The sequence below is a fragment of the Aquila chrysaetos genome, chromosome 4 (genome assembly GCF_900496995.4).
Source record: "Aquila chrysaetos chrysaetos chromosome 4, bAquChr1.4, whole genome shotgun sequence".
NCBI lineage: Eukaryota > Metazoa > Chordata > Aves > Accipitriformes > Accipitridae > Aquila > Aquila chrysaetos.
The window spans coordinates 15,805,631-15,949,809 of record NC_044007.1 but is presented as its reverse complement, the minus strand read 5'-3'; the positions used below and the strand labels follow the sequence as shown (position 1 = coordinate 15,949,809).

The 144,179-nt window shown below is 39.6% G+C and overlaps 2 protein-coding genes across 3 annotated transcripts; one reads left to right on the top strand and one right to left on the bottom strand.

Moving 5' to 3' along the window:
• Positions 1–27,470: 27,470 nt before the first annotated feature.
• EIF3H (eukaryotic translation initiation factor 3 subunit H) lies at positions 27,471–115,710 on the bottom strand. Its single transcript, XM_030012245.1, has 8 exons — positions 115,527–115,710; positions 93,857–94,013; positions 44,702–44,869; positions 43,095–43,194; positions 41,516–41,665; positions 32,921–33,041; positions 30,228–30,360; positions 27,471–27,731 (listed from the first exon to the last, which is right to left on the bottom strand). Exons 1-8 carry the CDS (start codon positions 115,644–115,646, stop codon positions 27,634–27,636), a joined length of 1,047 nt encoding a protein of 348 aa, XP_029868105.1. The 5' UTR covers positions 115,647–115,710; the 3' UTR covers positions 27,471–27,633.
• Positions 115,711–129,951: 14,241 nt separating this feature from the next.
• UTP23 (UTP23 small subunit processome component) lies at positions 129,952–133,641 on the top strand. 2 transcript variants are annotated; one of them, XM_030012525.2, is made up of 3 exons: positions 129,952–130,200; positions 132,064–132,238; positions 133,142–133,641. In XM_030012525.2, the coding sequence occupies exons 1-3, from the start codon at positions 130,013–130,015 to the stop codon at positions 133,526–133,528; spliced, it is 750 nt and encodes a 249-aa protein (XP_029868385.1). In that variant the 5' UTR covers positions 129,952–130,012; the 3' UTR covers positions 133,529–133,641. The 2 variants fall into 2 exon arrangements, with proteins under 2 accessions (XP_029868385.1, XP_029868386.1); XM_030012526.2 differs by lacking the exon at positions 129,952–130,200 and adding an exon at positions 130,573–130,785.
• The last annotated feature ends 10,538 nt before the right edge of the window (positions 133,642–144,179 follow it).

Here is a 144,179-nt window from a genome sequence, read left to right as displayed (position 1 = left end):
AGGTAGCATTGGCTGGACAAATGACACTTGTATCTTAGCCCAGATCCAGAGCAAGGACACATCCTCCATCGTGTTCATCTGCCAGTTGCCTACCAACCCACCTTGCAGATGGGGCATTGCAAGACCATGGGAGTACTAGCTATCAAACTACAGCCCTCTGCTCTCCAAGTGAACCAAGAGTTTCCATGAGTTGTCATCCGTGGTTTCATTTTTCTTGTGGGCCAAACATTTGTCTGTGTAACAGGATCCCGTACCTCAGCCAACGCGTTGTTCCATTCAGTGGGAGGGGGGTGTCCGTGCAGGGGGTACAGACCTCTCCTGAGGATGAACCGCAGAGGGGTAATGTATCTAGCCCTCTACATAATGACCAGACCGAATATAACACAGCTCTTTGCCAAAATAATCACCCCCATGTAGGCCACTCTCGTGCTCTGTGCAAGTCATTAGACCTGACTTATGTGGCAGAACTGCTCAGCAAAATGGGAATTATACAGCAATTTATGGGGGCTAGGATGCATATTCTGTCCAATAACTTCCTCCTTATGGATATTTCCCTGTAGGTATTTCTCCCCCTGCCCCAGCCCTGTCCCCCCGCTGCCAATGCCCTTACCGCTATTCGGCCTTACTCTCATGCCCCTTGTTAGGAGCCTGCAGAGACAGCCCCCTCTCCACAGCCTTCAGGATTCATTGGTCCCCCTTCAAGAGCTACTCCAGGGAAGCTTGGGACGGATTGTGTAGCAGGACTCTTTTTTTTTTTTTTCCCCTTAGTTTCCCATTCTGGCCTTTCCGGAGACAGCTGAACAACTGTAAATAGACCAAACTCTTGGAAGGGAGGAAAAATAAAGAAGAAAGACAGGCAAGTAAGATGATGATGTGAAGTTATGCAGCGCAACCAGGAAGCTGACAAAGAGGTAAATTATGTGGCCTTTTGCAGGGACGACTAACGGCGGTGTGCACACAGCACCCTGCCTTCAGCTTTGAAATGGCCAACAAGCAGGAGACCCGCCGTCTGCAGCGAGCCAGGCCGAGTGTCTTGGATGCCAGGGGACACCGGCACCACCATGCCCACTAACAGGCTAACCTGGGGTTTCCTCCTCTTGTGGCCACAGGTATGCTTCACCACCGTCTGGCTGGCTGCTGCTATTTATTCCATGATTTTCTAAAAATGTGCCTCGACCTAGAAGCCCAGACTGCTGCCAACCTCCTTCTTTAATAAAAGTAACAACAGCAAGGTATTGAAAATCACGAGGCATTTAGAAATATACAGACTCCTTTATGGGTGAAATAATCTAATAGACAAGCTGTTGTTAATTTACAGCCTCAATTTTCAGACACACTTCTTGAGTCAAAAGTACTTCCTGCTCCATAATTCCTACAGGGACACAGGTGGCCCAAATTGCAGTATACATCTACTGTACCTTAAAATGTATTTCGGACTTAGCTTAAACATTTCTGAAATCTCAAGTTTATGTCTAGACTATTTTAATCAGCTAAATGTCATAATAAGCCATATGTTGGGCTTGATAGGTTACATATACCAGCCCTGCTCATAAAGTATCAAAAGGTGTTTTTAAAAAGGAGTCTGTGTTTGTTTTACCAGGAAAATGGTGCTTTTAGTCAGTCGTATCAAACCTACTGGCGAAGTGCACAGGCTCTGACGTAACTACTGGGAAAGAGGGAGGCCGGGGTGGCTGCGGCGTGGGGAACAGAGATCGCTCAGTCCACCCCACCACCCTGCGCCGGCTCTGCTGGCAGAGAGCCGCTCTCCTCCCGCTGCCCACTCGGGGCAGACGGCTTCACCCCTACTGCGAATGGCTGCCGGCACAGTCACCCACACGGTCCACGACCTGTTTCTCATTGAGGTGTGTTCCTGGGCTGAAGCAGATGGATATTTTCTGCCAGACCCCTCCACGCAAGAGCGGAGGGCACCAGCCGCATCCTGAGCACCCCTTCGCATCAGGTCTTACCTGTGTAGGAGGGGTCTCACTGGGGGAGAGCAGCATGGGTAGGTTCTCTGGGTTACACCAGAAAAAGAGGGCATTCACCAAGAAAGCTCTGCCAATACCAAATTAAATTAATTAAGCATAACAGCACAAAATCAACCGTTCCTTCTCCAGAGCTTTTGCTAGTGTAAAACAGCAAAAATCAAAGTCTCTTTCCTGAGCGTTGTTAAGCCAAAATGCCCAGTTTGGGAAATGACCCATGACCCAGGGATGCCTTGTGCCAGGAGGACGGTTCCCTACCATGTAGGCTGAAAGGGATCCTCTGTTTTCTCTGAGCTGCGGAGGGCCTATGGCACACAGACACGTAGCTTGGACTGCCTCCAGCAGCGAGCAGGGATATACATGCACACAAATTCATCACACTGTCGTACGAGATTATTTCCTTATGCAAAGCTGGCTCCCTTCTGGACGCAGAAATTCCCCTTCCACTTCCAGCCGCTGCCACAGGGAGGTCTTACAGCCCCCTCCTCGTGCACCCTGACCACCAGAAAGACTTGGCAGCTATGGCCCAAGCTGTGCCCAGCATCCCCATGGGGCAGTGTGCCCATCCCCCTCATTCCATGCCCCTGACAGCCCTGGGTCAGACCACATTTACCGGAAAAACCACATAAGGCCCTGGAAGAAATACATGCGCGTCGCCCAGTAGAGGAAATCCCAGGAGTTTTACAGCCAGGCACTTGCCTCTGGACATTCCCCAGGGACTCAAGGTACATACAGGAGAGTTTAAGGACTATTTTAATTATAGACTTTCCTTAGGAAAAACAGTCCATTCAGTGCACAGGGATCCCAAAGGGCAACACCTGAATTGTGACTAAAAGTAAAGCAGCCTTCTGGTTACCCCATCGTAACTCCATGGGATGAGCAATTTGAGATATTAGCTAGAGTAACCCACAAACTGTACTTTAACACACCCCCCCCCCCAACCCCACAATTCTTTGGTTCCTGGGTAATTTAGCCAGTCACTTTCCAGATGCACTTCCCCCTTTTAACAAGCCTCCAGGGCAGAGGATGCCTGAAGTTGTCATGGTCACATTCTGCAAAGAAAGTGTACTGCTCTGCAGAGAGTGTGAAATTCGGTCCAGCAGGATGAAACCATGAAGAAGCAGAGCCTGCCCATGGTATCAGGTAAGAATACTGACTTTTTTAAAAATATATTTTACTGTCAGTGTCTCCACCACAAAACATAAATCCTTACGTGATCCTTTTTTTCAGGATCCCCCTGTTTGCCAGCAGTAAACATCTGAGAGCTGTTTTTATTCCCACAGCAGTTTATTGCTGTGCAAATACCATAATTTTCAGTCTCTACAAACAGAGAGAGATCCTCATCCACCCAGTTTGTTACTATACTCGCTGGGCAGAGGGATGTAGTAAAAGTCGTGATTCCCCTCAATGTCCAAAGTGGAATTCCGGGTTTTAACTCTTTCCCTGTTTATGCAGGCTTAGGGTTATTCTTTCTAATGCTGACTAGTCACTTTGAACTCTGGTCTGATAATCCACCCCACTTTCTCCCTCCCATGTTGACCATCTGCAGAGGAAGGAATAGCCACACAGTTACTAAGCTACATCGTCAGCCTACGGAAATTGGTATGGCTTCATTGAAGGTGCCATGCTGAAGGTACACAACATCAGGGCTTATGGCCTTAGATCAAAAATAACAATCAGACCATGGTCATAAACCACAGCTGGTCATTTCCCTTTCTTGTCTCCCAGTTTTTGTTGCATAAATCCAAGACCCTGTATCGCTGCAGTGTAGGTAAGCCCAGCATCTTGCAGTCTATCTGTATATGCCTGGACATGAGGAGTGAGCTTGCTTGCCCCAATGAACATCCTTGGCACGTACAACCACAGGAAGGGGCATGTCCAGCTGGATTTAGGTGGCCTCTCAGGCTGTCATTAGTATGGATGGGTCAGCTCCTTTAACAGAGGGCGCACAAGCAAATGCTGTAATTCTGCAACTCTAGATGACTGATTCCTAATCTAGGTGACCAGGAACCAAGAAAGGAAAGTGGGAAGCAACTAGGAATAAGCTGGAAAGAGCAGACAGTATCAACTGAATTGGTTTTCTCAAATTCGTGGTACAGCCTGGCTGGGGACAGCTAGTTTTCCATAGAAGCAAATGGTGATATCAGAACAAGGATAAGGAATGGGATATGCATCAAAATGCCATAATTTCCTCGATAAACAGAGGCCAAATTCTGTTGTTAAATCAGCGTATATACTGAGTTGTGCCATCGCAGTCACTAGGATTATGCATGAGTTTTCAGCCCCTGCTACCTCGTAATGCTCGCTCTTGTTTAAACAGTTCACTGAGGTGATCAGTCCAGGTGGGATCAAATCCACTTAATTAAGGTTCCTCTAATGCTTAATGCAATGGTTCTCCTAATTACTTATATAGTCATTATGGAAATGAAGTGCCTTCTGAGACCTCCAGAGTGTGAGTCCTGGCTATATCCATAACGGAGGCCTAGGAAGAGCTTCCAGGTCCTAGGTCCAGCCGCATAACTCAGCTACAACCTTTTCTTTCTGTGGGAAGGAAATCCAGGTATGTAGGTTGGAAGGGGGCTAGCAGTGTCCCCTCTGACCTAGCCGAAGGGAAAACTGGGGTTGTGAGGCACCTGCTCTTCCTGCCTAAATTCAGCTCTATGGGGAAATCGGACACTTCTTTAAGGAGACCTAGATTCCATTAGCAAATACATCCATCTTTCCTGTCGATTAGATGTACCACTTTGCTCCCAGATGAAGGGAGCTGAGCACAGCTGTTACCCTGAAGGTCAAACTCAGAGTTCAGTCTTGCACCTGAACAGGCAAAGGACACCTCTCGATGCAATCCTACAATTATACTGAGACATCTTCATCTAAACATTTTAATGCACTTGCTTGACGCAAAACATTTTCATAAGTACGTACATTTCTTTTATCATTGAAATGCTCTACATGGGTTATTTGGGGGTTTTTTTTAAGTCAAATCCTTGTGTAAAGTGTTCCCATTTTTAATCTCTTTCTCATTAAAAGTTTTTTTCTAAAAGTAGCTCTGCTTTCATTTTTTGAGGGTCTTTTGAGATTTCCTTTTTTAAACTTCCAACAAAGATGATATTTTTAACAAGCAGTAATTATAAAACACAATACCTGATAGCTTCCCAGACAGATGGATCACAAGAGAGTGTAATTGGAGGTGGGTAGGAAATTACACCCCTACCATTCACAGATGCCTCTGTTCCTTAGACAGAGACACGTCTTCTGATCCTTGAGAGCTCTTTAATCTAACAAGCTCACAGGGAAGAAAATATCCTCTTATTTCCACGTTGAATGTTGTTGACTACAACTCTGTCAATCAGTGCAACCCATTTCAATTAAGTTTTAGACAGTGGATTTTGACAAATCGTTGTCTGTTAGAACAAAGTTGCTATTGGAACAAGTTGCTAAATGGTGTGATGCATTTTCCATTATTTATCCAGTCCTGACTCAAAGTCTCTATTTTTCTAAAATATGTGCTGCAGTTTCACCATAAATTGTTATGTTGGGAGCAGTTTTCATAGTACAAAATCTATGGCTTGTGCAATACTAGTCAAAACAGGAGTAAATATTGCAGAGAAAAGCCCCAGCCCCCTGTTCGGAAGCAACCTGGGACCACGAACCGCAACCATTTTTTTATGAGGTTTATGTTCATAAGTATCAAGGAAGGACACAAGGCTGCTAAGTCACTCAGGCATTTCTGAACATGCCTAAGTTGTGGCTGACCTAGGGGCAATCTCTAGTGTTTCTGGACAGTTTCTTGTTCCAGAAATAACCTGTTAAGTTATATGGTGAAAGGCTCATCCCCCACGCACACAGAAGAGCACAGAGGCACCGGGGAAGCCCCGGTCAGAGACACGAAACCCTGTACCAGCACCCCCTCAGGGCTGTCCCAGGAGAGCATCAGCCCCATGGGTTGGGTAAGACCCAACACCATGAGTCCATGGGGCAGCTTTCTGGGGCACCACACAGACTGGGGATCCCTGCCCTGGGGGACAGGGCTCATTACAGGATGCAGGGGAAGAGTATGTTAGGATTGTGCGAGACATTATAGGATGTTTAGGGGAGGAACCAAAGGCTGGGAAAAGGAGGGACTGATGTGGTTTGGGGAGGAAAAGATGTGGGAAAATAGAGGGAAAAGGGCATCAAAGGGCCCAGCTGCACATAAAAAGGTGTCTGGTCAATATGTTTGTCTAGCGATGCAGCAGTCTGTCCTATCTTCTTAAACAACTCCATTTCTAACTCTTCTGCGGGTGTGGGGCTCTCTCTTCTGCGTGTCTGTGTGCACAAGGGGGTCTGAGTGCAGCAACTGGAATGGGGCTGTGGCCTTGGGACCTCACATGTGCAGGTGCCAGCAGCTGGGGAGACCAGGATCCAGTCTGAGCCCAGTTGCTGAAGGGGTCCACCTTGTATATATGTACATCTATATATTCCTACTAACAGAGCTCAATCCTGTTGATCCAGACAAGGTGACAGGATTAGGTTATTTGTGCTATCTGGGTTTGTGTATTTCTGTTTGCTTTACTTGGTGTTACTTTTAGGCTGTGCACATAGGTGTGAGTGTGCACTTATGTGCCTACTAGGAACGCATGCTCAGCGTCACTGCTGGTTGGGCCGGGGGATGCGGAGCTGCAGCAGCCTCCCTTCTATGGGGCTACTGGTTTTGGCAACTCCTAACATAAGCCTTGTGGATATTTTCAGGCAGTTTGAAATTAAGCACCTATTATTCTTAAATGAATTGTCAAATGTCGGACTGAAATAAAACATGAGCTGCAATGGCCATTAGTATAGGAACCATGGGGAAAGTCAATAACAATACCAGATCCTCTTAATAAAGCCACAGTATCTCCATTTCCAGCTCAGTCTTGAGCTCTTCCAGCAGTGAAAGAGATAGACGTGGTATGGGAAATGATGGAGGGAAAGCCACAAAGCAGGGAAGGGGACATCCTGGGAGGTCTGAAGGCTGTCAGCTCTGTCAGGGCAGAGGACAATTAGATCGATGTAAGGCATATTTGTAAAAGTGTCCTGACCAAGCAGATCAGCCTTACGAGGACCTGGCACCCTCCCAAGCTGCTGACACCCGCTGACCCAGAACCGAGGCAATCAGGAAGGCATGCAGCATGGCCGGCAAGCAAGAAACATGCATGGAAAAAGACAAGCAAGCCCAGAGCGGATCAGATGATGGCATTTCTGCTGATCTCTCCTTTTACCAACCCTAAACACATCCAAGAAGAAGCTGTTATAAAAAAATATCACTCACAAAACTAGAAGACAAGGGGGTGGAGGAGGAGAGGGAGTATTGACAATGTCAGTGTGACAGACAGACATGCACAGCATTGCCAGGCCCAATCAGAAACCAGGCCAGGCTGTCTTTAGTAGTTGGGTTGGTTAGTTGGTTGGTGTCCTGATTTCAGCTGGAATAGAGTTAATTTCCTTTCTAGTAGCTGGTATAGTGTTATGTTTTGGGTTCGGTATGAGAAGAATGTTGATAACACACTGACGTTTTCAGTTGTTGCTAAGTAATGTTTAGTTTAAAGTCAGGGATTTTTCAGCTTCTCATGCCCAGCCAGCAAGAAGGCTGAAGGGGCACAAGAAGTTGGGAGGGGACACAGCCAGGGCAGCTGACCCAAGCTGGCCAAAGGAATATTCCACACCATGTGACATCATGCCCAGTATATAAACTGGAGAGAGTGGGGCTGGGGGGAGCACGGCTTGGGAGCTAACTGGGCATCGGTCAGCGAGTGGTGAGCAACTGCATTGTACATCACTTGCTTTGTATATTCCAATCCTTTTATTATTATTGTCATTTTATTATTTTTATTATTATCATTATTAGTTTCTTCCTTTCAGTTCTATTAAACTGCTCTTATCCAACCCATGAGTTTTACTTTTCCAATTCTCTCCGCCATCCCACTGGGTGAAGGGAGAGTGAGGGAGCGACTGCGTGGTGCTTAGTTACTGGCTGGGGTTAAAGCACGGCAGTTGGCTTGTTTGTCTTAATAACAATACCCTGTGGGTTTCTTCTTGTTCACCTTTTGGGTTTTGTGCCTTGAAGTTTTTCTCTCAAGCTTTTCTTCAACAAACTTAAAGCATTACTTAGAAAATTACCTTCTTCTATTACAAAATGAAACATGAGATTCTTCTGCACTCACAGGAAATGATGCTTGAAGAAAATAACCATCATCAAGAGCCGCGCAAGAAAATTGCTGCACTATCATTTTTCCAATTGGCTACAAAAGAGTCACGTTCCTACAGGGCAGGTGAGGAGGTTTCCCCTCCCCATCCTCTCCTTTGGCCAAAAGAATCCTAATTGCTCAGCTGTGAGGGAAGATTTAGTTTTCCTTAGCTATGGGACACGCAGGGTATGAGGAGAGCACAGAAGTCCAATGCTGCCTGCACCAGCTCCGCTGCGAGTCATGTACTTGGCAGGGCAGAATGGTATTGCTCTTCAAGTAGATTTGCTGTTGCTATAACCAGAAACGGGCTGCAAAGTGCCTGAGGCAAAATAGCAGGATCCCTCTATTTTAAGGAATGCGTGTATATACTGAGTATATAAACCAGATCTGACATCCAAAGCGGCAGACAAAATTAACAGAAAATGAAAAGAATGCTATTTATGACTGAAAAAAAATCACTTTAAGATTAGGAACAACCAAGAGAGAGCTGGAGAACTACATAATCCTGTTGCCTTGTCTCTTCCAGTGTTTTGGAATGGCAACAAAACAGCCACGACATCAATGTTTAAAATGCAGCACATGCCCCAAATGTTTTTACAGTGGCTGTTCACAAGCAGGGTTAAGCTCTACTGCAGCGTAGCCAGATTTATCACTTCAGCCAGTTACCCACAGAATGAGACATATGTACCCGAGAGATCAAGTATTATAGACTATCAGCCACTCCTGAAAAAATTGGCCTGACCAAACAGATTGAAAGCCTGGCTGCTAGGCAGTAACCTGCTCGCTAGTTACCCTTTTCACACATAACAATTGATTTACCTTTTCTTTATCATTATCATATCATCACCCGCCTTTCCTGGGCTACCTTCACCCTCTGTTGCTCCCGCAACCGCCCCACATGTAGGTGAATGTGGGGAGCGGGAGCCCAGCACCGCTACAGGGCCACCAGGTCTCAGCCCGAAGCCACGAGCTGCGCGTTAAACACCAGTACACAACGCCTTTTCTGAGGCAAGAGCAGATTTTTCTTAGCTTTTGCCTGAGGCCTCTGTTACAGGAATTAACAGCGGTTAATGCAGTGATGTAAATCCGGCACTTCCCACTCTCTGCCCTGGCCATGCATTCTCCTGCCAGACCTGCCCTGATCCGTGCATCTGCCGACTCCTCCTCGGGGGAAGATGGGATTTGCAGTTTAAGCTGGTGGCCACCAACTAACACCTACTGACTCTGATGTCCACGGGCTCTCACTAATTTGACACAACAGAAACAAACATCCCCCAGAAGGAATCCCAGCTAACAGGGGTACAGGGCAGCAGCAGCACACAGCTCTCCTCAGGGCAAAGTCACGCAGACGTGCTTGCCAGTCTCCTGCCAGACTTTCATCCATCCCTGAGAAGGACCTCACATTCCCTTTGAAGCAGTAAACTTAGCAAGCCAAGACCACACTGAGCTGGCCTTGAAGCCAGCTCCTGTGAAACTTTATGTTGAGATGGGCTAAAAAGAGAGCATCCACCTTCCAATTTCCTGTCTGCAGCCACTTTGAAGATGGCCCATATTATTTAAGTGTATTTTTTTAGAGTTAAATTAAATTTTTTCTGTATTAAATGAAGGAATTTTATTACAGATGCTGGAAGGTTTCTAATGTTTCACCTGAAATGCGCACATTAGATTAAACCCTTGGATGTAATGTCTGAATTAATGTAGATCATTGCAAAGAAATAATTGCTAAATTTAAGTCTATATGAGGAAACCAGTGAAGGTGGGTAATTGCAAAACAAGGCATGTAGGACTAGATAGGAACACAGTTTCTACCTCAGTGACTTATCAATATCAAAGTACTTGAGACAGAGGTGATTATTTCAGGGAATATATGTAACAGCACATAAATCCTTCATCTATAATGCCTCCAGTGCAGTGTAAGTTCGTAAGTAACAGTCATCCAGCTCAGCATTGCTCCATGGGGCCCATGGGCAACCCGCAATCCATAAGGCACCAGAAGGTGGTCCGTGAACTGATTGCAGAAAAATAATTAAGAAACCAAACCAAAACACACATGCCGTCCCACGCAGTTGGCAGGCACTTATGTCGGCTCCTGCCCACAGGCACCGTTCGCTCCCTGGCTGCTAGTGCGCAGATCAAAAAGGCTTGTAGGTCCTTTGATTTTAAAAGATTGAGAAACACTCCTTTAGCTTCTGTGAAATAGGGCAAAGCTATGACTTTGGCTCCCGAAGCCTGCGCCTTCTCCCAGTGCAATCAGGAACGTGCCATCTCCTCCCCACTGTCCCTCCATCACACAGAAACTACCAGTAGGATTTTCCCTGGCTGGCAACAGAAGTAGGTCCAAGCTGCAAAATCCACATCTTGAGTCAAATTTCCTCAAAACTCTTCCCCACCCTGCTCCCAAATCCTCTGGACAGTAACATTAGCAGGGGGCAGGACTGGACCCCACTGTGCCGAGGTGTCCAGCGAGCAGCATTACCGCTCCAGCAGTGGTGCTGCTTCACCTGCCTCCTGCAGGACCAGCCCACGCGTGGTCCCCTGCCCAGGCACAGGACAAGAAATGCCTGACCCTGAAGGGTCTCCAGTGCAACGGAGTTAAACCACAGCTGCAACCAGAGGTATGTGGCTTGTCCAGTAGTTAAAGAAAAGGTGAAAGGACCCCATTATTTATAAATTTGGCATCCTGACATCACCAAATGAAAATAAAGATTGAGAAATAATAACATATAAAAAATGTTTTCAAGTACTACAGACCCCACAGTTTTCCAATGAGCAGTTAGCATGACCTGCTAGGAGTTATTGGGTATGCATGTTTAGCTGATTGATAGATTTTATTAGTAAAGCAGATTTTTCTGTTTCAAGATCTGTTCCAGTCTCCAATTAGGGGTATGAGAATGTTGTTTCTCCCCAATAAAGAAACCAGAATCTTATAATTGCTCAGACAGAAGAAAAATGCAGTTCAGGGATATTTTTTTTTTTATTTTTAATTACCCTATATTTAAAGAAAAGATGTGTTCTTTTTCCCCACCATTTGTGTGCAGAACCAGGACCAGCAAGCTCCCTGTTTCTCCTGGTTTGGAGCTAACATCAAAAAATTGCCTGACAGTTTTTCTAAGAGCCAAGAAAGTCAGCTAGTAATCATGTGGGGTTGTGTGGCCAAAGGTACATAAACTGACTTCACATGGGACCAGCAGTAGATCAGATTGCATTGGGCGGAATGAAATAAAAAATCCCAGAAGTCTAGTTTCTTTGGAAATGTACCAAATCTGTCTCACTATACCAACCTGGCACATCATATGTAAAAAAGTGACTATTTCCTAGTACAGTATATGGGGTGTTTTATAGAAGTCAAAAAATCAGAATGGCCTTAGTTTGACATCGTAAACACAATATACTGTAATGTCATTGAGAGACTACTTGTTAACCTACTTGTCCCAAGATTAAATGCTGAAATTGAGCACACAGACCTACCTAGAGTTTCCCTCCAAGCACAGACATGCCGGAAAAAATCTCTTTGCCATACAACTTGGAAATAATTACAATAACTATGTAATAGTAGAAACCACTTCTGTTTAATTCACTGATAATATTTACGTCGGCCCAGAGAGTTTACAGCGCTGGAAAGCGATGCTATGAGAATGACGCTTTCCTCTGCAGCAAATCTTCTCCCTATCTACATCTACAGCTATTCTCCTGCTTGCTTTGAAAGCAAGGCTATGTTTGCAGCTACAGTTTATTCTTCCTCCCAGGAGGTCTGTCCCCACAAGGGGTCTGGGGCAGCACAGTGGGGACGGGAGCCCACCGCTGCTGGGGTAGGGCAAACAGGTCTGCAACGAGGCACCTCCTCAGCTTGGGTTAGCATACCTGACACCATCCAAAATTTATTCCCCCTATTCAAGATCAGGCCTGCAAAGGCAAGTTTGTAGGTAAAAGGGTTGCAGAGGATTAACAGGTGACTCTACGCAGCTGATAACAGTTTTAGCTTTTGGTAATAATGAACAGAAGCAATCTGCTGTGCGTTGGGTGCAGTTGTAGACTTGGTGACAGGGCAGGAGGGAGAGCTGTCACTGAAGCCTATGAGCCCAGAATTACAAACTTCAGTTGTTAAAGTTACTACATTCTTAATCTATCCATATATTTAGCAAGATTAGATTATCTTTTTTAACAGGCTGCACTGTGTATTGGAGTTAGTGCATCATTCTTGCTGAATTGGGTATCTTGTCTCCAATGTAACTTACAGATCACCAACAGCCTAGAGGCAGGGATTATTTCGCTTTCAAGAATAAGAAACAATGATAATTAAAAGATGTTGCAGACAAAAAACTAATATTATTTTATGCAAATCAAGCTTTTTTTAAACGTAAACCAGAATTTGTTAAGATTATATTCTCATAGATTAGCTTGTGAACTCCAAAAGAAAAACATGATGGCTTCACCTCTCATGCAAGATGCCTAGCCTTTTAGAGCTATAAATATAAAATGAAACAACAGCAATTAGATCTGGTGATGCTTGCTCTAACTCCAGGTATTAATCAACAGGTGTCCATAGGCATGTAGATAGCAAAAAAAGTCAGAAGGCACTAGGAAACCAATACGACCAACTGACTTCCTAAGCAGCACAGAACCTAAACCTAGAAGTCTCTGCCCACAGCTCCTGCATGCCTAGCTTTCAGAATAACTTTCTGTAGCTGCATCCAAGCCAGGGCAAATCAGTCATGCTTGTAGAAGAGTTGCTCCCACAGTTAATGGTTAATAGATGTATGTAATGAAGGTGGCCTTCCTTGCAAAAGTGATCCATTAATAGAGTCTAAATTCTACTTAAGACACTTGCTCCTAAAGTCCAAAGGTATTTCCGAAAATGGGAGTCAGACACAAAGATTTACATGCTCTTTTTTTGCCTTGTATGGTTATTAACGTAGCAATTAACTCGGCCACGTTCTTGTTGCTGCCGACTATCCCCAGCAAGCGTTACTGGGTCTCACAGTTTGCTCTCTTCACTGCATTCCTCAGCTGTACCAGACGTCAGTCCCTTCCTTTCGGAAGGGCTGAAAGCTCATTCCAGGGAAGAGAAAGTCCACAGCCCTTTTTAACCTCTCCATGTCTGCCTTGGGGTTTATTTTCCTTCTCTTGTCATGAAAGGACAGAGTACTGATGAGCTTAACACAGTACAAGGTTATTCAAGTTATCTGCTTGCCATTAGGTATCACTGTGCAGCACTGAATTATTTATTCCAGCTTCCTAGGCAGGTGTGTGGCAAATTTCCATACAGCTTTAATGGGAATCAGATTGCCAGCTTTAAACCCAAATTCTTCATCTGCACCACAGCATGACTGTGAAGTGTTGCTGAGCAAGGGCGGGGTGAACAGCTATGTAGGAACAGACCGCACGGTCACAGCTGGAAGAAGTATGTGGGTCTCACTTAATAAAACTTGAGAGAAAATATTTGTAGCTATACAAAAATATCGACAAAGCCGGCAACATGATACACGTCATGTAACCAACACGACTCTCTCCCTAGGACAGGCACGTACCATATTTCGAAGCTTGATTATCAGTGGGGACTCAATTTTCAGAGCACGCAGGAGTACAGACGCAGCAAAGCACCTGCTGGCAGACGCAGCTGAGGGTGCCACAGCTCGGCGAGGACGCTCCTTGCATGCGGGCTTGCCCTGTTCCCATTTCCAGGTGGAAATTCAGAGTAGCACATGCCTAGGATGAAGAGATGGATCTCATCTATGCATAAGGGGCATACAGAAAATATGGGTGAGCCAGCACAAACCAGGTGGGTGCCTCAAGCCTAATGTGTTCTTGTTGGAGGTACCAGAGGCTATCTTCATTTGACTGAAGGTCTGTCTACACCCGAGCAGGTGGTCCTGTGCCCCCTCTGTAGGCAGCAGAGCTCAGGGCACAAACATCTCATCTGGAAGTAGGTGCTGACATCTGGTCCCCTGACCATCGCACACTTCATGGAGAGGCGCCCAGACGATCAGCTCCAACGCAGGAAGCAGAAGCCAGCTGAGATGAACCACACCATGGGCAAGTGATACACAAGAGCCTTTTGCAGGTGGTAGCCTCTAGATGAAAGCCAGCTTGTGTGGCCTCGTCAAACGGCTTGCCCAGGCCAGCAACCAGCAACCTGGGTGGCATGGCACCCAGGATCTCAGTGGTAGCGGTACTGCTGGATCTGGTCTAGGAGTAGGTGGTGGGGTGTTCCCTGGGTGGTGGCTCCCGGCAGCGCTTCTCCTGCCAAGCTGATTGCTAAACATTTATCCTACCCGGCCTGCAATTACGAAAGTCTTATGAGGAACTATGCGATGCACTTTCTGCGGAGCACAGTACACACCTAAATGCCCAGGAAAAAAAAAAACAAAAACAAAAACAAACAAAAAAACTTGTTTCACAAGGAAACAACAGAATGCCTTTATGTATTCCCTGCCAATGTCAAACACGACTCAAAGCCAGATGTTAAAATAAAATGGCCTGATTTTTACTGCCACTACTACTTTGTGCTGATTTGGTCAAAAATTAAAATCCCTTAAAAACAACAAAAAACTGCACAGCTCTGGAACAACAAACCAGATCAGCGTGGAAGAACAAAAAGTTGGTACAAACTGACAGCATCTGAATTTGTTTCTTTTAATAGATAAATGTCTGTGATTGTCAAAAGGGGTAGAGCCAGCAGTTTCACTGAAGAGTCCTCAACTGAAGGGTCCTCACTCTCTCCCTAGGCTTGCACAAATTGAATGACTGCAAGGCCTGCTTAGCTGCTTGCCTTGCCAGTGGGGCACCGAGGGATGGCTGAGAAGTGATGGTCGCAGTTATGGATGGGGAGAGGGAGAGCTGTGCCCAGATACTGGCTGCATTTGTAATGCCGTAGCTTGAAAGTATGCCAATGGCAGGCATTCCTTTATCGCAGTGGAGCAGACAAAAACATTCAGCATGCCTGAAATCTCAGAGCTGTGTCAAATAACCGAGTGTCTAAATGAATTTAAGCCACCTCTAAGGTGGCTTCTGTGGGTCCAGTTGCCCAGGGTACCACACAACTTCGGGTGAAACAGGTACTTGGGGGCAATCTGTATCTTAATTATTCACTTAAATGAATAAGAAAATAAAATTGAAATGAAAAGAACAAGGTAAAGAAGTTCCATTTTGCTTATTATTCTGATGCACAACATGGAGTTCAATACCTGCTGCTGTCTCATCTGGATCCATCTCCAAATGAGGTGTTTCAAACCATGATAACTACCCTTGCAAATTAACTCAGTGAGTTGCATATTGGAAACTGAATGCAAAAGTGAAGTGGAAGCTCTGGAATGCTATTAAAGCTTATTTTGAAAGAGACTTACACACACAAACGGCAATCACTGGACAACACAGGGCGGTGCTGGGGGATGCAATGAGCACAGGGGCCTTGGTGAAGGCGTTGGGCTCCAGTTTTGCAGACCTAACTGGCAAGAACACACTACAGTTCTCCAGAAGTGTCATCTGTGAACTAGTACCTAAGAATAACTAATACCTGAGAAAAAGTTTCCTATTCCACCAATTTCATTTCCATGTAGCATTGCCTCTCCTCAAATCTCTACTTTCTCTTCCCAGCTCACAAACATTGTCCAACTGCTTGCAGCAGACTGCTCATCATTGGCTCCAGTCTGCTCACATTTGTGATTTTTCTACCTAGTTTCAGCTTCCTCCATGCAGCAGTCTTCCCACTCAATAATATGAAAATCTAATGTTTTCCTCACACATGGGCACTTCTTCAAGTCAGCTAATTTGCTAGGGCAGGTAAGTAGCTCTGTCTTCCTAATTCCTCCCCTGTCCTCTCCCCACCAAGACTTTCCTAAATGATCCACCCTTTGCTTATCCTCTTAATGATCACCTTCCTGCCTGTCTTTCTGAAACATAACCTGTTTCCGAGCTGGTCCCTGCACCCCCATCTCCGCTGCTCTCCAACATACTGTGCTGGCCAAAGCATAGGCGCTCGCCTCCCCACAGTGCTCCCTGTAAGCTCAGCATCACCCTGCCGAAAGCATAATGCTCGTGAAAATCCAAATCGAGAAACATGGGCCTAAAGCAGGTTTTTCAACCCTTCCATGCCAGAAAAGGCCAATATTGCCAAATAACCATTAACCTTGTTATAACCCCTTTAGAGGGTCCAGACTTCACTTCATGTCTTTGGCAAACCAGTCTTTTTAAGACAACCTGTGATTGGCACTCAGCTTATTAACTGCTCTAGAAAGTCTTGGCCTGGAGACGGCAAAGCTTTTCATGACCAGTATGAACAAAATAACTCTTGGTGAAAAAATAAGAAGTTCAGAACAAAGGCCATTGGAATATAACTGTTGTCATCTCTATTTGTGATGGATTAGAAAAGGCCCTGTTATTCCTGTATATTTCCCTTCAAAACCAAACAGAATTCAGGGCTGAAAAGACCACAAGACAGCAGAAGACAAAGGCATCCATCTTCCTAAGATGGATACAAGAGATGAGGTACCTATTTGTCAGAAGTTTCTTCTCCTGTGGGACCAGAGCAGACATCTCCTCTGCCCAGTGGCCCTCATAGGCTGTTTGCCATCAGTACACTCCATCCCTTCACAAACCACCTTTTTTTTGTAAATGGCCTCCCCTGAGCCTGCTTTTGACACTTGGGGAAACCCATCTTGTTATCCCATCAGTTGATGGCACTAGATCTTCAGGAAAGCGAGCTCTCTTCAGTTCTGCAAGCCCCAGTCCTCCCCTGGCTTCCCATCTTCTCTTTTTCCCCTGCTTTTATTTAAAAGCCTTTTCCCCAGACCCCATGTGCCACAGCAGCTCATTCCTCCATGTACACACACACCTTCTCCAGCATGAGCCCGGCTGCTGCTGCACCCTGCACTCACTGCCCAAAGGGAAGTGCTGAGTACAGCTGGATTTCCAAAAGCAATGGTAAATTGTGCTGAGAAACGGCATAGCCTAACAGCACCTTCCAGCACTCATACTGAAAACAATACAGAAATTGGTGAGGCCTAAAAGATTTAAAAAAAAAAAAAAAAAGTTTCTCTGTATCAGGGTCCCAGTAACTCCAGAGACAGGTCCTGGCTTTTTTTGCCACGCTGAGCAATAGAGATGGAGCAAAGTATGACTGGTCATCTCAGGGCACAGCATAGAAGAGGCAGTTATGATCTTGAGATGAGGAGACTTCATTCAAATGGACAAATAAAGTAATGAATTAAGGTATCCTGGTGGCAAAAGGGCTATTACACATGAAATAAACAACTTTAATGAGGTTGTAACCCTAGATTTATAGTCTCATCTCCATGCGCAGGACTTCAGGTACGTAACTCCATTAGCACTAATGGGACATGCACAATTAAAGCCCCACACACCAAGATGAGACTGCTGCTATTAAAATCAGCCACGAACAAGCTTCAGAGAGGTTCTCCTATTTAGCTCAGCAGAGTAATCCAAAAGAGAGATGCTCATTTATAGCTGATCACTTTGCAAGGTGGTCAAGTACGAGCACTCGCTGTGAATTCTCTGTATGGTGGATATGAGTCGCTGGATAGTCTGTATTTTTGGGGGTCAGATGTTACTCCTGTCCCTGTACATTTTATGGGACATCAGCTCTCCTCTGCCAGGAGCGGAGGCGTGGGTTTGCATCCCACTCCTGATACCTCCCCCTCTGCTCTGCTCTGGCGAGACCCCACCTGCAGTACTGCCTCCAGCTCTGGGGTCCTCGGCACAGGAAAGACATGGACCTGCTGGAGCGGGTCCAGAGAAGGGCCCTGAAAATGATCAGAGGCATGGAACGCCTCTCCTACGAGGAAAGGCTGAGAGAGTTGGGGTTGTTCAGCCTGGAGAACGCTCTAGGGAGACCTTACAGCAGCCTTCCAGTACCTAAAGGGGGCCTACAAGAAAGCCAGAGAGGGACTTTTTACAAGGGCAGGTAGTGATAGGACCAGGGGTGATGGCTTAGACAGTGGGCCCCCAGGAATGGTCAGTAAAACTCTTACTTCAGTCACCGTCACCTCTTGCTTTCAAACCGGGGAGGGGGCAGCCCAGCCTTCCCACCCGAGACGTACCGAGGCCGCTCCCTCACCTCCCTGGCACCCCGGGTACACTCCCTGGTTGTGGGGAACGAAGCACGGGCTGAGCAGAGCGGCTCAGCTCACAGACACAGCGTGTTTTCCCTGCAGGGCACAGCGGAGCAGCGCAAATCTACTCCAGCATGTTGGGGTATCGCAGCAGTCCAGCGCGGTGAGTTATCTCAGGCAAAGATTCATCCCGCTGAACTACTTGCTCCCAAAGCCAGCTCTAGTCTGGCCCATGCCCTGGCACAGGAGTATTGAGCTCTGAAAAAAACCCCTCAGGGAACTCAAAACCAACATGAAACAGCACTGAAGATACTCTAGACTTTCACGGGGACAAAAGAATTGCCTAGCGCATACAAAATACAGGACAAAATAGCTCAGTGTTTTAAATCTGTAAATGTCTCACCTGTACTTAGGAGCAGAGCACATGCTACTATGCCCAACTAAAAATATGCCAGCTGAGACCCTGAGATGCTGCTTGTTTACCTGCTATTTGGTAGTGGCACCAGGCAGCGATCGCCAGTGGAAAACGGCAGCAGCTTATATTACCAGGTTTTTTAGCAAGCAATGCAGACAATATTCTTGGAATTGCTTTCTTGCCAGAGAGTGGTAAGAGCTATTTAAATCTGAATAACGCCACAGCATATCCAAGGGTGATGGAATAAGGTGCAGAGGCTGCAAGCAGAACTACAGTGATAAAACATTAAATACCAATATGGCTTTAGATATTATGCTCTCCCGAGAGCTGTAATTCTTCAGATATATGAAGCATTCAGAAAAATGGAATTGAACCCTTCATCACACAAATTTTTTTCTACAATATTAAAAATGTAATTTTACCAGAAGCCATGGGGACTCCTATGTTCTTAATATACTTAAAGATTTTTACAAGCTAATGTGAAAACTGACTGAAATGCCATACACATTCTTGTTCACACTTAAGTCTGGTCTAAAAGCTATTCACTTTAGTTTTGCATTGTAATGTCTATATTCTCATATTCTTAATACTCACAGATTTCAACAGTACAAAATTCTGACATCATTCCTGAAAAGTTCATGTTCACACAGGATCCAACAATTTCACCATCAGCTTTAGTGGCAGCAGGCTTAAGCCCAGAAGTCTTAAATCTGATAGACATTAAAGATGGAGAAAATTTACTGGTTAATCTAATTTAGCTAGCACAAGAACATTCTCTACAAGGCCAAGGTTATTAATGGCAGCACAAGTAGCCGCATTTATGCGGAGGCTACTTAACATTTTCCATTGTAATACTCCACTTCGGGATAACTTTGAACAATTCAGGCTAAACATTCCTGATGTTAGCTGTCTGACTAATAGGATCTTTTTTGGGAAGCTTTTGCTCAAGGGATTTAGTTATTTCCAAGACTGAGGTTACAGAAAAGAAAAAAAAAAAAAGAAAAGAAAAGAAAAAAAAAGGAGGAAAAACTACAGTTTCACATGAAAAGCTCTGGTGCTTCCATAAAGTAAAACAAGAGCTTTGATCATCACCCTGCTGAAAATTCAAAGAACGAGCAAGGATGAAGGCTGAAAAAGAGCACAGAGTATGGCTGAAAATATATAACGTGATGAGCTAATTACAGAATTAAGAGACATAAGAAATTAAAAGCAGGTGTTAAGAAGAGGTTAAGCAGAAAAACATTGTCTGGCTGGTAGGGCTACAAGGCTTGGAGGGTTCATCACATCTACACATTTTGGCCTCAATACCGCTTTGCTGTTTGGCAAGTAGCAAAGCAGCCCATTAACACCTCTCTGCTGTCAGGTACATATAGCAGGTAATTGCATTGTGCTGCTGCTTTCCACTCTCTTAGCTCTGAGAGAGGATGACTGTGCTTCCAATACAGCCTCAAAATACGGTTGGCATGGCAGTCCACACAGATTCATACAATAAAATATGCTTTACTAAACTTTGGAAATCTGAGCTCTCAACAGACAGGAAAAACCTGAATTCAGTGCAATCTTCATCCAGTTACTCAGCACACAACCTTTTAATGGCCTAATCATGTACTATTTTCTCCATAAGATGTAATAATCAGGCAATTATACTTAGATTCTCCAAATGATATCAAGGACCTGCTGAGCATGGGCTGGATTGAGCACATGAAGCACTTCAAATGCATATGACAGACACGGCATCTGTCTTATGGAGCTTACACTCTGAAAATACAAGAGAGAGAATCACTGCTTAGTGCACTGGAGGAGTGAAGCGCTGGGATTCAAGGACCTGCTCAGGGCATTTATCCAGATCTACTGTGTCCAGGTTTAGCCACAGGATTCCCACTAGGCTCATGTCTACATTGCCAAGCAGTTGCGAATGATGAAGCAGCTCCTATGTTTCATATCAAGAAGAGCTGCTCTTTACATAAGGAAATTATTCACCTGTCTACCAACATCACTACTTACACTCTAGTAACAGGAGTGGCGAGTTCACAGCTATTGCCTGGGTGGCAGGCAGAGGTGGTGGCAAGGAGAGCTTGTGGCTAGTGGGCCACAAGACAGGGACAAGCTTCTCTCCAGGCATGGTGGTTTCCTCCTTTGGGACTGCTCAGCCCATAGCCCAGGTCCCCTTTCACCTCCTTCAGTAAGGAAAGCCCTCCTACAGTTTGTAGGAGAAAAGCAAAGCTTCAGTTGTCCCAAGAGAAGTAGCCGCCTACGAAGGGGATGAGAAATTTCAGATAGACGCCTGATTTGTACCACTTTAGTCATTTATTTTAAGATAGCTGAAAAATACCATAAATACACAAAAGGAGTCTCTCCTAATAATGTTGCAATCTAGTGAAAATTCTTATGACTTAAGAAATATTCACACCAACAAATGCTATAGGATTCGACTTTTATGCCAGCATGTGTAATTTGCAGACAGCCACAATCCAGTCACTTCGTGACCTCGTAACTGGCTTAGTGCTTGATTCAGAGGCCTCTTTTCTTCTCGTAAATCACCTTATTTCCCTTCTACAGATATATAAAATTTAAATGTCTGGGTATCCTTCCCAAGTAGAAATTTTTCCTTTGAGAGTGGGGATTCATTAAATATTCATTGAAGTCTTATGACAATCAATTAGTGAATGGGAGAGTTTTTCCTTTCCAAGTAGCTTGTTCAACTGCCATCTATGTCATCCACCCCAGGACGGATGCTGGCGGTCCGCGTGAACCCAGATCTTCACAGCTTCCTCTCCACACGCTCCCCCCCGTACTACGCACAGCTGTTGGTATCAGCAGAAATGAAGGGTTATGTTGAGCTTTTCTAAAGAAACGGAGCTTATGCAGTTACGCAGTCTCTTAACTCCACTCCAATAACTTCTAAACTCATTGGCCAAGTGCACCGAGATGACAGATCGGTGGGCTGAGCGGCCGAGGTCCCAGAGCAGACCCGCACGACACGCAGCCCAAGAGGGGCTGGGAGCGGGCAGCGACGGAGAGCCGGTCGGGTGGGCAGCCAGGCAGCCGAGGTAGGGCGCTGGACCAGCACATGCTCTAAAGAGGGAGAGTAAGACACTCCTGGAGGGAGCTGGAAATACAATGTGGCAGCTGTATGTAGGAGTCATTGTGAACAGCTATTTGTGGTTGAACTAAAAAGACCAAAAAGCCACAAGAAACCAAGTCCACGACTGCTTGTGCTTACATACTTAACTACAGAAAGTGCACTTCTATAAACTGAAAGGGGTTTTTTTTCCCCCTAATTGTACTAGAAACCTAGATAGTCTTAGAACGTGGCTTCAGGAGTCACGTTAAAAATTATTAAATTGAATATGACCTTGTAGTCCATGTAAACAAGTTGTTAACATCGTTGAAGCTCGTAATTGCTAATCCTTTTGGAAACTAGTTTTTTCATAGCTAGTAACAACAGATTTGCCTGACTACTGTGTTATGTTAAATGTTATGGGAATGAATATGACCATGCATTTTGCCAAAAAAAAAAAAAAAAAAAAAAAAAAAAATCTGTGTGGAAGTCACACATTGGTCCAAAGCAGAAACTGCTCAAGTGTTACAATCTGTTGTAAGACAGACTAGCCTTGATCATCATATTGCTTGCTTACTTCTCCTAAAATATATAAATTGGTCATTATTAGTTAGACTTCACTTTCAGGCATATTTATTACCACATCTTGAAACAGGCAGGTCTGTTGCAACTGGTGCATTCCAGTTATATAATGTGTTTTTCTGCCTTAGATGCAATCTGGAAGCTAATAATTAAATTTGCTAATGTTAAAGAAGCCAAGTGAAAGATTTAGGAACAAAAAAAATTAACCAATTCTGTGACAGACAAAACCTGCTTTAAATCCTTCGATTTGTTTTCAAACATCAGGATACACAAGCAAGCAAACACTGCATGTGGGGTGAGATCTCTGAATCTTTCAATCAGCTTTCAACTGTCTAACCTGTTGGATGTGACTATCAGTTTCACTGAGATATAAGAGATGAAACCACATGCTGAATGATGAAAACAGCACACATTTTTGCATATAAACTTGTATTGCTCAAATTCAGAAGAATAAAAAAGATCAAAAGCTTGATGCGTTGTATAACATTTAAGGAACACCACCCTCAGTAACGGTGAGAGATTAATAAATCGATCAGAATGGAAATCCTTATTGCACACATTCTTTTAATCTTATAAAGCTTTTGAAATCTTTAGCTGTGTTTCTGCTGGATAAATACATTGCTACCCTTCCTTGTTTATTTTACTGACACGCTAATGCCTTTTAATATCATTGTAAAATGGATCTGGCCATTTTTCCTCACATATAAATGTTTGCTTTAATTGAAGTAAGACCTTAACTTTTCTCTCACTAAGGAGCCTTTTGCCAAAGCCGTTGTTTTTAAAGACATTCTCTACAGCTCTGTGCAATTCGCTACCGCGCCGTATATGATGAGTTGTGTCAACAGCAATCTGTTCTGTCAATTAAAAGATCAAAAAACAAAACACAGGCCCAACTTTGTATAAACCTCCTTCCAGTTGTAAAGTTGGTATGAAAAGCTTCTGAATCACTCCCTCTGGACTAGTCCCAAGGAGCAGCACCACCATCTCCTGAGCACTGCCAGTGCATTCCGTCCCCTGCAGCTGAAGACCAGGGGCATGAGGAAGTTGAACTCGGGACCATACCCGACACCTGAGAAACTCAAACTTCCACCGTGAATTTGCTGTTCAGCTCACAAAATGTAAAGCATCTTTCCAACTGCAGACAAAGCTTTCAAGAAGAATTCATGGAAAAGTAAAGCACATAATGACAGAAGGCATTAGATTTAGAGCAGTATGCTCTTTTTGCTTAAAAATCAACAAGCTGTAGGCAAAATCTGAAGAAAATTAAAAGGAAGCATAAAATCCAGGGGAAGAAAACGCACAGGCACGGAAAATCATGAGGGACATATCTCTCACCCCAGGGCTGGCAAACCAGATGAGAAGCAGTTCTACAGAGAGCAATTCAATTCCTCTTACAGCACACATTGCACATATTTCGGCTGGTGATATTATTTGCATCACCAGCTCCTAACGACGACTTAACAGAGCACCAGAAGTCCTTTGACTAGCAAGTGAGAACCATTAAATAGTGCTTGCTTCTTAAAGATGTCACATCAGATTTATCAGAAGGCAAAAAAACAGGCAATAGTGACCAACAAGAAGATTAATGAACGAATCTGCGCTCAGGAATTTGCAAAGCATAAAAACCATAAACACAAGATGTTAGATGTTCTTTACAAGCGTTATTGGTTGCCACTGCCAATCCCATCCAATGTCTTTGTTAGCACCAAAAAGGACATCTGCAACCTCACCCAGACCTCCTCTACTCTGTACTCTGTGCAGTTGTTTACATCTGCACAAAGGCTACCCATTCTTACTTGGCAGTACCTTACACTCATGCTGTTCAGCTCTGCACAAAGTCCAAACTTTGACAGGATGCAGACAAGTAGAAATTCAGCCTCTAAGGTGTTTAAGTATTTGGGGGAATATCATGTGGAGCTGAGAAGAAAAAGGACATGATAACTTTATGTAAAATAACTGGGGAAAGCACCCCAGGTTTCCTCCACGGGGGCAGTCAGCAGCAGAATGCTTACAGTTCAGATGGAGCTTGGTCCAATTTTGAAAATGCCAAAAGGAGAAAGGAATACCGGTACGTATCTTGATGTCGAGATAAGGGCACGCCAAGTATGTTTGGATTACGGAACAGCTCTCTCCCATTTGGTTTAATTTTCCTTAAATATTAATATAAAGGATTAGTCTCTGATAACAACTGTGGCAGTTAACCATATCTGAGGAATTACACGTATTTTCTCAGTTAACCAAGCAGATGGTCCAAAGTGTAGCATCCTTTCCTATTGCCTGTCCTGAAGATGACCTTGGGGCTGTCAGTATAAGCGGACACATTTCAGATTGTTAGAAAGGCTCAGAGATGAACCTATTCCAGTTCGTGTTGTGGAACGAGCATGTACCACCCATTACTGTGACTCCTCAGGGAGAGCATTACCTCCAACTATGGGAGCGCTGACTTTCTATTTATGCAACACCAAGTTGCATCCACCCCACCTTACACCAGCAAAGCCCTTATGTTTTGGCGATAGATGACAAGGCAGTTGAGGCAGAGGAGCACACCCTCCCCTTAACAGGCAGTCATGACAGTATGACCAAGCCGGTGCTACGATTAAGGGAGATGGCACTTCACATCCCACATCGGCTCAAATTGTCAGTACAACTAGAGCATTTTACAAGCAGCAGTGGAACAGAGGCAGTAAATGTCCCAGCAAAATTGAAGCTATACTGGTGAAGATCCCAAGTATCGACCAACTAGAAGAAATACTGTTTTTCTTCAGCCTCAAAACTAAAATAATCATCTTTTTTCTCCTTTCAAACCTCACTTTTGAAAGACTTGCAGACCATTGAGCTTAGAAGACTTGCCTGTAAGACTTACGCTGTGAGCTGGATTCCAAGTAACATTTACAAGGACTATAGTTCTGCACAAATAAAAAACGGTTACAAAACAGTTATCTCAGCACAGACCTGCCCGGTTAGGAGCATGACAGGAGAGACGATAGCTAGATGTGGCCCATGTGTATAACTGATGACTGCAGGGAAGGTTTTCCCTTACGTGTGCATTTTGTCTCCTGTATGCGTCTGCGTTACCTGTGGACACATGATGGAGATGGAACCTCGGGGCAGAGGTCTTGCTTGCCTCTGCAATGACAATAGGCTTGCTGACTGAAAAAAAGTTCTAACTTCTTTAGAGGTGATTTTTAAAGACTCGAATGTCACTACATTTTTATTAGTACACAGCAAAGCCTTTCACAACTAAGGAAGGAGAAAAAATAGGTAGTGCTATGATAATTCAAAATGGAAAGGACATATCTTATGGTGAACAAGCTGCCAGCTCACTCACATTAGGAAGAGAACATGTAAAAGCAAAGTTCCAGGAATAAAGAGATAGTGGGGAAAGCTCACAACGAACCCAGCATGGAGACACAGACCCATCCCTTTTAATTCCTAATCTCCACAGCTGTTGATTCTCATTTATAGACCAACCGCTTCAACTGACTCCACCTCCCTCGCTCAGAGAAGCTTCCTCCAATTATTTCCACCATGACGGAAGACCAAAGTGTGATTCAGAACAGAACAGTCAAATCATCTCCAAAGGCTACTTACACCTCACCTACTTTTGTATCTCACTCCCCTGTCTGACTCAGATCCATAGCTTCAGAAGCCGCAAATCTCTACTGTAGTCTTCCATATTTCTTCATGGACTTTAATTGACATTTAGCACACCTGATCTAGCTATATAAAATTCACTCATCTTGTTAAACTCCAGCACAGTAGAATATTACTGCCCTCTTTCTCGTATTTACATCCTCAATCTTAAAGAACTAATTCAAAACACACAGCTTGTTTTTAACCTATTCCAGGTATTTATTTTGCTAACACCTCCTTTGCAGACCTTCTAGTATGTATAATGTTACTGCTGCTTCCTTCTATACACAGCCACTACAGAGTCAGTCTTCTTTTCCCAGTTACCCAGGAGATTTTTTTTTTCCTATCTCAAATGTCTCATCTTAGTCTAATTATCTGCTCCTACTTCTGCTCCCTGGTGGTTATTTTGGTCCTTCAGAAAACTAGAAAATTAACACAGTTTGAGTATTATTTGTATAGGAAATGAAACTCAATCATGTGCCACTGTAGCAGGATACTTAACTAATCTTTGATTTCAGAGAAGTTCACTGTATGAAAGCTAATACAACGGTGCCCAGAGTTTCCAAGGCAAAAGATCAGACTGGCAATTTGCCAGATATGCGAGGGCTGAACAAAATTTGCATCCATATTTACATAAATACTGCTATCACTATGGTTTAGACTGGAAAAGAGTAAGTTCTTAGTCTGACCCCCAGTTTTCACACACTTCTGACTTTCCAAAACATTCACCTTAGAGGCTGAAATATTCCATGCTAGGTCCATATTTAGAGGATGTTATTTATTTTAAAAGATCAAACCACACTCCTTCAGCCATTTTAGACTCTCAGAACTCACCACACAATGAGATGCAAGAAAGAACTTAAGGGAAAAAAAAAAAAAAAAAAAAATCAATGACAGCAACACGTGTGAGTTGCCACGTATTAAACCTGTAAATTAACATTCTTGTTAGAAAGATAAGTAGCCTGAGTTCAGGAATAAAGTCACATCCAGATGGCAAAGTTAATGCAGAGTAGGTATGGTGTCCATTTACACACCAGCTGCTCCAGGTTAGCTACTTCTACAGTTTCTGTCATGAAGATCTCAGTAGCATCACTGGATTTCAATCCAGTTGGTGGCAGCAACAGAAAATGGGAACACAGCTTCACATGATATGGTGGGGATCAACCTCCACGTAACACTAGTTTTCTATGTTCCGAATGCAAAGCCTATGAAATATTTGTGATATGGAAGGTGCATTGCACCAGTCTGTCCAAACAGATTAAAATGAAAACGAGCAACTGTTCCAAGTGACTAGCACATTATGGTTGTAAGTTCTCAACCAAAACTGGGAAATAAGTTTCTTCTGTGAAGTCAGCTATACTGAACATTTGTAATAATTTGGTTTTATTTCAGATTCCAAGTTAAATAAAACCTGTATTATTTGCTATGACTAAACATGAATAACTGCCAAACATTTAGAAAACCTGAGTGACCACAGAAAATTCCAGCCCAATAGGGCCAACAAATAAGGAAATACTAAAATATCATTAAAATTTGCCTTTATTTTTCTTACAGGAGAATTCTACACAAACCAAGGTGACTGTTTTACAAGACTCTTTTCCCAATATACTAAATTTTCAAGAGGATCATGAACAGTATAAAACTGTAAATAACTTTTCCTGTTGAGGGCTACAGCAAAGTTTCTTCAGTTGTTGTAATCTTGGAGAGCCTGAGCCATGAAAAGCTTGCCCAAGTTCTGTGCATTAAACTCCTTAATATTCTGGCAGTAGGTATTAATTTGACCTGTCAATAGGAAAGAAGAGTAAACCCTTGTCAGTTTTGAAATTCAGGAAGACATCTTAGAACATAATTTTTAAAAAGCCAAATGTGCATGAATCATTTAGGATTTAGATAGAAGCAATCAAAACAGCTCAACTACTCTACTCTTAGGAATTTTACATTTTCAGTATTCCCAAAAAGATTTGGGAAGAAACTAAATTAGCAAAATAGGTAAAGTGGTATGCTCAAAAAAACCTTAATTTTCCTACAATTCTATTACGTACAACTTCTGAAGAGACGTATGACAATAGAAAGAATAAACAATTCTTGCTGCTGTATTGGAAACTTAATCAAATTCATTGTTCCATTTAGTTGCTCTAAAAATACAAGACTGAATTTCAGTTCTGTTCTTACACATCTGCTGTCCCTATTAAGGTATCTGTAACAAATATTTTTCAGTAGCAGATTGAAAATTGTGGTACTCCCGTTTGACATTTTGCTAGCCTTTTTTTCCACCTAATATTTCACTCCATTAGCTATTTCAGAAATCATCAGGGTACGAAGACTTGTCAGTGCTTTACAAATCAAACATGCCCATCAAAACATTTTTATACACGTACTGCTACAAGTTATTTCCCTTGTTAGCTAGGAATAGCAAAACATGAAGCCAGTTTCATCAAAATTAAGACTGTTTAGAAGGCCTATAAACTCTCAATTTAATGCTCTATTTGAAAAGTTTTTAAATGCCTCAGAGACAAAAAAGCTAAGTTTTATTCTTTATCCACAAACTTTACTTCATCTCAGCTGAAGTGGATGCTTTCAATTCTTCCCCTGACTATGGTAAAAGAACAAACAAAGAGTGCGCTTTGGCTGGAAACTGTTTTTTCCTTTAAGTATAATAGTTTTCAGTTCCTCCTCTTGTAAGAGATGATTCATCCTAAGCTATCACTTTCATAAAACACATGTGTACACACATACACACTTCTATTGCGTTTTTAAGCTATGCTAAAGCTGAGTGTTTAAATACTTTAATGCTGCTAAGATTCATTAAATGGTAAAAACTATCAAAACAATAGGTTTTTTTGAAAGACTCTGGAAGGAATAATAAATCAAGAACATTATTTCTTCTAAAAGCAGCACTTACTAACAGTCTGAAACAGTATTAATATTAAAATAACAATCTCTTGGTCAACCCAAAATGTAAGAGTGGTAGTTCAAATTCACTTTTTTTTTTAATGTCAAAGCACTCTTTTCTGTACACTAAATTACCAGGATTTTGGTTTAATTTTCTCTCAGTACAAAACAAGGTGATAGGTAACTGATCCAAAAAGGCTGCTATAGTTAAACAATTTGCTTTCTCATGACATTTTCCAAATTTAGATTACTTAGCAGGGCATCTAAGCTTTCTGCTCTCTGTTGCCATTGTGAGGTCCCACATACTCTTACCCTTCCAGAAGGCACAGGACAGGCGCTGACTTTTGTACCAAACTGTGGCTACGTACTGCAGCACACCAGTAAACTGAAGAAAATGGGGGGAGGGACACCCCTATACCTAAGCTTTGTTCCCATTTACATTTTCATTCACCTTGGGGTGCAGGAAGATGGGGATAGTTTCCCTAAAACTTTGGCCATAGAAATCAAAGAAATTATCCCAATTCTGTGTGAAATCAAAAGTAAAATCTTCTCAGCTCCTGCAACAGACAGTTCAACACCTAGGGATGTTATCAGTAACTCAGGGCTGCAGACGACTGCTCTGCTCTGAATCTGTAGTTCCAGCCCAAACAGCTTATTCCTGCCTCTTGTCTGTATAGCCCCCTAACTTCTGAGTTGAGGGACGACCTGGGATACAAGTGCAAGGAGCAGCTTATTGTCTGCAGTAGTTGCTACACCCATTTCTGCAGAAAGGCTGCTCCATGGGGCGTTTCTCCAGCTCTCCTTTAAAATCCCATTTTGCCCTCTCAGAATGGAGCCAGGAAGAGGCTCTGGCTGCTGGTCCTGCCCTTTCTCATGAACCCAGGAGGCAGAGATGGTCAAGCCAGAGCTAGGTACCACGGCAAAATAAGAAATAAAGGGAGAAAGTCTCCATAAATCAAGTTTAAAGCTTTATGCAGCCATTCTGGTTAAACACAGTGGCTTGCTTTCAAAAAACTACGTATGTTTGTATCTGCATGGGTAACATGCCTTTGTTACTTGCCTAGATGGTTTAAAATTCTTTTATGTGCAGAAGCTTACTTTCTATCAGAGGCATGGACAGCCTACTAGCAATAAGGTTGTTTTTCTTAGCTACCTTTATTTATTTTTTTTAATACTTCAGACACTAGGACTGTAGATCACACGTTGATAACACTGCCTTTGACCAAACAAAGGACAGTATTTGGAATACTACCAGTGCCAAAATATCACACCATAATGGCAAAGGTAATGAAAAATTAAGATGCTTTCTAAGGTAACAACTGCACTTTTTCCCAAGCTAACTTTCATGTATGAAAATATGAGTTGAAGAGGCTGCTAGAACATTACCTGCAATAAGGAGTGACTCCATTCTTGGAGGTGGCTGTGGTGGTTTAAAAAGTTTATTGATGTCCTCCTCAGGAAGAGGGGCTTCTCCTCGGCTTTGACGCTGTATATTTTCTTGCTGACGTCTCTGCTGGTACTGAAAATAAACCAACAGAAACAGAATGCAACAAGGCTTCCAAAGCAGAAAAAAGTTTTTCTTTTCAGATGCTCTTTACCTAACCAGCAAGTATCTTTTAAAAGTTATACTTATTCTGTGCAATTCAGTTTATTTCAAATAACACAAATGCAATTCACGGTTTATTTCAACTCACTGGTAACAAGTGGTTCCCCCCTCCCAAGTTGGCACTTTAAATAAGTGAGGCACTGGAAAATTATGTGGTACTGAGGTGGTGGGGTTAATTTTTAAAATTTTTTCATAAAATACTGTATCTGATGGAAAGAATACAGCGTGGTAGATAAAGGCCTCCATCTCCCCATGCAAAAACAGGAAAACAAGGTTGGAATATGTAGGTATAAGCCGCTGTTACCTCAAATAGTTATACAAACCAGAAATACTCAATTTTATGCAAGTTAAAGGTCAAAACAATATTAACGTGAAAGGGGAAGAGAACTTGATTAAACAAGGTATTTTAAGCCAAAAAATATTAACTCTAAACTGAGAACAAAGTGGTGGCTGAAACAAAGCATAATGGTTCATTTCTCCATTCCAGTTATTCAGATATTCTACCACTTTGATGTCATTTCTTTGTGCGTTACCAGAGGATATACTAGAGTAGCAGTTTGTAGAAATTATTCTGCCATTAAAAAAAAAAAATATGTATCAGATTTCTTTTCGGTGCCTCCTTTTGCCATGTAGATTACTCAAACTTTGTAAAAATTAAGGCAGACCATTTCATCAGCTACTGGATAAACATTTGTTCTTGCAGAATTACATACATTCAAAAACACATATGTGAGATTTCGTACTGTATGTCACAGCCAGGAATTAGTTGTAAGGTTTGTCTATGGAAGTCCTCACATTCAAACACAAAAAAATATTTAAAATAAACAGGCCAAAGAGTACGGGGTGTTTTCTCTCACTTACTTAAATGTATCTGTGCATAAGAGTCTGAAAACAGTTCATACTTGGTGGCATACTCAAATTAAGTAATTTTTTTTCCAGTAGTAGCGACAAATACATGTTTTTGGACAATGTTAAAAATAAAATCTTAAATGCCCATATTTGTATGTGAATTGCATGTAGTTTCTTCTTTCTTTGCATTACTCCATTCACTTCTCAGCAGTCTGCCTATTATTCTCTATTGAAATGGCTTGGTCTTAATCACAATTGCTCCATTTTAAAAATGAAGTTAAGACCACTAACTATGCTGCAATAAGCCACTACTAAAGCAGCTATAGTTAGTAAAGAAATGAAGTGAGACACCATGGAACCTACTTTGCTCTGCTTTTCAAAATAAATAGATCCCCTTGTTATTAACAAAAACCTTTGAAGTGGATGCCATCTTTCTATTCAAATTAGGCAGCAAAGGAAAATAAATGTTCTGAAGATAACACACATGAAGTTTCTATGTCCTCAGGAATTACAAAGCCAGGAGAGACCACTGATCATGTGCTGCTTCCCTAAAGTACTTGCTATTAAAGCTACACTTCAGTGAAAAAAAGCCAATTTTGATTTTAAAATAGTCAGTGATGAAGCATTTCACATGAACCACAGGTGCTCTTTTTAATAATTAGCTACTTTGTGTGGCAATACCTGCAATATTTTATCTTTAAAGTGGCCTGGCCCATTTTCAGTTGGCCGATATTGAAACTTGTCTGCTAGATTAAAGAGTTCAAATTTATTTTTCATGCAGGTACTTCTTGAGTAAGCAAGTCAGTTGTTAACTTAATTTATCATGTGAAATGAATTGCGTTCACTAAGATCTGCTTTCCAGCCTTTTAAATCACTCATAGTGCTTTTTTCCAATTTACCAGCATTCTTCTATAATTAGACACAGTATTGCTTTATCAAATGCAGCAACAGCAAATAAAGTAATACTGTCTCCAAATCACAAAATGGTTGAGGTTGGAATGGACCTCTGGAGGTCACCTTGTCCAACTCTTCTGCTCAAGCAGGGCCACCTAGAGCCTGTCTCCATACTCGGTATTCTCTAATCAGACTATTTTAGATTTTAAAGAGGCCCTTTGGCATCAGGAATTAAAAGTCAGCATCACCTAATCCGTATCACTATCTGCTGATACAAAACATGACTAAAATGTCATTTCCAATCAGAGAACAGTCCACTATCTTTTAAATATGGACTATGTTTCTTTATTTCTGGATGCATGGCTACATGTGATGGTATTAAAACACAGGTTTTTCCGGAAAAATTCACTTGTAGTTTCAGCTCTCATTTCATTTACTAAACCTCTAATCCCTGTGTCCACAGCATACTTATCAATGATTTTGGTTTACTATAAATCACTAACAAACACATAAAATAGCAAAGAAAGACCAATCCACACTACACGTCAGCAGAAGTGAATCCATTTGATAATTCCCCACTGACCATCAGATTTCATAAATCTACTTAATGGATATGTTTCTGTAAGAATTTTATCTTGCTTAGATCCAAATTCATCTGTCTTAGATAACACCACCCAAACCGTATTTTGTAGAAAAAAATCCTCTCATTCAGGTTTCCCATGTTACCAACCTGGTGTTTCTGCTGCTGCTGTTTGCTTACATTCCTCAGGTAGGTATTGTATTTAACGATGTCCTGGCTCATCTCATCCACTCTGTCCATCAGCAGCTGCAGACTCTTCCCTAGGTGATTACTGAAATACAGGAAACATTCATGAAAGATTGAATTTATTAAAAAAAAAAAAAATTAAAATTTAAAATTCATTTCAAGTCACTTGATCAGCATTTCTGCACTAATGGCACAGTTTTAAGTTCCTGGTTATCTTTGTTCATATTTTTATTTGATGATACTTTACATGGCATCTCCTCCTCTAGCATCTTTGCCACATTGCAAACACCATATTTAAGTGTTCTGGTCTTTGCAGTGAACCTCATGGTTATGAAAAAACAACGCCTTGCATGAATTTACTGCTATTACAGATGCAGGTCAAACATTTAAAAGAAAAAGTCTGATGCTTTTGTGACATGCAACCCTGAACAATGTTCCAGGAGATGTGTTGAAAGAGTTTGGTTTCAAGTTACTGCTAGCTTTTTCATGAATATTTAACTATCCCTCTGCAGGGATACTTCGGAACTCCATCTCATTAACTAGTCTATCAAACCATGCCTGGAAGTTCAGCAGACATCGCTTGATGTTCGCTGTTGAGAGAGAGTGTTGCGTCCAGTCCAGCCAGCCCCACATTCCATACCATAGGCAACATGGAAGCAGCTAGGCTGGGCGCGTTCAGTTCCAGTTATGCGATCTACTGCCTTGGCCAGACAAATGCAGTCTGTTAAACAACTCTTATTGTAACCATTTTTAGCAATGGATTCAGTATTTTGCAGGAATGTTCAACTTAAGGTATAGCTTCCAAGTTAAAGTTTTGGAAGTTTTTAGGTTGGTGCCCATGGAGACAGTATTCATCCTAAATTGTGTTTATAGGGTAGTGCAGTAAAAGAAGGATACTTACTGCTCTCTATTGATCCCTTTGATCAGAAGCTAGTTTATTGGCTCTGATCTAAGCCTTACCCAGTCCTACTTGGCTGAAGACCAATGACTCAAAAAAGCTAAACTCCATCCTCCTCCTCAACCGAAAGCCACTACTATCCATGAGAGTTTCCTTCAGATAAAAAGCTTGGTGCACTTCTATGTCAGAATCATATCCTTCGGTCACTGCTTCTCCGTGTTATCTGAGATTCTTTCTGCCTTTTACAATGCATTCCCACCATCCTACAGCCTATGGCCTGGGTAAACTAACTGGAACAGACAGGCATAAAGTGAAAAGGGTAATACTACGCACATCCCTTTTTAAGTGTAAATTATTCCCCAAATCCATAGAACTCACAGCTGGAGACAGAAGCTGGTAATATACCGAGGCACTAGAGGATACCTGCTGAGAATGTAGCTAAAGACACCCTTATCTCTGAGTACTAGGAAAGCTATTTCACTAGCTGAGCTGCCTGCTCACTGAACAAAAGGCTGTATCAGTAACTTCAGACCACAATTTATTTACAAGCCAGAGTTTTAAATCTCCGTTGCATACAGGGGCAGATGGTGAGGAGGACTTCAGCTACACAGCAGCAAGAGAGGCGCCACTATAATAATTATTTTTAAACTTCTTGGGGTTTTTTTGGTTGAACATTTCAAGCACATGATTTTTAGAACTGTGGAATATTGCCATGGCTAGGGGTGTGCATATTTTCAGTTTTTTATAGAGTTTATATTATACAGAGTTAGTGTTAGAACTGGATATTATCAGAAATGCCTATGTAGGTACACACTAATAGCCTTGGAGGGTATGTGGACATCAGGAATACATAATTATTTTACAGATAGTGTCCATATGAAATATAGCTGGTTACAAAGAATGATTTTATGTGAATCTCTTTGGGACCAGCTTAGTAGAGCAGAATACAGAAACAGAGAGTTATTGTTAGAAGTTGCAGTAATATAGTGTTTGCTCTCATTGCCAGGGAAACAAAAAGCTAAAAACAGATAACTTAAACAGATGTGAACTGAGACATGAAGTGATAAGTATGCTGCAAATATAGGACCAGCTTTTTCCTCAGTTCTCATGTGGTTGATACCCTTTTTTGCTCCTTCTCTTAAAAAAACCCAGAAAGACCAATGGGAAGTAATTTGTAAAAATGTATATATACAATGTTTAAGCAAGTTTTATTCAGCTGAATTTTATTCTGGTGAGATTTAGGAAGTTAAACCACATTGCTCCAGCCCATAAGACTCATCATACAGTTACCGCAAAGGCTCTTTTAGGCACCTCCTTACCTTGTGCACTCCCCTACAGCCGATCTCAAAGATCAAACTGCTAGGTACCTAAATGTCCCCTATGTGCCAATGCAACTAAAAAAATTAAAAATAAAAAACTTATTAAAAAAAAAAAAGGGGGTGGGGGGGAGGAGGTGCCAGTAAATGCTGCTTACATCCCCATCAAGACTCACTTTCCTACAAGGCTCTATGACAGTCAAATGTAGACAACATGGAGCTCAACACTCGCACTTGGTCTGAGGGCATCAGTAATAAAGAAACTACATTTTCAATGTCAGCTGATTCAGTGAAAGAGTCAATTAAATCGAGTTTACATTTAGATTAGTGAGTAGTGTAGACCAACAGGAAGAGATCTATAAAGCAAAACAACTGGTGCTGAGAAACTAATGTCCACACTACATGTGTTTCAGGGGGGTTTCTTATCACTAGTTCTGACATGGTCCAGTGATCTGAAAGCCCATTAGTGGCTGAAGCACAGTAGGTATCCTCCTAAAGCCTATTTTCAGTTTAGTTTCATCTGAAACAAGTCAGGTCTGAGATCACCCAGTGGTAATGATCTGAGCACACTCTTGAACTGAACTAAAAGACATAGCTCCACCTTAAGATGGCACCAGGAGACCACCACACCTCCGGTATCAGTGAATCTGCGTGGGAGAAAAATATCAGCTGCAGAACTGCTATCATACTAAGCTTCAGAAAGTCCACACATGGGGACTGTGTTCTTTTTTGGGGAGATACATAGATAATAAGAGGGGAAAAAACAGAATGGAGTTTCTCCTGCAGTTAAGACAGCCAAAAAACATGTCATGTGGATTCTTACACATCTAATGAAGAAATAATCTAATGTGAGAGCACTCCACCAGAACTGTTATTAGGATCACTCACCTGTAGTGAGTGACCTGTAAAACTTCCAGAAACATATCATTTGAGACTTATCTGTGTAGCTTGGATGACAATCAAAAATGCCAAAAAATGGACTAACACATGCAAACTGACAAAGGGAAACTGTCAAAGTCTGTTTAGAAAAAAAACAAACTAGAAAGCATAGCCTGCAAAGCAGTTTCTCATGCTGTGCATTTTTGCTGTAACAGCCTTATACTTGATGGGGTATGGGGTATAATCCTTCACCCAAAAGGGCAGATATGAAATCAAGTCCTTGACACATGGATTACTTCCAATTCCTTGTTTAACAGTTATCAAATACAAAGGTCAAATAATTCTGAGGGTGAGAAGTAGAAACCTGTGAACAGAGCAGTCTAATCTGCAGATAACAGTCATCGTCCTTTCTGTCTTGTTCTTCCCACTGGTGAGCCTTGCATTTGGCAGTGTTATGGTCTAGCATCCACAAAAGAAAGCAACAACTATACATTAACTAAACTCACGTATCACTCACTACACGAGGGCATCCTGTTAGGGTACAGATCTGGCTAAGAGACCTGAATGCAAGCCTCTCTTTTCCTGAGGGAACGCTCATACTACCAGAGCCTGCCTTTAAGGAGAGCAAAGGTGCAGCTTGCTGTTGCCAGCAAAGCCAGTTTAAGAGGTTCCAGCATCAGCATCTTCCTGCCTCTCCCTGCCTCTTTGCCCTGGGATTACAGCACTCTCAGCTGTACCATTTCAGCTGTTTGTGTGGGCACACTTCAAATTCTTTCAGTGAAATAGTCGACTGTAAATGCAAAAACACCCTCAGTTGGGGTTTCTTTTTTTTTCTTTTTTTTTTTTTTTTTTAGGGAGACTGAGGGAAAGGCTGGAAGGGAAGAGTGAGAGCCTGACTTTTTCCACCAGACTATTCCACAAAGCTATTTGTACAGCCATATTCTGAAACAGATGAGGGAATAAAAATCTTTGAGGGTGGGAGGGATGTAGAGATGAAATGGGGGTAGTGGGGAGGAATGATGCAAGCAGCTGGGGCTGGAACCTCAAACTGGCTCCACTTCTGTAGGATTCATAATGGGGAACTACACATGAAGCCCACATTTACTTCAGCATCTTTAATCAGGAAAGGACTCCAGACACACACTCGCTAAAGGTCTGAAACACCCAAAATGCAGCCTTGAGTCAGACACCAAAGCTTCAAAGACAGGCAGCAATTCACATCGTTCTTAGCTTCCTGTGTCCTGCTCACTAGTTTTAACTGTCTCTACACACAGCTCACAGGCCTCAGCTTGCACTTTTGGTGAAGCCCACCTACCTGCGCTGGCCCAGGAGGGAGCAGAGATGCCCAGCCTCCAAGATCTGAATCACTGTGCTGTACCCAGGCACCTAATTTTGGGGTATATAACAATTCTGAAGCTGGAGGTGTCCAAAAAAGATGGTCCCCTAAACTTGCCTACATTTGCCATGAATGGACACCCTCATTTATTTCATTTTATTTTTTATTTTTCTTGCACCCTGGCTGATGAAGATGAGAACAGGGAGCAGCAGGAGAAGTATAAGAAAATGCTGTATCTGCTGCTTGGTTTTTCCACTTTCCATCAGCTCTACTGAGGCCCCTCTCAGAGTCACTGTTTTTCAGGAAAGGTGCCACCCTGTGCAGCGTTTCTCCTCCTGGTGGGAACAGCTTTGAGTGGATTAGAGATATACTGCTGGGCAAAGCACACCTTTTTGATTAAATATTTCTAAGGAACGTTCCCACTGCTTAGCAGAACTTGTTTACATCTCAGTATTTCAGCCCAAGTTTAACCTGTGCTCTTTTTAAGAGGATTTTGTTTGAATGAGATATGTAAGTCAGGAGTCTTCAGCTCCATTCCCTTTTCTACTCTGACTTTGATGTGTGCCTTTGGGCAACACATTTACCCTCTCTGTGTCAGCTTCCCCCATCTGCAAATTAGAGATTTTCATAATTATCTTAATAATCCGTTAAGCACATTGAGATTTCTGAATAAGCAGTACAGTGTATAAAGGTTAATATTGTTTTCAAAAGCCAAAGTAACCCTCCTTATGTCACTTCTGCAAAAATACTGCATCTGATGTTTGAAAAACATATCTGCCAAGTAGATGTTACTGCAGTAAATGTTCAGCACATGTTTGCTTGTACTGACGCACACTATTAGAAAAATTGCTTGAGACAAATTGAGATATTATAGAACAACCCTATTATGAAGCTAGACCACAAAAAAGCTTTTTTTAATTTAAACTAGATCATCAATAGAATAGGGAAGAGATGGATGAGAATGGGAAAGTTGGTTGTAATTATTTCTCTGAAGATCTGGAACATTATCTGACAGGATTTTACTTCTTGAGTCTCTATCAAAAGACTGGCAGTACTCCAAGGTCTTCAAGACATTTTGGTCCTTAAGGGTAGCAGGAGGATAACAGTTTGAGCAAAAGGCCTTTACTTGCTATTACTTGCTAGACTAGTGCTATTCTGCCTTCAACTTCTTTCCCTAGAATATTCCAGTCAATTCAGATTTCCCAAGAGAAACACAAATTTATGCCCCAAAAAGTAAACTACTTTATACAATTATCACAAATGTACTTCAAAAGGAGAAAGATATTAAGGTGCAAAGTACCTCAAATAGGTACAGCTTCAAACTCAGACAAGGTGGGTGGCTGAACATGTTGAGAATCTTGATGAAACAAACTCTCCAGAGGATAACAACTATGGGTAAATAACTTCATTGCCAAAACCATTGCTTCAGAAGATTAAAAAAGGTTCGGGGATGCTCCCAAAGTACCAAAAAAACCCCCCCAAAAGCCCACCCCCACCCGCCCAAAAAAGTAGCCTTAAAGTTACTGCCAACCAGTTCTACAACAGCAAAGTTAAGTGAGGAGGATATGCACCAAAATTAAAAGTAGATACCTTAAATGTTTTAGCCACAACTATTCAAAGACAAAAATAAGGAAATGCAAAGTAAAAATAAAACTCCGGAACAGTGGGGGTTTGAACTCCCCTACTTCAGGCAATATATTCTTTTGACAGAGAAATCTTCATAGTTGAATTCAAGTAAAAACTAGTTAAATATTTCAGCAGGCAGTATAAGTCACCCTACCTTGAATAAACAAGCATTAAAATGTTTTAATTCGCCAGCTGCTGAGTTATACCAATGTAAGATATCACTGAATGTAACCTGCCTGGTAACTAAAAGCAGCTACCAAATTTAAAAAAAAAAAACAACACTAAACAACAACAAAAAAACCCCAAAAACAAACCACATACAAAAACCTCCAAATAAACCCATTGGGGTAATTTCCAAAACTTTGTCTCCTTCAAACCAAACTAAGCACCTTAAGTTCTTCAAATAGACCAAGTAAGCCAGAAGAATGCTGCCAGGAAGGTCAGTTCAGGAGACATAGCTCAGAAATACCTCTGAAAACTGATGAATCTGTTGAATTAATGCCCCATTAGTGGGAAATCCTACACTTCAATAAGCTCAAGAAATTGCTCCGAGTATATAGGATAGTAACTCGGTAAGTTTAAAGAAACACACTTAATTGAAAAGGTACATTTAACCAGGATTATCAAGAATCCAGTTCCACCTGTGTCATCGTCAAGAACAGCAATGCACTGCTCCAAGAAAACACCCATTGAAAAGAAACTTCGATTCACTAAGAAAAAAGTTGCCCCTTTTTTCTCCTGTTGTGAAGGACTCCCAAACACAAATGACAGTTTCCTTTTTCTTTTGGGCTCATGTCTGTCTTGTTCACTTCTCATCCCGTTTACTGATATGAGGACCAACACAAAAGCCTACCTTGAACCAGGCTATTAACACCGTCATTCCAGAAAGGAAATTAATTTGTACAGTTCCTATCTTTTATCTTGAGTCAGGGCAGTGGTACGGAACAGTTACTACACAAGATGTAAAGCTGATGAAAAACTCCAACTGTGGTTTGTGATCTGTTCATATTAATTTCCATTTCCAGAATTGTATCGCGTGACTAGGTGCTGGGCAATCCCAACCCTTTTTACAGGAACAAACCCACAGAAACAATCAAGGACAATGCTGTCAGGTCACCTGGAAACCTGCTGTATCTTCATCGCAGTCCTCCTTTTCACAGTAAAGTGGTAGAGCTCATGAGGAATCACTGTCACCGCCTACATCCAGTGCCCACCCTCTCCTCAGATGGTAAAAGCTTTGTGATCTTTGACCAAGGAAAGAGCCTGACAGAAAGCCTGCAAAGTCAAGCAGACTGAACATCTCGGCAAAAATTCTTCACTTCATTAATTCCAAGGTGCAAAGTCACAACTTTACAGGACAAAATTATTGACTAAGTATCTCTTGTGTCATCTGTAAATTCCCTGGCACAGTTCAACCCTATACCTGTTCTCTCTTGACTGATTTCTCTAACAGTTATCAGATCCTTCAATACCACCACATAAGCTCAAGTAAAAAAAATAGAGTGGAAAATTTCTGCTAAGTCAGGCAACATATGGACCGCTAGCAATATGGATCCATTAACAATAGCCTTACACCATGGCGGGGCAGGGTCGGGGCGGGGGGAGGAAGCAGGAAAACGGGAAAAGAAATGAAGCCGCTAGTATTCAGCTAACTCGGTTGCCAGAGTCAGAGGGGATCAGAATCTTGGCAGACAATACCTTGACGTAAAAAGAATGTGTTACAACCCAAAAGCCTATTAGTGAATACAACCCAGTTTCCACAAGCAACAAGATACTGCATCATTTTGTGTATCTGGTTATTTTGGTCAGCCCAGTAATAATCCAATTAACTCTACTATGTTGTGTAAGATGTAAGCACCACCAAATTTCTGATCGTACTGCTAGAGGTCATGCCTACTTTGTTAACATAAATGTATTTTCAGGGCAAAGTGCTACAAGAACAAAAAGTTATTCTTAGATAAAGTTATAAGAAAATCATTCTAGAAACTCTTAAACAATTTCTGACATGAATGTTGGCTGTCATGACAATCGGTCTGAGCATTTTTGCCAGTTTCTCAGATAGAAGCTTTATAATTTTATTTTATTTTCAAATGCATCCTGCTACCAAAGTAGAACAAATGCCATTTATTTTTTATTAAAATAATCTATAGAATTACTTAAGGAATATTTAACAAAACCATTTATTATTTCCAGATCTATTTGCCTGAATTTTCTGAATGCCAGTATTTTCTTGAAGAAGTATACACTACTGAAAAGATTATACACTTCAAGCAGTACAGGTATATGCAGATTACGGACTGAATTTAGTCCTTGAATCTAATGCTATAGTTTTACCATGCAGTTTTTCCTTCAGCAAAAGAACATGAAGGGTAAAGTCTTAACCCCATTAAAACTCAAGGCAAAGCTTCCATGGACTATAATGAGACTGGGATTTCACCCAAGGTGTTAAACTGTGGTTTGGGAAAGCGAATAAAAATACATCCATTACTGTAACAAGTACTTACCTGCTAGCCAGACTGAGCAATTCATGTCTATCGGCTACTGCGGATTTCTTTTCCAGTTCCCACAACATCACATTGATCAGGTATGAATTCTTAATTACAATAGGCACTTCTTCAAACATGTTTTCATAAGCAATATTTGCTTTTTTCAAGCTGTGAAAAAGTTTAAAAATATTTATTAATATAACCAGATATTCTCTTGTTCTTTTTGTTGAATTTTTGCTCCAACAACAATTCGCAATTTTCTAAAAACTCTTGATTTTCATAGTTCCACAATCAAACAAGAGTCAAGTTTTGCTAAGAGAGAATTTGCATGGCAAAACCTCACATTTACAAAGACTAGGAAAAGCTGCTCTAGGAGAAACTCTCAGAAGTCAAGCAGCCGCTTTGCTTGCTAATACATTACTTACATGAAAAAGCTTCCAGCAAAAGACTATACTGACAGGATTAACTCTGCCCCTTCCAAAATATTTTACTGATTTCCCTGCCATCAGGGTTTGTTAAATAGAAGTGAACAGTTAGTTACCGCATGACACCGAAATACCTTTAAAATCATAACTGCTACAATGAAAACTATTCAGTTATTGGGGAAATTGTTTAAAATTTTTATTGACCAAAAATTGGATTGACAAAATAGCGTGAGTTTTGAATAATTAAATTCTATGATGGATATTAAAATATAAATTTCCAGAGTTTTGTTTTGTTTTTTTTATTTTACAATATACATATAGAAACTATTGTTATTGCTTTACAATAAAGCAGACAGTAAAACCTTTCATAAAATCTGGAAATAAAGGCATGATCTATAAGTTCCTACGGAAATACATCCTTAACTTCTTTGTATGCATATTGGATTTTGGAATAAAAACTTTTGCTTTTTGCCCTCCTCCCCCTACCCCCACCCCCACCCTTTTTTTTTGACTAAGCACAGATTTGTTTTTTCATCATGGACATGTTATGTTTAGACAGCAAGCAATGAAATGATTCAGTTTTTCCTCAACGAAGAAAGTTTAAGAAGTGCTTGTGCTTTTGCCGTTGAACACCAAACTATTTGAGGAAAAAGGTGACAGCTAAGGCCTACATCTATTACAAGCGGCTAATCTTTTGAAACAGAGTAATTATCCTACTTTACTCCAGAAGATTGTGTCCACATGGGGGAGTTAATCTGGAATAAATACAGAACAGCCACTCCAGAATACCTGTTCAACTTTCCTTCTGGAAAAAAAGAGCTTGAAGACGGACCAACTATTTCACCTTCTCCGTTTCTTTTTTTTTATATTTTTGACTCGGGTCCCAGATACAGCTATCTTCACCATGGTCCTTACAGTCAGCCCACTGACCATCTCCAAAATCTGTTCAAGTTCCACCACTTCGGCCCTCATTTAGATGCCCAAAGACAGACTTTCATGCCTTCTCAGCCCACTGTATCAGTGCACATCTATTGCTACCCATATATCCTGTTTCCCCAGCACACGCTATTACATGAGATTTTAAAATACAGTATTTCATCATCCTGTGCATCCTTCTGCCTCCCAAATAATCCAGCAAAACCTATGAGAAAACATTCTTTTAAGTTACTTACGCTTCTGGAGAGAAGTCTTTTTCTTTGCAAACTTCCATCAGTTTGGGAGTCAGCCTATATGCCTTTAGTGACAAAGATCCTTGGGCAGTCTTAATAGGATCTATAATTAAAAATGGAGGAAGTGTATTATTACTAACCCCAGATTGCTTTTTTTTTTTTTTTAAATATCTGAATGACATAAACAGGCGGAAAATAACTAAGTAGTCCTATTAAAAAAAATTAAGAGAACCAACACAGAAAAGACACTACAGCGGAAGTAAACCTATTGTACTGAAATGTAAAATACATCCAACTATATACAGTGAAGCTAATTAATAAACTTAACTTGGAGAACATGGGGGGATCTAGACCTATTCTACTCACAACTTTATTTCCCCATTAAAGGTCTAATTCACATTTTCTTTTCTTTCACATGAACTATCTACAGAACTTAGGTAAGAGCTACCTCATTTAAATAAAGATTTTTCCCTCCAGTCATTATGCAGTAAATTAAAATATTCATTAAACTACATTTTATACAAAAAAAAATTGTAATTTTAGAGTAGCAATACGCTAATTCAGATCAAGTTGCCCTGCTGCTTCATGTATAACAATGTAACCGGTATATAAAAAGATTAGTTTTGCCTTGACATACTCCACTGAATTTAGGGGGAAATTTTCTAAACAAACTGTTACATTCCTAGGACAAAGAAGCTTAACACTTGCAGCATGATAACGGCTGAAGCATGCCAACATGGGAATAAAAGCTGTGTTAACATTCATGTTGTCTGAAACTTAACACAGTAAAACTTTTAGCAATCGGTGATAAAATGAAAACCAAAATAGACTGAAACAAGTGGAAAATTCATCAAGGTCTGATGATGCAATGTTTCCAGCCAATATAAGTATACTTTAACAACTTGTTCTTTACTGTAATCCAATTGTTAACATACTGAAACAATTTTGGGGCAGCTCATAAGATTGATCGTATTCATTAGTATTTTTTCTGACAGATACTCAGGACGTTACATTTACTTCTCAGCTGGAAACTATATGCAAGTCTGCCAGATATGGCAAACTGTGAGTGTTTGGGGAGGGGGAGGCTATAAAGCTGTTAAATTGCCTACGGTTCTGATACAGCACAGAACATCTGGTCTGGAGAGCTTGAGGAAACACCATTAAATAGGCAGAAAAGAAAAAAATCTTTGTGCTAAGAAACAGTCCAGGTTTTGTATGCTTCTGTCAGAGGTATAAAAAAAACTTGGCAATTCGTGCGATGATTGGTCAGTCACGTACAGAGCCAGACACGCTAGCAAGCGGGGTTTGTTAGACATCTGGTCGGGTTCCACCAGCCCCTTCGACGAGGGAGGGGAGACGAAGGAATAAAAATGAAGCAGCTACTCCAGCATTCCAAAACGTACACATCAGGGCTCTGATAGCAAGAAAAATAAACAGAAAGAAGGAAACCCTGTCTAGACTTAGCTGCTGCTGAGGCTGCCGTAGACACAGGGTTGGTATTTACTCGAAAAGGCCTGCCAGGCTACTCTTACAGGCAAAAGACAGAATACAAAAATAGTAGTAATAATATTAAGAGGGGAAAAGAATAATAAAGGAAACCTCATACTAACCGTAAATGAGAACTACAGACTCCTCAATTGCGTGCTGGTAACTGAACTGGGAGTCCAGGAGGGCACGAGTGACAAAAGAGCCATAGTATGTGGACTGGTACCAGCCAACGTGAAGATGATCAATGTTTACGTGGCGAAGGCTTCGCATCATTTCCATCTGGTATTGAACTACATTTAAAAAAAGTACGTTTAAAAAGTAAACTTACACAATCTGTACTATTTCAAGAGAGAGCTTGGTTTTAAATGAGTAAATTGTGTTTTATTTTATTTTCATTTTTGCAATTGCATAAAAGTTTGTTTATTCACTGCTGGACTGTCTTCATTAAAATCCAGAGCTTCCTCAGAGAATGAGAGTAAGACCAGCCTGAGTAAGCAGACTTTTTCCAGCTGCAATTAATTGCCAAAGTGATCAACAAACTGTTACATGTCATTTACAGTCTGTATTACCTTGCTCGTTCATTAAAAAAGAATTCTGATACTGGCTTTCAATTAAGCAATAACATTTTACCATTTAGTAACAAAGAAATATTGTGATTTAAGTGAAAATACTGTCAGGAATTAGATAACTTTTGGAATCAAAAGGAGAATTATTTAATGAGTATATGAAAGAGAAAATAACCTATTTATGCCTTTTTCGCAACACAGAACTACATTTTCAGTATTAGCATTTGGGGGACCAACTATAGCTGTCAAATAGTTTTGATTGCATTTATCTTGAAATTTTCAACACTGTTTCTTCATTTTAGATATATATAAATGCATATGTACGTATATATTATACATAATACACACACATATTTATATACAGTAAGTTACCTTAGACAATAGAGAGCATTTTTTTTCAGGTTTGGTTTTTTTTGTGGGTTTTTTGTTGTTTTGTTTTGGTTTGGTTTTTTTTTTTTTTTAACACCAACAGCTGTAATGTTTCATTGTACCAACGAATAAATTCTGTTTCTACTAAATGCCTCGTTCAAGTAGATGGAACAGAATTGTATTCAGGAATGCTTAACATAATCCCATCGAGCAGATCAACGCACCTTATCATTTATCAGATCTTTTAAACAGACAAGACACTGTGCCTGCTGGTTAAATTTAAGGAAACAGAGATTTCAGTGTGGTTATCAGATGAACCAATGCTCACAGCCAACTGATAGGAAATCAAATGCAATAATACAACACAATACTTAAGTTTTGTCTGTAGCTGCAAAATTTACAAAGATAAAAAACAACCTCCTCCTATGTATTCATTTTTGTTAATTTTTTTCAAGGCTTCTCCTTGCACAGACAAAAATATGACACTTATAAGAGAAAGCAACATAAATTAATTAGAGAACAGAATGTGCTATGTTTTCAGACCCCACTTCATATCCTTTCAAGAGAAAAAAAAATTCTTTAAAGATATTCTTTAAAGATATGAGGAGACATTTTTCAAGATTGGACAAATATTTTTCCAACTTATCACCCTTAGAGCACAAACTTCATGCTGCAGTCTGCTGGCCCTTTTCATTAAACTAACATATCTTACTAACTGTATTTTTAAAGTAATCTATGTACGCTTATATAAGCCCTTGCAGACTTTTTCCATCAGCATATGTTGGTGCTTGCATTCTATTTCATAATATCTTAGTATAAATTACTTGCAATTTGTGTTTCAGCCAGAAAACCATGATAATACAGCACCCCAAACTAATACAGCAAAACCATCCAGGCTACAGTCTGAAACCCCATCATACAGAGCAAGCAAAGAAAACGCCTGCACCACTTGGCTGCCTCTAAACCAAGACAAATCTAAAGATGCCACTACACGCTCCAGGACAGACAGCTAAGTAGAACTGATCAAACGACTATTTCAAAATAAGTTTGAAAATCTATACCCCTTGCCAGATCAAAATAAATTTTAATCCCACTTTTATTGCACAATTCCAGAAATACTGGCCAATTTCAAGCATACTCCTTACACAGCAGCCCCAATGCTTTAGCCGGTAGCATCTCAAGGTTTCTCACAAAAGCAAAGCCAAGATCTATCTTGTCAAAGAAGCTCAGTCCATAAACTTAAAGGTTTTGTTGGGGTTTTTTGGGGGGGGAAGACAATAACTTTCTAAATTTCATGATTAAAACATAAAGAACACATATCTCCCCTGGAACCAACTAAAAGACTCCTGCTGTGACCACGATTTTGAATTGAAAAAGCATATGATCCATTTATTAAATGTAGCTAGAATAAACTGTTTTGGTTAAAAGAATCTTTTCAGAGATATATCTGTGTGGAAAGCAAGTAAGACTTGCTTTTGACATGATGTGCTACAACATGCTAACACGTGAAATTATGGTTAGAACCTTTCTAGCCAAATGAAGTCATGAAAAGGAAAAACTAGAAAGGGATTTTCAAAAGAAGCTAAAAGAGATAACTTCATTCTCAAAAAATGTTTTAACTGTGGGGTGTTAGATAGCTGAGCTAGACTGCTCCTTGCAGTGGCAATTCTCTTGTAATTGAGGATGCTGTCAAAGTAGAGGTGGTCATGCAATGATGGGAAGATACTTGTATACAGATTCCTATGAAATCATGTGGTTGACCCACTCAGATAATTTCTTCCTTAAAAGGTGTAATGTTAAAGAGAGGGAATACCCTAAGAAAACATCCAGATCTTTTATAAACCTAAATAAAGGTATATCATCCTCTTAAAAGCATTCATCTGAGAGGTAACTGGTAACCAAGTTCCGGGACAACTTCTTTTCTTAAAGACAGTATAACCAGCACTATGTAACTGAACAGAAGTGTAAGCGATATCATCTAGAAGAAAAAGGACTCGCTGAAAACCATCCAGATTTCAAGTCAGCAATTCCTCCTCTCATGACTGTTAGCAGTTAGATGATAATGAAGGCAATAGCAGAAAAATCTCAAAGAACCAATAAAGCATCAATAGCTAACATCTCTGCCTTGGGAAAACAACTGCAGAAATTAAAACATGATGCAGTCCCCACCAGGGAGAAATGGAAACTCTTTTAACCAAACATATATATTTTATAACATGTATTAGTAGCTAGATAGCTTCAACAAGCTGCCAACTTGCACAAATGGATAACAGCCCCCAAGTTGCTTTTGTTGATACCGTTACCACTGTTTCTTTACATCTTTTGCCCAATCTACAAAACATTATCTTTTTAGCTAGAAGTTCAGCACAGACTAGGCAAGAGCTCTCTCCTTCTACCCAGTCCTCAGTCTGCTAGGACCTGGGACAGTCATGGACTACTTCTAACAAGGAGTTCACTGTTGCAAGTCACAGTCCTTCCCAAGCCACGCTACAAAGGTGCCACTAAAAACTGTCACTAAGTCTGAGGGGGCCCAGAACTGAGGTGAGCAAGGAAAAGAGCAGGGGAACAGCCAGACCAGGGTGCTTGCCCCCACTCCTCGCATTTAAATGCTATACTTACATTTTTAAGGAAATTATTTGTTAAGGAGTGTCCTTATGATGAGGAAAGCTAACAGTCATGCTTGCATTTCTCAGTGTGCTTCTTTGCATTGAGAACACACAGCCTCTGTCTCCTGGGCCATCATGATCTCCTGAGCACCTCTCTGGGGTGGACTTCTTTTGAACAGAAGATTCTCTTTTTTGTTATTATTTAAAAAAAAAAACTCCTTCCTCTAAAAGGGCAATTTTTCTGTTAGTTTGCAAACAAATGGGTGGGGATTAAAGCAGCTAGAAAGTGTTACTATAATTTGTCTAAAGCAGAAAAAGTGCAAAAACTATACAGTATGGGTGCTTTGCTTGAATATGACTGACTTGTGTGGAGTTGTATTAACAAAATCCCTTGACTGAAAACAGTAAACCCTACTAAAGTAGTTTGGTGGGTATTTTTTCCCCCTGAATTCAGCTAAGTTTTAACAAACTTGTTGTAAAAGATTAAAGAAAATACTAAAATAATTTAAACACTTTTTCCTTTTCTAAAAAGTACTGGCAACATTAGAAACTTTATCTGGACTTTAACATATAGGAGGTATATCCCATACCCTACCAATAAGAAAATAACATACCACAAATTATATAACAAATCAGAGTCAAGGCCAAGAACTGAACACTAATGTGACGACCCATTCAACACTGGGACAACTCAGACATGTTCTCTAAATACTTTAAAATATCCTCAGTCAATAACTTCACTGTTTGAAAATCTGATTTAAGAATAGGACAAATCAACTAATGCACTGAAAAAAAATGTCCATGTGAATAATTTTAAAATGCAAAAAATCTAACACACTACAGTTTACAAACAACTGGCAAATTCACATCCTTCTTGAAGTAACAGCTTATTTCTAAAACACTTCCAAAACAAGTGTTCTTGTAGCAACCTGATACATGACGCAAGTTTATTTATCACTAAAACTGTATTATCTTCATTTCTTCATAAACAATTCATTAAAATCCAGCTCTCAAGAGGTCACATATCAATGTACGCATTGCCGAAATGTAGTCCTTAAACAGCTATCGTTACCATCAGATGAGATGCATTTCAGCCTGGCCATATTCAGACTGCTGGTAAATATTATGACATGTGAAACCTTGATCAAAGATGGCCTGGAGGCAATACATTTGATAACACCTCAGATGCTCAAGGCCTCAATTTCCAAAACATATTTTAAGTTGATATGGCTTAAGAAATATGGTTTTAAGAGCGGCAACCAACATGTCTCCTAAAAAGCCAAGCCCCTCCAAACCAGAAGAACTTCATACCCAGTATCACATGCTGCAGACTGGTTTTATGTTGTTGTTCACCCAGCTCACTGCAGTGTATGCTGGACACAGGCAGCACTACCAAGGGAGGTAACATCCAACTCTATGCTATGAACCACTAACATCTGCATAGCCTTCAGTCTGGATTTCATGATTAAGTGTTTGTCTTCACTCACGTTTCACAAATTTGTCCTTAAACAAGGTAGACCTTTACTGCTCCGTCACCCACAACAGCTTCCTCAAAAAGATTCTCTGGAGTATCTGAGGATGTATATTGTTTCCTCGCAGAAATCCTGGGCATCCAGAAGACAGATGAACTAAAACTTAGGGTTGTCACTAACTAAAATTTACTCAAGACTGGGCATGCTTTCCAAGGGACACAAAAGTCCATCAGAAGAAACAGCATCCAGCCTCTGCGCTAACACATCTCTGAATTTAACTGGCAACATGAACATGGCAAATTTCAGTTATTCTGGTCAAACTATATTGAAAAACAGCTAAAAAAAAATATTCCTTTTATAGCACCACTACTAATGTGGATAGTATTTTTAAGGCAATAATTTGTCTCTTTTGAAGTGCTACCATGTGGTAGCATGCGTACTGAACAAGTGCTATACACTACATGGTACTTTTTAGCAGCACAAAAAAATTCTGTTCTTTCTATACATATCAAGCTTTGCCAAACCACATGTATGCTTCAGACAGTATCTTCAATGACTAAAACAAGTTAGCAGATGCTAGTTCAAGGAACCAGCGTATGCATTTGAAAAGAAGGAAAATTGATTTATTTAATTTAATTAAGCACAGAGAATTATGGAGACAACAGATTAATTTATTTCCCTCCACACACACAATCTCAATTATTTGTCTAAAAAACTATGAATCACAATGACTGCATCTATTGATAACAATTCCAGTTGAGAAGATACAAATATAATTAGTACCACAACCAACTTATTCCGGTTAAAAAATGCAAATAAAAATGATGAGCAGAGAGAAACAAGAATTCACAGTTAATTCCAGCAAAGGCGATGTTTTATCTGAAAAAGCCTTTAGATACTGCTGAAATATATTTCTTAAGCTTAAGTGTGCAACACATATGCATGCACCACATATTTGCAGATTTTTATCTATATCCAACCCCCCCACGCTTCTCCCAAGACAAATGCACAAGCTCAGTAACTCAACAATTCTCCTATTCAGGGAGAAAAAAATTAAAAGTAAATATTGCCTTCCTCAATAATATTCATTTCCTCCTCTGAAATATCAAGTCAGGGTTACAAAACAGTACTCTATTTTATGCACTTTTGCTATACCAGGCTGAAAGCACCTGATCTCCTCTAAACTTGGAAGCTAAGCAGACCAGGGCCTGCAAGTAGCTGGATGGGAAAAAAAATCACCTGAAAACAGGCAAAAGTCCAAGAGTCGTAGTCAATCATAAGACCACAAAAACAAAAGTGAGTCAAAAGACTTAATTCAACTCCATTTTAATTGCTAAATTCAAGGATGAAAAAAAAGGCAGAACATATTTGTGCAAAGTGGATTAAATTTTTCTTAAAGAATTGTTATATTTTAATAAGTTAGCAAAACTGCACACCCTCCGAAAAGCACGCTTTACAAACCTGCATTTTCTTTATAGACTATAGGATAAATTGAAAGCAAATCTGTAGCAATCACCTCCATCTATGCCATGATGCTACTGCTCTAATAAGAGCAAGCCCAACCATCTTTCGTGAGTAGATGCTCATTACAGCAACTGAGGCTTTGCTAGTGTCTTAATGCTTTCTAAAGCAAAAAGTCCTTTCATTTTATGAGAAAGAAGGGGAGAAACAGAAGGGGGAAAACTCTAAAGTGACTATTCATTGTGTATGCTCAGTGAACTCATTCATTTTTAACCTTGATCACAATTCAATGTTAGTTTTACTACAGCACTGTGTGATATTAATTGTGCTCTACAGAAAAAGTATGGGACACCCAAAGGAGGTATCACAATCAGTAGGTGAACAGTGAAAAGTAACAGGAACATAATAAAAAGAAAACAACATGTTTGGAGTGCTTCTGTCTGGAGGTACTTACCCAAGATGTAAGCATGTATCTCCAGACTGTTATTACCAGTTTCGACAGCAGTTGCCCAAGCATAGTCTCCACCAGAATTGATGACTAGAGGCTTGGCAGTATGGGCAGAGGTAACTGTCCCGCAGCGTGGGACACCACACCAATGCAGGCAGTCACTGCCCATCGCTACCTTGGTTGCTTTACAGAGGTGGCTCCAAGACATGGGCCAGCACAAGGACGTACCTCCTACCAAAGCAGGGCAAGGTAGGAAAGGGTAGCTCTGTCACTGGCGGGAATAAAGGAGGACGAGGACAAGTTTTCAGAGAAAAGGAGTAAAACAGGGGAACGGGGAGCACGGGGATGTGCGTGACGGGACAACAGGAAAGCAGTAAATGGAAGCACGCCACTTCCTGCACATGTGCTGGCACTCACCCAGTGTTTTCTGACAGCAAGCTTGGGGCTCTGGTCTAAGCACATAACCGCTGAATTCGGAGGCAATCAAACCAATCAAGCTATCGTACCATTTTATTAACACATGAGCAAAAACTCAGACAAGCCTTTGGACAAACTGAATAAATCTCACTGACCACAGAATTCTCTACACAACTCAAGATAATGGAAACTTGTACTGTTTTTAAATAAACACACCCAAGCCTCAAGAATAGCCTAAAGATGGGCAGGATTATCAAGATGACTTGCAAAATTGTCTTCTAAGGTATGCAGCATTATTCCAAAGGATAAAAGCATTATAATACTATCTTCCAGAAACATTAAAACACTTGAGTCTTCTAAAAGCATTTTTTAATTCAGAAATCCATTTTAAACTAGCATCTTGAAATTAAAGTTGAAATCAAGCAATATAATTTCACTATTTTGTTGACGATGATTTTTAAGAAGCAACTGTCAGAAGAAAAGGCAACATATTTTGAAGATCTTCTGCCATATATGTGGAGTAGTTTTCTTGGCATTTACGTAGGAAGCTCCACCTTCACAGTATCTTACAAACACTCACCACTTAATCCTCAATCTCCTCCTATACAGCAGGTAAACATTATCCATATCTAAGCATCCATTTGGCTTACTACACTACTATTTTTACATTGACTGAAGATGGATGTGATACAAGATTAAAATCTTTATCAAGAAAAAAGTTTCAGTCATCCTACATTGTCATGACAGCAGTAAATTATACTACTAAAAATGCCATCTGGGCAACTTAATTCTTGCTTCCCTTGTAAAAGGACGAGATGCTATCTCGCTTCCTAATAAACATCAAATACCTAAAGCATCAAATGTTTTGTATTAGGAATGCATTACCATGAACTTCGGCACCTTGAAGCCTTTACTTATACAATTTTTGTCCAATGAGTATCATTCTAGCTGCTAAAATACAAAGTAGGATTAAAGGCATGAAAAGGAATCAGCATGGTCAAAAACCAACCGTATGTTAAAGTAACCTCATATCTGACTAGGCACGTCCTTTTAAAAAAAACAAAATAAATTTTTAAAAGTTTAGTAAGATCTCCTCAAGTTTCTTTACTGGCCATTGATTTTTTCTTGTTTACTCTAGTGAGGCTACATTAACAGGTAAAAGCTGTTTCTTTACAAAATATTATCAACGTATCTACCTTAGTGCTACAAGCTACAAAACAATTAAATACACAATAACACAAAAATGTGTGGTGAAAATCTAATTCCTTTTCTACATAAATGTCAAACAGATTAATGTATTTTTATGAAATTTTATATTGCATAAATGCTCAGAGAGGTTATTAAATTATCTGGAAAAAAATTGGAAATGTTTAAAGATTAATGAATTACACGGTCATTTTTACTTTGTAATTTAACACAGATTTTCATATTCAACAATTTGAAAGCAGAATGGGGACAGACATTGAAATGGAAACAACTTAGTAATCACTGCACTTTGAAAATCAGTAATGTCATACAGTATGCATCACAAGAAAGTCTCACCTTGTTAATAACTTGTCAGTAAGTGAAAAAAAACAATAATAAGTTCGCATAAGGGGTCTGGGGGCTTTTAAATCTCCCACCTCGCCTTGAAAAGCAGAAAAAGATTTTTCTTTTTTGTAAAGCTTCAAAGCTTGGGTATCTTGTACCACTCTTGGCGTTTGCATTGCAAAAATTCAGAGGGCACAGGGAACAGGATCTTCAACAGCTTACTTAAAGCCAAAACACCCATCTTCTCTTACCAGATACAACGAAGCAGGTGTTTTTCTCTGATGCCTTGGCATTAAATATCCACACCTTTGTTTTGAAGAATCTCTCACCCTGTTCTTAAGTTTCAAGCTCACAAAAACTGGTCCGAACACTGAAGCAGACATAGCCCCCATACAACAATTTTCCTGAATTGTCATTATAGTAAATCAGGATTCATTAAAAGAAAAATCATTGCTACAGGCTGTTTCTTCAGTTGAAAGTTACACAAGCTATTTGTTTTCTGTGACCTCCATCAGCCCATCACGTAGGGATAACACTGTTAAACATTTGGCAGGGAGAATCAGTCAAGAAAAGTTCTAATTTGGGGCAAAACAGAAGACCAACATGGTAGCTACCTCCATAAACATATCTTTTGAATCAAAATTACACAAGTATCTAGCTTTCAAATGTGTTAAGCACACTTAGAAAAAAGAGACGAGCATGTCTTCAGCTTCAGGCTTACAGCTTCTTCCATCAGGGGCCTATCTGTGCAGAGCAAAATCTCCCTGTGTGCCAGGAAGGCTTGAAGCAGTTAACATCTACTGTTCCTTTAAGGAAGAAAGGAGGACCCCACACAAACCCCAAAATTCACATCAGTTTTAAAAAGTCTACCAGTTTTATCTAGCCCAGGTGCTGTTACTCACTGATCAAACAGCAGTAAAATGCTGTATTAACTTCTTTCTTTTCAGTAAGAATAGCACATAACTCTCACCCCTTATTTAAAGCAATAACTAGGAGCTTTGTGTAATACCTATACGAATACAATGTCACAAGGACATTTCAGTATATCTCTTACAATGCCCTTAGAACACCACCTGACACCTCTCCGTAACACATCCCATTGAGCAGGTAGCCATTTAACTGTCCACGACACAAAAGAAAGACCAAGACAGCCCATCCGACTAGCTTAGAGAGCAATGATTAAACCATATGAAAGCTCCAACCAAGGGTAGCTTCATTTGGATCTCTGCTGTATTACCATCTACGTGCACTCCTCATCACCGTCAGCCAAGTCCTCAAGCCACAAGCAACATAACTTTAATTCACACAAGGTATGAGTAAGTCAGAATCCAGGCAAAGTCCTACCCAGTAGGTAGATGAGAAAACATCTCTCCACTACAAGATCCAGGGTCAGCCATTTGCTTTGCCAAGCATTGACTTTCAGATAAAATTAATCAAGTCCTCTTGCTTGCAATCCCTGCCACAATAAAAATCTTTACCCTTCTTTAGTTTGCAGACAGAAAGATCTGAGAGTGACAGATTCCCTACTTGTTAGTTCTTGAGCTACAGATCCAACTACTACACAGGAGACAAACATATTCAACATCACTTATTATCACTGGGCAGCTCCTTAAAAGAGAGGGGAAAATCACCTTTTCTGTCCTAGTGCTAATGCGAAAAATTCTTAACATGCAGGTTTCTGAAAGGATAACTAAACCCCTCTACCTAAACATTTCTACAGATGAAGGGAAACGCTTGTGTTGCACATGTGGAGGCTGTGGATCCATACTTAGCTGGTGCCTAATGAGAGCCAGAACTGCGTATCTGAAATAACTTTTTTTTTTTTAATATATTCAAATATTCATAAGGGATGCATGTTACATTAGTATTTTACTGTAGCATGCTGGTTACCAAGAGCTGTTCTCAATTCTTACTTGGTATAGTTTAGAGTTTGTGAAACAATATGAAGGAAACTGATTGTAGGTGGGCTCAAGAGCAGAAGACGCTGATTAACATTTTCTAGGGAGCTTGAAAATATTCAATTTTGGAGGAAGAGTAGGACAAGTGGTTCAAACCTTGTGAATGAATTTGCCAAAAAGACTCCTAAATTATTGTAATTAGATGACAAGACATTTTCCCATCTCATGAAAACCTATTCCTTTTTATTAAGTCCTCCCTGCCAATGGCCTTGGCACAATCATTTTGGAAGCTGCTGGCTGCACCAAGGAACAGCAGGTTAAATCAAATTCTGATAGAGGCAGTCCCTTCCTGCATGTGAGAACCAGCCTCCTTTGACTCCTGAAGCCAAATAATATTACATAAATGTCAACATGACAGGCAAAAGCATTAGCAGGGTACTGGAGATGCAAAAGTTATTTAGTGGCTGTGCATGCTAGCAGGCAGCAAGAGCTTACAGTGATGAGACACATGACATTGACCAGAAAATCATCATCCAGAACTGATGGCATCCAAATTTTCAAACACATCTCATCCCATACAGCTAAGGACATAGAGCACACAATCGTAGAAGAAAAACAATGTGTTAAGAATTTTGGATCTAATCAATTGAGGAAGTATGTTATGCTTCATTAGGCAAAACCTTGTTTTTATGCCAATTCCAACACAGAGATGTTCAAGAACATCACTGCTACATCGTTGTACTGTTTCCTTACATGACTGCTGCCACAACAGCTATCGATTACGCAGCATGTGCAACATTTAATTAGTGAAACAGTATTAAGGTACTTCACGTTTTAAAAGCGTACCATTTCAGGCATAACAGTATAGATTTCTAAACTCCAATATGATGTTTTAACACAGGGTCAGCTACTTACAACACAGGTGCCATGGAAAGCCAGCAGGTAGAGTTTTGAAAGGCTAACTGACAGCAACTATACCATTTTGACACAAGAAACATGAAAGTAGGTTTCTTTCAGTTCCCACTACCTTTCTACCAGAACTCCCACTCCTTGATTTGGGGAATTAAAATACAATTTAGCACGCCACACTTGGGGAGGGAGGAAGAATGCCAGTCCTTGTTTTAACACAGAAGAATCTACTGAAGTACTTAAACAAGCATTGTTTAGTCTTCAGAGGCTTTCCACACGGATGTGAGGAACATAAAACCCGGTACAACAAAAGGACATTTCAGCTAGCCGAGACAGATCCAGCCCAACTGTGTCAATGCATTAACATTCTCCAAATCTCAAAACTGTTTCTACATCAGACCTCCAACCTTGTCTTGGACAACCTGGATAGTTAGCTATTACAGGTCGCATTTTCTTTCCAAGGAAATCAGAATTCTCATCATCACTTACTGCTTCCTTGTTTTCACTTATGCGTGTATGTATATGTACATATACACACACATATATCGGGGGGGGGGGGGGGGGAGAGACAGAGCAAGAGCGAGAATATACACAACCCCCCCAATATTTAAATATGTATTTAACCAAGAACGAAGGTGGGTACAATGGTAAATGTTAATGTACATGGCCATAATTTTATATACGTGGAAAAAGGGTGTTGTAAAGGAAGTTCAATGATGAGTAAAGGAAAGGCAACCTCTGAGCAGCAAACAAGACACAGAAGCCTGACAGCATGTGTTTGTTCGCAGTATTACAAGATTCATGTCTACCTCCACCCCCCCAAAAAAAAAAAAATCCAGCTTATGATTTCACACCACTGCCCAGATAATAACCTGACAGTTAGGGAATTCAGACCAAGATAACTCAAAACAGAAATCCCCTGTTTCATTGTGCATTAGTGCTGCAGTTAGGAGCTGTAACACTGCACGGTATGTACTGAATGGCATTACCATTGGTATTACTCAGTAGAGTTTCTAAAGCCCAGACTAACACTAGCAACGCCTGTTGTTAGTATAACTTCTTCAATGTGTCCTCAAAGAAACAATGAATTCAGGCCAGCTTCAAAAAGTCTTTTCCATAGCACAGCAAGAGGAACAATAAAAACAGGAGTGGTTAGATATTTGAGGTGAAAGACAGTCATGCCTTCTCACAAGCAGCCTCTGGCATCTAACAACTTGAGATCATGCATTATGTTCAAATGCAGAGATAGCAAATAATTTAAACAAAACCAAAACCCTCAACAGTTTAATGATATTAAATTTCAAAAATAAAGCTCATGGCTTTTAGATCAAGCTACAGAAGACAGAGTTAGGGTGAATTTCTCCCCTTTCTAGGGCTTGTAACATCATATGGCAGGATTCTGCAAGCCAAAGCTAATATTTCAGCAACATAACACTTGCTACTTTTATATCTAAGTGTGGCTTGTTCTTTTAAAGTAGCCAAGAACTAAACTCGCACCCTGTTTAAACAGGCAGAAAAAGTGCTCTGTGGCAAGGAGGAAGCTATAAACTTCAAGTAGGTTTTGTGCATGGGAAACAACTTGGGAAGCCAGGGGACAGATCCACTGCGATCAATTCTCTAACGAGTAAGAGAAAAAGCACAGTGTAATGTGTGGTACATTGGAGATGGAGACAGGAGGCTGCAGTTCCACTGCTCACTCAGCTGAAGGACTCCCTAATGGGGGCTGGACAAGTCAATTATTTCCATTCCTGCTTCTTCTCTGAAGATTATAAACCCTTGGGACAGCATTCACTATTTACTCTGAACACAGCCCCAAAGCAAAACAGCCCCATTTGAGGAAAAGATGAATCACTGAATCACTTGGTAGTACCTATATTTCACTGACTGCCAAAACACCTTCATAACTAAATTATATTTACAAACCTAAATTATAGCTGAAGAAATAAAAGTTCATCAAGATTAATAACTACCCAAACAGACTTCAGATAAAAGACACAGTGATGATGAGGCTTGCAGGATCAGCAGCACAAAGTCCATCTGGAGGCCAGTCACTAGTGGTGTGCCCCAGGGGTCAATACTGGGTCCAATACTCTTCTGTCATCTTCACTGATGACCTGGATGATGGGACAGAGTGCACCCTCAGGAAGTTTGCAATGATACATAACTGGGAGGAGTGGTTGATACACTAAAGGTTTGTGCTGACATCCAGAGGGACTTCAACAGGCTGGAGAAATGGGCTGACAGGAATCTCAAAGTTCAGCAAAGGGAAATGCAAAGTCCTGCCCCTGGGGAGGAATAACCCCAGGCACCAACACATGCTGGGGCTGACTGGCTGGAAAGAAACTCTGCAGGAAAGACCCTGGGGGTCCTGGTGGACACCAAGTTGACCATCAGCCGGCAATGCACCCCTGCAGCAAAGAAGGCCAACAGCCTCCTGGGCTGCATTAGGCAGAGCATTACCAGTAGGTTGAGGGGCACTGGTGGGACACATCTGAGGTGCTGCGTCCAGTCCTGGGCTCCCCAGTACAAGAGAGACGTGGACTTACTGGAGAGAGTTCAGGGACAGGCCATGAAGATGACTGGGGACTGAGAGCACCGGTCATATGAGGAGAGGCTGAGGGAACTAGGGCTGTTCAGCCTGGAGAAGAGGAAGCTCAGGGGGATCTCATCCATGTGCATAAATCCCTAAGCAGGGAGGAGCAGGGACATCAAGAAGGAAGAACTAGACTCTTCTCAGTGGTGCCCAATGACAGGATTAGAGGTAATGGACACAGGAAGTTCAATTTAAAATACTTTTTTTTTTTTTTTTTTTTTTTTTAAAAAAAAGCTGTGATGGACAAACTCCAGATGAGGCTGTCCAGAGAAGCTGTGGAGCCTCCATCCTTGCAGATGGTCAAAACTCAAGTGTATAAAGCCCTAAGCAACCTGTTCTAGTTGACCCTGCTTTGAGCAGGGGGATTGGACCAGAGACCTCTAGACATCCCTTCCAACCTCAGCCATTCAGTGATTCTATGACTGGAAAAGATGGCTTAATAAGTTAGAACACAGTAAAGAAACAAGTAACTGAAAACCCACCAAACCTTAACTCAAGTCACACAAAATATTATTGTTCAATTTTTAATTTTTTTTTAAAGGGGCCAAGATCCCCAAAGTTCTGCTACACACTAAAGAAAAATTATGGCAATCTAAGTAATCCAAGTTTGGTTTGAGTAAAATACAGGCTTTTAGAAACAAACAACTACAGTGTGAAATTTCATCAAAGGAGACTTTTTGTGTTTCAAAAGCAGTTATTTTCATGCTGCATTCATCTTTTTGTTAGTTATTGAAAACGTTAAAACCAATTATGCAGAGCACTATATAATTCTCAAAGGATTCAGCCTAAATACTTTTTCAAATGCAAACAAGACACTAGTCACAATAGGTACAAAATCTTCAGTTAACAGCCACAGACTATATTTATTTTAGCCACTCTCATTGAATGTCAAAAATGCAACAGAAATGGTTTCAAAAAATTAACATGGGTAAGCCAGTCTGAAAATATTTTGTTTCACAAACTGTGCTTAGATTTGTGACTGCAGTTCAATATGGTAAGCAAACATGAAAATACAGAACTGTCAAAGGACAGAAAGGAAACAAAGCCAAGGACTGAATAACACTGAACTGCAATGTCAAGAGGACTTGAAAAGAGAGGCCTAGAGAATTCATTTTGTTCAACAGATGGGGAAACATGGCAGAAAGAAATACAAATTAAAAAGCATCTTAGTACATTGACCATGATCTCCTCTGTTTAAAACTGCATTTCAATCAAGAAAAATTGAGAAATACTGTTGCAGCCCTCAACAGCAAAGTCATTATCTTGAATAATAATATAACCAGAATAAAATCTAGATGAAATGTTGAAGATCCTTTCTCTGCAAAATATTACAAAGAATGCTATTTTCTGAAGTATTTCACTGAAAAACAAAAATTTACATGTGCCACATTCATTCATATCAGAAAACAGTTCAGAATAATAAAAGTTTAATGAGCTGAACAGTGGCTTTGAGGTTATCTGGAAAGGTGATAATTCAGTAAGAATAAGCTCAATGTCTGTTTACTTAAAATAATTATTCTAAACTTCCCAATTTATTTTATTTTTATGTATCAAAATCATAGTATCAGGTGCCAGCAGGAAATACTGCAAACTTTGTCAAAAGTTTTCTCTGCCTCAGAAGATGTTTATACTATTCTCAGAGTCTCTAACGACTACTTAAAAACTGCAATTTGTGTTTCCAACACCTCCTCCATATTTTATCATAAGAATATACTCAAGGGGCCTGAAAAAATTTTTCAAAAAAAAAAAAATCCTTTTTTTGTAGGAAGACTAAGCCACAGTGCTACTTATTAGAGAGCATTAATGTATCCACACATAGACACAGAGCTTGTGGTGTGTGCGCACAGAGTCCTTAGCCATAAAATACCAACTAGATTATGTTGATTGGTAGCATAATAAAAAAAAAAATTTTTTTCTACATAGTAAATTATTTCAGTTACTGTTTAGCTTAAGAGTCTAACATACTTTTTCTACAAATCTTTCTTGAGTTTTTACACTTAGAGCTGAGGGGTCTTGGAAATCGTGTCCCACTCCTTCAGTGGGTGGAAGAGAAGATTCCACGTGAAAAATGGCCTCACCAGAGCCCTGTGAGTTACTAACACTCGACAAACTGACAACTGCACTACCAAAACCTCAGCGTGGGAGAGCAGAATCCACAATGATTTCACAAACCCAGACTTCCAGTAGGGACTCCGCACAACCCAGTCCATGGTAAACTACACGATTTCTGCAATGGACAACCCTTCAGTGAGATTTTTAGGAAAGTGGCTGAATTCGCTACATGATCACTCTAACACCACTGAAATTTTGCCCATTCCACTGTTGTCTTTTAAAGGAGAAGTGGAGCCCAGGCTCTTCTCCTCTGCTCCTCTATCCCCAGAAGGCCATGTGGCAATGAAAGACTATCCTCAAGGCCCCCTTTCTTAGGCATTACTTTGGAAGCATGAGGAGGAACAGAAATACTACCTTGGACTTAAAGATATGCCAATTAGTTTTTAAAATAGACTTCCAAATTCTGTTTTGGAGAACAATTGCTGATAACATCATGCTGGCTCTAGTAGCCAGCTGTTGTTTTAAATGATAGCTATAAATACATTAAATACTCTCCCGATATTAATTTTCTATGTAAGCAATTGTAGCTGTTACAAGGAGGCTATGTAATTAAGTCCCAAAGGGGAGAGACGTTTGCACAGCCACAAAGGAGAGATCCACAAACAGAAGAGTACATACACAGAATAGTCTTTGTTAAGACCTGGTCCATGTTACACAAGAGTTCACAAACTCTTGATCCAAAGTGTTTTTAAAATTATCTCCTTTACTTCTCCTTTCAAGGACAAGAGCAATAACAAACTTGTTTTCCAATGCTGCACGTCAAGTGCAAGAATTGCACTTGATCTTTGCTTGATTTTGCAAAGTCTGACAATTTTTCTCCAGAACTCAAGTGTAATATTTAGATTTACAGAAAAGAGTCAGCTTTAAGTGTTTACTTGCCTCCTACTTACCTTCTAGTTGATGTTGACTAACAATTCACTCTGGTTTTTTTGGTAAGTTTGCAAACAGGGTATTTCTTTTTTGTGGAACCAATACGGTGATAAAAGAAAAGACAGAAGGCAGAGATGGTGCCTGATGAGCAACACCATTAAATGTGCTTGATGAACAACAAAAAAAAAAATCACTAAACAGACTTTACAGACATTTCACTTGTTGTCCCCTACAATTTTCACCAGTAAAACTTTCCAAATTGTGGTTTTGTTATACTCCTGAACAGCATGTCACAAGTACTAAAATTTTCATTAACAGACACCAACGACACATCAGCTTTAGGACAATCTTGTAACTCAAACATGGCAAGGATAGCACATGGTTTTAAGCACGTAAGCAGGTGCAGGAACACAGAAGCTGAATTTCTGACCTCCTATCCTGCAGAGAGGTGATGGCCGCTGCGCAAAGACAAAGACAGTGAGCAACAGAAGTATCCCAGAGATCAATTTCCATCCACAACTAGCCACTGAATCATCCTCTCTAAGGGATCTCTTCTTGAGATTTAGAATTATTACTAAAAATGCTGAGGCTTCTTCAACCAAAAGATTATTTTAAGCTGTAAACAAATTTTAACAGCAAGTATGTTAAGATATTAAATTGCACGAACTATAATAAAGTAATATAAAAGTAGACAATGAGCTTACATAAACAAAACCTGCTCAGCTTAGGGTTACATTATCTTTACAAGCAAGTTTAGTGTAAATCAAATTGGATCAATACATGAAATTATGAAGTATCTTGTTGAATACAGTTTAAAAGAAAAATATATTTAATATGAGACATTACAATGCTTCTTCAGGTTATAAAAGGGTTCCTTTATCTCCAAATACCCATAACATGTTTAAAATACATTCTGAATTTTATTTCTCACAGTGTTTGATATAAAAAACAAACCAGAAGGTTGCCCTAAAGATAAATGAAACATCTGGTGAAACATGTAATAAGCTTCAGGCTCACATCTGCTACTGAAGTTAGTATTCCCGCACCATAGCTACAAGCTCTATGCAAAGCTCTATAAGAATAACTGAGAACAGGGAGGATTATAGGGAACACATTCCTCAATCTAAATTGATATTTCCTCTTCCATCTGAATCAACATTGTGCTTCCATATGTATGCATTAATGTCCAGCGCTAACCCTCAGTGGAAAACAATTTCTAAAAGTAAAGTTCTCTCATTTAAAACTTATCCTATTATTTTATATCATAGGGGGTTTTAGGCAGTTTTCTGCATATGCAACCATTTATCTAGGCATATTTATATGCACATATATGTATGTACATATATCTAGATAAAACTAGACATACATAGATATATGGTTTTAAATAGTCTTAGACCACAAGCAAACTTAAAACAATTAATTCATCCACACGTCATCACATTTGACAAAACTTGTTTGTAAAAAACAAGAGTAAACAGTAAAAGGCATAGTTACTGTAATTATATAAAAGTGAAGCCCCAAGTATTTTCAAGTAGTAACTGATAAAACTGAATATAAGGTATTTCCTAAGGAATAAACTATGTGTAACTCACATTCCTGTTTCTAGAAGGTTGCTCAATATTTATCTTTTTTTACCCATTCACTCCTAAACTTTCAATTTCTTTCATAAACGACAGCAAAATGTTTACATTTAATGCCAACATAAATTGCTTTGTATTTGTGACATTTTAAAAAGACCCTTTTGTGCCACAGAGAGTTTAGAAAAAGGCAGATATCTGCACAGCAGGGAAAAAAACCACTTACATTTTGCAACAGCTGTGAAAGATCAGTCCTCCAGAGTAACCGAAATCAACGGCAAACTGAGAAGTGTTTAGGAAATAAAATGTTTCCATCACCTCATACTATCATTCACTTCCATTAGTACTGATGAAAGAGAGACTGGATTTTACACAGTGTTATAAATGGTAGGAACATTACTGACAGTGGAAACAGAGCTTGGTCACTAAACAATTCTAACATCAAACCTGGGACAAAAATCAGAAGAATAAATACCCTAGTGGGCATTTGGTTAGTCAAACTTAGAAGATGAAGAAGTGATATCCAGACCCAAACTTATTTTTCTTGGATAAAAATTTCATAGTAGAACTCAAAGCGATTAAGATGTTTAATGCCATCACAGGAACACTGAAACTTTTCCACTGAATAGACCACACGTTAACACAAACTGTGTTGCAGAGAACTCTCTCAGTACAGGGCCCTTTTCTCCCACTTACCTTTGCATAATAGCCTTTACTATAATAATCAAAAGAGTTTTACATGTACTTTATGCAAGACATGAGACAAAAACAGGGAACAGATGAATAATGTGGTGAACTAGGGAAAACAGAGATTAAGAACTGGCCATGGAAAACATGGTTAAGCAAGTAGTGTCATGATATAAATCATGCACAATACCAAGAATCTATCATGCAGAAATAGAATTGTGATACCAAGCATACCAAATTACTAGGTGTTGATATTAGGCCTGCTCCTTGACACCTTGCAGAAAAGTGATGAAAGGTTCCAGGAAAAAAATGGATAAAGAATGGGACCACCTTTGACACAACGAAAACTGAGAAGCAGAGGGGGCACTTGTGTTTGTTCAGTTTTAAGAAAAACCAAGCAAGCTTCAACTTCTGTTCCAAATAGCTGTTGCAAATAGTCTACCTTGCAATGTAACTTCAAAATACATTGAAGACAAGTGTGATGCAAAAGCTTTTTGTAACTCCAATCAGCTGGAGAAGAAGGAAGGGGGGAACACCAAAAAAACAAACCAGTACAAATGACCAAAATGCTACTCTGACATGGATAGCCCTATGAAATTTGTATGCTAAGTTCTATAAATCACTATCTGTTTACACTGCCTTGTCCATGTACAGCAGTTTGGAGTAATCTCAAGCAAAGTATCATTTAAAGATAAATACTCAGCTAATCTGTCTTTGTGAGCCCAAATTTAGTTCTTCCCTTAATGAGACACACAACAGTTGCTCACCTTTTCTACACAATTTGACAAATAAGTCTACAGCTGTGATACAGATAATATTTTGCTCAGGCTTATTTCAGAATTACTGTATCTGACATGCTATCTAGATATTTGGCTAAAACAAGTGACCCCAATAACATTTACAGCTCTTGATCATTTTATGATAAAATAAACTCTCCACTGTGTTAACAAAGTAAATAAAACAGGAACAAAAATGATAATGTTTCATGTTACACTCAATCTTTTATCCCAAACTGCTGCTGAAATGGGTGGTCCCTACACAATGCTCCTCTTCCTCCAGCTACGTGAGCTGCATCAACTTGTTGGATTCACTCTCCAGTGGATCAATAAACTAATCTGACTGACTTTGTGGCCATGCTATTGCTAGATCCCACGGCAAGGGAGGAGGCAGGAACATGCAGCCAAGCACATAGAGGAACAGTCGGGACCCCTCCCATCCCTTGGCTGTTAGATTAGATTACATGTATTATGAAAGTTCACCTGCAGACAACAAATCACTCCTTCTAGAATGAACAGTATCGTAACCAGAAACACCCAATCAATTTTTTGTGTTATACATCATTCAAAAAACCTGTCCTACTAAAATAACAAAGAAGGGGTAAATTACATGTTAAGGTTAATTTACCATTCTTGAAACCATCCAACTTAATCAATACACTGCTGCTTCCAGGCCACAATATAAATGCCTCTGTTACTTAAGATTTGCTTTGCCAGGGAGTGAGCTCTGAATGACAGATGCTTGAATTACAAAATTTAACAGCCAAGAGACTGCTGTAAGAACATATTTAAATTAAACAGTACCTACAAAGGTCTCCCTGTAACAACGATCATTTGCTTCACAAATGGCAGTGCAATGAAATGTCTGCTCCTAGTAATGCGTGCCCTAACAAGGGCTATAACTAATTAGGAGAATCACAAGACAGAAACTTAAACAGCATTAAAATGATTTAAAGTCATCCAGAACTTACAAAATTTATCAAATAATACGTATGTACAACCTTACTTTGTTTTTCACATGAGAAACTGAAAAAAGATTGTAAAACTCAAAGAAAGAGCCCTGTGACATTAACTAGAAACTTTAATTCACTAAAGTTTGGAATGTGAAGGAGGACAAATCCATACTCAGAGTGCCCTACTTACGGATACAGAATTTATGCAGCAAATGATTAAAAGGAGTGTCAGAATTCCAAAAGAATAAATCTTTCTTTTAAAAAAAAAAAAAAAGGCTTCTGTGTAAAAAGCTATGTAAAGGGCAATCATTTCCTTTGTCAACTAAAACAGGTATTTTGGGAGTAGTGTGTATCAATACAGAAAGTACTCTAATGATAAAGGAAAGCTCCAAACCAGTTTGAAATAGAAATACATGTAACAGAAGACTGAGTTAATACTCAAGGTCTCCTGGCTACTTGGAATTAGAATTACTGATTTGAGTGGGGTTTTATAAAATTAAATTATTAGGAAAGAGTCTCTGAAAAGTTATATCACCTAGTAGAGTTACAGGGCTTGGAAATGTTGACATACCTTGCTTTAAGTCATTCTGCATTCTTCTCCTCATCCCACAGTGCATGCAAACCACTTCCCCCATACACATAGCTTTGTGGTGCTGTCGGCAGGTTGAGTAAGATCAAATTATGCAGAGGAAATAATGGTATATATCATATTTCACTCTATGACCAATTGACAACTACATGAAATAAGTCAAGACAGGAACCATCAAAGAAAATGTCTTCCCCTCTGCAGAATTCTATATAGACAAGACAAATCACAAAGAATATTATTCAAACTCCAACTGTGAATTGCATGTCTTGTGAGAAAGAGAAAGAATAGAGATTTCTGTTCTTGGGACACTGGTAAAATAGCAGAACAATTAGAAGGACTGAAGCAAATGTTTAATTTTGCAGCAAATGCAGGATCAAGTCCCCAAATTGAGTTTGATCCTTCAGACTAGATCACAACAGCATGAGTTTACCCATAGCACCAGCTAACACCTCCATGCCCTTTCTAGAGAAGTGACATTTTTGAGCATTTCCTGTTGAATGAATGCTACTTCACCAGCTCAGGCTTTATACCAACAGTCTGAATCACCTTTTCCCCATTTCTCAAAACCTCTCACTTTCCTCTCTAAATAGGACTGCTGATAAAAACTAAGCCAGTATATTTTCTTCTTCTTCCCACTTGGCCTTCTTCCTTAGTTTGACATTCCCTAGTGCTCATTTGCTTGTCAATCCAAGCAAGCTTTACTTTACATGAAAAATCACACCTTGGAATACTTCTGCTTTTATTGATACATAAAACTCACTAAATATACTGCTTACAGTCCACACACGGAGATCCTCTCAAGTTCTGTCCTAGATCCATCCTTAGGAAAAGTGAATCACAACTTAAAACACAGCCATTTCTATGTACAGGAACAACAAATGGACAGTTAAATGATCCAGTCTCTTGATATTTTCTTGATTATAAATCTGATATTTTCTTTCCTTTGGCTTTGACCGGTATACTAATAATTTCTTCATATCAATTCACAAAGCTGATGCAGATAGTTCTCCTATACAACTGCTTTAATACACTCCAATACAGTATAAAGAAGACTGGAGCAGAAGGGAAGAGGTGTTATAGTTACAACAAACGTAAGTTGGTTTCCCCACTTTTAAGGCTTTTGTCTGCCTTCCCATTTTTTGCATGTAAATTCTCATTTACTGAGAGAAAGGCCCATTTCCTTTTTGCTGTTCCCGCTCCCCCATACTCATCCCCATTACCTTTTCACAGTATTTCAATTAAACTTAAGAAAAGCACAAACACTGCCCTTTTTACTTATGAAGGGTTGTCCAAAACCAGCTGCAAATCTTTGTCACTATTCTTTGAGAAACCACTCTTCTGTCAGGATGCTTAAGAAAGCTTGATAGAAGTCTATAAATTTATCAGATCTATTTTAATACCCATGCTCAAGTTGCTAACACCTGCAAGCAGGGACACATGGCAGTTGATGCATTGCACAAATGCAACATGAACACATTTTTGTTTGACAAATATCTTAACACAAATAAGCAAACGTATAGCAACCCCTTTGGGTTTTTAATATAGTTTTTAACTGCTACACCACCGAATGGATGTTGCAGGGAGGAGAACATTTTCCTATACACTTAGGAACTGAAGGACCTATTTACAACTTCTGAGTCACTTAAACGTAATTTACGGGAAAAAGACTGAATTCTGTGAAAAATTAGCAAGCAGTTTATGAATGACTCTAAAAATCCTCTGAGACACCCAGATTTTAGGCATGTAAGAAACAGCAGAGAGAACATGCTTGTGTTTGAACAGACACAGTTCATTAAACTGGATACTAGGAAGGCTGAGGTACCTTAAGGACACAAATAGTAGAGTATTTTTAAAAACCTGTTTCAGTATATAATTAAAAAAAACCCCACCACACTCACAGATACAGTCCCCTCCATCTCACTAGAACGTTAAGTGCAATTACAGTTTAAAACGTGCTTCAACAAAGAACTCATGAGGGTTTTGCAAAAAATCAAAACGTATCAGCTAAAGCACAGGAAAAACTTGATTAAAAGCTAGTACCTTATTTTAAAACAAATGGCGTTACACTGAAAGTTTGTTATACCTTGTATTTTACTGCAGTCAGGAATTACTTTTCAAGGTATCTCACCTTATCCTCTCTTTACTTGCATGTTTCTGGGCGGGTGTAACATAGTACTGCCTTACGATCTTGGAATGTAAAATTGCCATCTTCAGTAAATACTTTCAACATTTAACAGGTTAGTTAGTTATGCACTGCTTTAAATATTTATTTTTACTATTTGTTGCTTAATTCCGTTCAGTGATGTGCCTTTATTATTGGCCAGATACAGACATTCACCTTCTCATTCTGGGGTGAAATGTCAGTTGAGAGCTTGCTTCCCTGCCACCAGATTAGCTACTTTCTTTGAGCTTCTCCCTCTCATAAATGAAAAGTGAGCCTAGGGAGATCCGTCTCGATAGAATAAATTTGGCCTCTGAGGTACCATCAAGGGACATTCACAAGATACTACCTCATCCTTCCTCCACCTCTGTAAACTGCTCCCTTGGTCAGCAATTGCTCACCACTTCCACAGCAGCTATAGCTACCAAGACACCCAAAAGACTAGAAGTACCAGAAAAACCTACATGTTACTTTCATGTGATTTAAGAAAGTCAAAAAAGGAGTCTGAAAAACAGTAGGATTCCTTCTGTCTACAGTCTTGAGTGTGACTCAATTTGTCAGTGTCCCTCCCCTCAGTTATCTGAGGCTAGTAAAGTTTTCAGAATTGGGTAGGCAGCTGTCTTATTCTAAAGAAATGCTTAAAAATCCTGCTTCAATCTGTCCACTGCAAGGAACAGTGCAGTTACCAGACTTCGTTCATCATCTCTGGTGGAATTTTATACAAAATAACTGAAAATCTGTTGGTTTGGAGGTTTTGTTTTGTTTTCCATTAGTCATAATTGACTTGTACAAATTACATGGAAAAAAACTTAGGAGTCATTAATTAATTATACTTAAAAAAACAACACGTTAAAATATTTCTAAAGATTTTACTTTTCCTCCCCTTCAGTATCACAGTAAGAACCACAAGATTTATTTATTTTGGAATGACTTACAACCCATTTTCCTCTAGCTGGTTATAATATTGTCCACTGTCTTCTAATAGCTGTGAAGTATCCTTTTTTTCAGTAACAAATTATACAATCTATTAGCAAGTCAGCTGTCTGTCTTTCTTTTTCAACTTCCATGAAGACCATCCAGCTATAGTAATTTACTGCAATTTATTTTCTTCTTACTTGTAAAGAAAAAATATTCCTACAAAAAACAGCTGACAGAGCAAACTTCAAATACTGTGACTCTCATATCTGTTCAGGCCTTGTTCTCCAGTTGGTTTTACAACGACATAGCTAAACATCTCGAACAAAATTTTTAAAAAGCATGTTTCTGTTGGGGAGGAGGGAGAGCACTATGTACATGCCCAGTTTTCAGATAAATTATGTTTAAAATAAAAACTGGCCTGAAACATCAGAATACTAGTGAGTATGGTGTGCCAAAAACACATACCACCATCTGATGGCACCTCAAACAGATTCATCTAGTCATTAACTTCATATGTATCCTGAAGTGACAATATTTTGTATAAACAGCTCTCTTGCTTAAGAAAATAAGCTGGTTTTGTTGAGTAGGAGCAAACACCTTTCCTAGTAAGTAGACAGATCACCTTCCGTAACATCTATACAGTACACTAAGTTTTTGTAATCTGTACCTTATATGTGTTTATCATGAAATACTGTCTACCATGATGGAGCACACAATGATAAAGTATTTTTAGTAATTTTTAAAAAGCATACAAAGCATGTTCCTCTGAAAAAAAGGGAGGGGGCTGGTATGCTTTAGCTCTTCACATGAAGAACTACTTAAGGCTCAAAAAATTAGACATTTCACAGCTATTTCCTTCATTTTTAGAAAAGGAAAGCCATGGTTTAATATGAAGGGAGAGGATTAGTCCACCAAAGCCTAAGGGAAAAAAAAAGTTTAAAAAAATCTTTAACAGAAGACACAAACTGAAAATAAAAATTACCAAATGTTCTAGAACACATGCCCACATTTTGATTTTGTAGTGTTATGTAACTGAAAAATTGAAAATCAGATTAGGTGACACAAGGCAAAAGATTACTATCTTCTCCTCCAAAGCACAGATTATTACCAATTTATGGTGAAATACATTCATTGTTGTCAGATGTTCAGCAACTGTGTTACTGGGAGCCACAGAAAAGCCTACATGAAACACTGTATCTGCATTTCTGGCATGACTAAGGGAACACATACATTATGTTTCCATACAAAAGTTCTCTCTTTACTTAGGTTAGCAGCAGGAGTTATTTTAAAGAACGACACATTTCCCTCACTGTCAAAAACTTGCAGGTCCTCAGGGTCTCTCACGGAGGTAAAATAATCACTTAGCACACAGTTCATCAAATTTCTCAAATGCTGTTTTTATGCATTGAATCAAATCCTTCAATTTTTACAATGTAGGAAATAAACATACCCATTTTAGCCTTATCTTCATGAAAAGAGAGACTATGCTCAAAAAGAAAGACCATACTTTGCCTTATAACTTCTACTTCCCATCACCATTTCAGCCCCACTAAATTACAAGTCACACCACAGTAAAGACATTATTTCTTCATGCACAAATTCTCTTCTCTCTCTCCACTTCTTATTGCTGTGATCTCTCTTAACCAATTTAATGCCCATATTTCTTTCCCTTGTCCCTGCTGCTTAAGTTTTGCCTGTTTACTTATGCAACTCTCACTGAGCAAATACAAAAGTAGTAAATTACCATCTTGTAAACATAAAAGTAGTAAGCTATCATCTTCTGCATTTCTCTCAAGTATTACTCGCTGACATGCTTTGCCAATCCTTCCTTGCATTCTTCTTTCTATTTATCGCTGGGGACCAAAGCTAATCCATCTAAAATTTTCTCCAAAAGCCTACTAATGACATTCTTTTTCCCAGTATAAATTGTAGGTAAACATTACCTAGTGGCCCATTTACTACTTAAAATTAATAACCTACTTGGCCTGTTGAAGTCCCAGTATGTAACTGTTTGGCACATCTCTATTCCTCAGCAGAATGGACTTGTAATACTATTTGACTGCTATGATATCAATTAATTACCACATAAAGTCTTTATGATATAGAATCATATAATTTCCATTGTGTTATGTAAAAATTATTTATTATCAATAAAAATAAGAACATCTACTTCTAACAGCAATGTTTCTTATGTATTTATTTTAAAGTATAAATTAATAAAATGTAACCTGCAAATCAATATTGAGCTGCAGTGAGACTACTACTGCCTTACTCTTCTTGGGAATAAAATCTAATTAACTTGCACTAAAAGTAGCCAGTTCAGTTAAAAAAAAAAAAAAATCTCCTCCAGGGCTGAATCATTAAATACTAAAAACTTAATTTCCAGCCCACTGTGAAGGGAAACAGCAAATATGTGTTTCAAATAGGTCAGCTGGATTATTTTCTGTAAAGACAATAAAACTACCTGCAAAGAGGTACATTTTCTTGGGCATTATTATTTTGTGAACTCTTTTGTAGAAGAGGCAAATACATCTGTCCTTCAAATGAGCCATCCAAGCTTTTAAAAGAAGTCTCTTCATATTTCTGGGGTTTTCTGCATCTTTTAAAAATAATTGTGTAAAGCATTTGGGAGGCCCTACTACTTAGCATGATACCAATTTAAGAGAAGGAAACAACATGTTCTTTTGCCAGATTCCAAATCAACTTGATGTCCAGGCCAGGAACAAAGAACCACCATGCTCTCAGATAACAATTTAATAAAATTTGTGGCATCTGAAGTAGCAATCTTTACCTCAGCATGATACTCACAGGCATCAAATTTAATAAAATGACCCCAATAAAAGTTAATCAGAAGTGTTTAAATGTATTGGCAATAAAACAAATTTTATGGCCAGCAGAGTCAGTTATCTTCTGTGTGACAAATTAACTGAGCACTGAAAATGGGCGATGCATCAGTACCATTTCTACAATGAAAAACGTATGCAAGTCAGTCAGGAGAGAAACCCCACGCATAAGCAGCAGAGAAATGAATAAAACCCCCACAACACCACACATTTTGTACTACACAGAAGACAAAAACAACCAAAGGTGTTTGTTTTTCTTCAAGATGACCATAACTTTACTGAGGCTACAGCAACAGCTACTCCAATAATGCCTGCTCTTTAATTACATCCCAAATGCAGAACAAGTACCATTAAACACTAGAAGAAAACAGCTATGGTCAGAAGGTTTGTAACTATCACGACAAGGGATTAATTCCGCCCAGCTATCTATCACACAAGTTTGAATGCTTACCGGTATGAACCTCTGAAATTTGTAACATACCTAATGTGACCCTAATTAACTTTCTTGGAGTTAGGATGGTAAGCCAGAGTGAGCTGGTTAATGCTACATGTATGAAATACATTACAAGAGTAAAAGCATAATTTTTTAAATCAGCATCAGCAGATGCATCTAGCTCAAAACCACTCAACTTGTTTTTTTGAACAAAGCTGGTAAGTTTTCTCCCTGGAAACAATCCATTACCTTTCCCATGACAACAGTCATCCTTCTGCCATCTAAAAAGCTTCTAAAATTGTCTCCTGTAACAAAGACAAGCTTTGTACACCTCGATCTCTCTTTAAGAAACTAGTTAAATTATGTTCAGCTCTAGTTGCTCTTATTTTAAGGAAGATGTACTGTATAGCTTAGCTAAATGTGATGTAGATCAGAAAAGTAGAACAACTACACAGTAGGTTTGGGGTTAAAAAAAAAAAGAGGTAAATAACAAAAATTTTGTTTATCTTGAATACTTGACCTTACGATTTTGCCTTGCAGCATGAGATGCATTATTGCCTATTAAGGAACAGAAGAAAAAATATTTTATCTTGTGAGACAACAGCAGCTGAAATGAAAGATTAAAACCAATCATCAGTCTTGTCACGTCTGCAGTGTCTTAAGGGAAAGTCCTGTTTACTTTTTTCTTTTTCTTCTCCAAAGCCGAGGTCAAAAAATGTGTTTTGCTTATTGAGCATAAGGCTAATACCAGCTTTCTTTCACCAGCTCTCACTGTCCAGCGTCTTAAAAAAGAAGAAAGTCACTACTAATAAGAACTGGTACACGTAATAAGGAAATCACATTTCATGAAGGTGGGGGGGGGGTGTATGCAGTGTCCATTTTTATCCATGTGCACTTCAAACCAGAATGAAAATTGTCATCGTTCCAAAAAATTTTGAAGTACATTTCTATCTTAAGAATGACTATTCTCAGTTGCTTTTGTACAGATAGCTTTTTATATATACTATTACAAAGGATGCAGCCTGTAGCACTGTTTCCCTAGAAGATAAATTTAATTTTCATATTCTAACACCTCTTCAACCAAATACCCAGTGTATCCTTTCCCAGCACATATTAACTTCTACTTACTCCTATCTTTATAACCAGTATAGACAAGCAGGAATTTTATACAGACATGGTTATAACAATTAAAAAGATGGCTCCAATTGTTTTATTCCTAACGTGAAAAAAGGCCAATTGGGAATAAACTAACTGTGAAAGTTTTCTCTGGGCCACTGAGAGGTATGTTCATACACTAAAAGAGAAATGCAATTTCATTTAATGTTTGTAAGTTCTAACACAGACAAAGCCATCCCTTAACATGAGCATTACTAGTTAGTAGTGTCTAGCTCACCTAGCATTGCTAGACCATCACCAGCAACACACACATTTAGCGAATGAGCATGGCAACTCAGGCACTACAGGATTACTGGTTTATGATTTCTCTAAGTGACAAGAACAATAAGAAACATAGGGAGAAGTTTAAGGCAGCTGCATGCTGAGGAGAATGGGAAGAAAGTCAAAAGACTTCAATTCTTTTCATGGTAAAACTCTGCTCTGCAGTACCTAAACAAGATGGACAAGTTGCAGTGCTTATAACTCACAGTTGAAAGAGCACTTCGTTTCCCTTTCCAGCAGTTGCCTACAGCTGCCACCTGTAAGACCACAGTTCAAAGGACCACAGGGAAAAAACACCGGAAAGGAACCCACACAACTGAAGAGCTGGAGGAGCAAGAACCACCAAGAATCAGTTACTGTCTTTTGTCTAGGGAAATTAAGTGTTGTGATGTTAGACACTCCAAAATTAGCACGAGACAAACTTCACAGGTTTCTCCCACAACTACCCAGGCATCCCAAAGGTTACTTAAATTCTTCTATGCATCAGTTTCTTTAACTGTAAACTAGTGATAGTTTACCTCACAGAGAGGTTATGAGGCAATTAACTGATCATAAAGAGTGCCAAGATCCTCAAATGAAAGGTGCTATGCAAGTGCAGGGTATTAATCTCACACTCTAGGTACAAATCATTCTCTTATCCCACCTTCTACCTAGTGTTGGCAGCTTTACAACCATTTAAACTCTCTACTACATACGTTGGCTAGGTTCCCCACAGCAGACATCTTAGACACAGTGCACTTTTGTGGTTCAGCTACCTACACTTTCCTGCATAAAACAGGGCGTTTGGTTCAAGACATCTGCAGCTTCAGGTAGACTGCCCAAATACACAGCTTTCAAGCTGCATACAGACATTGAGTTTTTGGCTGCAGTACTAGAGATCCATGAAACTTCTGTCAGCTGCATGTAACAGATATGTTGCCAGATACCATCTAACTTGCATAAAAGCTGTAGCATAGAAGGAGCAAAAAGAACCACTGGTGATCTTTGTAAGTTTAACTTTTAATTGCATACTTTTCAAAATGTGCATTAGTTCTATAACCAGTTAGAATGCTTATACTTCGCTCATCATAACATTATTTAAATAATGGATTAGATGAAGATTTCCTTCCAAATTAATAAAACAATCTTAAGTTTGGAGCAGGCAGTAACATAAACACTGGCAAATTCACAGTCATGATTCACCAGTGATACGGATCCAGCAGAGGTAGCAAAAAGGACAGTGCAGCAAAGAGAAAGTGCTTTTATCAGCCTGGTCTACAGGTCAGAAGATCAAGTAGAGAAAAGGTTTCAAAGCAGGAAGTGCAAGGGAAATAGAGCAGCAGTGCAAGCAAGGGCCGATCTGCTCCATGTTAACAGGACAAGCTGGGGGAGGGAAAGAGAAAGATCAAGGAGAGAGACAAAAATAGTCATAAATCAAGTTACCCTAATGCCATCATCTGGATAGGAGATGGGAGAGACTTTAGAAAAGAGGTGACGGCAAAAGTTAATTTACCATAAAGCAATATTACTTATGTCTTTTTGTATGGAAAAGTAAAACACTTTAGAAAGTTAAAGAAAAAACAGCATTTGTAAGGTTCCAGATAGGATGGAAGAACAGCAGTTTAGGAGTCTGCACGTGTGGATGACATGATGACAACAAAGCCGATTCAAAGACAGCCTGGTGGGACACTACGAAGGAAATGCAAAACAAACCATAATGATGATCAAAGTTACACAACACTGGCTAAATCCACTTTAGTTCTGCATGCGCTATAGCTTCTAGTTATGATTTACTAGTATAAACAAAGCCTTTTTTTTTTTTTTCTTCCAGCAGCTCAGAAGTGCTTTGTAGTTCCCCAGGCCTGAAACCAAGGTCCTTTCCATTCTTTTCTTCCAAGTCTCTTTTGAGAATTTTTCCCTTTTCACAGAGCCAACAGCAATAGCATTTTATAGATGTTCAGTGCCCTATACACCTTTCTGCTGTACAGAGACAAAAAGAAGCACACATATACATTTACAGAAGTCCTGACTGGAGAACAAAAGCATTCTGGGAGCAAAAATACCAACGGCGCTTCTAAATATTTAATACTTTTTAAATTAAACAACTGCTGAAGTGTTTAATATCACCTGATCAATTATGTTGTTCACATCACGATATACCAATTCTATTCCTACATAATAAAAATGGGGGCTTTGTTAACTTCTAAGAGTTTGAATGGTTTTATAGACAAAATACATTTAGTATTCATAAATAAATTTAGTGAAAGCTTTAGTTATTCAACCACATCTATAATTCTCTTAACACTTCTAGCCATTTCTTGATAAAACCAGAATGGTGATCTTGTTTTTTATCAAGATATGACAGTGGTCTTTCATGAGACAGGAAGTCGTATTACTTTATTCCCATAACAGTTTCCTGTAATTTAAAAAAAAAAAAAAAAGGGGGGGGGGGGCCCTTACCTGAGCCAAAGATCTGCAAGATCATACTAGGAAATGAAAACAAAAAAGTCTACCTAAGCTGAAGGCCCAGAATTTAGCAGCACATTTCCTAACAACGGCTTATACGACAGTGTGCTGTTACAAGTAACTACCACTATTTTTATCCAAGTTTACAATAAACAAATCATTCGATCAACTAGTTTCCATGCTTAAACACACACATTTGGCAGAAAAAGTATCATGGAAGTTGTGTCACTACTCTAACTAACTTAAAAAAAGGGTTAACGGGAATTGGGTGTGTACATTAATATTACGCTTTGACACTTGAATATAAAAATTGACTGCTACAATTTGCTTTATTTTTCCAATACCTTTTTAACATTAAGTGGAGTACCACAGTTGAGAACTGATCCAGACAGAAATAGACTCATTGTGAAAGGTATTTGGGAGTCTCTTAAATACATGGGCTAGGTCCAGATAACCACAGGCAGTCACTGATCCATCCCCATTTATATGACACTTCCCAGTTCATGCCTGTACAAGGGAGGGCTCAGCTACAGATCTCGCTAGAATAACTGCTCACACAAACCGTGCGAGCGGGACCCCTGCCCACTCAGGACCACGCAGCAGCACTAACTACAAACCAGCCAGAGCCCTTGCTAATTGCAGCAGCAAAACTAGGAGTTATAGGACTTAGGTTCATACAAGTCAGTCCAGCATCTCCTGTGGACACATGTTTGAAGAGGTTTGCTTAAGCTTTGAAGCGAGTTGAAGAACAGTGACACAACAATAAGAACTTCTGAAGAAAGGAGATGTGAAATAAGCAAGAAGGATATATACACTGCATGCATATGACCTGAAAATACAGGCCTACTGCTATTTTAACTAAGATTACAGCATTTCTTTGAATGCAAAAAATGTCAACAGTAAAACTAATAATTAAATAGCGTAATAATTAAACTTTATTTGTTCTGAAAGAGAAAATATGGATTAATGAAACAGTTGCTTGCATATATTTAATGAACATTAAATTTTACACTCACATTGCTAAAAAATATCATGAAAAAAAATTAGATTTTACAGGAAAATACAAATGAGGAAGCTTTAACTTTTGTATGTAATCTGGAAACAAAAAAAAAAAAAAAACCAAAATCAAACATTTAAAAGTGGGAAGGATTTGCCCTATTTCCCCCACCACCCCAATAATCCTCCCCAAATGACCTATTCTCATTTTATAATGTAGTGTCAAAAGGGTAAAAAACTGCAACACATACAATTGAGTAAAATGCCAAATAATGAAAAGTCAAACATTATTTCTTCTTTATACTACTCTGAGATACTTGAACTACAGCATTTGAGATGGTTTTATACAAACTCCGGTCTTCCATTTCATAACCCTAAATATTTTCAATGAAATCAAACCACCTTCACATCAACCCCTGCACAAATGAAGACTTCCACGTATAGGGGGGTATATGGAAAATGTTACCAAACAAGTTGATCAAATTACAGATGTTGAAATGCAAAGATTTTTAGTCATTTAAAAGTCTCTTTCAAATTCAGGATAAATACGATATCAAAATCATAGCGACAGAGCCAAAAGTCATTTGATAGCTGTTTCCTCCCATTATATACTGTTTGTAGCAAGCATTTGGCTAACATGTCCTTTAAGACCTCCCCAGACTTCCCTTCAACCTGCAATAGCATACCACTACCTTTATGGTGTTTCTCCTCATGACTCACCCTTGATAAAAGTTAAACCCACTGCTTCTTCTCGCAGCCATCTTGGACACAGGAAGAAAATATTTTCTTCTTCTTCTGCAGAAACCTTTTTCTTAATGGAGACTTAATCAAATGTCCCTTCACATTGTCTACTCTGAAGAACCCAAAACCACACAAGAGAAAGAAAAATCCCAGTTAAGAACCATTGTCAACCTTACTATTAAACACTAGCTGTTATTCTGTTACATAAAAAGTAGCAGATAAACTCAGCAAGAAAAGTAGTATTGTTAGAGGCTGGACAATATGCTTAACCATCCACAACCAAACCAAATACACAGATGCTATCAAACAAGCAGTTCTCCTAGCTCTGCCAATCAGCAAAGCCTCGAAAAGTTACAACCTAGGCATTTTGTATATCGTGATGGTTTTATTTCATGTCTACAAAACTGCATCAAAATTTTATTAAGAGAAAGAATAAAGACAGATATTTCCCATATTCAAGTTATTAAGATGGATCTGATTTTATTAATTTATTAGCAAGAATGAGCAGGATCAGAGGACAGACTTAAGTGTTCCTTCTTTCATGTTAAGTGCCGCTTAAACGCATGAAGGGAAAACAAAGGAAAATCATAAGGAGCATGTTTGCATCATACAGAGGGTAGTGCTGGGAACCCAAAGCTGGACCAGAACCCAGCTGTTTCACAGTGCAACGCAGAGCTGGGCACACCGCCCAGAGTCGTGCTTACTTGTGACACTAGCTCCTGAGGGACACGGCTGCAGAATGCTAACGTATACACATCCTTACTTGTGTCCACCCTGATCCCTCCACCGGAGGTGGCAGCACACCACTCCACGTGAATTCCTCTGTCTGCTCCCAGCAAGCGTGAGTTATTACCATTGCTCTCCATGGCACGATGCAGATGTGCCCCACATCCACTGAAAATCATCTACTGCTCTACTTTCAGATTACAGGCCTTGTTTAACAGGTGCTTTTGTTCCAAGGTTGGCAAGTTGAACTAGCATCTCTCCCATACCAATTTCTGATTTGAGTACTGTCTTGGTTTTTGCAACCCCTCTTTGTATTGTGTCAGATTAAAATCTAAATCACAGCAATGACAAGGAATATTGACACTATAAACAGACAACTCTTTATTTAAAGTTGTGATCAAAGCATCAAGTAGCCTAATAAAACCCAGGTGGCTCTAGCGTATCATATGCCATACTCATTATTTCAAGTGGACCATTTAATAGATTTCCAGGTGACAACAAAAGAAGGTTTGTGGCCAATTCTTTCATTTCTGGCTCTGCTTATGTATCTGGTGCCTTTTGATAAGAAGGTCTAATTAAAAAAAGTTTAAAAGTACTTATTTTAAGAGTCAGGCTTTTTGTCACAGTTGGGAAAACCACAGAAACCAATGTGGCTTGGTATTATTCACTATCTACATAAAGCTTAGCTAATTACAAAGGAGACACCAAATGACTCATGTTTGCCGTAGTTTTCTGTGGGCCAATGTGTTTGTCCTGGAAAGTCCAAAAAATTTAATGGCAGCTTTAAGAGACTTAACCTGCAAGTTTCAATTAAAAACACAGTCAATATTTTTAGCTACTTTTCAAAGTCTTTACCTTTAAAAGCAGTATAAGCTCTGACAGCAAGCAGACAAAAAAAAGATTATTTGACATTTATACTTCATTTCAACTTTGTGCTTTATGCATCCAAATACATCAATTAATTTTTCGCTTGAAACTTCATTATAAGAAAAGTGGCTTGGAAGAATCAGCCAAACATCACAGAATGGAGCACTGTGAATAACAGGAACGCATTTTCAAATGTAATTTTAAAAAGTAAAACCAAGAGCTCAAATTTCTACATTTGAGGACGGAGGTACTTTTTTTTTTTTTAAATCTACACCACTGCATCAAAGTAGAATTTTACAAGGAACTCTGTCATCCCTCACCCTGCCATTCATTATTTCAAGTAGTGTCTTGCTTCCCCCCCTCCCTCCAAGCACATTTAATTTCTGACCCACTATTTCAATTCCTTTTCAAACAAAAGAGTGGATAAAGTTTTTGCATGGAAATCAGGTCTAGAAGTCTAACATCTTTAAAACGCTATGGTATTTAGCCTTCCAAACCCCATTTGCCTTTCAGTTATAACTGAAATTTTAGTTTCCAAATTCGCCAGGTAGAGATGCCAATATTCCACTGAAAGCCATTAAGACCTGGACACCTACACTCCTGTGCCGTTTCTAAAATGTCTGAGCAAGTATGTGTTTGTACAATGTTTAGGACACCCAGAGCCAGCTAACGCCTCCAGGCATGAGCACAGTAAAGCATAAATCACATTGCGCTTCCTAGTTTGAGAGCTACACAGCTTTCAGGACGGGAGCACTAACCTTGTTCCAATTTACATCTAAACACGTCTTACTCCCACTCATCACTCCGTCTCCTCGGCATACCTCTTATCTTCAGCACTTGGTGCCTATTGGAAACCATCACTCTATGCCTCCAGTTGTAGTTTCTGTAAGTTGATCAATCCCAAACCAATTCTCAACTGTCTTTTCATTTAGTCTTCCATCAGTAACACACGACTCAATGATTTTTGACACTGTACTACTCGAACAAGCACATGACCAAAAGACAAAAGAAAAAACAAAAAGCCAAACCCCACACCCAAACCAAACTTCCAAGGAGACATTTCATTCCTTTTTTTTTTTTTTTTTTGAAATTATTCTTCCTATTCCTGAGGAGAACTGCCATGTTTGGTCTAGTTCCTGAATACTTGGTGCTGTGACCTTGTCTGTCATATATATGATGAACTACATATCTAGAGAGAAACATATCAAGTCTAGGGAATCATCCTCAGTAGAATTAAAATAATAATAAAAAAATCCTGCCCTTGTAGCTTTAGTTATTCCTTGTGGGACTCAGGAATATATTTTTCAACTACAAGAACCAGTAGGCTCAGGGGATGAAGACCTTCAGAATTCCCTGAGTAACAAAGACCTCCATTTTTAAGAGTGCTTGTTGCTCTACTGTGTGAGAAAGGCTTTCCAGCCTCAGTGTGTACCAGGAGTGGCACCCAGTGTCCAAACTGCATCCTTACAACAGCGTCTTCAATTCCCTTCTCAAATGTTATTCTTCCCTCATTCCTTTCTCCCAGGCTGCAGCCACAGAAAATCAGCAGCTCTATGCTTAAACTATACATTTGATAAAGCATACTTTAAGTAAAGCAGTTTAAATAAAGCTTTTGCCACTGTTTTAATCAACAGTGCATAAATGAATCAAATTTTCAACTATTTAATGTGAACAAATATCAAGTCTGATAAAACACTTCAATTAAGCCATACAGCTACAGATTTAAACTCTGAATGAAATCGTTTCCGCGGACTATGGTCTTTCAACTGTACTCAACAACTGACTGAACAGCCACAAGCTGATTTATTCCCAATCACTGGTATTGCTTTAACAACCCAAACCTGTTTTCCTAAACACGCTTTGTTAGAGCAGAACTAAAAATCACTTAAAGAATTAGAAAAAAACAAAACAAACCTATTTTCATGTTTTGCAGCTACACAGTATTTCAAAGATGAGCTATTGTGCTTGGTTAAGACAACTGAGTAAAAATGAGAGTAACAAATCCAGCAAATAAAGTCCTTTTGTTTCCTCCCAAAATTGATCAGAGCAATAAAATTTAGGTTTAAACAAGATTCAACACCTAGAGTAAGCTAAAAAGAAAGCTTCAGCAAAAGCTACAATTTCTACTTTTTTTTCTTTCACTATCACAAACAGTTCAGAGTTGCACAAACTGGATTAAGACAGAACAATGATTACAACGATTATCCTAAAGCATTAAACAGCTATCACTCTATCGGTAGGTAAGAACACAGTATGGAGCAATACAAACTGCTAAAAAGAAAAAAAGAACCAAAAAAAAAAAAAAACCAAAAAAGAACATGCTGCGGGGAAAAGAAAGAAAGAAAAAAAAATCTATTTCCATCTACATGTGAAAGTCAAATTGCAAATACCCCTTTCAGTAATTTTGCCAAACTTCAGCTGATCGGTTTTCCTGTTTCACTAATATCAAAACTTAAACCCCACCACAACCGCTCTCCCCTCAAACAATGAAGCCTAGTGTTGACCACCTTACTATCTGCCTTGCATGTGCTAGTTTGAGGAACATTACATGCACCTCTTCAGGAGTCAAATGCCTTACAGCTAAGTGAAATTCTGAGCTCATGAGAACGTAAAAGATTAGATCTCGGTTATACTGCAAGTATCTCTGAACCAGCTTTTCTTTCTCAACCAAAGGCACAAAACTGGCACAATTTAAGAGTTTATCGAGAACTCTAAAATACTGGTGTTCAGTGTCTATAGTGCCTCCCTAACTTACCCCTCTAATTTCTCGCTGCATAAATGCACGCTGTAAAAGCTCCAAGATATATTGCATGGATTAGGTTTTTACTTATATATAAATATATATATACACATGTATAAATATAAATATATTTTAATATATATATATATTCACACACATATTGAATAGCACAGTCAAATCTTGTCAAATTACTTCCCCGTTAAGATTTATTTTATTTTGTTTCAATGAGACTTCCACTTGCAAAAACATGCATACATTGCACAGCAAATATATCTCTGTTAGGTGCCTAATATGGCCAGGGAAACCATTTTGATTATTCTGTGCCCGCTTATGCATTGTCCTACAAAACAATAAGATAGAACAGCAAGAAACTAGCAATTAAGAGAGTCTGAATGCACATCGGGAATCACTAAAATCCACACTAGCCAAGTCAGGAACAATATGACTGATGAATAGGCCATATTATATTAGGGTTGTTAGCAAGTGTTAAAAAATTATCCTTAGCAGATGTCCCTTATGACCTAAATATATCGCACAAAGAACATGCCTGTCTTGTTTTCTAAAAAAGTTTTAAGAAATCTTTCCATTTCTATTATTGACTAAAACTCCACAATGCTGCATGTTGGCTATAAATATGTGCATCGAGGATTTATCACACTAAACCTACAAAAACGTACGAGTATTTTACTGAAGAGTAAACAATCTATTTTAATGTGTATTTTTCTACTGCATGAATTTACGCTGAACTGAAGCATGTAATCCAATAAAAGAAATCAAACTGTGTATTCAGCAAACACTGAAACAAAAGACAAGCTGCATACTACAGCAACTTCTCGACCAACGCACCACAAACCAAAATATAGTAAATGTCTTGAAGTTAGATGGGTGAGAACAACCTTATCTGCGATAAATACATTTTGTAGATACAATTGATAAGGAGTTACATAAATTTAAGCTACTAAACACTATTACATATGCAGCTATGCACACCCTGCTCATCTTCAGTAGAGCTTTAACGAAGTTTTTATTGCCTTAAATTTTGCTGTTAAGATTCTATACACTGGCTTACCAGTCTACAGTTAAATGCAACATTTGCTCACTTTGAGCTTTCTCAGTTTCTCCATATATTTTTGACTGCACCACTGGATTTAACAACATACATTAATCATAGACAAGTAATGCTAAAATATAGATCTAAACTTAAACTCTACTAAGGATTTTTCTCTTTTCAATCAAAGGCTTTGTGAATCTATTTCTTATCCCTTGAACTCCACTGCTGCAGTAGGTGTCCTGTTAGCAAAATGGATTTCAAGTCCCTTCCTCAAGTATTCAATTCGATATTCAGTACTGAACCTTGGGCCAGTAACACATCTCTGTCTATCCATCAATAAAATAAATATGAACGCTATAAACAAAAAAAGGTGCGACTTGGGTTTAATGTGTTTTATACCTTCAATATGTATAATTTTCTTCTAGAAGAGAATAATGCTACATAATTTTTCCAGATTATGCATTTGAGAAATCCATAAAACATTATGGAACAAGAAACAAGAACCAAAAATTTTTTTCTTAATTTACTACTACTACTTATTTCAATCAGTTTCTATTACTTTTCACCCAGATGTATTGGTTTGAATTGTTGTTCAATAGAACTATAGGCATTTCCTTCATTTTGGTTCTCAGAAAAAAATATTAGCACATGGGCTTTGTTCATTTTGCCGTGCTTTTCTTCAGCTCCCTCAAGTTTATTGCAGCATTCTTCGGGGAAGGAAATGGCTAAATACTTGCATTAGCAAAAAAGGAAAGGAGGGGGAATGGAAAGAGGTAATAAGAAGGTGTTAAAAGAGCACTCTCTTCCTCTTGGTCCAGTCACACTAGAAGTGTTACCAAAAGAACAAACGAGCATAGAGTCAAAATATCTGTCCAAAGCTACGAGGGAAACACAGGGACCACAAGCAATCAGTCTCTAAAGAAAGGACACGCTACAGACCAAAAGAACACACACAAAAAGCACAGAGTGATTGATCCAGGCAGCCCAATGGAAATGTCCACTCCTGTAGCATGTTGTCTAAGACTGAAGACTCATAATCAAGGATAAAGAAGTAGAAAGTTTTTTACCAGAAATGACAACACTGTCTTTACACAGCCTGGGCTTCCTTCTGGATGAAGCTCTACTTCCTCCAAACACAGAGGTAGCCTAAAGCTTCTACTTTTCTAACCTGTAGGCACCCAAGAAGACACCTACCTCAGCTGGGTAAGATGAATACAGGATCTACCAGGATGTCTACTATATGTTCTAGCAATTGCCTGAAAAAACTCTCTTTCCTTAAAATACTAATGGTTATATCCAGGCTTTACTCCTGAATTGTGGTACTGCAAAATTTAAATGCTCAGTAAATGATAGAGTACATCCCGGAGGGGGGGGGGGGGGGGGCAACCAACAACAAACAGCACATTTCATCTTTGCCATATGTTCACAGCAATATCGTTTCAGAAACTAATCTGTAGTAGAGCAGCTAAAAGAATTACTTGGGAGACTCTGCTTTTAATAGGAACTAGCACATTAGATATTGTTTACCATAATATTTCCAGAAGTTAATGATAAAATATAAACATGAGGTCATTTGCATCTGTGTGATTTCAAGTGTGGGGGAATATAAAATATTTTCATATTTCAGAGTTCTTGCATGTTCCCAAAACTGAACAAGTAATATATTAAATGAATCTGTAAAAATCAAATAACCTTCAGATTTTTTGTAACTCATCAAAAATTGTTTTAAAAAACTTTTGGGTACTCAGGATAAATAACCTGTGCATTTTCTCTCCCCTAATAAACAGTAAGCATAAGGCTTAATGTTTTCACATCACTATCACAAACTATAATACAGGCATCAAATTCACAGATTGATGCCTGAAATCAAAGAACAGATATTAAACACCTGAATATTCTTTTATTATTTAATTGGTTATCCTCTTCTGTGCACTTTACTGTCTTTAGTCAGAGTTGAGCTGATCACATTAGAAAGAAAAATCAAATTCAGAATAGCTCACTTGTAATATTTTACCTAAATTGCAGAAAATAAAAAAAGGAATTGGGCTTTCATATTGCTGATTACATAAAAATGAATGAGTTTCTGCAAGTGTTACAGAACTACATGAAATATCCATATAGCAAACTAAATGATTGTATACCATGATTATAAATAAAGAATACAGTTAAGGTAGAACACAAACCATGAAGTAAAAATCTCCTGGCTACAAGTTCAAAACTTGCGTATAGTAAAATGGTTGAATGCAAAACTGAGCTCGATACAGTCTTCCAGCTCATTCTAATGCTGCTAAAAGATAGTTACATACAGCAAACTACCTATCACTTAAAACAGACACTTCTCTGACTTCATTTTTAGGATTGCTAAATGATTATTCTTAAGCATAACTTTCAGTTAAGTTCAGCATGAAAGTTTATTAGATATGTTAATATCCATTGCAATCATGGATCATTTAAAAAAAACAAAAAACCAAACAAACTATGACTGAATTTTTCAGAATCTAGGCAGACACAATGTTTTTATGTTTAAAATTACTCAAGGAAAAATGCCATTAAATATGTTTTCTTAAAAAAAAGATACAAGATAGTAAGTGTTTCTGCATTTAAAAGCAAATTACAGTAAATTCTTTTGCAGCAAAATCTTAATGGAACTGGATTTAAATAAAACTTTAATATGCCTGGTGCTTTACAGAGCAAAATTATTTCTCTTTTTTGATTCAAAATTAGATGTTGAACAAAAGGATTTACCTACCACTTTAAAGCATTGCCTCTACAGTAATAAAAAAAAAAAGCAATAAACAAAGCATTTCAGGCAATACTATCAGAAAAGGAAAAGTTTATGTGCAGTTTTTAAGTCTACACAGTCCAGCAGTATAAACCTACTTAAATAAGCTAAAAAAGATCCATCACAAGTGCTATCTCCTCTTTGTTACACGTGGTAGAATTAGGAAGTGAAGAAGAGAACCTGCAAAACAAGAAAGCTCCCGTTCTGCTTTTAGGATACATGCACACACACAAAAGCCTCTGAATCAAATTCTACCCATCTATATAGCTCCTTAGAACTCGCAGCACATTTAGGCTGGATTAAGAAACGAAAAAACATTGAGTCAGTAGAGCTGCATTTAATTCCATGCACTTCGCAACGTATTTTCGGAATTCATTTGTGTAAAAGATTATATGAACCTTATGAGATGAAAGCAATTTTTATCCCTCTTCTGCCTGCAAGCCCCAGGTTTCCTGGCTCCGAAAGCAGCCCAGCCCGGAGGCTGGTGTGCTGGGCAGGAGTGCCCTCTAACGGGGGCTCCGCCGGGACTGCCGGCTCCCACGCTGCTCTCAGTCCACAGCCCCATTGAAGGGAGCTTCCAAATCCAGGCGAGGACACGTACGCGTACTCTTCACGTTCCTCCGCTGTACTTACGGTAATTATAAAGCACTTTTTCTTAGGACTCGTTACAAAAACACACTCTGGGGTACGTTGCTTTAGCTGATGCAGACAAGTCCACGTATCCACACGTACAGGGCACTTTAGACTGTGTCCTGAAAAGTAGCCTCTTAGCTGAATTTCTTCTTCTTTGCCCAATAAAGACAAAAGCCTCCAGTAGAGATAAGTTGGCACAGCATAAAAACTTATGCAAAACGTTTAACATGCTGCATGCCTGCTACTCCACTGAAACATTACAATTACGCGAAGAGTGTCAATATTAGTTTCCTTTTAGGAAACAAATCAAGAACTCGCACTTAGTGACAGGTAAAGTATAAAATAACTTAGGTGTGATTAGCAGCTTTATTAAAGAACCTTGATTATATGATACATCTTATTACATGGCAATTAAGCACACCTAATAACCAACCTCTCTGTCAATCAGTATAATCCAGTATCAGTTCTGGCAACCCACAAAAAAAATCCACAATATGGAAGACTAGATGAGACTGTTTTGCATGTTCAACAACTGACCATCCACCCTCTGTCATAATCATCTGAATTCCTTATATAAATTAATCCTTACCAAGTCTACAGACTATTTCATGAGTTCTTTACACCCAAATGATAAAGAAAAAAATCCAACTTAAACTTCAATAACCTTTTTACATAGAGCACAAAGTGAAACTTCATAAATGCATGCACAAACCTGATGGGCTTTTGCCAGCACTTAGTAATTGAAAAGTCAACATTTACATAGTATAGCTTTCTTCCTAAATTACTATAGGAACTTACAAAAAACACGGTTGAGGAATTCAGATAAACGCTCTACAACTGGAGCCAGAACCAAGGCTGTAATTTAGGAGCTTTTGGGTCATCTGTTCCTGTGCTTAGTGAAATAAAAACTTAAATTTCATATAACTGTATGTCTTCATTTCATAAACATTCCATTTTCTTACAGTAAAAGACAATACAAGAACTTCTCTTTTTGCCAACTGTTATACCTAAAGAGAATAAACCTAAACACAAAAAAAAACCAGAAAAAAAATTGTCAGCTAAAATTCCGCCTGCCTGTTCAGAGCACAGTTACAGCATGCTCAAGTTCTGTCCTGCAACAATGTAAGAGAAATAAGAGATATGGCTACAATGACAAACCTTCGAGTTACAATACTAGCAGATTTAAAATGGGAATAACTGGAAGTTGCTTTCACAAGAAAAACTGACAAAATTTAGCCTTGACAGAAGCCTTTAGAGGAAGCAGATGGATCAACACAGCTAGAGGGCTGTGATTTAATGACATCAGGACTTCTACAGCAATACTAGCAAAAGAAATCAATCTTCACAGAGTCTATTAGGTACCTATAGGTATATACATACTGTCTGGGAGATTCTGGTTTGACCATACAGGACTTTCAAGCACCTTAGGGGTTCATACTACCTCTCCGGTTGTACTCACAAGGCTGTGGAGCTACACTATTAACTTCATAAAAGAAAAAATACAAAACTCTAGAAGACAGTAGCCTTTTTTATTAAGATGCTTTTTAAAAAGGCAAAACAGTCCACCAAACACCATCACACCTATGCACTGAGACACAGTATGCTGGAAAGCGTAAGAGCTCATGTGACTTCGGTCTTGAAGCCCCTATAATGTCAAACCGGTGTAGCAAACCACAGGCTTCACTTCAAGAAATGCAACCTCAAGAACAAGTCCTCCAATAAAACAGGAGGGGCCTTAACGCAGCCAACACTCACTGCATTCTCACTGCAGTAGGCAACAGTTCAACAGCACGCATTCAGTTCATTGCTTTATCTTAAATTAACTTTTCTAAGCATGTTCCTTTTAGCTACCTGAAGCCCTCTGCTTCTGCAAGGATCACATATCGCAGGTCACTGTACTGGCAACACTGGAGGTAAGGCTCAGCGGTATGAACTGCTGCTACCCCTAGCCAATTAAAACCCTGAAAAAGTACTATATAAGAGCCATGACACATTTCTCCATATGCAACTGCATTCATTTGACACTAAATAGAAGCCACAAACAAAGAAAATGGTAAGTGTTTTCATGGAAATGTTACGTTATGTTATTTCTAGTTGTTACTAACTGATGATACAACTATATACAACCTACAGCACAGAAAAATACAGGTACTAGCATCTTTAATCATCTAGATACTTCTAACCTGAAAACTGAAAAATAAAATTAACCTTCTCAGGTAAGAAAGTAAAAATCACTTTGGGGGTGGGGGAGGGGAGAAGGCAGCATCACCTTTTCATCAGTAGCATTTCAGAGGGAATCTAATGAAAACTCTGCATAGTTATAAAAGAAGAAAAAGTTACAACCTTGTAGAACTTATTTTTATGTATAATCATATAACTGTCTTGAAGTTTCTATTGGCATAATTACCACAGCACTTAATTTATTATCTCAGCTTTGTAGTAAGGTACTAAAATCTATCAGGTTGAAATAAAATCTGTTTCAAAATACCTTATCAAAATAATGTCTCACAAGATCTATAATGAATTACAAGACGTATACTACATTTCTAACTGTTGCTTTCCATGAAAGGAATATAAATTTCCTTTAAATAGGGAGAAGAGCTACTCAACGACTAGCACTGAAGATAAAAACAATGAAGTGCAAAGGATTGAACTTAACATGTCGCTTAGAGACACAATTTATAGTCAAGAATAATACATTTATTTCTTAGGAAGAAAATACACCTCATGCATTACACCTTTTTTGTAAACCTTAGCTGAAAGAAAGCAAAACTATGCTCAGACAAAAGTTTAGAAGTGCCCTGAAGTGAAAGTAATTCTCAGAAAAAGACAAGCTAAGGTACTGACTGCATCATTTCACAGAAGTGCCCAAGCCAAAAATCCTCAGAATAGAAATCTGATTTTCCCTAAACAACAGTTGAATCCACGGGATGGGGGGGGGGGGGGGGGGGGGGGGGGGGGAGGAGGCACAGGATTAGGGGTTGTACATGTACATAACTGAAAAGTATCCCCTTAAAGATCTGTGTTTTGAGAAATAAATTCAATACCTACCAGGATTTAAGTGTACGAGTAATAAGGAAACAGTTATCTGAAAAGTAAATGCCTGACCAAAACTACAGAGTGCAGCCCCAAAATATCAAACATTCGGGTTGAAGCATCTTTTGCTGAAGACACAACAACATACCCGTCCTGCAATTTTCCTCCATTAGCTTACATATCATCAACTAAACTTCACCTACAGATTTCTAACACAGAGAGCTGGGTTGAACCCTCCCACCTCCTCCAAAAATCTTGTGCTGCAGCAGGCCAACCTAAGTGTTTAAGACTTCCCTGATAGGAAAATCTTAAAAAAAATTACACTTTGTAAAAAGAATCATAGGAAGATGACACTGCAGGAGAAACTTTCTAAGATGAAAAACAACTGTGGATTCATAAATGGTAGACAGTCCTCCCAGATTTGTAACAACAATTACTGAAAGCTAAAAAAACCTCTCCTGTTTTCTCTAATTTCTAGAAATAATCCAATTCAAACTGCACTAAAAAAAGTTCTTGCCCTAGAAGAACAAGTTTGGGCATGGTTGTTTTCTTTTTTAAATCAAAAATTTCATTTTTGAAGGAATTCTGTTGCATCAAATAGTCAAAACTTAGTATTATCTCAGGCATTACCAGCAAGAGACAAAATGGCACCATAACAAAAGCATATCTAAGCATATCTGAAGAAATGGTTGCTGTTGCTAAAAAGTTAGAAATGCATCTTTATCAAACTGATTCTTAAAATGTCATGCATACCTATTTCAAGTTCAAATTAAGGATATTTTCTTAGCACCCTCAAAAATGTATTTTATATTAGATTTGCTCAGTTTAAAAGAGGAAAACATTAGCTTAAATGTGTCTTGCCAATTATCCAACAGTTTGTTTGCTCAAATATCACCCTCCTGTACATAAGCTCAATTCTTTTAACAACGATCACCTCAACACCACACGGCAAATGAGTATTTTTCAGGTGACTTGTTCCTAGAGCTCCTGCAAAATGATATAGAAGAAATTATTTTTTGGGTGCATTCATTCAATTCTCAGCATAGCACATTAGGAGTTTGTGAACAGATAACCACATCATGGTTGCTCCCTGTTTCCTCCTCTCAGGAGAAGGGCAGCTGGGGTAGTGTGGTCCCTCAGCCAGTGCAACAGTACCTGCATTAACGTAACACCAACTATGACCAAAGTCCCCTAAGAAATGCTTTCTGCAAGCCCAGAAACTTGGAATCTCAATAGGATTATTCCTATTCCCAAATCTTACACTGGGGAGGGGGGGAACAAAACAAAACAAAAAAACGCACCAAACACTAAGGAAGAAGAAAAAGACAACACAATGTTATTCTGACCAAAGAGAACAACACTGACTATCATTCCGGGTGATGGAGGCACTGAAGTTCTAAGACCCTTATACTTTCCTTCCGTATCTCTGGGCCTGAATTTGTGCAAATAAATAAAGCCAGTTATGATACTGATGTAACATACAAGTCTTGGGCAGAAGGAGGTGCCCTGTTTGGTTTGGGTTTTAGCATCCTGGATTTTAAGGTTCTGGCATATAACAAGAGGCTTCTCTGCTGAGTATCTGTATCTAGAAGAAAAAAGAATCTTTTGAAAATCTGGCAGGATGCTTGCGTAAGGAAACAGCTCCAGGGAAAACAAACAAGGAGTATTTATAAAACATTATTGTTTTTCACATTGGCAAGACAGAAGACAACGCTATATAGAGCCTGAAAAGGTACCTAACATTCAAACTGGCAACCTCAACAGCCATTTTGTTTGGGTTTTCATCTTTCCTAGCCTCTATCACATAGGTCAAAGGGCTGAACAGGCCCTCAGTAAAGGGAATACAGAATGAACATGAGTGCTGTGCATTTCCTGAATGGTTCAGCCTATTTAACTGTATTTCACTGAGAAGAATACAGAGAGAACCTCTCTGTGACCCATACGGTAGAGGCTAGGGAAGATGAAAAACTAATACAAAATGGCTCTTGAGGTTGGCTTATAGGGTTCAGCACAGGCAAGCTCCCTGACCTGGCTACAAATTCCCTACCACTGCTAGAGGCATGCATCAGCGTCACTGTGATAGGTTCACTTTCCACTCTGGCTAGAGTTTGCTCTTCTTTCTGTGCCTGCAGCATAAGAACAGCAGGTTGACAAGCTAAGGCATCCAGGTGAGGGAAGCTCCACAAGCATTGCCTTTTGCACCTTGCTTAATGCCAGGATTATTGCCTACTTGCTAAAAAGTGAAAAAGAAAGACTGGTAACAAGAGTCACTTGCTTGGAATGAAGTTTCTCCCAAGCAGGAACAGTTTAACCTTGCATACCAGATCACAGGCTTACAGCTTCAGCATGGTAGTCATCATATGGTGAGATGAATTCATCTCTGAAACTAAGAAGTTTATTTCACTCCTTGCTTGCCTATCAGCTACTTGGAAATAATTCAGCCATTCTCTACAGAAAAAAAACTGAAGCATGGGCTCCAATTAAAAATTTAGATTACTCTAATCCTTTGAAGAACTCCAGAAGAGAAGGAATCTTTAAAACATCTTTTAGGCTTTAATAAAATACAGTTTTGAGTCAAGCACCATATTAATGTAGGCCAATTAAGATCCCCTTGTGTTTTGCTGCCTTTTTTTTTTTTTTAAATATAGCAAATTGTATAATCCCACAACAGAAGCAACAAACAGCTAAGAAACCTTACCAAGTTGCAAAGAACTCTTAAAAACCATCTCTGTTTTAAAGGCAGGGTCCGACATTCTTTTGTAATAAGATAAAAGATTAATTTAATAATATTTAATCTCATTATAAGCAAGAAAAAGCAGTTTATACTTAAAGATTAAGTAATCTTGCTGAAACTGAATTATCAAAATTAGATAGAATCAAGCTTCCAACCGCAACTACTCTGACTATATTGTCTCTTCAGTTACTCTTGAAGTTAAACTGTCTCTCTTTAAGCCCTAACAAAGTGTTTCTACTAGTATCATTAAATACACACACACAGAAATATATAACCAAGATTAGAATTGTAAGCCTTTTGAGTTTATTTTACAAATTTTATACAGCGGCAATAACAAAACATTACTAGGACCAGCAAGGAAACACCGAGACACATAGAAACCACTGATGCTACCTCTAGCTCACTTGGAAAAGCAAAAATATCACCCAGATTTCAAGTTAACCAGTGCCTCTTAAACTTAAAAAGCTCTGCTCTTCAGGCTTTCAAAGAGTATTTAACGCATACAAATAAATCCACAGAGAGGCAATCTATATGCCTGACTACATAAATGTGCATTTATATATACATACACATGTACACACACAGCCATTTTCATAAAAAACTTTAAAGTCTATACGAACTACAGACTGGCAACTTATGTAACTTCCTGTGTGGACAGTCTTATTCCAAAATAAGAGTGTCCATATAATACAGTATTTATCCCTATAATTTTCCTTACATTGACAAGATTTCAGTTGGATATGCAGGATGGCATTGCAAGTAACTCATTGATACCTCAAGTCAAATAAAAACACTCTCTGATCACATACAAGCTTCTGTTCACTGTGGGGGGGGAATCCTTTTTTGCACATATGGATTTTTTTTTTTTTTCCTTAAAGTTTTGCAAAACTGTAACCATTACCTTCATCAAAGTCTGCATCATCTTCTGTATGCTGAGGGAAAGGGAAGCAATTTGTAATTTCAAGTCTGTCATCCACCACAAGACCCAGCAGCACTCCCTGGACCACTTCATTGCCCTGTCCTTCTTCTTGGTAATGTTTAATGATCTTTAACACAACCTACAACACAAAGACAAGAAAGCCATGTTATACAATGGGTATTTTTAATCCTCAAACTATATATTTGGGATTTTTAAATTGTTGAACTGTTGCATAAATTAGAGCTGCAAACCAAGTGAACTACTGGCTTAAACACCAGCAATTTTAATACAGGTTGAAGAACTGGAGGCCATCCTAATATTACAGGAGAATAAAAAAGACCATTAAATGAATGGTCAAAATGCAGTTTTAAACCAATTTTCTGAAACATCCTTCTAAAATGAAATATTGATCTTTTTTACTTTACCTTGTTACTGTAACTGTTAAAAGCTATCTTGCAGGGGCAATAAGCTCCCTCCTGAGGGAAACACTGCACAAGAAACTATCAAAACACCTTGAAAGTAACTGCAGAAACTGGTAGGAATTTTTTAAAAGGCACAAAATGCATCAAATTTCAGTTGCATTAACCTTCAAAATTACACCCCATTGCAGTTTTACTTCAGATGATAATGTAATTTATATTTTTGTAAACTATGTGTCATATGATATTCAAGAATAAGGAATGATAAAAGAAAGAAAAAAAGAGCACAAATTACTCATCATATTTTTAATACAATTCTCACTTCCTTCCCTAAATCTGAACTCTACAATGAACAGTTCTCAAGAGATGATACTGTAAATTGGAACAGTATGAAGAAAACCACTCAAAAATAGTCAATCATTTGCTAGAAAAGCTTTCACTTAAGTAAAATTTTATGCTTAACAACAAGAACCAGAACAAGATAAGACACTAACCACAAACACAGAATTGAAAGAACTTATGCTTTGTCCAGCATAAGTGGGTTTTATTTCACTAAACCCTAATCCATCCAAGCAAAATACAACAGAAAATGCCTGATGACTATGTTGTCATTAAAGCAATACTACTTTAATGTCTGTTGGCAAACAGGCTAACCTAATGGATTTCAGCTCAACCACGCCAAGAACAGATTTTGTACAAACACTGGTATTTAGTGAACATTCGGGGCGGGGGGGGGGGGGGGGGGGGGGGGGGGGGGCAAGGCAGTTAAGCTTACATTTATACTTCAGGAACATATATTTATCCCTAGCTTTCTCCTTGGTTGTTTAGCAGAACTTTATGTCACAATTTTAAAAACACCACTAATGAATTAAAGCACCACAAATAGCTTAAATGGAAGAAAAAGGTGACTAGAAAAGAAATTCTTTACAAATACATTGCCCTCTTGGGGTAAAACAGGAAAACAAGAGCTTCATATACAGCCTGCTTTGGGGAAGGTGGGGGACAATGGAAAAGAAATACCTTTTTCCAACTAAGTTGGATATAAGTGTCAAACAGGACTAACACCCCCTGGCTCCTTGTTTATTCACAATATCACTCACTTGTGCTTTCTCTTGCATCTAGATAGACTAGGATTGAAGCTTCTCAATCACAGGTAGGTAACACTGTTTCACCCCAATACACATTCGCATCTGCCCCTCAAGTCCTTTGAATCCGTACCTTTTTATCCAATTTGTTAAAACAGATCTACAGAGCACAAAGAGATACTTCGGTTATATAAATCTCATTTCATGGGAAAATGGGAAGGAAATTAAGATCAGCGGGCAGTGAAGTAGAATTTAACAGTGCTGAAAGCAGTACAGCAAACACCTGTTCAAGATCACCTGGATGTAGAAGATGAATGTCTCCTACCAAAGAGCCAGCATATAAATAATATTGAACTTGCATTTAGAGCAAAGTTAAGATTTATCATATATTTGCCATAAGCCCTGCTTTCCACAGTCAAGGAATCCATAACTAACCGGACAGATTACAGCACAGCAGGCTCTCTGCCTACTATAAAATATAACTACTCTCACCATCTTGACAATCTTGTAAGTTTCACCTTTTCTGGTATTTTTCTGCTCATTTGCTCTTGAGTTTTCTATGCATACTGACTGTCCCTGTTACTGTGAATCCTGTTTGCCTGTCTGATTCCATTGCAGGAGCATTTGTGATACGGTGCCAATTTCATCACAGCATTTCTGATGATAATTGCTCACAGAAAGCAGCAGCAAATGAAAAGAGCATGGGCTGTCACAGAATATCACTGATTTTTCAGGGAGATAGAACTAGGAGTTCAAAACTCTTAAATGCTAACCAGATACCCCAATACACAATGAAGTTATTACATGAGTCTGCAGTTTTCAATCTCCAGCCTGAAGACCACAGCAGATATTATCCAGGGAGATACAGACCCCAATTTAGGCCTACCTGCAAGCTTGTTTTCTAACAGAGTCTGAGAAAGGTAGCAGAGAGGGTCATGAACTCACTAATTTAAATTTCACACCCACTAGCAAGCTGCAGAAGTTCAGGTTTATGACTGCACTGGAAAACACATTAGCTACTGAAATAATTTATAAAAAGATAAATAAACAAGTCTGAGAAATGCATCCAGTGACACATGATTCTTGTTTTCATTTTGTTCTTTGTTCTGGAGAGTTTTATTTAGCACATAAGACACAAGTCTTTAGAATAGCAGGCTCTTAAACTTGGATTGAAAAACCTTCCGTCAAAATACTACCATATGACCAAGAGGCAAACATTGCACTGGAACTTGTGTTTCAGTACTAAAACCAGATCATCAAGTGTAAAGTAGAACTATTTGTTTAGTGATAACAAAACCAGTTTCAAACATTATAAATGTTTCCATTTGTTTGCCAGTCTAGATATAGCAGGATGAGCTGAACACTATACAAACAACAATGCCATGAGATGTTATGTTTATGCAGCATCAGAACAGAATCAGAATAGTTTATTGGTCTGAAAATAAATGTAAGAAGTGTTAATATAAATAATGCAAGTAACACAACACACTGAGAAATACAAATCAATTTTTCCAAATGACACAGAAAAAAAAAAAAGGCAATCTAAATGAACACAAGTATAACCCATCTTTCATCCAATGCTGATTCACTGTCCAAACACTACTTACAATTCCCATCCACCTATTCATCTACTAAGAGATACTGCCTCTTTGTACAAACTATAATTATTTTTAAATACCCTTAGACCCTTCACTGCTATACCACTGCTATGTGAAATTAACAGTAACCAAACCATATTTCAACTGTTACTGTTATTTAAGCAATGCAGCTGGTCAACCAGGAAACGCTGTGTACTCAAGTAGAAAATGTATCAAGTAATTTGACTTGCTGTTTAAAAAAAAAAAAAAAAAAGATCAGATTTCTAAATTCTGATACCTCTGAACACACAAGTCAATAATAGTATGCAGCTTGGTTTAGTAAATACAATTAGTACCTGAGAAACATTCAGGTACGCAAAGACTCTTTAGAAAATGATATACAAATAACTCCTAAATAAAACTCAAGAGTCCCCCAGCCTTGTAAATTTAGTGTCCAAAATACCAAAGCAATTTAATCACTTGGAGTAGCCACTTGTCAGATTTTAATGGCCATTAATCCTCAATTAACAAAAAAAAAAAAAAGCCTGCCATTCAGCAGTGCTTCTAATCTTCAGATCTTCAAAGCACTGCTCAAACATTAAGAATGAAGTCATACTACAAAAAAGAACCATTCTGAAACTATTAAAAACTTCAAAGATACATATATTAGCTGTAGGAGTATATGCCAAATTTTAACTTTGGCTACATCCTGACATCACAATTGCTAATTTCATAAGTTTGTATCTCATTACAGAAATACCTATAACTTGAACTGCCAGCTGAAGTATCGTAAGCCTTTGGGGGTCCTGGGAAGATTCCACTGTAAGGACATGAATATGACCAAGATGCACATTTCTGTATTTCTCTAAAGACAGACAACAGCAAATCAAAGCACTGAAGATTCATTTATGATTGTGTTCCAGAGATTGTGTTCCAGAGAGCTGAAAGTAACCACATTGAAACCAGATTTCCAGTACCTGTGCTGTGTCTTACAAATGCACTATCAAAAAAGAGAGAGCTTCTGTTAGCCCACTGGATACATGATGTAACAAGCTGATTTACAGTTTTAAATCAAGTATTTAAATCTTTTTGAATGCTTAACATTTTTTCCCACCCAAGAAAGCTTTGTCGGCACAACCCGTAGCACCAACTGCCAGCATCTGGGGAGAGGATGGGGACGGAGTGTAAATAACACTGTGTTATGGAGCTGTTTTCAAGCCAACCATAACCAACATGGGCATCAGATGGGGAACGTGCCACAACACCCACATCCTCTCAATATTTAACACTAGTGAAACTCCAATCAATATTTGGCTTGGCAAAAGAGTCTTGAAAGCTATTACCACTAACAGTGTCTGATATACTTTGAACACATCCGTATCACATATGGAGCCTTCTCCATATGACTTCTTAAAACTCAAACTATGAACTTTTACATTTAAGCATTACAGTATGAGCATTTTTATTTAAAATCCTAGCACAGACAAGTTGAAGAGAGAACCATTAATGTGTTTTTGTAAATGGATAGATCTCAACTATCACGACTAACAACAACTCATGTAATTGAGTTTGAATTGTGCTAAAAATCAGAGATGCCTAAAATTCAGATGTCTACCTGACATACACAAAATGCATATATGGTACCACTGGAAAAAGACAGTTAGTTCACCTGTTTAATAATATCCAGATGAAGACATACCAAGTTTTACACTAATTTAGTGGCCCTGCCTGTTTCCCCAGCACACACTACACCAAAAGTAAATCTACAACCTGCATTGTACTGAAACTTAACCAATTAGCTACACAGAAATTAAATTTAATTAAACAGTTCTGAAATCCTCGGGTAAGCACGGAATGGCTTTGGTTTTAAACAAAGATTTGAAAAAAAAATAAAACTAGAGCAAGATACAGTGAAACACGGGCAATGTTAACATTTTTTAGTAGTTCCAGATGAGGTTTTTTTACACACTACAGATAAGTGCTTATGCTACCCGTACAAAAGACAAGTCCTGGAAGCTGACCAAGGGAAAACTTGCCTCGGGCTGATTTGTCTCCTGGCTATAGCACCACTTGATAAGATGGTAACAAAGTCTCTCAACTTTCCTGCCAGGAGAAGAGGAACTCTGAAGTAAATTAAAGATACCACTGCAACAGTTAAGAGTAAGAAAACATATGTCTAATACACCTAATGCTCTCCTCCGGATGACTAAGGAGACAGATGTTTACATGCAGACATAAAAAATTCCACCCTAATCAGTGCAGTCCACAAAAACATGTTCTAGAAAGCACTGTCTGACAGATACTGCATCAAAAGCAGAAAATCAACAGGTTGATACCCTAGTCTTTTAGGTGTTGGATATGAAGCTTCATGACGCAAGACTGTCACCACATAAAATCGTGCCATGAGGCGAACTGAAGATTAGAGGTGAAACTGAATTTCCCATGTTACACTAATCTTGAGAAACATGACAATGTCTACTGAAAATCAAACCCTGAATTTACTTAAATGCATGTTCTAGGTCATCTGCAGAGATTTTTGAATTTTTCTAGATTGTCTTATTCAACAGTGCTGATTTTTTGACCATTCCTGACATGATTGATGTCTAAACATTTATTCTTTTTTCCTCATGCTTAACTTTGGAATAAAAGCTCTTACAACTGTTAGACTAATTTTATCTCAGGAGAAGTAAAAAAAAAAAAAAAAAAAAAAAAACCAAAAAAACAAAACAAAAACATAACTACCACATTATTGTTTTCCATTAAGACCTTCAACATCCTAAAGTAATTGTTTTGACAGATATCTTCAATCCTAACTATGATTGGTGGCCAAAAAAAAAAAACGTATTTTAATTCCCTGACAAGTAATCAGAAAGATATTTAATCTGAACATACTGTACAAAAAAATCTAAGGCCAAAAGGACAAGACTGAGTAGACCTGAAAACCAAAGTAACTTTAAAAAAAATGTTTCTGAACAGCAAGTTCAGAAATAACAAGTCTTAGCCCTCACTGTTCTGTCTCGCAAGTATAACAGTTGTCCTTTAGACAGGCAGCCTCGAACGTCCCGCAATGTTTTGCCTTTATCTTGACTGGCTAGAGCCCTAACACCAACATTTACAAAGCCTTTGAAAAATACAGTCCTTGGAATAGTAAGCTTACGTTTTATGTCACTCAACAGCTAATAAGCACCAGATGTTAAAATCTTATTTCTGAACTTGACAGAAGTTTGGGGCTTAAAAACATAATTATATAGGAGGCATAACAGAATGATGCATACCATTTCATACCATCTTGATCAGGTGCAAATATCAAAATCTCTTTTTGACATGAGAGTGGAAGTTTCCTGGAGCTGAGCCTGAATTCAACTATTATGAACAATGCATATTGATCTGAAATGGTCCTCAAGCAGTGGTACTACATATATTTTCACAGAGAAATTATAAATCATAGGATTCTGTGGGTTTTGTCTCATGTAGGTCCTCAGCACCAAATCATTTTGGAAATCCATGTTAAATGGAATGGAAAATATTCCATCTTGAACTGTAGGGCTTTTGGGGGCAGGCAGGGGGGAATGTTACATGCTTCTGTACTATTTGAATACTTTTGTGTATTAGGAAGCATAAGAAAAGTACCCAAAGCTTTTTGTTCCCTGGGTGACTTATTACATCAGTTGGTACCATATCACCTGCTTAGTCTGTAAACCTCCAGATTTCAGATAATTTAATTACAAAAGGGAACATCAGTAACCTTCAAATAGGAGTGCAGCTCGCTCTACAATATGTATATTAGGCTGAAGAAAACCACCCAAATCATAACAGATTATTGATTTAACATCAGTATTTTCAGTCACTTCTACTTGGTTTAGGAACCCTACTACCCTGTAATTATAGGGATCTTGATGGTTTTCTGTCTTACCTCCTGCCTCATAAAGTGCTTATAGCAATCTAACTCAATGCTTTCCTGTGTTTTGTTTTGTTTTTTCCAACACCACAAAGAAGGTGACAATATCCATACATAGCATTAAGCTAGATAGAATATACCCTGCCACTTTATCTCAGTAAGTGGCTAACTCAAAGCACAACTCAAATTCAGTGACAGGCGAAGAAGCATTTTATCACTCCTTCCTGAACATTAACTGGTTATGTACACTCTTTGGGGCATGGCTGGAAAAGCTGTACCTTGCTTACCCTGAAGCTCAGTCCAGAAAAAGTAGACATTCAGTTCCTTTTTCACTTACACATAATCTGTGTAACAGAGTTACAGAATCTCAGCAACATATTCAATGCAAACTGAATACAAAGCTTAAGCTACCACCAGGTAATGCACCATACAAAATACTTCATAAGTATCAGCTCTTTCAGTTGTTCTGTTATTTCTCTCTTTAAGAAGAACTACTTCCAAACTGCTGCAATTCAAGAGCTCTAGAACTTCCCTTCAAGCAAGAGGGAAACCCAGTCTAACAAGAACAGGGCCTTCCTCTACAGCAATACATCCTGCCTGCACCTTCCAGCAGTTCCAGTTTTCCAGCAAAGCTGGTCGTTCACACAGTGCAAGTCCAGGCTCACTACGTATATTGCCAAGTGATTTACACTGCACTTACTGGAAGCACATCCAGCTGCTGTACACATGGGTTAGCTTCTCACTCATTCTATTACTGGAACATTTCAAAAGCTGTAGGGATTTAAAAACAAAAAAATAAATAAAGCCTTTAAAAAAAAAAAAAAAAACGACTCCAAATTATAAAAATCACTGATTTTATATAAAACCAGACACAGAACATGAAATAAATCATTAGTTTAATACCTAGAACTAAAACTGGTAAGTATCTAAAATATAAAATGAAAAAGATTTTGCTACTGACATAAATAGGTAGGTGGAATTTTCAGCCTGAAGAACTGAAATAGTACAGACACTAAGCCTGTTTCTGTACAAATACAACATCAGAAGGGGAGATTACTGGGTTTTGGTTAGAGGCCCATTGGTTTTTCATAGGCTGTGGTTTTCCTTGACTCTGTCAGGAACTTAACGTTAATCAGCTAATGTCTTGTAGGTACCATGAAACATCTGTTTAAGTCATTTATTTACTCATGTTCAAGCGAGCTGCTTGTTCTTGCAAAGGGAAGAAGTTAAACACAAACTGCAGTGCGCCAAACGAAGTCATTCAACAGTGGAGAAAAGCAAAGTTTATTAAAACAGAAAAATATTGAATGTTGATCAAGGCGTGTTTTACCAACCAGACCAATCTCTTCCCGATTTTTGTCCCGCTACTCTTCCATTGTTTTTTTTAGACTGCACAACAGTTCAGGTTAACAACCATCTCCGTGATTGTTCACAAGCCATTAGTACACTTCAAATATTGCCTCAATGTAAGTAAAAAATGCACCATTACATTTGTGTATTTAAAGTCTCCATTACCCTGTTCACACACTGGTATAATGTATTTCTCCGCAATACAAAGTTTCATAACACATTTCACAGTACATGGATTCATGCTCATTCCCATGGAAACCATCAGGGCCACAGGCACTGCAGAATCACTTCCTTGTAGAAACATTTCTGTAAGGCAGCCCCAGGATTTCAATCGTGCTAGCAGCAGGGCATTAGATGTTATTAGCACACTGTTAGGAGGCAGTGATAGGGCTGTAATAAGATTAACGTCCAAAATTCTGCTAGTTACAAGTGGGACAGAGCATTTCCCCAGGACTACTTAGTGTATTATTCCTCCTATTTCACAAACCTCACCAAACTCAAATCTTTTGAAAACATTCAGTACTTTAGGCAATTTTTGTAAATTGCCAATACAATTTATATTTATTATTTTTAATGAATTCAATAGCTAACCATAATTTCAAGAATGAAAGCTGATGAATATACTCCTCTAGAGCACACATATGGAAATTATATAGAAGCAGTACAGGCAGGCACAGTTTCAACATTTTCCACTCGATACACCAGAGCCTTACACTTATACTTCAACACACAGTCGATAAGTATGTTCTGTGTATTAGTGAATCACCATCATTCAAATATTCACAGTGCTCACTGAGCTAGTAGTGTATTTGCAAGTAAAAGGTTTTCTCTTCAGCCCCAACTTCTAGCAGATTCCTATAAAAAGATTTAAAGATGACAGCCAAAAGCAGCAGTAGCAAATTTTATTTAACAGCCAATTTTTTTAATCAGATTGTACCAAACTGTTATCATTTTGAAGCTGAAGAAAAACTGCAAGACACTTCCCGTTATCTATTTGACCTTCAAAAATCAGTAAAATAGGACATAACTAGATGGGGATGAGGGAGTCGGGGCTGATCTGAGACTACTGATCCTTTTCAAAGACCATACCCTGCACAACAGAACTGGAATACATACACTATTTAAGGGTGTGTCTAAAAATCATGACTTCCATATGCATTCAACAGATGCTTCCAAGTAACCAGTAAAATCCCTACTGGACATGATTTCCATGTCATTTAAATAACTTATAACCTTTTGTGCAACAATTTTTTCCACATTCAAGCACTTATCCTTTTTGGCAAATGCTTGGTTATGTGCTAAGGGGCTGCAACAGAGACAGATCCTCCTAGTAACAGGTAGTGCAATCCAGAGAATGAGCCTGGACTGAGTATCGGTTTTCCTGCTGACTTAAAGTATAAAATTGAGGAAAAAACCATGAAAGTCAGCTATTGCTGGTAAGCTTCAGCTTCCCCATCTTTCAAATACAGGTAAGACTTGCCCTTCTATAACCATCTGAACATGGCCACTTCCACAAGAGCTCCATTTCTAATAACAGCTACCGTAACAGTGAGATTAAAAACAACCATTCTAATTTTATCTCTGAGAGCACCAATGGATAAGGCAGTATGGCCTTCAGATTGTTCCCCAAAAGTGATAAGATAGCTGCAGTAGTACCCTATATGTCATCTAAAGTTTAAAAAACTTTAAAACAGTTAATGTTTTGCATTGATAATAATGTAATAGTAAAAAATAACTGAGTCTGAAGTGCTCAAAACTCAGCCCTATGTTAACGAAGAATTTTGTCAATGAGATTGCTTATTTTCCTCAGATACTCATTAAAAAAAAAAAAAAAAAAAATTGACAAGAAGTGACCTACACCTCCAAGATCCTAAACACCAAATGGGCACTACACTTGCTTAACAAAAATAGTTATGTATATTGCATATTGCACAGATATGGGTCTCCATGGAATGGGAAGGATGCGCAGCAAATGGACTGCAAAGCAGGATACAATGTTTACGCAGGACAAAGGCAGAGACTGACAAGCCTTATATGCTCAAAGCAACATCCTAACCCTCCTTTTCCAGTAAAAGACCAAATATTTGTAAAAGAGAATTAACCTGTTATTTCACACATACAGCAAAATACAGGTGCATCTTCAAACTCCAGTGAGTAAATAAGCCTCTCTATTAACTTTAAAATTAGATCAAGCCAAAAGAAATTAATAAAATGCTTATCTGAAATAAGTATCCACATAAAAGTCATTCAAGAATATTCCCATGCTTATTCCTAAATAACCTTGTGTATGCATGTTACAAAAGACATTATCAGTCAAATAAGTTATATCATCTGTTTTGCCCTCTTGATTTTAGATTATTGTTTGATTATCTTGATTTAGATTATTATTTAGATTATTGAATTTGAAATTACAAAATGCTAACAAGAATACTTACTATACCAGCCTAAAATTTTCCAATATATTACATTAACAATTTATTTACTTTCCATTAAGATGATACCATTATGTTATGTGGTAATATAATCGAACTGCTAAACATTGTTGTTAAAGCAGGTATCACATCTCTGCAATCTTAACACTGCCTGAAAATTTAAAAAAAAAAAAAAAAAAAAATGAAAGAACAGCATGTTCAAAACTGTACCATCATTGCATCATTGAGAATGTATTTTGAGCATATGTGTAAATATGGAAAAGTAACACACAAAGTAATCATATCCAAAAAATGTCTCTGGCAAAGAAAAATTAATTAAAAAGACTATAGCAACAAAAAGTTGAAAATACATTATCTTTTTTCAAAGACTAGAAAAAAACAAAACACTCGTTCATCTTCTTACAAGGCCTCTCATAAGGTCTGTAGGATTTATTTAAAAGATGGAAGAAAAAGTCCTAAGACATAATAGGGCATAAAAGATGTTCATTTTATACACACCACAAAGGGCCTTTCAGTATCTGTACCTGCTGGTTGTCTACCCATGGCCTGCCGTATCTTGTATGCTTCCCTCAACTACTCCATGCTGCATGTCAGCTGCAAAGGTCTAATTTTCTTACAATAAACTGAAAACCAAAGGAGAACACTTAACAATGTTTCAGTGTGCAAGAGGACATAATGCATTGTTTCAGCAACAAAGCCAGCAATTGTCACCTCCCCACTCATAGATACCAAGTCAAATTTAACACCTAAATAAGACACAAAGGTAATGCTTATTATCTCGTTTGTTTCTGATGTAACATTTTAATAATTAAAATGCAGTAAGTTATTTGAAAGATATTTAGTGGAAATACTATTTTCCTTGGTATTAACACAGCCAAATAGGTATCACAAGAGCACAATTTACTGTTTCCAACAGCTAAGCATACGTAATTACAAGGCAAGAGACCAGTTTCTTATGCACATAACAGGAACAAAAAATAATGAGAAGTTTAACTGTTAATGACAGCAGTGTAGAGGGCAACACATTATTTCTCCTTGCACACAGCAAAAAAAAGGCTGTTTTGAAATAATATTTTCCCCTTCAAGTCTTGAAGTGTAACACTGCTCAACACATTTAAGCTACCTCCACATTTAGATTAACTCCTTTTGTCAGCACACTAGTTTCACGGTATGAAGTGATACCAGATGTTCTAGTTTTAAATGCCTCACTAGAGTATACTTACCATGACACTTAGTAGATGCTGAGTGCACCAATGCACTCTTGCAAATCATTTAGTTTGTGCTCTGTTAGCAAGTATACCTGCTATCCATTGACAAAACACACTGAAATTTTAACCTTCAGACCGCCACGATGTGGGTACTTTACCCATTTCAGGTTAAGAAATCTTCACTAAGCCTGAAAAGTGTTATATTCCAAGGAGGTTCCTGCCCTTTCAACTTGCTAGTACACATCAATGCTTTGTCTTCTGAATGTAAGCATGGATCATAGGTCAGAAGTTCCCCTCTGAGTTAGATTCATGGAACTCATTATACCTGAAGATTAACAGAAAGTATATACGTATCACCCAACTAACACGAAACGCTTCTGTCTTTTCCGTGGTTCAAGGTATCCATGATCACATCAAGCTAGTTTTCAATTCACACACTAACTCTCAGTGCCAGCATAATCTGATCTAAATTTGTAGGGAAACAGGTCAAGGAAAAGTTAAAGAGATTAAACTTCAGCTTAAAATTCCATTTGAAGTCCTTTGGAGGACACACAAAACACAATACAGCCTGAAGGACATTGTAACCTAAAATCCCATTCTACAGCTCTGCAATGTCAAGAAACTGTATCGGGAACAGCAGGCAGAACACACAGTCTGGGCATTCTTGCAAAGTCTTCAAAAAGGGTAAAGGAGAAGGGTAGAAGCCACAAGAAAACCACAATCTTCACAACTTAAGAAATGTCAAAGATTTTTATTTAGCCAGTTCAATACAGTCTTCACTGTTATTACCAATTACTCAAATACTACGGAAATCGATTGTTTTTTTTCCAAGAGTGTCAAAAGTTGTCATTTTAAAAAGTGTTTAAAATAACATTTGCAAGATGAGTCTCAAAAACTGATTTTCAGTAAACACGGTACCTTATTTCATTTACTATGATCAAACATAACATCCGAAAGAGCTCCTCACCCAGGAAGCTAACCAGGCTTTCTCTATTAACGGCTGGGGATGTAATACAACCCTATCTATCATACGCCTTTAGGACAAAAATGGCTGGTAGTAAGAAAACAAGGCACAAGCAACTTAATTACCACAGCTATGAGTAACTACTGAAACAATTCAATAAAGTTAGGGTGTTTTTAAAAAGGTTGACTCACATGGTTTTTATCAGTTTAAAAAAAAAAAAAAATACAAAAACCCTCTACAAACCATAGATGAGAATACAAACCATTAGGCACACTACACCATCACCAAATCAGGGATGATGTAATGAAGCTCAGAGTAACAATCTTTGATTAAATCAGTCATATCTGATACAAAAGAAATATCTACACTATAGTCACACTGGTGCAAATACAAATGCAGACAAGGCCTACAACTTCTAACCATCTTCTTGACATATTTAAGTTTTAGCCAATGTATGTTTGTATTTAACAGAAATAAACTGACAAGGATATCTTAAGGTTTAGCTTAAGTTCTATACAAAGAAGTACACTTAAATATATATTCAGACTTATAGAATTAAGTAGCTGGAACAAATATTACCTGGCATTAGAAGATCATCTTGAGTATTAACACGGCCTCTAACCCTCATCTCAGAGCTTGATGGCCTAAAGATTCAGGTATCCCTCACCCATTGCTATCCATGAAGGCTTCTGTTGAAAGCTCTAGCAATATTCATTAACTATAGAATGGCAATTCGTTACTAGTATTAAGGCTTTCCACATTAGCAGCTATGAAGATAAAGGAATAGAAATCTATAGTTGTTCTGAGAAGCCTACGTAACTTTTGCTACTTTCTACAATATGTAAAATTTGCGTGCAATGTGTGTAAGTGTAAAAAGAATTCATACAGAGTTGGCTAACAAAAAAAGAAACATCATTCCCACTAATAAACTAATTATTAATATAATAATAATATTAATGCTTTAGCATGTTGTTAAGGCTCCAGTTATATCGTTCTGCAAGAGCAATGTACAAGAAAATCTTATTCAGTCAGTCAACAGTGTGTTCTCCAAATGCATTACTGGATATAATTTTCTGAATGCATACATGAATTCGAGAGGCTAGGATTTTAAAAAGGAAAAAAAGTCATATATTGGTGCTTAAGAATTTAGTTAGATGAGGAATTATTTTCCTTTACTTTTACTCTCCTTCCTAGAGTATCCTCATGCAGAGGATTTGCAAAGAATGAAACAGCTTCCCAGGAACAACATACTTCCTTGTGACTACCGTGAAAGCAAACTTGATTAATAAAACACACTTACTTGGCCTAGCAGCCAGCACACTTGCCTTGCTAAAAGATCCCCATCTCCCAACCCACAGCTGTTATTTTCCCAGAAGAAAGTTTCCATTTATCCATTATCTACATACTAGTGGTCAGACACGACCCACAATCCACCACATGGAGTAACTCTGTTTTTGAATATTAGTTCAATTTCTATATTACATAAGCTTTCATGCTCATCTAGTAAAAATGTTACTTATCCTGCCTGATCTTACATCTCCAAGCGATACACCAGTTCATCTCTGCTTTCACAGTTTTGTATGTTGCCTGATATCACTACTAAAATTGTGAGAACCGCAGAAATATGCCGAGGAGGCCCTTGGTAAGTACAATTTTAAACAGTTGAGTAGGGTTAGAAATTTCACTACAAAAGCATTCTAGAAAAGTCTCCAAGCTTTGATGGAAATTCAGAATCTCTTATTAGGACTATACCGTTTCCCAGTACTTCCAACAGTAGACAATTTAAAAACTGGAAAATCCGCATGCTGCTTCCTTATACAAAACTAAGCTTTCAGGTATCCCAGGAATAAGCTTACACAAGAGTACAAATTTGTAAGATTAGGCTATGTAGCAACAGGAAACCAGCCTGCAAATGAAGAAAAACAACCAAAGTCTCACAACACCCTACAGCCATCAACCTGCTACTTCCAGTAAACCAATGTAATCCTGAATCTAGATAATGTTATCATACATACCATTACTTTGTTGAAAAGAACACTAATATTGCAAAAGCAAATGCTGAAGAGTTACTACAAACATGAAACAAGGTTACCATGCAAACTTCCATTGTAATAATGCAGTAAACTGGGAGACGAGACTTTTTAATGACAAACTAACTCTCTCCATCTGCTGTCACGGTCACAGCACAGTTACTTTAGCACCACAGTTTCTCTGTCCTCTTTGCCTCATTTACTCACTTTGCTGTGTGACAGAAAGGATGCAAAGGTACTACGCAGCAAAGAGTTGGCACTCATACAGTTAAAGGCTATAATCCAGTGCATACGTAAAAGAGGTCAAATAAAAATTGCAACAGCTGAATAGTAATTTTGCAAAAAACCTTTACAATTTGAGATATGATAAATAACTAACAGGAAATGCAGCTGATCAGAATTGTTCATTTTACTCTCTTCTATTATTATAATGGCTCCTACTTAAAATTGCAGATGCAAGAAATCCAAGTATCTTTATCAGTAATTCAATAAGCACAAAATTAGCACAGTACTTCCTTTTCACCCTGGTTCATTTCAAATTTTCTGCTGGAAAACAAGCAAACAACAGCATTCTGAAGAAAACAGCAATATTCCACAAGTGGGTTTATATCTGCAACACTGTACAACAGAGTAGTGTTTCATGACACAGCTGTAACACCAAACAAAAACAGAAATTTTTTTGTTACCTTATCTCCATGTTAGAATGCAGATCCCATATGAGTATAGGACAAAGAATGAAAAGAGGAAAGATGATGTTTGTTAGCTTTAATGAAACAAACACCAAGATACGAAAAAACGTGAAGCAGTTGTTCATGTGATTCCATGAAAAGGTTATTTTCAATATAGCTATCTGTATAAATCAACAATACAGCCCCATTAACCACAGTCCCAGAAAATATGTGATTTTTAGAGACAACTGCAAAAGTTCTAGGTATGCAATTGAAGTTTGAACTTCAGACTTAAGATCAGTTTTGTAGAAATAAGGAAGATTAATATTTATACCCAAATTTACAAATTTAGACCACTCAGACTAATAATTGTAGGTACAAGAGTCTTGTAAAAGTTCCAGCAAATTTATGGACTTTACTCTGCATTTTGACATAATTAAATGCAATCATTTGGTAACCTAACTTTCTCCCTCGCTTTCTTGCAAGAAACAGGAATGCACAAGTATCTTGCCTTTTCATAGATTAACACAGAATGTCACTTCACTGCACAGGTAGGTACTCAAAAGAAAACTGCCATGTCTATTCAACTAACCTGAAATTCTTTTTCATTCAAAGGAATAACTACTGCTTATGTTCTAAAATCCACCAGCTTACAGTTTGAAATTTATTGCACCTTACTGAAGGAAAAGAATGTAAGGTCAGTGAACCAAATCTGATTAGTTTCAGCAGCTGAATTCCAAAAAATTCAGCCCTCACTAAAGAATTTGCAGAAATACAACAAACAAAGTGTCCTTCAACACCTCTTGCAAAAAAAGAAAAAGGTAAATGTAAAGCACTGCCATAATTTGCTTATTTCAGACAGCAGGTGATAATCATTACCCCTTCAGGGAAGACCCCAAGAGTGGCCTTTGAGTCCCTTGCTATGAAGGGTCATACAACTGTGAAACTGAAAATCTAGCAAGCTTACAATCACTGAAGAAACAGCTCACTAAGTCATGCACAACCTAGTCTAAACTACACCTATGAATTTTGTCAGAAATAAGTGTTCAATCTATAATATGGTTCTCTTGTATACCTGGACCCCGCTAGCTACACAAAAAATCAGAAGGGCCTCCAGCAAATGTAGTAAAAGCTACAAATCGCATTTGTTTTATCTCTTGCTACTTCCCCATTCAACAGGAAAAAGGGATCGGACAATCTGCTGCACACGAGCAACTGGGAAGAAAGCCTGTGTACTTTCCTTCCATGCATTCCTTGCACACACACCAGAGCTGTGCTACCCTTTCTCCTCCATATGTGAAGCTTAGAAAAAGCGTACGTTATATATCCTTTCTTTCAATGAAAAAGTGAACAGAGATAAAATTAAATTATCTACGAGGGACTCCTAGATGTCTGGTCACAACCACAACTTTTCCGATCTCTGAGTGGCATACCTGCAATTAAATACAGTTGCAATCAACTGTGAATGCAGCTTGTACATCTGGAACTAGCTGCCCTGATCTACCACCAGGCAGGTGAGAGTATGCAGAAGCCCCAGAACTAATAATAAACCAAAGTAATTTTTAGTCTTCATATGTCTGAATTCTGTTTAAATTCACATTCTCAAATGGCAAAAGATGATCATAAGGTGATGTTAATTCTCTACTTCTTTTAAAACACAACTACAAAACATCTGAGGTGACCACATCAGATACACGTTCCAATAATAGAAGACACTGAGTCAGTAGAATTATTAGTCTAGTTCCGTATAGAAGGAAAACTTACATGATGTTCCAAAGTTGCTGGTGATTTTACTAAACTTAAGAAACTAAACTTACTTCAAGAGAGCTCTCTTTCTTATGGACTCCATGCAAGTAGACAACTGAGCAAAGTAAAGAGACTATTTGAAGAACAAGCTCACTCACCTTCTAAAAATGCCTTTAGAAAGCGATCCACAAAAGATAAAAAAGCTTACAGTACTCCAAATAGACAAACAGCTTTAAGAAGGTGTCAGCTCTAATTAGGTCCAAAAGCCTAGTGCAAACCAAGCTGCAAAAACCCAGTCAGGCTTTCCCCCCCTCCCCAGTTCTTATATTAAAAGCATCATTTGTTCTTCTGTGATTATTGCAGATGGACACTAGTATAAAATTTAGAATTACTGTTTCTAAGAACTCCAGAAGGCATTTAAGACTCTCCATAAAGTTCCTTGTAGTCATAATCATCATAAATTTGAGTGAACAAGTAAGTCCTAATCTCTCAAAAAAGCAGAAACATGAAAAGGCTGCTTACCCACAGCAATACAGAGGGGGAAAAAAAAAAAAAAGATAGAAATATCCTATGCATGTGATCACCACTACCGTGAACATAAGCTTGCTTTGGGCTACTTGAGCGGAGAGAATACAATGGAGTCTCTATTCAAATTTCTACAACAGGAAGCAAAGACAACAAAATGTGATGTATTGCACTCATCTTCTGATCTTTTTCTCAGGACTGTCGAAAACAAATACATGCAATCTTACATCTCATCTGAAAGAAAAAGCACATTACAAATCTGAGTTTCTGGAGGGTTACTTTTTACCCTGCGATTTCTAGTTTCTTAAAAAGACTAGACCACCTACATTGGAAACCGCATTCACTATAGGTTTATTCATTAAGCATGTAATTTTTCTGACACACTGCTACATCAACAAAAGCTCCATGTAAAAACTTAAACACATGGGATATTTTTGTTTGCTGAACCAATGCAAGCTGAATCAGCCCAAGCACTTCATGATGGCATAAACCATTGACATATTAGGACTTCCATAATATGCAACTAAACCCATGTTATCCCTTAGTTGTACAAATTCTTATATAGACTACACATCTCTGATCACTAGGGATGAGTTAAACACATTGATCTGTAGAACAAGCACAGGCTGCCACTACTAATCTTTATTACTAAATAAACCCAAAGCAGATCACAATACTGTCTTAAAAGGAATAACAGAAATCTTGTATTTCTATTCATCGCAGTCTAAACTACAATACCATTCAATTCAATAATTTAGAAGATGACCAGTTCCAAAAAGAGAGCACTTCAATGATGCCTTATTTAACAAACCTCCTCAACATCAGTGGCTCCGAATCCACATGCAATCAGTGTCTTTTTCTGTGTTGTAAAAACAACTGGATAGAGTCAATTTTCTTTGATATTGCAGTCGTTCCTTGTATTCCTGAGCTGGATGAAGAATACCAACCACTTTTGCTTATCACATCTTGCGAAAGACATTCCTAATTAAAAAATGCCAATATAACACTATGCATAGATAATTTGTCTGCTACAAATCTCTCAAAAATTAATCAGAAAACAAAACCACATTCAAGCTATCAAAAATAGAATAAAAAAAACTTAGAATCCCATTATCATGCTGATACAGTAGCTAGCCATATATTTTTCCTCCCCTTTTTGTTAAACTATGAAGATTGGAAATCTATGTTCATTTAATTTCAGAAGCCTTTTATAAACAAGCATTCAGACGCTTCAATCAAGTTATCAAGTGTCTACAATGTGACACAGTTCTCCCTCAGTCTTCCCAAATTTTGGTGCTATTATTTTTGCAGAATACTCTGATAGTATGAACATTTTTTAAAGTTATGCAAATTTAGCCTATCTTATCAGTTAGGGTTTCATTGTTAGCTTTTAATCGTGTCATGGCAGTGCTTTTTAATTTTCTACTGCGTAATGTGAAACAAAATTGCACTTGATCTAAATCCAAATTACACCATTATATAATAAAATAAGGAATTAATCAGATTAAAATAGAAGTTAACTATAAGATGCTCTACTTGTACCAAATTTAAAAAGGAGGCCAGAAAAGTTAGGTATTACTGCACCATTATGTATGTTTTAAGGTAACATACTGACATTTAGAACTTCTCTTCATTACTAATATTGCTTTCTTTTTCTTCACTGTTCCTCTGAAATAACAAGCCTTCTAAAAATACTTTCACATTCTCACATACAGAGAAGATGGATACATCTTCTATTTTGCATACACAGACCCAAAAGCAACCTACACATCATGCTTTTGCTTTCAAAGCAGTCCCATTTGAAAGGATTCCTTATGCCACTGCCAAGAGATGAGGCATGTGTGGAGAGAAAGAGATCGCTAACTTCCATGACACCCACCAAAATTCGCTCCCAGTTCTGGCACATAATAACCCCAGTCATCATCAAGATGACTGACGAAGTCTTGTTACTTTGTGAGAGCACAGACAAGACATTTAAATCAGTAAGATAATAGAAGAGTTTTAGCAGAATTTCAGTAAGACTTTCTAAGGACTTGCAAGAGGAGCCACTTTGTTTGCAAAGCAAGCAAATTTATGCCAACACTTCTCTTCAGCACAGGTGTCACAGAAATTTGCAAACCACACTGTTAGTGTCCTGAGAACACTTTGTGTAACATCCATTGGGAGACATCTTCAGCAGGTAGAAAGGTGAAAACTTTCCACTGTTTTCAGTAAGTCACCTTCCTCGGTACAGACTCCATGCAAGAGGCACCACTGTGGTGTACCAGAAGAATACACGAGGACAAGGAAAAAAAAAGTGTAAAGCAAAAAATAATCACAGGCATTTGTTGGACTGTCAGAAGCAGACCACCAGGGCCACTCACAGTTGATTTGAATGAACAGTAGTTCACAAAGCAGATTATACATCTGACAGAAAACAGTTTTGAAGCATCTGTTCTCTTTATTTCATGAAAGCAGGAACAAAAGAAATCAAATTTAACAGTTGTTACTAAGTCCAAAACTGATAAAACAGCATTTACACTTACAGAAATGGAATTAAAGGTGCCAACCTATATCCTGCTCTTAACTATTCCGTTTTTCATCATTCCCTCAAACTTGCTAACAAAAAGACACACACACACCACTGTCCATCTGACACTAGTCTGCTTGCAACAGCAACAGTCTGTTGTTAGCTGCTATATTTTTAGGGCTACATTCTACAACTAGTCAGTTTTTACCACTCCTTGAAAATGCTATGTGTACCGAAGCCACAGATACACAGACAATTGAACAGAATACTGCAGAAATACTCTAATTCAAATTTTCCCTTTCATAAGAGCCACGATACAGAAATAAGTTACTCTTCCTCTTCCCAAATATTTACTATGCTATATAACTCCAGGATAATGACCGGGGACTATCATTAATAAATACCAAGTAGGCTTCAAAGCTTGCCCCGAAATTATGATCTTCCCTCTCGTTACCAGTATACTGATTCTCCTTCACACTTCAGCTGTACAGTGTTCTGCTGACACTCGGGAAAGATAATGAAGAAGTAACAAACAATGCTTCTATTTTTAAGAAGTTTGAGTAACTATTTTTTCCACACTTTATATAATTGTGAGTAATATCAATTGTGCGAGACACAAACTGACACAAAAACACCCAGCAGCAAAGCCAAGAACCAACTTCAGCAGACACTCTTCTGCTTATGGTCTGCAAGGATTGCTTCTATTAGGATGGCTTCAGTCTCTGCTAAACCTCTTCAATCCATCGTTTTCTTTTATTTCTTATTAACAAAGCACAGCAGGTATTAGCAGTTCTAACAGAGAAGGCAAAAAGCACAACAGATACGGGAAAAACCCACCGTGCTCACCATCTCTTACACCTGCGTAGTTTTCAACAGTCTGAGCTATGAAAGGGGGAAACAGAAAACCCGGGCGCCAGGGCAGCGGAGCTGAAGGATGAAAGGTAATGTTTAAAAGCAATTAACTCCCGCCCTGTCCCGGCCTTCGCTTACGCACGGGAGGGAGTCGCTCCCCTCCCCAGGGACGACCACAGGGGAGCCTGGCCGCGGGTTGGGAAGCTCGGGAGGAGGATGAAACCGCTCCTGCTCCTCGGGGCGCCACGGCGACCCCGGCCCCAGGACGAACACCGTCCCCCGGCCGCGGCACGGCCCCACAGACGGCACCAGCCCCGCCGGCGGCTCCACGCGGCCGCGGCCGCCCCGCCCGCCCCTCCGCCAGCGGCGGCCCCGGCCCCTCCGCTCACCAGCCCGTCGATCTGCACTTGCTTGACGGCGGAGTCGCCCGTGGCGGCGGCCTTGCCTTTGCCTTTCGAGGCGCCGAAGCCGCTGCCGGCAGCCCCGGAGCCTTCCTTGCGCGACGCCATCTTTCCCCGAGCACCGGCCGGAAAGAGAAAAACGAAACACCGGAAGCGACGGCGCAGCCGCGGCGGCGCGCAGGGAAAGGGCTCCGGGTGTGAAACGCGACGGGAGGGAGGCAGGCGCATGCGCAGTGCTGCCGCGGCGGTGGGATGGCGGCGGTGGGATGGCGGCCTTCCCTCAGGGCGCCGAGCGCTCTCCGGGCGGGACGGAGCGGCCCTCGCTCGGCCTCGGCGGCAGGCACAGCGGTCCCTGGCGTACCTGGAGCAGGAGAAAGCCTGTGCCTTGTGTCAGGCGCCTGTGGCCATGCCACCTCACCCGACCCGGGACGGCAGAGGGGCCGAGGCGCCCTTCCTCTCACCTTCCTCTCACCTTCCTCTCCACAGGCCGGCTGGCGCCTGGCACACCGTTTCCGACAGCCTGGGAACCTCGGGCTGTGCATTTCCATGGCTTCCTTGGGCGATTCTGATGCTACCAGTCACGTAAAGTCACAGCTATGGCACTGGGCCGGATTTGGCCAGTGGGCTGCAGTGGGGGAGGCTATGCTCATGGGGAGCATTTACACCTAATAAACCAGCTTGACACTGAGAGAGAAGCACTTCTAAGAGATAATAGATTTGAAAGCTTTGGGGTTTAGCTTTAAAAAAGCAGAGTGCTGCGGAGTTAGCGTATCTGTCTTTGAGGGTGAATAACGAGTCATCAGTGCACTGAGAGGGGATACAAATTCTTAACATTAGATACAAACAAAATCCTGAACTATCAACTACTGGTGGTGTTCCCAGAAAAGGGTTAAGTGTTGTATTAAAAGTCAACTGTTGGTTTTCTTTTGCTGCTTTTTTTTGGTTGGTTCGTTGGTTGTGGGTTTTTTAAAGCATTTAAAACCCTACACATTCTTCCGAAAAACGGAGTGGGCTGTGAAAGGTAGACATAACCAAACACTCCAAAGCTCTCCAGACACGATGTTAAATATGTGACCTCATAAAAATTCACCATTAACCTTTTCAACAATGTAGCTGACACTAATTTCTAACTGGGGGAGGGGAACATGTTTACCAACACCAATACAAAGATGTATCTGCATTTTCCAGCAGACACAGACCCAGCATTTGCCTGTTCCTATAAAATGGCCTTAACGTCACAAGAATATTCCCTATCAGCTGCCTGCATCAGGGCTGGAACAAATTCAAGCAAAGAATCTAGTATAATAATGATCCCCACCAGGCAAACCTAAATGCCACTGATACCACTGACCAGCTCTGCATTGACTAACAAGAGACCTAGATACCCAGCCTAGCTAAGAACACCTCACAATAGATGTCTGAAGTTAGGTGTGATGAATCCCACTTTAGATTTCCCTTTAAGAAAAATCTGTTAAATGGAGATCAAGGGTGAAGTTTAGAATTGCAGCATCACTGAGGTCAAATGTGCCTTGTGCCCCAAAGAGACCAAAGTGTGCATGTGCAGCGGGATTAGGGCATTGTTCTAAAAAATAGTTTGGGAGAGAGGCTGATGCAATAACAACCCAGAGTTTCAAGGCAGTATGCTGTGGCCAATGAGCTCAACCATCACGTAGGTGTTGCAAATTTGAGTCCTACCCTGTACAGGTTTCCATGACTGAATGTTGCACTCCCACTGGTATTGCCTTTTGAAGTTTTTTTAGAGAACAAAGTTGGTTGATTCAATATTAATATTTCACTTTACTGTTCTATACACATGCATATCCCATTTTAATTTACAAATATGATCAAATAGCTTTAATTAAAGAAAACTAAGATTAGGAAACAGTATTATGGTAATACAGTGGTTTTCAACTCCAGTCCATGGACTGCTGGAGATATGTGGGCTACTTCAAAGATGCTGGTGAAAGGTATTTAAATAGAAAAAATATGCCTTCTGTCAGTAAATGAAGAGTGCTTTACCACTGGCAAATTCTCAGGGATCTGAAAAGGAAAGAAAACTCCTGGGATAAGATAAATGTGATACATTATTCCTGCCTATCAGTTTTTGAACAGAAACTCAATGTAATTTAAAAAGAAAGGAAGAAACAAACAAACAAACAAAAAAAACGCCAAAACCCAAACCAACAAGTAGCTACAGCACAGAACATCAGCATGTTCAAAGAGGTTGCTGTGGGCACCCAAAATAGCCCTATTCAAGGGACTGGCATAGGGCTCACATCACTTAATGCATTGCCAGAATAATTCAGTCAATTTGGTTAATTACGTTTAACACGAAAAATGAAACACAAATATCAACTTTCTACTTTGCAGAACTCAGCAGATCACTGGAGGCAAGAGGCCATAGAAAATTTCACCATTGAAAATACTGAATTCTTGAAAAGGAGGCCATAAAAAGAATGTCAGACTGAAAAATTTTAGTAACATTGCCCAAGCTACTCAGGAAAACCACAAAATAGACGACTTCCATCACAAAATATTTTAGAAAATTCAAGTAGTGCACAAACTCCATTAATCATTTGTAAATGTTACTCTAAATCAAAAGACAGCTGGAACCAAACCAACCTCTTTTATTCCCCAGTCCTGCTTAAGTAAAAACCTTGGTAGAATTCAGATGTGTCATTTAATCTCTACAGCACCGCTGCACCATATCAGTGCTATGAGCAGAATTAGTGCTGCTAAATGGAAATTATCTGATTAAGGGTTCAAAGATGTAATCCCTTCCAAATTGTCAGACTGACTTTACCTTAAGGGCTAAACCAACTTCAATTACGTTTGTGTATGCTGCAGGCTAAGACCATGCACATGAATAGTTTCCAGAGATGGGCTAACCTGCAATGACTTGTTACCACTTGGTAAATGGGTCATGTCTGAATTCTGTGTTTTTCCTCCCTACCCTCTCAGCAATTCCAAATATTTCTAAGCATAATGAACACCTTAATTTCATTATCACAAAGTATACAGGAATAGGGAAGAATCACTAAGGATACACATATAGCAGTCTGTACTTGCACTGAGACACACCACCACCCCAAATACAAAGTTGCAGTAATAACTACAATTGCCTAAACCAACATTAATTATCTACAAAAAGAAATTGTTTCCAGTAAAATAATCTCCAAAACTCGTTGGCAACAGATTCTCCTAACACAGACTTAAAATTGCCTTGTAATATCTTGTACCCTTACAGAAGTTGGAAATTCAGAAAAGCTCAGTTTTCTCAAAGAGATGAGGTAGTCAGGCTTAAACTTTCAAACATCAAGAAACACGGGCACGTGGCACATCTCCACATGAATATATCGCTGACCTTTTTTAATGTACCATTATATGTAATGTACCTACTCTGCCTTAGCAGGCAGGTGCATTGCTTAAAAATGAAGTCAGTATCTAATATCTTTTCTGTGTAAACTAAGGCTTGTATTGGGAGAAATGTAGTGAATATCAGGCTGTACTTAATCCCTACATTCAAGTAAAAAGCTTATTCTACATAATTTTACATGTGGCATGGTCTCTTTGCCCCTTTTGAAATCCCTTTTTTATTCACAGGATGCCTTTTGATAGTAGCCTCTCACATGACTCAGAGTGAAAATCCTTATGACAAGAAGGCTCCTCTGTGTCAATTGTATCTGTGGTGGGTTGACCCAAGCCAACAGCCAAACACCCACCCAGCCTCTCGCTCACTCCCCTCTCCCACGGGATGGGGAGAAAACAGGAAGAAGGCAAGAAGACTTGTGAATCGAGTTTCAAAAGCCATGGGACAGGCAAGATCTCTTAAATGCTCATTCTTTTCTTTCCTTTGTTTACCAAAAAAAGCGGTTGGGAGAAGATCTATCAGGGACCCTCAGGTCTCTCCAGTAGAACACAGTTTTGCCAAGTGCATGCATTACTCTTCCATTAAGTACAGTTATGTTCAGTAGCACTGCGTGCCATGTGCAGGCAATTCCAAATACCGACGACAGCTTCAGGAAGCAGCATTGTGTATAAATCCTGTGTAATTCAGGGGTTTCAGCCATTTGTGTTCTGCTGACTGCAGCATTTTAAGTCTAAAGGAAATGAAATATCCCCTGGTGTATCAACCCATGTTTACAAAGGCTCTCCCTGATAAATAAGGTAGCACTTTATACCCACTTTGTTCAGATGTCACTGATCACTTCACCAAATGCGAGCCACTGAAGTCAGGCCCTTTGCATACTTATTTCTACAGCATCTACAACATTCTGTTTCACTGGTAAATAATAATCTTCTGAAGTGTCAGATATTCATCCAATGCTTACTACTTTCCACAGAGGAGCAAAATGTGAAAATTTAAGATCAGGCTACATAACTGCATGGGCATTTTGTGCCAAAGAATTTTTAAGTACTAGTATTTCTCATGAGGCTAATTGTGATTTTAGAAGTTATGGTACCAATACTGAAGTCCATTCCACAAGTGAAGAAATTGGCTTTATTGGATTTTTTATTTGAAATAGAAATGGAAAGTAATAAGGTGCAGGAGTGATAAAAAAATGGGAAAGGTGGGAGCTGCAACAGCATAGAAACCCCCAGGGACAAACATCAAATGCAATAAAGGAACTACAGGGCCAGAATATGAGCTATGAAAATTCAATTCTCTTCTGTAGGAATGGAGGTTTCAGAAGCCATGCGTGGTTTCAGCCATGCTCTTAGACAGTCAACCTTTTAGCATTTGCTTGACTAAATGTAAAAGCATTATATTTAAAAAAATGGAGCAGCTATCCTCGACAGTAGCATAATAAGGTATTTCTGCACATGAAGGAAATATTTTAAAATATAATGTCTTCTCTTGGGAAAGTTTTTTTTTTCACTGCTCAACTTTTTCTCTGCTTTTTTCAGTAAGTGTTTTCCAGGAAATGTTTTCTGCTACCTTCTATTCTTACCCACTCTTTTTACGTTCCAGGTGTTTACAGCTATTTTTTATTATCCATGGATCATTTAGTATAGCACCTCAAAACTTTAGCATACAACTAAGAGGAAGAAAAAAATGACATACAAATTAACAATAAAATTACCTAATTGAAAAAGTCATCGATTAAAAAGACTGAGACATTTTAAGTGTTAATTTTGGCCTGTAAAACAAATAAAAGTTATTTGCACAAAGTTATTATATGTTTCTAAGCAGAGCCAGACTCTTGCTATAGTGTCAAGTTAGAAAATTAGGTAAGCATAGAGAGTATATATCATTTATCACCACAATGTAAAGACTCCACTTCTCTGTTCCCAGTTACCTAATTTCTCCTTGAAATCAATGAAAGGGTGAAAAGACACATAGTGTCTCAGGCAACTGAACTGAATTCTCCTGCACAAATCAGGATTTTGGCCATGAAGTTAATTTCTCTATTGATGTCAATTTGTTCTGCCTTATCTTCATACTCAACTAATGCACCTTCTGATTCTTGATGACACGCAAGCTATCACATGCCGAAGGTAACAACCTTCTCTAAGGAGAACAAGAAATGAGGAAACAAATGGAAGTGAGCATACCAAAAATCCAGAATGTTTTGTGTCTTCCAGCTTCCTGTCATCTCCAGAGTAAAACCATGTAGTTGTTTAAAAGAACTAAAATGGACCTGATATATTTACTTTCTATCAGAAATACTAAAAGGATGTTCTGCTCAAAATGAAGCAATGGATACTTTCATAGGCCCAACAGCAGACAAGATGTAAAGCATCACTCCATTCTTCCCCTGTATCTACCTAGCACATCAGCTGTCACATAATCAGCATTTGGCCGATTATTATCTTCCTGTCTTCTGCATTCTTCCCACTCCCCAAATTGAAGTTACAATCCCAGTCCTGGGTACTCCACGAAGACTTCCTCTTTTTTGAGATTATGGCACTTTTACATGACTCTTAAGTGCTTCCACAAGCTCTGTGAGTATAGAGGGAGCAGAATGGCAACTAACTAGTGCAGATCTCAACGAACAGTGCAGGGAGGAAAGGCTGCTCTGAAAGGATGCCTTTGTGTGTCCTTACAGCAGCATAAAACCAGTTGTTTAACATGTACATCTTAAACAGTGCATCAACCAAAAATGCTGCATACACGAAATGGTGTGTATCGGTGATGTGTATCTATTCAGAAAGACAAAAGAGTTAAATTAGATAAGATCTGATTTTGTTCATCATTCATGTGAATTTCATTCAAGGTCAAAAAAAAGAGAAAAAAGCTGGTATAACATTTGAGAAGCTGTCAAGAATCCCACTGATTATTTTCAGCCCTATAATTTCTTCCAGCTCTACTAAGAAAGCTTAAGTTGCCTGCAAAACCTTTGTCCTCCAGAATATTGTCAAAGTATTTGCTACTATAAGTAGTCACTTAAAAGCCTGTATAGATATCTGCTGTATAGATATTCTTTTTCTTACCCATGGAAGTTACCAGTATGTAGTGAAACTAAATATCCTAAACTCTACATTAAATGTGTACTTCTCATGATACACAATTTACAAGATAGTTAACATGGGACATACTGTGATGGGCAGTTATGGTATTTAAGCCAGAAGTAATTCTTGAACTAAGGATTATGATAACAGTAGAGCCAGAAAGGTGCAGAAAGCTTTACCATATACAAAATTCTCATCTGCTGAGTTCTTACCAATCCATAAAGAAAAACTAAGGCTTGTCACAGCCATGTTTATTATAAATCCAGATGCTGCATTCCCCTGAGATAATAGAAAAATAGATACTGTAAAAGATGAATGGACATGATGAAGGCTAAAATTCAAAACTCAAAACCAGCCCCAAGGTGATGAAAGGAGGAGCCAGCCATGAATAATAAACATTCTGACAAATATAATTTAGCTTATTAAATGCTGCTGAATCTTATTGTGTGGCCTATACATACCTCAGAAAAATTCAAAAATACACCTAGGAAAATGTTTTCAGACACACTCCAACAATGTTTTACTGTCCTGTGTTTATTTATTATAGTTTTCTTTCCAAATGGTCTAATTGAAAACCCTACCCATTTCTTTTTTGTGAATCAGTTATTTTTTCATATTTAAGCATGTCTGGTGCTAAGACTTACTGGAGATAGCCACAGGGCATGACATTTGCCCAAAAGCAACACATTCAGATTGAAAAGGTCTGACACAGGACAAGTTTGGGAGAATTAGGAGCTGAGATCTTTTTCTGGCCAAGCTACAAGCATTTGCCAAGTGCCAGCTATTAAGGGAAATCTTTGTTAATAAGCCTACATCAAAGCTCTTTTGATAAAGAACAGCTTTCACTTCAAGTAATCCACGTCACAGCAATTTTATGTTCTTTAATTCTACTACTGCATTACCTAGTATCTCAAAACCAGAGCTGAACTCATATATGCCAATAGATGGTCTTCTCTGCAACGAGCTAATACTCTGCTGGAGCAAGTTTTGTGTGCAGTGCAACGGGTTAAGCTGGGTTTCCTATGACACCTATCACTGCTCAGATTTGGTAAATTCAATATGAACTTACTTTGGATATATAGAAGGTCTCCTTCAGTGTGACACCTTATTTTCATAAATATTGTCTATCTAACCACAAGTTATTAGTATTATTGATAAAGTCGCAGGAACTGTTTTGTTAGATCAGAACTGTACCCTAGACCAGTAAGTAACCTGTCTGGCAGCAGTCAGGGGCTTGGGTTTCCAAGAATGAATTTCCCCATTTCAAATTCTGTTTTCTGCCTTTGAAAAAACCAAGTCAGTTAACAAAGGTAGTACTTCCAACACCTTCCACTCTCCTCTTCAGACTCACTTCCACAATGATACTGCTGGTACGCAGTCTACTGATAATGCAAGTGGTTTGTTAGTTCTTCAGTAAAATGCTCACTTAAAAAAAAAAAAAAAAAAAGAAACTCTGCAGGAGGTAGAAATAAACGGACGCCTGTAATCTTGAAAGCAGACGACGTTTATTGCTAAAACACACGCGTATTTATAATCGCATATTCTGCAAAGTCACTGTACGCGCGCACAAGCATAAAATATGATTGGTTATATCAACTCTGTACACGCGCATAAACATAAGACATAATTGGTTATACCAACTCTGTACACGCGCATAAGCACAGGACATAATTGGTTATACCAAGTAAAACATGCGAAACTTGTCTCAGTCTAATTGGTCAAGATAAACTGCCAAATTGAGGTTCTTTGTGCCAAGTTCCCTTTATCGTGGAATGCGCACCTGTGTTCTTCGAATTGGCATCTTCCTTTTTTTTGTCTTCTTATTTATTCTGTTCAAGGTCTTCTAAAGGCGTCTGAAATGCTCTTGCGACCGTTAGCTAAATATGTGTCCACAATTCCCCCTTTTTTGTTTTTCCTCAATTAACACCTGCTGTATTGCCCTTTGCAAAGATCTATGAACACAATTAATTAAACACGGTAAAAGCAACATTATACCTAATAAAATACATAAGAATAAAAGAAACTCTGATTTTTAACAAAGATACAAACCAACTCCTAAGTCCCCATCCCGCAGCTAAATGCTCTAAGCCAAAATGACAGCTTTCTTAATTGCATTAAAGCTCTTGCAGCTCCTTCTTGCCTCTGCAGTTCTGTTATCCTGTTTATTAACTGCTCCACTGTAAGTTCCTCATGTCCGTTGTTTTTCTGGTGGTTCAAAGTCCTTTCATACTGCAGCTGTCACGTACTCCGGCCCACTCATGCTAACTGCGGCCTACTTATGCTAACTCTAAATAATCGGGCTCAAAGAAATGTCCCCCATTTTCCATGAAATCTCCCACAATTCCCCCTTTTTGTTTTTGTGCAAGCCAAGTTACATGAAATGCTTTTGCAATCATACGTTCAACTATTTTTATGACACATGGTACAATCATTACAACTGCTAATATTACAATTAAAATAACTAAGCCATGCATAAGCAAATCTTTCAACCATCCCATAATTCCCAAACTTGCCAGCCATCCACTTAACCCTGTGTCAGGTATCATGAGCCTTTTACTGTGAATCATATTGAAATCGGGTGTTAGTAATGTAAGTCGTCCGAGGCTACATGGCCTCCCGTTAAGTTTCGATGGAATTCCCCCCCACGCTCTATCCCCACAAATTAAAAACATCCCCGCAGGTAAAGCAGCTGGAATAGAAAAAAGAGCGTGATATTCTGGAATAGATATAGTTACACCAAGCTGTAGCATTTCTATATACAGGCAAAATAGCATTTACATTCTGACCCTTTCGAGTGGTGTTATAGTGTAATTAAACATCACACAGGCATTCATGATGACTGATCCTAACAACTCTAACTCTTGAGGTTCTTGCATTACTTGAGGCAGGTGTGCATACACACTGTCCCAGTTATCGACACAGGATTGTGCGTTAGTACAAAGAGAAAATTCGGGCATGGGATCTGGCCAGGTGTCTAGAGGTAACCCCACCGAACAGGTAGAAAAAGGGTTTTCAGGGGTAGTGACAGAAAGACATATAGCTTCTTGATGCGTTATGTTCGCCAAAGTTACCCATACATTCTGTTTTGGTTGTTGGATTGTCCATTCTTCACTTATGTGTGTCACCCATAACAGGCCAAATGCAGCGAGAAGGAGTCCTTTTAGGTTCAGCGTTTTTCCAAGGATGTAACGACTGTCCAGGGTTTTACCCACTTTGCTGGTACCCATCTTGTTCCATGATCTGTAACAACACAAGCATAACCTCGTCCCCAGGTTATTAATTGAAATGGTCCTTCCCATACATTTTTCTCAACATTTTTAACCCTAACTTGAACGTCACTATTAATGTCAAACAAATCTCCTACCATGCCTTGCACATGTTTTACAATTGGTGGTACACTTTCACCATCTGTCAATTTCAAGTAATTCAACACATATACAATTTTGTTCAATCGTTCGTGAGGAGCAGCCATCTGCTCTCCCCCTTTTTGTTTTTGCAGTTGGCATTTCAAAGTCTGATTCATGCGTTCTACAATTGCCTGGCCTGTAGGGGAATGTGGTATACCCGTGGTATGTACAATACCCCATTGACTAAAAAACTTTTGAGTTGTCTGTGCGATGTAGCACGGCCCATTGTCAGTTTTTATTTGAAGTGGAATGCCGTGTGCTGCAAAAGCCGAACGCAGGTGTCACTGGACATGTCGACTTGTTTCTCCTGTCTGCGCTGTTGCCCATACAGCTGCAGAAAAACAATCCACAGACACATGGATATATTTCAATTTACCAAACTCAGGTACGTGTGTTACATCCATTTGCCACAATTGTAAAGAATGCAAACCTCGTGGATTTACGGCTCCAGGTGAATTTGTTCCCACAAGCTGACACTCAGAACGTGTCTGTGTAATGGCTTTTGCATCTCCAATGGTTATTCCAAATTGTTTTGCAAGTACCTTTGCTGATTGATGAAAAAACCCATGTGAGATTCTAGCTTGTCCTAGCTTATCTGGTGAAGGTCCCGTCCATGCATGAGTTCCAATCTTGTTACATGCCTCAACCATATCAACAAGGCTGGCATCTCTGGGTAACGCCATCAAAAGCTTTTTACAGTCAGCATTTGCATTCTCTACGGCTAATTTTAGTGCCAAGGCATTCTGAGCCTCCACACTCGATACTTGTTTAGTGACTGCATCTCTTAGTCTGCCAATGAAGGACATGTACGATTCCTGGGGACTCTGCTTAATCTGCATGAACGACATAACATTTCTACCCTCTTCTGGCAGAGTCATCATTGCTTTAAACGCTATTACTGAAGCAGGTCTCAAGGCCTCTGTGGGAAACCTTGCCTGTAATCTTGGATCAGTAAATTTGCCAGTCCCAATAACGTGATCTATCCCTATTGCCTTCATGGGGTCATCATCAGGTCTATCCAAATTTTTTATAGCAACTTCTTCACACAGTCCCCTCCATCTGTCTCTCCACAACATTTTCTGAGTTGGCTTTAATAGCATGCTGGCTAATTGATCGCAATCATACGGAGTCAAAAGTTGAGCTCCGAAAATACTGTCGAGCAGCGCTTCAGTGAAAGGAGCCGTCAGCCCATAATTATGGACTGACTTGCGCACTTCTTTTATCAAATTCCCTGAAAAGGGATTCCATTCATTTGGATCATTTGCCCTCACTATAACAGGATAAGCATGAAGAACGACCACTCCCTCGCTTGCTGCTGTCTTACGTATTTCTCTCCAGTAACTTCTCGGGTCACAGCCCAAATTTTCAGCTACATCGTAACTTGGCGTTGGTTTTTCTTTTTCTAAAGAAATATTGTCTCGGGGAGGTTCTGACCAATTATCATCATCATCAGGTAAAGGTGGATATAAACCCATAGACGGCTTAATCGGGCGTATTTCTTTCTCAGGGTTTCGTGGTAGAATAGGTGGCAATGCCTTTTTTTGGCTCCGGTGTATCTTTCACTGAACCATCCGGTAATGTCATTTTATGACAAGTACAGTCAGAGGGACAAGCCAACAGTGAAGAGCAGAACTCTTCAGGCCATTAAAGGAGCTGCCCAGGAAGTCACCCTGAAGAGGGTCAGCCTGAGCTTTGCCTCTGATAAGAAGGGGGAAACACAATTATTGTATCACAAGATATTTGAGGGGGCGTATGGGACTGTGCACAACTTTTTATGGGATATCAGCAGGGGCTTCTGGGATTATGTAAAACTTCCTTCACAAAACTGGCCAAAGGCAGGGAAAGGAAGGATCAGTGTGGATCTAGGAGGACATGTGGGAAAATGGGGTGGAGAGGGGCTCACATATGAACCAGCAGTGGTCAGTGCACTTGTCTGACTGAGCTCTTTGCCTGATCATGGCAGCCTATCCTATCTTCTTAAGCCCCTTTCTTGACTAGTTATCTTTCTTAACTAGTTATCTTTCCCCAGTGAATTTAATCCTGTGGATGTGTAATCTGCTAGCAGACTTAAGCTGGAGTAGCCAGTGAGTAGGAGACACACATACATGCACAGACAGGGTGGGGAACCCAAGGTCCAGGCATAGATATTAGATGGACTGAGGGTCCATGCAGGTATTTGAGGGAGCTGTGAATGTGGGTGTGCTGGTGAGTACAGGGAGTGAGGGCGTGTGAGTGGTCACTTGGGAATTTCAGCCCTGATCAGCTGGAGAGGGGGAGCAGGACTTCACTATCTGTACTTACATTATATATGATTTCTGGTAGAGTTGTATGTGCTGTGGTAGTCTGCATGGCTGGCTGTTAAGTGTCCTCTGTGTGTGCGTGCATACGCTTGTCCAGGACACATGCAAGCCTAAGAACGCTCCCGGGTCCAAAGAGTGTACATTCAGCAGCCAGGAGTAGCAGTCCCCAGGTCCTGGAAACCACTGGATTCAGCAGCTCCCATAAGATCCTTAGGCATATTTTTAAAAAATCCACTCTACAGATGGCTTATGGGAATAGTAAAAGAACTGAACTTGAAAATAAAAGAATATGGTGAATTTTATTATACGCAAAATACTGTCCAAATATAAAAAAAAATGCTGAAAAAACTGTACTTGTCTGCACTGCTATAGTATTCTTACAGTCATTACTTCTAACATTTAAAATTTATTAAAAAGAAACTTTAAAAGAATTGCATAGAAGTGAAATACAATTTACAGAATGGTACTGCAAGTAGTTTATCATATAATTAATGCTATCTTCTGCACAATGAAGAAAGATAAATCTGTGCTGCTGTTTTGCCTGCTAGCCAGTCTTCTGAACGTATTTTACAATACCAATCACATTACAACTTGTCTGTGATGATACTGTTTACCAACTGACCAGGGAAAGAGTATCTCATCACAATGGTATTTAACGCCCTACTATGGATTATATCCTACTTTGAATTTAGTTCAAAATTATGACGAGTTCAAGCTCTCATTTACTTGTTTCTCCTTTTTATCTCCATTCTGCAATAACAGCCGTTATCGTTGCAGATTCCGCATTCTAGCTGAGATGTGGAAAGTGTTCTTAATAAGGAATCACTGCCTGTCTTTGGGCAGTTAATTAGTCATCGCCACCGCTCCCCCCCCCCCAAAAAAAAGAAAAAACTACTTGAAGAAAAAATAATCATCTAATTAGGCTTTACTTTGGAGTCTTGCTGAGTGTTTTTGTCTAATTTTTTAAATAATGAAACTATGCAGTTAGATAGAACTGGGACACCACGCCAGTATGGGAATACATCGGCCACAGGACTGCAGTTTAATAAAGACCAATGAATTCAACGTATCACTTAGCTCACAGAGTAAGGCATGTATCCATGTATGTCCATGATGCTCATGAGCATGCTCAACTGTCCCCGGAAGACAGCTGGAAAGAAGGATTTAATGACAGAAAAATGCTGTCAACAGCACAATCAGATCCCACGAAAAATACTCTCAATCGCCTGTTCTTCACGCTTTTCATCTTGTAAGTACATTTAAACATGTGACTTTCTAGAATAGTAATCAAATGCATTATTTTTCAGTTTCTCTTAACAGTCACTAACCTGCTTGGAAGCAGGTGTTTTCCATGTCTATTTGCTAGCAAAAAGACCAAGATGACAGGTGGGTATTGGATTAAATGACCTTAGAACAGCCTGACCGATTACAGCTAACTAGCAGGTACCTGCAATTTTTTGCTTGCAATATAGCTGTCCCTGGCGGAAAGATGTCTCCCATTGTACCTGGATAGCAAGACAGACGTATCCAATTATAATTTCGGTGGTGTTAAGATATCACATCCCTTTGCCTGCCTAAAATGCAGTCATTGTTTGGTTTCTTAACTGCCGGATGTCTGGCGTGAGGAGTTTGTACAGTCTAGCTTTCTGAATGATAGCCGCTTCCCCGGACTACAGCGAAACTAAATCTTCTACTTGTCATGGAAAAAAAGCAGTAGTAACACATAGACTACATGCTTTTCAACTTGAGTTTTGTGCACAGAGCTTACGTTGACGTAGCCAATACAGGCAAACAACCTAAGCAGGCATTGAATAAGCCTTCCTAAGAAAAGCATGCCAATGCGTGATTGAACTACGGTCCCAGGGACAGCAGTTGTAATTTAACCATCACAGTGAATCAGAAAAAAGTGAAGTCGTGTGCACTTCTGATCTCGGCGAGCGGCAGGAGCTCGCACGGCACCCCAAGACAGACGGTGACGAACTAGTCTTCACGCAGCCGGCGCGAAGCGCCAGATGGGTGAGCCAGGCCCCTCGCAGGCCTCACGCAGGGCGGGCAGGCAGCACAGCCAGCTCCCGCCGTCACCCACCGGAGGCGCCGCACGCCGCCAGCCGCGGCGGACGCCAGCCCGGCCCATGAGGCGCAGGGGACCCGCACGGGGGCTGCGCCTGGCACCCCCCGCACCGAGAGCGTACCGGCGGGCCGGGCCGGGCCCAGCGGGGAGGCGGCTGCAGCCCCCTCGGGCCCCGGGTGGGGGCGGTGGAAGGCCCCGCCCCAGCTTCCGGGGGAGCCGGCGGCCGTTCCGGGCGGCGGCGCCATGAAGCTGACGCGGCAGAAGCACGCCAAGAAGAACATGGGCTTCTACAAGCACAACTTCCACTTCCGCGAGCCCTTCCAGGTGCTGCTGGACGGCACCTTCTGCCAGGCCGCGCTCCGCAACAAGATCCAGATCCGGGAGCAGCTGCCCGGCTACCTCGACGGCGCCACGCAGCTCTGCACCACCCGGTAAGGCGCGGCGGGGAGGCCGCCGGGCAGCCCCAGTGCGCATGCCCGGGGCGGGCGGGGGGCTGCGGACCACGGGGGGTGGGAGCCCCAATGCGCATGCCTGGGGGGGGGGGGGGGGGGGGGGTGCGCGCTCTGGAGTCGGAGTGTGCGTGGCGCGGTGCGCATGCGCGGGGGGGCGTGTGGTGGGTGAGCGCGGTCCCTCCGCCTCTCCTCAGGCACCACCGGCGGGCCGGGCGGGCGCCGTGGGGCTCTGGGCTCGCGTGGTCATGGGGCCGAGGGCGGTAGCTGCGGTGAGGAGGTAGCGCTGCAAGGACAGGAGGTTCTGTCAGTTCCAGCTGCCTTTCCGAAGGTGGCAGAAACTGGTGAGGGATGAGGTGGGGCGAGGGGTGACCCCGGTGCGTGAGGGACGCCTGGGTGGGCCCCTTCCCACTCCCAGCGGCGTCGTGGCGAAGCGAGAACAGCAGAGGCAAGCTCAGATCTCTTGGGCAGGGGGGGGATTGCTGCTCGTATGGAGTTTCAGCCTGCCTGCAGCGGATTGTTTCCAAGCAAGAACAAGGATGTGCTAGACGAAGGCGTGGAAGTAAAGCATGCACACTAAATATCTAAGTTGCCGTGAAGTTGCCTTCGTTTTTACTTGACTTTGTATATTGCGTGTGGTAAAATCTCCTTCAGTTGGATTTCTGCAATGACAGAATAGCCAACTGCCCGTCATGGAGGCAAGTACTGAAAATATCAGGAAGATGTATACCCTAGGCTACAAAATTAAACACTGAGCCTTCTTGCAAAGCATACAGAACTGGCCCGTATTTCTAAACAGTATAAAGTATCAAGTCATGACCATAGCTGTGAAAGGTTTGGGAATCACTTTGATCCAAACTGTATTCCACTCATGTCTAAATGTCACTTCTTGCTTTTTTCTTTCAGCAATATCTGTTGGTCTTTTTGACCTGTTTTTGCTTAGGGCAGCTGCATGAACTCATTTTCTCTGCTCTCAGAATGCTAAGTTGGTGAGGCAGCACCTCAATGACATGACCAGAGCTTCCCTGAGGAGATGAGCTGGCTCGCTGTGAGAGTCTTTGCAAAAAGAACAGGCTTAAGTCTCCACAAAGACTGTCCTCAAAGGCTAAACTTCCTTCTCTGGAGAGAAAAATAGTTGCTACCATATCCTTAAAGCTGTATTTCAAGGCCATACATTCCTACCACTGTCCACATTTAATAGTAAGACTCAGTGACCAGAGTAAGTTAGGTTTCATCTCCTGTTCATTTCTGCGTATCCAAGCTAACATCCTCATATAGACTGCTATGCTGTCCTGTGTGAACGTCTGCTCTGAGTGCTGCTAAGAGGAGGATTTTAGGTTTGCATTTTATTCTCTAATTGCAGTGCTGTGGAGCCATAAACTTCCAGCTTTTTAATCATAAGGACAGTCTTTTTTCTTCTGCTGCTTGAGTTGGTTGGATTCTGATAGCAAGTTTGAAGCAAGGTGATGGACGCTAATAGAGAGTTTAACTTGCATGCAGTGATTAATCAGTTCGTGCTAATTCAAGTAATTTTGTTAAGTAGTAGTTCACATGCTAGGTGATATCTGAACATAAATGTAAGAACTTGTCACTGATATGAAATATTTTTAAATAATTTGATATAACTTAATGTTGTTACTGGTTAATCCTGTTTGTAACCGAGGAAATCTTGCTGACGTCTTCAGATGGGCTACTGCTTTCAGATTACTGGGTGCCATTTACAACTCTCAGAGCCTGAACAACTGGGCATTGCTCATTCCTAATTAACTCAGGTCAATCTTTTGCTGGTGTAAAAAATGTGTAGCTATTTCCTCGTTTAGAAATCATTATTGCTTTGGTTTTCAGATGTGTTCTAAAAGAACTGGAATCACTGGGTAAAGCACTGTATGGAGCAAAATTAATTGCCCAAAGATTTCAAGTTCGAAACTGTTCTCACCACAAGGATCCTGTGAGTGGTTCGGCCTGTTTACTTTCCATGATTGAAGAAGGCAACCCTCATCACTTCTTCATTGCTACACAGGTAAATGCTCATGAGAAATGTAACTCCATTTCATTTGAAGTGATGCTTTGATACCTAAGGATAAGGAAACCTACAGAAACCTCGGTTATGAGATTTTTAAATACCTTGTGGGAATTAATCTTGTAAAGCCTTACTCGCTCTTAAATGTGTTTGCTAATTATGAAGTACGGAATCTTTTGTCTTACTTGAACAACTAGATTTTTTTACCCTAGAAGGATATTGCTTAGTTTAGCAGAAAGCGTAGAAAACATACTGACTACCTCTTGACATGTAGGAAAACAACTGATGAATCTTTATTTGCATTTTGCTTGTGTGTGCATCCCCTGCCCCGAACTGTTTTGCACAGTAGTCTTAAAAGTGAAATTAAGTGTTAAACGACCATGTAACTTCAATTTTAAGAAACCAAGGATGTTTTAACTAAAGAATAAAGATAGAACTTGTGTACAAATAAGAAAGGCAGGTTTTTTTCTTATGTCTGTTATTGGGACTGTGTGTATAAATTATATACAATATATAAAAAATGGTTTACAGTAGAATTCTTTATGTAAGATACAAGGAGTTTAAAATGACTTGTTATAGAAGAAATTATGTTACTTCTTGTGAACTTGTGGACTGCATATCAATGAACTGGGACTTTTTCCTCAAAAAATGCAAGTATGCTTATACATGCATAAAAAAAAGGAAACATTAATAAATTTTCCATCAGAAGTACAGCTAATCAGAAGGAGAGAAATTGAAATTTAAATTGCTCTGAAAGGCACTGCCATGTATATCTGCTAGATTAAGTTTCTTATCTTTTTCATAATGTAATTTATCTTCATAGTTTTGTATTAAAAGTAGGTGCATTTGAATTGCAAATACCGTTTAATCCCAAAATATTGACTAAAATACTTAATTTTACAGGACCAGGATTTAGCAAACAAAGTGAAAAAGAAGGCTGGCGTTCCTCTCCTCTTTATTATTCAGAACACTATGGTGCTAGACAAACCTTCTCCTAAATCTTTAGCATTTGTTCAAAAGTTGCAGACAAATCAGCTTGTTCCAGAGCACCAAAAACAAAGTATTGTGCAGCTTAAAGAAAAAGAAGGACTGGCAAAGCAAGAAGGTGAAAAGAGAAGAAAACGTAAAAGGGCAGGCGGCCCCAATCCTCTCAGCTGTCTGAAGAAGAAAAAGAAGAAAACACAGGAGGGTCAGGAGCCTTCTGCTGAAAAGAAGAAAAGAAGAAAAAGAAAGCGAAATAGGGTTAACGCAGAAGCCCTGCAGTCAGTCCAGAAGAATGAAGAAGAATAAACTTATCTTTGTAAATAATGCAGGACTTGAAGATTGTTTGAACTTTACAAAAAGAAAGGTTAATATGCAGTTATGTGAAATCAAGTTGTTAATATTAAAACTTATTTTTATGAGGTGGTACTGCTTATTACTGCATCTCAATATTTGCAGGTTATTGTCCTAGTAATTTATTCTGTTGTTTAGTAATTGGGTTTGTGACAAAATATTTAGGAACCCTTGTGTTTCATTATTCTCTCCAGCATCTTGATTCCTGCCAGAGTTCACACGATTGGTCGCAATTTTTTAGAAATGCTTCTTGGGTTTCATAATGGTTTTGGTGGGATGCTAGACTTCTTTCTTATTGTAGGTTGCTATTCCTACTAAAACTAGTTTTGACAGTTGTTCTGTTACAGAATGTGGAATTGACCTGAAAGAGCATAGTATCTTTCTTACCTGTATTGTTTGAATACAAAAGTTAACTCTTTTACAAAGTGACCAGATGCCCTTAAGAAGGCCCTTCCAGCCTAAATTACTCCATAAATTCCATGTGAGTCTGTTGTTCGTGATCTTTATTTTTTGAGAAGATCCTGGAGGGCGTGTGGTTGTGTTGATATTCCTGACATCATAATGGTATCTCTAGTGTGTCTAGTTTATCTCTAGTTTATTCTTCCTTTGTAAATAGGAAGAATGCAGCTTGAAAGTGCTGAATCAAAGCACTGGCTAAGACCTAATGCCATCACATTATATATAGCACAGCTGTGGAGGAGTCCTGAAATACAGCCAGCTGATGGTGATGGGACTTGGACCCTGTTGCAGTTTCACTGTTCTGTGAGGTTATGAACAGAATAGAACTGGGTTGGAGGAGGGAGCTGCCAAAAATGTTTCAGCTACCTGATTTATTTTTTTTTTTAGTAGCTGTTTCCTGTACCTTGCATGTTTGGTGGCATTAGGAGGCAGAAGTGAGTGACTGGGATGACATAATAGAGGGGTATGCAGTTGAGTGCGTGCTGTGGCACAGGTGTGCTGTAACAGTGTTCCCAGTCACCTCTTACCAGATTTTTAATTTTTCTAGCTGCATTTCTACTTAACCAAGATGTAATTCTTAAAAGGAAGGCTTTCTGTTTCTTTACCTGCATGAGTCTAAGCCATGTTTTTTAAACAATCCTTCAAACTGTATATCATATGTTTGCGAAGTAGTTCTCATGTGCGTTATCTGCACAGGTTCTTGAATGTCTGGAGTATGTACACAGCTATAATGTACGATGCTTTCTGTTGGCTTTTCAAATTACAATGACAGTTGTTTCATGGGGTTTGAGAAACCAGCTTGAGTGATGGGAGTTGGCCAGTCTTAGAGGAAATTGCAGGGTCATTCCCTGGAATCTGCAGAGATTTCCCTCTGGCCAGCGCAGGAGAAGTACATCAGTGTTCTCTGTGCCTGCAGCACGGAAACCTACTGCTGCAGCCCCAGGTGGAAGCGGTTCCTCGCAACACAGCTGTTAGGAGTGGCCTGTGCCTTTATTGTTCCCTACAAGACACCACATGCACCTTGGAAACTGACTGGGAGAGATGGAAGCAGCAAGGAAGGGAGCTATACTCACGATGAAAGCTTTAATTATCATTTAAAAGTCGTGCTCATAGTGGTATTGTTCCTACATTGATTGCTAATAGTCCTGAGGAGAAATTTAGTAACTCCTAGAAATTCCTTAATGTAGCATATTTGTTTAACGTATATTACCTTTCTCAAGCTGTCACATTCCTTGTTCTTCACTTAATTTGGGCACAGTGACATGTTAACGTACTTTTGCTTCCCATTCCCCCTTAACTATTGTATTTCTTCCTCCTCCCCAAACCCACCTGCAGAAAGCACTGCTCTAAGTAAAGCATGGAGAAAGCAGAGATGGTTCATCTTCAAAATCTCATTCTGCGTGAAGAGTATATTAAAACCAAGTAACTTTACTAAAAATACTGTTTTTAAAAATTGAGCAGAAGACACACCCTGATTATTTACAATAGTCCCTTTCAGTGCCGTTGAAACACAAAGCTTAAATATACCTTTCTTTGAAGACCATAGACAAAAACAATTACTGCAAAAAAGAATGTTTTGACAGTCCTCTAATGACTCCCACCTTAAGGAATTTAAAACAATATTTATTTGTGTTTCCTTAGTATTTTGCTGACACAAACTGAGTCATGGTGTTGCCATTGGGAAGAACTGGAATGAAAAGGGAGTGAGCTCTTAAGAGAAAAGCTGTAAAATTGGTCTGCAGCATAGCTGCAGCTCTCCTCCAGCAAGGTAAATAATTTCCCTTGCAGTTTTGGAAGAGAGCTCCTGCCCAGGCAACAAGCAGAGGCAATCAGACCATGTGTTGTTACCATTTTGAAATTTGAAAAAAAACCCCCACCCTAGTTTCCAAGTAAAACACACCCGCCAGGCCCAAGCTGACAGGCTGTATTTATGTCGTTACATCACTAAGGTTAAGATCAGCCTGTAACACCGAGCCCAGCTGTCGTGCGCTGGCTCTGTCCAGGCTGGGCTCTCGTAGCGCACACCGGCGTGGCTGCGGGCGGACGGCCCCGTGCCGATGCTCTCTGGCTGTTCTGGCTCTGCCTGCCAGGATTTGGTGGAGGTTTAGCTGGCCCAGGCTAGAAACCACGCCGGAGTCCCTCTAATAATTCAGCAACGCGAGTCACGGGGAGCGTCCCTTGGCGTTGTGTAAAACACTGCTGTGGAAGTACCTGCAGTGCTAACTTTGCTGTTGTAGGTGTTCAGCTCCACGTTCTGCCCAAAGCCATCGTGGCCGGTCCTGCTCCCTTATTTGTCAATAAGTGGTATGGAGATCTGGCCACATCTCTAGTATAGACAGGGTTCCCAATGTGACTTTTCTAATAAAGTTTAGGATTGTTTTGCTGTAGCGTGTCGGAGGGACTGGTTTTGTTTTTGAAACTACAGATAGCCAGAGGTAAATTAAAAGGAGGTTGAGCGAAAACTTCTTTGGGGCTATTGATTTCCTGTTTTCTCAGACAGGATAAATACATAGCCCGAATCCTAGGCAGTACCTCACTAAATCTTTTTTTTTAGAAAGAGGGAAATAAGCAGTGTTGTACAGTGCGATGTATGCTACGTGTGCAGAGTAATAGAAGAAGAAAACAATAATGCTTCAGCCACAGTCTGCAGGGCATTAATGCTGAATTTAGGACAGAGTCTCATCTACCAGCAGCAGAACGTATTTACTCAGACTGCCTGCCAATTCAATTGGCTGGATTTATACGTTGGTGTGATCCGGTATTGTACAATAAATCACTCCCTGAGCATCTGTTAACGACACTAAATAGATGAGTTAATTAGAAGCTTCTGGAACCTGGGATGTTTATGAATCATTAAAGTAAATATGAATATGGTATGACTTGAAGAATAAATACATTCTGGTGGTGAAAGGAAAATAGGATGTCCAGAGCAGTCCTGCTCATTTGTTTTCAGCTACACTGATACAGTGTGAATGACTTCTCCATCAGCTTTAGAGTGTTCCTGGAGTTTCTTGAACACGTTCTGTCAGATACAAGATGAAGAACATCGGAACAATGCCATTATTTATACTCATTGCATCTTTCATATAGAAGTTTCACCAGCAGCTACTGTATATTTCATACCTCTGTGTGGGCGTAATATCTCACACAGGGAGCAGACGGAGATACGGGGAATGAACAAATAAGAGCCCCAGCAGGTGTTATCATTTACAATTTCAGGGAGAAAGATTGCAGTGTACTGAGAGAGAATGACAGAAAGCAAAAGTTTTCATACCCAGAGAATCAGGAGTGAGAGAGGGACTGCGCCTTGTGATTTAGGAATGGCCTAACTAATGCTGGGAGAGGGGCTTGCAGTGTATTTCTGGTAATTATTATGTCTGTGCACTCCAAGCCCCAAATTTGTCTTGGAGAGCTCAGCTGTCTGGCCACGGAGGCAGTCATCTTGCAAAAGTTGCTACGGCTTGTTACAGAAGAGACAGGCTGGGCTCTCTCGGGGCGGGGCGGAGGGTGTGACTTTATTTTCTGATTTCTTCTCATGTGGTTGAGTGGGACACCATGCAGCTGCGCTCTGTGTGTGTATACAGGGAAACAACGAAGCTGTTAACAAGGATCCAATTAAAAAAACCCCAGAGCTGAGAGCTGGGAGGAAAAAAAAGAGGCAGCAGATGAGTCACTGGGATTTAAAAGAAATGAAGGAAGACAGAAAAATAGATATGAGGGTTTCTGGGTGTTAACTGGAGGAAACAATTGGTCAGTAGCGAAAGGTGAACCAGAAATGGCTTAGTGGTCAAGGAGAGTAGGGAACAGAATAATAAACCATAAACAAACGAACAAAAAAAATCTTCCTAATTCCCTTAAGAAAACTTCATTGCCCCTTCTGACTCAGTTTCTGCCTTTTCAAAACAGGGAGCTGGACTGAATAACCTGCTCACAGATCGTGTGTTGGTAGCCCGAGAGTTCCCGCAGAATGTAGGTCTCATGATGTCAAACACTCCTTGTCTTTATGTTTTTTCAGTATTACACACTTCGCAGCACTGGCAGGTTTGCAGCCAAATCCTTCTGTAGAGCTCGCCTGACATTGCACGTGGCTCACTGCCCAGCATGCAGATATTACATCCAGGAGCAACCTTACCCATACCATTATTGATAGGGTGAATCCATGTAGTTAATTGCTCCTGAGGGTACTCGCAGAAATAGCCTGAGGTAGTCTGAGGCTCTTCTGGCTGTAGAAATCACAACCAAAGCATGGTATGGGTTTTTTTAAGTCTAATCTTCTTCCAGGAACCAGTAGGGGACTTCAAACGTTTCTTATTGCAGTCTTGACTTCTGGTTGATCCAGAATCATCTTTTTGCCATGTTCTTTCCTCTGGGGCCAAAGATGCTACTGATTTGACTCTTCGCGGCAGTTATTCTTTCAGACTGTCTTGGAGAAACACTGAGGAAATTTTTCACTTTGTGAATTGGCACCCATTTCAACAGGCAGGTTTTCAGAAAAAATTGAGAGAGTGGTTTTCTAGAATTCCTGGCTCCCTCTTTCCACCCCTGACCTCTCTGTCAGCTCCCAAGAATACAAGCAGGGCTGTTCTGGGATGGTCCAAAAATCTGTCTAGCCCAGCGTCACGCCTCCAATAGTGGCCAAAAGCTGTTCCTCAGGAATAGGATGAAAATAGACAAAACATTTTTTTGGTACTTCCCCAGATGACTTTCCAACTTTCTGACAATTTGTTAGGGAGTTCCTGACCCAGAAAAAATATTTTGTTTTTAACAGCACAGAATGGATTTCTGTTTCACTAATTTGTCCAGTCTGTCCTTGAGACCATGTAAACTTTAAGCCTCTAATTTTCTGTGGTAAGGAGTTGCACAAATTGAACACATTTTACAAAAAATACTTTCACGTGTCTGTCCTGAATGTGCTACCTACCAGCTAGCCCTTGTAATGGATGAAACATTAAGCAGTCATTCCTTAGTCACCCTTCCCATGTCACTCATGACTGCTTAGACCTCTGTGATATATCCCTGTCCTGGTTTCAGCTGGGCTAGAGTTAATTGTCTTCCTAGTAGCTGGTACAGTGCTGTGTTTTGAGTTAGGTATGAGAAGAATGTTGATAACGCACAGATGTTTTCAGTTGTTGCTAAGTAATGTTTAGACTAAGTCAAGGATTTTCAGATTCTCATGCCCAGCCAGCAAGAAGGCTGGAGGGGCACAAGAAGTTGGGAGGGGACACAGCCAGGGCAGCTGACCCAAAGTGGCCAAAGGGGTATTCCATACCATGTGAGGTCACATCTAGTATATAAACTGGGGGGGGCATATCACCACTTGGGGACTAACTGGGCGTTGGGCAGCAGGTGGTGAGCAACTGCATTGTGCATCACTTGTATATTCCAATCCTTTTGTTATTACTATTGTCATTTTATTTGTGTTACCACTGTTAGTTTCTTCTTTTCTGTTCTATTAAACCATTCTTATCTCAACCCACGAGTTTTACTTTTTTTCCTGATTCTCTCCCCCATCCCACTGGGTGTGGGGGGAAGTGAGTGAGCGTCTGCGTGGTGCTTAGTTGCTGGCTGGGGTTAAACCACGACAATCCCTTTATTCATCCCTATTCCAAGTATCTTCTGCATCGCAAAAAGCGGCACTTAACAGGAAAGTAGATTTCAACTTACTCAGGCCCACTTGAGAAGACCAGAGTGTCTCTCTTTCTGCTGGATGTTCTTCAAGGAAGAGCGTGGACAAGAAGAGTCTTGTGAGAAAAGGTGCAGGACAGGAACTCTGCATTCAGCTCTTGCTTTGCCACCGACTCCCTGGGTGCCTGAGCGGAATGCTGTTGCCCTTGGATGTGTCTTGGCTTCTTGCCTGTGGAATGATGGTGTAAATATTTCCCTGACCTCCCAAGCTCTTCAGAGGTTGGGATCACTAGCATGCACAAGTTAACTGGCTACTGTGCTGCCACTATTGTAAAAGCACAGTCTTCACCAAATACACAATAAATCCTAAATAAAACTCAGCCGTACACTAGCCTGTACCCTAAAATTAAGATGTAAATGATAATTTGAATAAAATAGAATCATAGAACAGCCCAGGTTGGAAGGACCTTGAACGATCATCTGTTCCAACCTTTCATGGAAAAGGGAGCCTAGATGAGATTATCTAGCACCCTGTTCAATCACATCCTGAAAACCTCCAGTGATGGGAACTCCACCACATCCCTGGGGAGGTTGTTCCACTGAATGATTGTTCTTACTGTAAAAAATTTTTTTCTTATGTTGATAGGAAACCTCTGCCAGTGCAACTTGTTACTGTTGCCCCTTGTCTTCTCCATATGGCTCCTTGTGAAGAGAGAGTCTCTGTCGTCTTTGTAGCCACCCTTTAAATACTGGAATACAGTGGTGATGTCCCCTAAGCCTTCTGTTCTCCAGGCAGAAAAGCCCGAAGTCCCTCGGTCTTTCCTTATAGGGCAGGTTCTCCAGCCCTTTGATCATTTTAGTGGCCTTCCTTTGGACCCTTCCCAGTCTGTCGCATCTTTCTTGAATTGTGGAGGCCAGAACTAGACACGGTACTCCAGGTGCAGTCTGATAAGCGCTGAGCAGAGTGGGATGATCCCATCTCTATCTCTGCCCCTGTGGATGCAGCCCAGGATCCGATGTGCCTTTGTTGCTGCAAGGGGGCACTGCTGACTCATGGTCACCTTGGTGTCCACCAGGACCCCCAGGTCCCTTTCAGCAATGCTGATCCCCAGCCACACAGGTCCTAGCCTGTACTGGGCTCTTTGGTTATGTTGGCCCAGGTGCAGCACCTTGCACTTGTCCTTGTTACACCTCATACAGTTCTTGCTTGCCCACTCTTCCAGCCAGTCCTGGTCTCTCTGTAAGATGGCTCTCCTTTCTGATGTGTCCACTGCACCACACACTCTGGCATCATCAGCAAACTTGGTGAGGGTGCTTTCAATCCCATCATCCAGATCATTTTGAAGGTGTTGAACAGCGTGGGGGTCGGTATCAATCCCTGGGGAGCCCCACTTGTGACAGGCTGCCAGCCTGACTGAAAACCATTGATCACCACCCTCTGAGTGCAGCCTGTTAGCCAATTCCCTACCCATCTCACTGACCACCCACCCAGTCTGAATCTTGCCAGTTTGTCCAGGAGAAGGCTGTGGGAAATGGTGTTGACCATTTTGCTGAAGTCCAGGTGAACAACATCTACCGCTTTCCCATGTCGAGAGAAGATGTTATTTTGTTGTAGAAAGCGATCAGGCTAGTCTGGCATCATTGCCATTGGTAAATCTGTGCTGGCTTTTCCCAATCACCTGCTTCATTTGATTAGTGATACTTTCTGGGAGGACTCATTCCATTACTTTCCCAGGGATTGAAATAAGACTAATGGGCCTGTAGTTTCCTGGATCCTCTTTTGGGTCTGTCTTGTAGGTGGGTATGACATTTGCCCTCTTCCAGTCATCAGGAACATCCCCTGATCTCCACGACTTTTCAAATATTATAGACAGTGGCCTTGCACTGAGAAGTAACTAGTTTCCCCATCCTGTTTAGCAATGGTCCTATGTCTTCCCTGTGCTTCTGCTTACTGATCATGTATCTGAAGAACCATTTCTTGTTGTTCTTGACATCTTCGGCCAATTTCAGTTCTAGCCGAGCCTTAGCCTTCCTGACTGCCTCTCTGCATGCCCTAACAAGGTTCTTGTAGTCCTCAATGGCAATACGGCCGCATTTCCATAGCCAGAATCTTCCCCCAAGTCCAGTGACTGTATTTCTATCCCACTTTTAGACCTCACTTCTCAGTATTCACAATGACTTTTCAGAATGAGAGTTGTTTGTTTGTATTATATTTTTTCTTATTAATTAACCTGGATATTTTAAAATTATATAAGGTTTCTGCATCATCATTAGAATGCTTACAGAATTGCAGTATTTCCTTTTGCATTGTGTAAAAAAGAAGTCAGATTTATTGTTGCCTGAAACAAGAACAATACCATTGGTGTCAAGCTTAAGTCAGAGAGAAATTTGCATAAAAAATCCAAGATTGGTGCTATCAGAACCCAGGCAGGCCTGCCAAGCTTCTGAGCTGATGATAGTAAAAATAAAATGGGGATATGGCATTCATACAAATCACTGCTCTGTGCCAATCAGTGGACTTTTTTCCATCTATGTGGCTTTCTGTGATGTCTGGGGGACTTGATTTCAAGTCTGTATTTATTTCTCAATGCTAGTGAGAGCTAGAACATTGTTATTACATATGCTTGACCATATCAAAATGGCAGACAATTAGCTTCAGTTACGTAGAATATCTGAGGGATGTTTAATTTATTAGATTTTTAATTGGTCTCTGTATGTAACGGACTGGGAAAAGGTAAGGAATAAGTCTGTATAATTCATCTGGAAAAAATCTTGTTTCCTCCCCTCATTCCTTCCTTTACAACTATTGAGATTTTAATTTGTTGTTGTTGTTGTTATCTATAACTTATTTAATTATCTGCTTTGCAATAATTTTTGGTGGCTACTTGCCAGTTTACTAATATTCACTGCCCACTACCTGATGGTGTCACAAACACACCACCTGTTCACTTGTGCCTTCCAGAAGTCTCTGAAGTAGCTAGCTGACTCAAGCTGCAGGTGGTATATATTCAAAATATATAATCACCAAACTTCTAAATAACAAAACTTTTCTTTCATGTATGCTTTTTTAAAACTACATTTGATTAAGGCTTTCTCAGCTATCCTCCTGTTGTAGACAAGCTTACCTCCACCACAAACAAATCTGGTACCATTATGTTGAAGACGACTAATGCCCTGCTTTCACATTTTATTTTTTTTTCGGAAGGATTTCTCAACATTTTTTTCCATGATTGGACCAAAACTGTGTGTCCCAGTTCCTGGACATGTTTCTCTTGATATTCTACTCACCTGCCTAGTGGTAAGCACCACTTGTTTGGTATATTTGAGAGTGACGTGAAGACCACTTACCTTTTGGCTGTACCCCTGCACCAGCGTCTCTGCATCAAAGCCAGATCCCACTGGCCTTTGCATCCCCTTCCCCCTCTTCTCCTCTCACTCCTCCATCTCTTTCCAGGTTCTCTCCCCTCTGAAAGCCACAGAAGAACCTGTGGCATTTTGGTGCATCGGTCTTCTGCATAGGCATATGAGGTAGATGGACAGTGAACTGAACAGAGCTGCCACTTACCAGATGGAGAACAAGAGTTTGGGGAAGGCGCTGGGTGCATTTACGTGTATAGGTACATTGGGCCCAGAAAAGAAAATCTAACCTAAAAAAGGAATCAATAGCACTAATAGTTACTAAGTTTAACTAAGTTTATCTAAATTACTAAGTTTACTTTAAGTAAAAGTTTAAGGCTGGAAATTCTGCTCTTTAGTTGAGAGCAGAAGGAACAGCTAGAAAATGTATAGTATAGCCCTGAAAACACTTACTCTTCACCAATGCCCTTGGCTTTATGACTGTCCTTATCTGATTGTCTTGCTGGTAAACTTTTCCGGGAATGGGTTTATGATCAGCATCTCCTCGTAGAATCGCATGAGAGTTTCCCAGTTGCCCCTGGGAAACGACCGGTTATGTTATCTAGAACGAGCTCCCCAACGGTGTTAGGCAACTAACTCACACCGGAGTACTTAGGCACATTAAATGACTTTGTAAAACGCAGTCTTGGTTCATCCTTCTACTGGATTATGGCTGGGAGAGCGGATCTGAAAGCCGGCAACACTGGCTCAGCCTCCTGCTCGTGCAGGACAGTGGTTGCGGCTCAGCTGTGCCCTTTCCTTCAGTTACTAACGAATTAATCCCTGTTAAAACATTTTCAAGTAAGAAATCTCAGTAGGCTACAAGAATAATAATAACGCAATTCTTTTAAAAGGGAAAACAAAGCCATATTTTTGGTGGGATAGTGGGTATCTCTACAGGCTTTTACTTAAACTCTGTGAAACAGCCAGTGCTATTTCTGCGACTGAAGATTAATTTCTGTGCCGTTATCAAATGTAACCCTTGAGGAATTAATTGCGTTTGTATCTCATATCGAAGTCCTATTTATATAATCGAGCAATCTGGAACAGATAAGCCCCTTCTTGGGAAACCTCTGCTGCTCGACGATACTTGACTTTGCCTCAGACAGGTTATGGCCCACTGGGA

Bases quoted from the DNA above. Each gene is read 5' to 3' on its own strand.
- EIF3H (XM_030012245.1), bottom strand. From the start codon at position 115,646: ATGGCGTCGCGCAAGGAAGGCTCCGGGGCTGCCGGCAGCGGCTTCGGC. The intron at 94,014-115,526 runs GTGAGCGGAGGG...TTTGTGTTGTAG, and splicing joins AAGTGCAGATCGACGGGCTG to GTTGTGTTAAAGATCATTAA. The intron at 33,042-41,515 runs GTAAGTACTTGT...CCTGTATTTCAG, and splicing joins TTGCTCAGTCTGGCTAGCAG to TAATCACCTAGGGAAGAGTC.
- UTP23 (XM_030012525.2), top strand. From the start codon at position 130,013: ATGAAGCTGACGCGGCAGAAGCACGCCAAGAAGAACATGGGCTTCTAC. The intron at 130,201-132,063 runs GTAAGGCGCGGC...TTTGGTTTTCAG, and splicing joins ACGCAGCTCTGCACCACCCG to ATGTGTTCTAAAAGAACTGG. The intron at 132,239-133,141 runs GTAAATGCTCAT...TTAATTTTACAG, and splicing joins ACTTCTTCATTGCTACACAG to GACCAGGATTTAGCAAACAA.